Source organism: Notamacropus eugenii, chromosome 3 (genome assembly GCF_028372415.1).
Source record: "Notamacropus eugenii isolate mMacEug1 chromosome 3, mMacEug1.pri_v2, whole genome shotgun sequence".
NCBI lineage: Eukaryota > Metazoa > Chordata > Mammalia > Diprotodontia > Macropodidae > Notamacropus > Notamacropus eugenii.
Window position 1 is genome coordinate 300144510 of NC_092874.1, and position 107199 is coordinate 300251708.

Here is a 107199-nt window from a genome sequence, read left to right on the forward strand (position 1 = left end):
AAACAATAAAGAAGAAAGGGTCTTTCAAATATAAAAGACACAATAGCTATAAACTAAGAGGATGTCAAATGGTTAAGAAATGCCTGGATAAGCGCTGTTGTGCTTAAAGAAATGAGGAAATAGATGTTTAAAAAAAAAAACAGGAGAAGACATATATGAACTGACAGAGAGTGAAGTAAGCAGAGCTAAGAGAATAATTTATACCATAATGTCAATATTACAAAAAATAATGTTGATGACATAAACCAATGAAGACTGAAAAAATCAAATCAACAATTTGTGTATGATAACATTATAAAAACAATTTTCAAAGCTGCAAGAACTATGCTCAATGCAGTGATCATTCATGATAACAAAGGATGGATAATGAAACATGCTATCCACCATAGAAAGGTGATGGATTTAGGATGAAGAATAAAACATATATATTTGTGTGCATGAATATTTGTGTGTGTATATTTCCGGCATATATTTGTGTATCACCATTGAGGCTTTTGCTTGGCTATGCATATTTATTGTAAGAAATTTGCCCCCCATGGAATGAGGGCTGGGAGGGAGAGAAAATAGATTTTTGTTAATTTTCTTTTAATACAAAAATTGGGCAAGACTGATACATATGTGAAACTTTGCATGAACTTCCTGACTAGTTCACTTTTTGGATAGCTTTCCTTCATTGTTTTAGTTTGTTACAAAAGACCTCTCACTAAACAGGAGTTCTCTATAAATGTTTGTAATATAAAAAGCAAAACCCAACAATAAAGCCAAAGGTATAAAAGATGGGGGAAAAAAGAATGAATTTAGCTCAACCTCTCAGGAATATGTGAGGGGTAATAATTTACAATCAACTTGGAAATGTCAGCTGGAGTCAGATGATGAGGGGCTTCAAATACCAAATTAAGAAGTTTCTATCTGATCTTAGTGACAGAAAGAAACTATTGAAATGTTTTGAGAAAGGAAGTATAATTAATGGTTAGGAATATTCCTTTAGCTGTGAGGAGAGAATGGATTGGAGGGAGAAGATATTGGAAGCAAGGAGTCTATTGCAGTCATCCAAGTGAGGGGTCATGGGAGTCTGAAATAGGTTGGTGACCCTGGGAGTGGAGAGATGCTAGGAATGTTCTGAAGTGAGAAAGTTAGAATTGATTAGAGCCAGCAATTGAATAGGTATGGGGGGCAGGGGAAGTGTCTGGATGACTGGGAGGAGTCAGGGATGTTTCCAAAGTCATGAATCTGGGTGACTGGAAGGATGGGGTTCCCTTCAAAAGAAATAGGAAAATTAGGAGGAGAAAAGGTTTTTGAGGAAGACGATGCAATAATGAACCCTGTTTGGACTTGCTGAGTCTGAGAGGCCTGAGGGATCCCATCCAGATGTGGTGATGTGGAACCCTCTGGAGAGAGGTGAATGGGATGTAGAGGAAAGAGGACTGGATCTAGTATCAGAGAATCTGGGCTCAAACTACACCTTGAATAATTACCTCCTGTGTGACTTTGAGCAAGTCACTTTCCCAACCCTGGGCTTCAGTTTTCTCATAGGTAATAAGGAACTCTTACTCTTTCTTTCAGTTCTAAATCTATAATCCTTTTGTGATTGACAAACTTCAAATCACTTGCTTCTGCCTTTCTCAGACCTGGAGACATGCTAGAATGGCTGGTAAACAGTTCTTGTCTGGTCCGGGGCATTGATTTATTAAGGATGGGAAGCCAGCTGTTGGCTGTGAACAGCAGCTGCTTAAGGTTAAGCTTTTCCTCCAGAGGGATGGGAGTCATAGAATGGAGAGGGTGCAGTTGTTGCTTCTATTTATCTAGGGCTGATCATGTTGCCTGTTGGAGTGACCCTAACAGGGGCCACCAGCCCAGACTCAGCCCCCATTAATGGCTGGAAGCTGTTGTACTCAGTCAGAAATCATCAGAGACTGATGACTTTATGAAGAGCCCCAGGGCACATGGTGCTCTGTGCTGATTGAGATGCAAGATCAGACAAGACAAGTAGGCAGGGTTTCTGCTTTGGTACATATTGGACTGGAACCCCTCTGAAGACTCCCCTCTAACTGAGAATTTATGATTCTGGGATTTTCGAAAAAGCATTGTACCAGAAACAAGCTGGGTATCCATCAGTTGGAGAATGGCTGAACAAATTGTGGTATATGAAAGAACTTGAATGTTACAGCGCAGTAAAATATGGCTGAAAGGAAAAATTCAGAAAAACATGGAAAGACTTCTACGAATTGAAGAACTAAGAAGAACTGGGAGGCCAACGACGGTAACGTAAATGAAGAGATCGCTAAGAGAAAGGAGTGATTTTAATGACTGACATCAGTTTGGGAAAATGAGAACGAAGGAGGAAATATAGCTCCTTTTTCCTGTCAGGGGACTATGAAGACAGAAGTAGTCACTACATCAGCCATTTTGCTCCATGCTTTTTAACTCTGCTTCAAAAGAATTCAGGAGAGTTAGGGGGGAGAGCATGATATCCAGAAATCATAAAAACAGAAGATAACAATAAAACTTATTTGTAAAACAATGTAAAAATAGTCCCAATCATTTACAATGTTTTTTTTAATTGATATACTTTGTCTTGGCTTAGTATTAATTTCTTCCTAATAAACAATATCCCTTCTTTTATACCCCCATTAAAAAGCAGATACCTGTGACTCCAGATCTCCCAAACTTTGGATCACAGAGACTGGGCTTAATCTTGGGGACCTTTCAAAAAAGACTTTATTGGCTTGTTATGTTCTTTCTCTCCACCCTGGTGTTTACTCTGGGAAATCTCTGAATATAGCATTGTCCTCTATCCAATATTTATTTGTTACCTTTGGGGCTTCTGTGGAAGCCAGGGACTCTGTTACTCACATCTCTGGAAAGCTAGGCTTCTCCAATATATCGATCGCAACTGACAGTACCTGTAACTTTCCATTCTTCTGGTTGACCATTTTTTAACAGAAAAGAAGGAAGTAAATTTTAACCTTAGCCATCTGGAACCAACCGTGACCAGAACTTCAGACAGACAGATATTTTGGGAGCAGGAATAAGCTGCTTTGTACAGTGATGATCAATCTCCCTCGTGTTCTACGTATCTTTTCTCTTCTTTCTATCCCCACTTGCCACTTCCAAAGTTTAAATAGTCATTACTTATGTAATAAATGAATGAATGAAACAGTGTTTATTAAGCACTAATTGTTAAAAGAGGGGGATACAAATACTGAAGCAAAGGTATTCCTTGAATTGTATGCTGTTGGAGCAAAGGATAAAGTCAGGGGTGGGGTTGCCAGGATGGTACAATTTGATCAGGAAAATTAGAGGGGTTACTGGGTGAGACCCTGGGAGTAGCTAGACACACCCTATTCAGTAACTATGGCAGAGCTGGTTTGATTTTGATTCATGATTTTAGAAGTAGAGAGAACTTGGCGGAAGGGTCAATTTAACCTATTGGGAGCAACAACTCCCAACAAACAGCCTCAGGAGACTGAGAGGTAAGAATCCTGTGTAACTGGAGTCTGAGGAGTCTTGCTTGAATCCTCTTTCCGTTCCTAGCTGTGTGACCTTGGGCAAGTCACTCTTCCCATTGCAGCCTCAGTTTTCCTATCTGTAAAAAATAAGGGAGTTGAATTAGATGATTCCCAAGTTTCTTCCTGGCTCCAAGTCCTGTTCCCTCTGCCTTCAGTCTGCCTCTCCTGCAGTCCGCCTGCCCAGACCACCTTATTGATCTTGCTTTGACCAGTTCAGCATACATGTAATTAAAGCACCTCAGTGCTGGTCGTTGGAGGTGGGGAGTGTAAGGATGGGGGGGGGGGGTGGTGGTGTGCAAGGATAGAAGAAAGCAGCGCTGCCCTCAGGGCGTTTACATTGTCCTAGGGGTGTCCAAGATATCTGTTTATTGATTAGTTAGCTAGAAATAGAGAGGAACGAAGAGGAGTGGGAGAGAGGATGAACCAAGGTAGGATGTGATTGGGTGGGGGAGGAGAGAGCAGGACAAAGCACTCCTTGAGGCCAGTGGGGTCCCTGCAGCTGGAGCCACCCTGTCTCTAGTCGCTGCATTCCGAGGTGGGCTGCCTCACTCCCCCATTTGCCATGTTCCCGTTGGATGCCACAGCTGCATTGTTCTCCAGATGCCTTTGACTGCCCTCTCTGTGCTCAGATGTCTCCCTCCCTGCCTTTGCCTGAAATCCTTCCTCTATTGTGCCTCATCTCCGTTATATCTCTCAGAAGAAATTTCTCCAATGTTTATTGAGCCCTGTTAGGGGCCAGGCCCTGTGTGCATAATAAGGTCCCCCAGAAACACAGGTTAAGACAAACAGCCTCTCCCCTCAGGCTACTTACATCCCAGTGGGTGATTGTGGTATAGATTGGTTAAGCAGAGGACTCTCTCCTTGGACTCTGGAGATGCTTGGATTTGAAGTCAGTCACCAACACTTCCTGGCACTATGGACAGGGTTATCCTCTCCCTCTGCTCCACAGTCAAACGGTTGCCTTTTTTTGTTAAACCAGACTTGTGTTTCCACTAGTGTAAAGAATGTACTCCTGGGGAGGAAATTCTCTCCACTAGTAAAGATATCAACCCCTGCTCTAAAATTGATAGTCTTAGCTGCCTGGGCTGTCACCCTGGTTCAAATCTTCATTGCCGCTTACCCTAACTGTTGCAATAAATTGCCTGTTTCTCCCATATTCAAGTCATCATCCATACAACTGCCCAAATCATCTCCCTAATACACATCCAAGTTCATCACTTCCCTGCTCAGGAACTTGGGAGGGACTCCTTATGGTCCCTGTAGCTTGGCTTTTAAAGCCCTTGGTAATCTGTCTCCAGCCAACCTTTCTAGGGTTTTTGCCCCTACCTGGACATACACACTCTGCGTTCCTCTCTGCCTTGGTGCCTTTGCCCAACCTTTTCCCCATACCCAGAATGCATTCTGTCCTTATCTTTGCCTCTCGGACTTCCTAGCTTTGTTCAAGGTTCACTTCAGGTGACCTCCTACAGGAAGCCTTGGCTGTTCCCCTGAGTTATTAGTGTTTTCTCTTCTTCCTCAAATTATCGCATGTAGACTAACCTGTTTGTATGTGATATATCCCCCATAGAATGGAATTTCCATGGAGGCAGAGATTGATTTGTACCTGAATGCCTAGTGCCCCATCTCCCACCCTCAATTATTAGATGACAGCTTCCTAAAGGCAGGTTTCCATCTGTCTCTGCTATTTCCCAAACCTTGTACATAGAAAGTTCAGTTGAATTGAACTAGATAGACGAGCCCTTACTTACATATTGAACTGGCTTCATATGAGGGGAAATGATCGTTGGGAAATAACACCAGGAAGAGAATGGTCATCACTCCCACCCATGTCCCAGTCCACATCCATGTTGTTGGACAATGTTTGTGCTATTAATACTTGCTAGTTAAAAGTTCACTTAAGTTGTTTATGCAGAAGGGTCTAACAAATGATTTCAAGGACCCAGAATTAATTTACTCAGCTGATATATGTGGATCAGACAAAGATACCCTAGGAATGGGAAATTGATGCCTCAGTTGTATTTTTGTCCTTTGTTCTTGAAGAGGACCATGATATCAGGGAGGTGATGCCTTGACTTGCAAGTAAATTGGATCAAAGTGAGGCAGGGTTGTGCAGAGTCACCAGTTTTACGTTCTCCTCCAGAGACATCTGGGTCCAATGGCCAGATATGGATCAGGATAACTGGAGATGGACCCAATGCCTCCATAAGTATTTCTTAAATGAGTGAATGAATGAATGTATGAATGACCCCTATTTGTACAGTGTTTTATGGTTTATAAAGTGCTCTATATTTGTGTCCTGTATGTCAGGTGGACCTTGGTCCCTGACATGACAAATTCAGGTGTAATTTTGTTGGGGTTGAGGGTGGAGGGAATAAGGTCTCCCCCAAATTCTCTCTGCTTGCATTCCCACCTAGGGAAACCCAAGGAACCTCAGTATCTGATTCATGTTTCTCACAAACTATTCAGCTCCTATTCTCTCCCCACAAAAAAAAAAAAAATTGGCTTATGCCTCTCCCTGTGAATATCGGCATCTGATAACTTGTCTTCCAGCACTCAGGATACAACGTATGAAATAGTGCAAGTTTAATACAACCAAAAAAACCCCCCAACAAAATTAAACAAAACTGTTCTTATGTAAGAACCTTTCAACCATCAAGAAAGTTCTACACCCCATGGTAGCCATCACAAGGCTGACAATGATTCCATTAAGAGAGGCATAGATTAGAATAAGGAGGAAATAGTTCCCCTCTGGCCTGAGTGTACCTGGAGTGTATTGTTCTGATTTGGGCCCCGTAACTTAGTAAGGTCACTGATAATCAGACCACTATTCAGGGAAGGGCCACCAAAGATGATGAAGGTCCTTGAGTCCAGGCCTTAGTCGAAAAAATTGATCTAGGTAACTTCAAGGAAAGGGAATAAGCATTTATATAACACTTCCTGTGTACCAGGTATTGTGCTAAGCACTTTACAAATATTTTCTCATTTGAGGTATCTTTAAGTGTCTGGATGGATGGAATAAGTAAATCACCAAGCATTTATTAAATACCTACAATGTTCCAGGTACTGTGCTAAGTGCTAGGGATATAAAATTGTCAGTCAGCCAATAGGCACTTACTATGAACTAGACTGTAGCTGTTAGGTGGCGCCATGATGGATACAGCACCAGACTTGGAATCAGGAAGACCCATCTTAGAGAGTTCAAATCCAGCCTCAGACATCACTAGCTTTATGACCCTGGGCAAGTGACTTAACTCAGTTTACTCATATGTAAAATAAGAGCACTTACCTCCCAAGCTTGTTGTACAGATCAAAGGAAGGTATTTATAAAAAATGCTTAGCCCAATGTCTACTAGTTAGTAGGTGCTTAACGAATGTGTGTTCCCTTCCCATTCATCCTGTCTCTCCTGTCTACACTCCCATCTCTCCTCCATTTTGTACCAATCTAGTCATCTCCAGTCATCCTGATGAATATCAGGTCACTGGATTCAGACGGTGAGAAGTGAGACTGATGACCTTGCACAGCCCTCCCTCCCTCAAAACAAAGTCAAGTGCAAGTCATGTCATCATTTCTCTGATGGCATGGTCTTCTTCGACAACGAAGGATGAACACAACAACCATCTGGCTTCCAACCTTAGCATCAACTCTATCCAAAATTGTTAGTAATTTAGCAATTTGTTAATTGCTAAATCCAATGGCTTTTTCTCATCCTTCTTGACCTCTCTTCACCCTTTAACAACCACAAGTTTCTCCCCACTCCATTCCATTTTCCTCTCAGCTGTCAAAATGAGATTTCTAACACAGAGATCTGACCAGGTCATTCTCCTCTGCAGTAAAATTCAGTGGCTCTTCACTGTCCAGAATCAAATATAAAAGTCTTTGTCATAATCTGACCCCATCTACCTTCCCAGTCTTCTTACACCTAACTGGTCTCCTTGCTGTTCCTTCTGGCATTTTCCAGGCATTTTCACTGGCTTTTCCTCCCTCCTCATCTCCACTGCCTGAATTCCTTGGCTTCCTTCAAGTCTCAACTAAAATTCTGCCTTTCCCAGGCTCCCCTAATGCTACTGCCTTCCCTCTGTCAATTACCTCTGATATATCCTGTCTCTAACTTGTTTGTAAATAGTTTTCATGTTGTCTCCCTCCTTAGACCATGAGCTCTGAGAGCAGACTGTCTTTTGCTTTTATTTGTATCTCCAGTGCCATGCACATAGTAGACGTCTGATTAAATATTTGTTGACTGGCTAACTGATCCTGGAGGTAATAAGGACTCTTGTTTATTAGAATCCAAGGGAGAGATTAGGTAGAGAAAGAAAAGTTTGAAAACCACTAATGGTGAGGTGATAATTGAAAGAAAAGAAGTTAGCCTGGTAGGATCTGGTCTTGAGGAAGCCTGCTTGGCTCTTGACCATCACTGCTTCCCTTTCTAGACGTTCATCAGCCATCCCTTTCATGATCTGTCCTAGAATTTTCCCAGCAATTGAAGCCAAGCTCACTGGGGTATAGTTTACAAGCTCTGTTCTCTTCGCTTTCTGGAGTCTTGGTAGAACATATGCCCTTCTCCAGTCTTGTTCCTGTCTCACTTTCAGGATCTTTCCAATATAACTGATAGATAAAGGCTCCACAGTCCCATTTGCCAGTTCCTTCAGGATGCAGAACAGAGTCATCCAGGCCAATTGACCAGAATTCTTGAAAGGCAACTGGGCCCTCTCTTACAGCTTCCTTAAATATCTTGGGAATAAGCCCTATTAGTCATTTTCATTCCATCATTTCCAGAGCAAAGGTCATTCTCCTCTGCAGGAAAAACAGACACAAAATGAGAATGAAGTGGTTCTTTCTTCTCTCTGCTGCGTTCATCCAGAGCAAAGGTTCCCTTTCCGTTTTCTCATATTCCTTTTGTTTTTTTTCCTCTCCCAATATAAGTAAGAAACTTTCCCTTGTAGCTTTCCTAGCCAGCCTCAGGTAATCCTGAACTTTCACATTCCTGATACCTTCTTCAGGGCAAGGCCAAGCTCATGTTCATTTTCTGTCGTTGTTCAGTTGTTTCAGTGTTGTTCTACTCTTTGTGAGCCCTTTTGGGGTTTTCTTGGCAAAGATACTGCAGTGGTTTGCCATTTCCCTCTCCAGCTCATTTTACAGATGAGGAAACTGAAGCAAACAGGGTTAAGTGACTTGCCCAGGGTCATACAGCTAAGAAGTGTCTGAGGATGAATTTGAACTTAGGAAGAAGAATCTTCCAGACTCCAGGCCACTAAGCCACTTAGCTGTCCCATTCTCTTACCTGTCTTATTTTCATCTTGTATCCACTTACCTTTTTACCTTTCACCTTTAAGTCTCTTCAGACAAATCCTCATTTTTCTGCCCTTGTGGGAATTGTTTCCCTTGGTGTCTTCAGTATGTCATTCCTGAGCCCATCAGTTCTCTCTTGGGCTAACTTCTCTTCAATCGTCTTAATGTATGGGATCCTACCAATCTCTGCTATTCTAAAATGTGGGGTACATTTCAGGATCTGCCCAGATTTCCTCTCCTTTATCACAAACTCTAGGAAAGAGAGGTCATTCCCCATAACCACCAATTCTGCAACCAGTTCTTCCGTCCTAGTGAAAATCAAACCCAAATAGAATTTCCCTTTGTGGTTTCCTTCACCCTTTGAAGGATGAAATTATTTCTAAGTCAAGTTATTCATTCTTCTGCTTCTGGCAGGGAGAGTTCCCAGTGCTATCTGGATAACTAAAATCCACTATCACTACTATATTCTGCTTGTCTGCCAGGCTTTGTGATCTATTTCTCCACTATTTCCTTATGAAAAATAGCTAGTGTTTATCTGGCACTTTAAGATTTGTAAATATCATCTCATCTGATCCTTACCACAACCCTGGGAGGAAGGTGCTATTACTATCCCCATTTTACAGATGAGGAAACCAAAGCAGACAGAGGTTATGTGACTTGCCCAAGATCACAGAGCTAGGAAGTGCCTGAGGCAGGATTTGAACTCAAGACTTAAGACAACAGTCCAGCAAATGCACTATCCACTGCACCATTCAACTGCCTCTGTTCCATCCAAGTGGTCTATAGTGCACTCCAATGCAAAATCCCCTGTTTCTTCTATCTTTAACCTTCACAAAGTATTCTTCATTTCATTTATCTCCTCTGGGAGTCCAGGTTGCGAAGGGGTTCACCACCTCAGGTTTGGTTTGAAAAAGGTTGAGTACCCTGTGACCCCCTAACTCCAGCTTGGTCCCCCTCTTCTCAAGCATGGAAAAACTAAACAGGATCTTGGATAGACTTTAAGAGATAGCGGAGGACAGAAAGATTAGAGCCTATGCTCTGCAGAGCCCACGATGTCATAAAGGTCAGACATGACCCACCAACTGGCAAATTCTCCAGAGGAGCAGGAGCACACAAAGGTGGTCTGGCCAGGAAAGAGAGGGAAGATGTTTAGGAATAAATAGGATGAAACTTTAGCGGCATTTGTAACACAATGGGGCTTAGTGCATCGAGAAGAAAAAGATTGAGAGACAAGTCACATGAAGAACTGGAGGAAGCCCTAAATTCTACTCTAGGCCAAGTCAACAAGCATTTATTAAAAGTACTTACTATATGCCAGGCATTGTGCTAAGGTCTAGTGATACACTTATAAGCAAAAAAAAAAAGATAGCCCTGCCCTCAAAGAACTTACCTTCTAATGGGGGAAGACAGTGCATAAAAGGAAGATGAAAGGGCAGGTGTATTCATGTAGTGAAAGAAGTCCAGAGAGTCAGGAGTATGCTCCCAGAGAGAGATATGAAGGAGTAAACATGGCTGGCCTGGGAGACCTTCCCTACAATAGAGGTGGAAAGAATGTTGACCATATTTTAACACCACTTTTTTTGGGAATTCCATTTTTTAAGTATATAGCTGCCAAAACCCAGAGAAGAATTCAAGCTTCAAAGAGTCACCCTTGTTTAAATATTCACACTTCCACTGCTCCCTCCTGATCTCTCAGGAAAGAATATCGATTCCATTTCTATACCACAGTTTGTTGGGCCATTTGTCAGTGATAGATACCCACTCACTTTGTTTACAGTTTCTAGCTACTGCTGAAAGGGCTCTGCTATGAATATTTTGGTAGATTCAGAGCCTTCATTTCCATAAAAGACAATATTTTTAATTATGGGTGTTTGTTATTTTATTTGTCAGATTGCTGTCTCCCTGCCAGCTCATCTGGAGGAAGGGTTCTTAGCTTATTTGGTGTGGCATGGCAATCAGTCTGTAAAACCCATAGACCACACTGCGCCCAAAACCATGTTTCTAAATGCATGAAATAAAATACAAAGGACTACAAAGGAAATTAAAATACTGAAATGCAGGTATCAAAAAAAATGCTTTTAGAGTTCAGAGCCCCTAAGTTAATAATGCTTGATGTATGTAGTTGACTTAGAATTCATGAATAGTTTTTAGTTCCTTTCGTAATTGACTCTCTGCCAATGTAATCATAGTGATAGTCCTAACTCATTCCTATTGCACTTTCCTCACAACTCTTGCTCTCGAGGTTGTCAATATGAGAATTTTTATCCCCTTTTTACAAAGACACCGTGCATGGGTATGCATAGAGATGGATAGATATAAGCACCCACACCATGTGTGCTTATGGCTCCTGGGCTTATCCACATATGCGTACGTATACACATGAAGAAAAATATATGGTTGACCAAAAATCTTAGTGTAGTTTTAATATATTGAAACTAAGACTTTGGTATTTGTAAACCATATATATATACATATCTATACACACACACACACACACACACACGCACACACACATATAATGTGTGCATGTGTATATAGTGTATGTCTATAGTTATATGTATAGTATATATGTGCAAGTATATTTGTATACACAGTGTATGAGTATATAATATGTCTCTACATGTATGTGTATATAGTATACATGTATATTGTATATGTATATATAAATGTGTATGTATTTACACATGTACAGTTTATATGCATATATGTGTGTATATACAGCACATATATGTGTATATAGTATATATGTACACATATATGTATATAATGTATGTGTGTACCACATGTATTTATGTGTATATGTATAGATACACATGTTTGTATATATAGTATATATGTGCATGTATAGAATGTGTATGTATAGGCATGCATGTATGCATACACATAATATATGTGCATGTACACCTATGATTTATATGAATATGCATATGTGAATGTCTAGATAGTATATGTGTATATTGTGTCTATATGTACCTATATAGTATATATATCTGTGTATGTATTATTTGCACATATAGTATATAAGTATATGTGTACATGTATATGCATGTATGGTATGTATGTGTATATTTATATGTATATGTACACACACATGCTAATTGTCTTTTACATAGTGTGTTTCCCATTAGAACATGGGCTCCCTGAGGACAGGCGCAATGTTTCTGTCTTTCTTTATGTCCCCAGCACTTATCACAATGATTGGCACATCATATGTGCTCTGGAAGGACCAGGAGTGTCAATTAAAGCAGAAATTGTTATCAACATTTCAAACTTGAAACAGCTTCGATATTTCTGCTTCATACTTGATAACTTTTTCAATTTTTTTGTTATCAGTATTTCTTAGGATTCTAAATACTTCAAGCAGCAAAAGAAATGAAACATGTAGTTCTACCTATAAGGACGAGATGTGTTGGATGATGTATATGCTAAAACTTGTTGTGCTTTTGCTATAAATAACAGGAAATACTCCTACATTTATTTCTATTGATTCATATCTTTTCCAATATTAGTCTTTTCCCGTTGAAGCATTGGCAGAATTTGTCAAGTGTTTATGAAACTTTGTGAATAATATGTTTGTAGAGTAAAATAAAATAAAATAAAATTTTATTTCTTCTTGTAGTTTCCACTATTTTACTAATTTAAAAAATGTTCTGGTATTATCAGATTTGTAGAGTTTATTGTTTGTCATGATAATATGTCTTTACTTCCTTCCTTCCTTCCTGATAAAATGTCTGAGAGACTGATGAGCAGGTTTTAAACAAGAAATATCCCACCCAATTCAGCCAATGCTGAACTTTCATATAGTGTATTTGGTAATGTAAATGCTACAATTACACTGAATGGAGCAGAGAAATGCATTCCTCATCCTGCTCTGGTGACAATGAGTTCATCAGTGAAGTTTCTTCTACATGAGCAACATGGTTCTTGTTGGACCCAGGTTCCTGACAAAAGACATAGACAACCACAATGTCTGAAGACTAGAGAGAATTCTTCTTGGCCTCTTGGCAATGGGCCACTGCTCCTCAGGGGGTGTGAGGATGTTTGCAACCCCTGGATGTGATCACACTTTAATCCAGCCCAGTATTCTGGAACCCAGTATTCCGAGAATAAGACCCATTTCTATTTTTTGAATTTTATTTAAGGAGCCATTGCTCAGAACCATTCAGGAATGTCTAAATGTTAAGGGCCAACAAATAACAGACATCACTAACAGATCCTTTGCATGAGATGAATTAGCAAAGTTCTTTGGTATTATTGTTGTTCACTGCATTATTGGTAGAAGCAACTTATCCATAAAGGAAGTGAAATAGCTCTTGAGGGCATCTTTATTCAACAGAATCGTGCCATGGGCAGAGCCAAGATGGCAGAGTAACAGTATGCACTTTCTAGAGTGCTGCCCCAAAGCCCAGCCAAGTGCCTGTAAAAAATGGTTTTAAACAAATTCTGGAGCTGCAGAACCCACAGAATGATGGAGTGAAGCAAATCTCTAGCCCAAGACAGCCTGGAAGGTCACCTGGGATGTGTCTATTGCACCACACTAGGGACAGAGCACAGTCCAGTGTGAGCCACGACCTGAGCAGGCCTTGGGGAGACTGAATTTCTCACACCTGTGGCAGTTTCCAGACTTCAGGACCCCAGAAGGCAAATTGGAAGGTTGGTGGAAAAAAACCTGTGGGACCAGTGTGGGAGAGTGGAGTGGTCCAGTCCCAGCCCTAGGGTGGCAGAGGGGAAAGGCGACAGAGGAACCTGTAGCAGCAGGAGCAGAGGCAGCATCTGTTTCTGGAGGTCTAGGCCCACAGATCATAGGGGAATAGAGTAGCTGACAGTACACTCCCCCACTCCCACTGGAAGCAGAGATCTATCTTGACAAAAAGCTCAAAAGTCAAGTAAATGGCTGGTGAAATGAACAAAAACCAGAAAAAGGATCAGATCATATAATCTTACTTTGGTGACAAGGAAGACCTAAATATGCAAACAGATGACAACAAAGTCAAAGCTCCTCCATCCAAAGTCTCCAAGAAAAATATGAATTGGTCTCAGGCCATGGAAGAGCTCAAAAACGATTTTGAAAATCAAGTAAGAGAAGTAGAGCAAAAATTGGGAAGAGAAATGAGAGTGATGCAAGAAAATCATGAAAATCGAGTCAACTGCTTGCTAAAGGAGACCCAAAAAAGACTGAAGAAAATAATACTGTAAGAAATAGACTAAATCAAATGACAAAAGAAATCCAAAAAGCCCATGAAGAGAAGAATGCCCTAAAAAGCAGAATTGGCCAGATGGAAAAGGAGGTCCAAAAGCTCACTGAAGAAAATAATTCCTTAAAGATTAGAATGGAGCAGATGGAAGCTAATGACTTCATGAAAAATCAAGAAATTATGAAACAAAACCAAAGGAATGAAAAAATAGCGGACAATGTGAAATATCTCATTGGAAAAATAACTGACCTGGAAAATAGATCCAGGAGAGACAACTTAAAAATTATGAGACTACCTGAAAGCCATGATCAAAAAAGAGTGTAGACATCATCTTTCAAGAAATTATCAAGGAAAACTGCCCTGAGATTCTACAACCAGAGGGAAAAATAAATATTGAAAGAAGCCATCGTTTGCCTCCTGAAAGAGTTCCCCAAAGGAAAACTCCTAGGAATATTGTAGGCAAATTTCAGAGCTCCCAGGTCAAGGAGAAAATTTTGCAAGTAGCCAGAAAGAAACAATTTGAGTATTGTGGAAATACAATCAGGATAACACAAGATCTAGCAGCTTCTACATTAAGGGATCAAAGGGCTTGGAATATGATATTCCAGAAATCAAAGGAGGTAGGATTAAAATCAATAATCACCTACCCAGAAAAACTGAGTATAATACTTCAGGGGAAAAAATAGTCATTCAATGAAATAGAGGACTTTCAAGCATTCTTGATGGAAAGACCAGAGCTGAACAGAAAATTTGACTTTCAAACACAAGAATCAAGAGAAGCATGAAAAGGTAAAGAAAAAAGAGAAATCATAAAGGGTTTGCTAAAGTTGAACTGCTCATATTCCTACATGGAAAGATAATATTTATAACTCTTGAGACTTTTCTCACTACTAGGGTAGTTGGAGGAATTTTATATATATGTATTTATGTATGTATGTATGTATGTATGTATGTATGTATGTATGTATGTATAGACAGAGGGCACAGGGTGAGTTAGAATAGGAAGGGATGATATCTAAAAAAATAAAATTAAGGGGTGAGAGAGGAATATATTGGGAGGAGAAAGGGAAAAATAGAATGCGGCAAATTATCTCTCACATAAAAGAGGCAAGAAAAAGCTTTTTCAATGGAAGAGAAGAGAGGGAAGGTGAGAGGGAAAAAGTGAAACTTACTCTCATCACATTTGGCTTAAGGAGGGAATAACATGCACACCCAATTTAGTATGAAAATCTTTCTTACACTACAGGAAAGTAGGGGAGAAGGGGATAAGTGGGGGTTGGGGGATGATAGAAGGGAGAGCAAATGGGAGGAGGGGGTAATTATAAGTAAACACTTTTGAGGAGGGATAGCGTCAAAAGAGAGAATAGAATAAATGGGGGCAGGATAGGATGGAGGGAAATATAGTTAGTCTTTCATAACATGAGTTTCATGGAAGTCTTTTGCATAGCTACACATATATAGCCTATATGGAATAACTTGTCTTCTCAGTGGGGATGGGTGGGGAGGGAGGAAGGGAAAGAAGTTGGAACTCAAAGTTTTAAAAACTAATGTTAAAAATTGTTTTTACATGCAACTGGGAAGTAAGATATACAGGCAACGGGGTATCGAAATCTATTTTGCCCTACAAGAAAATAGAAGGCATGGGGATAACAGAAGGGAGGGGTGTGACAGAAGGGAGGATTGGGGGGAAGGGGTAATCAGAATGTATACTGTCTTGGGATGGGCAGAGGGGTGAGATGGGAAGAAAATTTGGAACTTAAAAATCTTGTGGAAATGAATGTTGAAAACTAAAAATAAATAAATTAGAATAAAAAAGAACTGTGTCATGTCATCAGTTCCTATACCTAATGAAATACCTTTGCTTTCACCTGAAAACTGAAAGCCAGATCTATTTCAGGACAAGTTATTTAGCATCCTCACTGTGGAATCTTCTGTTGAATATTGTCAGAAGGCATTCATTCCTAATAAGCAATTGTTGCCTTGCAAGGCATGTTCTGAATTTCTTTAACATATGTCAAACATGGTGAAAAAATTTGGTCTGAATTTTGGTTGGCTGTAGAGATGGAAAACAAAGACTTGTTTAACACAGTCCCATATTTGGGAAAAGCTGGTACTGGAATCAATGATACCAGTGTATCTACACAGCTAGATACCAGTGTCTACACAGGAAGTGCATGAAACCACTATTTGACAAAGGCTACAATGTAATCTGTGGCGATTACTTTACATCCCTTGATCTTTCCTTGATACTTGTCAAATTCAAGTGCAGCATAGTTGGGACTACTTGTTAGAATCATAGAAAACTGACAAAAATAAAAGACCCAGGCATGGAACTCTGATTCTGCCATCTACAGAGAAACCTACACAGACACGGACTAGATCCAAGTCTGTAATTGTCCGTGGTGGGCGGGAGAGGGGGTGGGTCTGTCTAGATGTTGCTCATCCTTGTCCAAAGGACATTTTGATCCCTGCCTGGAGGGGCAGCAGGAACTTGGGGCCAGAGGTTACACGCTCTGCTTTCTTCAGAGTCCTGGACCAGAATTATATCTCCCTGCTCCTTTAAATATTATTCGACACAAGATATTGTTTAGGCTCAAGCTGAACTCCTGATCGCTATCCCTTACTGGGGACAGAATGCCCCAAGCTGTATATCTAAGGCTTGACTCTTCCCAGCAGATGCCAGTTCACAATGAATACACATAGCAAGTAGTGAGTAAACTCATTTATCTAAGTCAATAGCAAAACAAAAATCAGAAAAAAAATATACACAGGAGAATGCATACCAGATAATACAGAGTGAATGAACTCTCCCATTGGGAGTGAGATGAGAGAAAGAGAGAATCCCAGATCTTACCAAGAGGAAATTCCCTGAAATCTCTAGTGTAGCAAGTTGGGGATGAGGACATGATATGGATTCCTGGCTTCTCTACATGTTGGTTTCTTTTCGAAGTCTTCTTCTCCCTTCGGAGAACTGAAGAGAGGTTGACACCTTGCTTCCCTCAAATCTGGAAACCACAAGACCAGGTTTTCTCATTTCTCTAGCTCTTGTCAACTCCACACCTCATGCAAGCTTGGAACACTGAGCACTCATTCTCCACCAATGAGTAGAAGTTGAGCAAACATTCAAGAGTTCCCTCATTTCCCACCACCCCAGGGATTCAAGTTTGGTATCTTTATGTAGCTCTTCTCTAGTAAACATCTTGAGGGAAGGCACTCCTTCCCTCACTTTTTTTTTGTATTTCTATTGTCTAGCACAGATCCTTGCACACAGCAAGTGCTTACTAAGTGCTTGTTGATGGCCTGTTTGATTGTCCTCTGTGACTCTCAAGAGCTGCTTCTCACATCTCTCTCTTTGGTTCCTTTTTTAAAAAATTAATTTTTGTGTTTTATATTTTGTGCATCACCTTTATTTCCTAATTTTTATTTCTTACCAAGTGAGCCATCCCTTGTAACAGAGGGGAAGAAAAGAGAAAAAACCAGTTTAGCAATACCAACCAACATATCAACTTTATCCGATAGTACATTTCATATTCCACATCCATATTCTTCTATCTCTGCGTTGGTCAGCTCTTCTCTGAAGTCAAGATCAGTTGTTATAATAATTCAATGTTATGTTTCAATGTTCTTTCCATTTGCAGTGTTATACTCATCATGCATATTGCTTTCCTGATTCTATATACTTCATTCTATATTAGCTCATATTAATTTTTTCATGCTTTTCTGAATTCTTCATATTCATTCTTTCTTATGACTCTAAAATTTCATTATATTTGTGTACATAGGCTCTTATAGACAATAGGCTGGTCTATGCTGGTAAACATGGGCACAAATGGCCTGAACCCTATGTACTCCTATGTTCACATATTACAACTTATTTTAACCATTCCCCAATCAACGAACATCTATTTATTTCCAGTTCTTTGCTACCAAAAAACATCAAAACTGTTGCTATGAATATTTTGGTATAAATGCTGCCTTAAAAAAAATTCATTTAACTCCTTAATGTATATACCTAACAATGGGATCTCTGAGTCAGAGGGTATGGATATTTTATTCATTTTATGATATTTAGCATAATGACAAATTTTTTTCTAGAATGGTTAGACTAATTCCCACCTTTACCAACAGATTATTAGTGTGCCTGTCTTTCCACAGCCCCTCCAAAATGAACTATTTCCAACTTTTTTCTTTGCCAATTTGGGGTATGTGAGATGATACCTCACAGTTCCTCTCATGTATATTCCTTTTAAAAAAATTTTTTATCAGATATTTCTTTTTATCAGTGATTTGGAGCAAGGTTTCATATAGTTTTCAATTCTTCCTTTGAGAAGTGTTTATTTCTATCCTTTGTTCAATCTTCAGTTGAGTCAGCCGGCTTATTGTCATCCCTACTGTGATATCAGTGGACAAAAGGACTCCAAACATAGAGAGTTCACAGTCCACAGGAGACATTAAGTCCAAAATAAAGTGTCAGATGGAGCATCAGTTGGCATAATCACACCTTGTAGAGTACAACACCTTTAAGGCCAGACTCAGTGATTGGTGAGCCTCAGCTTGGGACTACCACATCTTGAGAAAGACCAGTGATGCTGTAAAATTTCTATTTCCACCTTGCCTCCAGCCTACCCCATCTTGCCCCACTGACTGCCTGAGTCTCAGGTTGGCACTCTCCTTCTCTCTCCCTCACTTTTTCAGCTCGCCTTTATGGTTTGTCTTCATTAAAATGTAAGATCTTCAAGAGTAGGGACTTTCTTGTTTTCTGGTTTTTGTATCCCTAGGGTTTTGCACTGTGCCTAGTATATAGTATAGGCACTTAATTAATGTCCATTCTATCCCTTGATTGATTGATCTGTCTATTCAGTCACCCATTCATCCATCCATCCATCCATCCATCCATCCATCCATCCATCCATCCACCCAAACTTCACAGAACAAATCCCCTTCAAAGGGGATTCAGTCAAAGGGGAGGACCTAGAGGGTCAGATGAGGCCTCCAGGCCCCAGGTTCCCCACCCCTGCATCCATCCTCCCCTTGTGCTAACATGACTTTTCTCAAGTGTAGATCTGTCTGACTATGTCCTCTTCCCCCATATCTTCCTCTTCTCACACTTGATATATTCCAGTGATTCCCTCTGACCTCCATGATCAAATATAAAGTCTTCTCTTTAGTTTTAAAGCTCTTCGTAACCTGACCTCTTCCTCTGCTGTTACCTTACACGTGGTTCCTACTCCATGAAATCCCACCAGCCAGCCATATTGCCTTGTTGTTCCTTTCACTTGATACCTCATCTCCCACCTCTGCACTTTTGTACTGGCTGTCCCCTCCACTTGGTATGCTTTGCCCTCTCACTTTCACCTTTTAAGTTTCTCTGGCATGTTTCAAAGCTCAGTTCAAAATGCACTCTCTGCAGGGGACCCTTTCTCATCCTCCACTCTCCCCCCTCCTCACCCCCCAGTCCTTTCTAATTTCTCTTCATCTAATCTGTATACATGATGAATATACCTATATACCTAGTTATGTACGTATTGTCTCCTGCCTTGGAATGTGATCTTCTTGAAGGCAGGTTCCATATTTTTATCTTAGTATCCCTAAAATTTAACAGAGTGCCTGGCATGCAGTAGGCACTTAACACATCAATATGACTGATTTATACCATTTCCTGAATGTGCCATTTCATCTTCCAACTCCTTAGCTTTGCCCAAGCTGTCCCTCCTGCCCAGAATGCCCTCCCTCATTACCTCTGCCTCTTAGAGGCTCAGTTCAACAGCCTCCAGTTACCTGAGACCTTTTCTGATCTCCTCAATCACTGCAATTATTTTTTAGTTACTCTATTTATCTGTGTTCAAGTTGTTTTCCCCAACAGAAAACTTGTTTTGGTTTTGTTTTTTGTAGCCCATAGGGCCTAGCACCTAGCCTTTTAAAAAAATTGTAAGATCATAGGTCTTGATTAGTGCTGTAGAGGAATTCCAGACAAGTGGCCATATTATTTGAATTCATATTTCATATTTTCATTAGGCTTCAACCAATGACCATATTTTACATGACCATAACTTCCAACTGGTGGGTCACCCCAAGGATACTTCTGTCCCATTCTGTCTACTTGCCACATAAGCACAGCCAACACCAGGTCTCTATGTGTGATTTAGCGAGTCAAGAGATCTGAGTAGAAATGTTCAAATGGGCTGAAACCGTCATAAAGAAGTAATTGCAAACCACACTGACAGTAACTTTTCAATGTGGAGAGTTTATGCATGAGGTGGGGGGAAGGGGAAATAGGATGGCTGAGAAGCAGAAACCCTGCTGGTTACAGTTTGAATGGAAAGAAGCAGCTTTGTACAGAGCAAGAGCAGGGACAGAAAAGCAACTTGGTAAATGGTAAGCAACTTGGCTTTGTGGTTGGACTCAATTACTGTTTATTTTTTTTAAATGAGACAATCAGGGTCAAGTGACTTGTACAGGGTCATACAGTCAGTGTTTGAGGCCACATTTGAACTCAGGTACTCCTGATTCCAGGCCTGGTGCTCTATCCACTGTACCACCTAGCTGCCCCTGAATTGCTGTTTTAAAACTTACCAGGGGGGCGACCTTGGGGCAAGTCAATGCCCCTTTGTGGGCCTCAGTTTCCTCCTCTGTAAAATGAGGGAGTTGGGCCTGATGGTCTTCTCCTAAATTTTATGATCTTATGGCCCAAAGTTTAGAAATGTCAGGCTTCTCTGGAGTCCTGAAACTCCCAGGGGAGCAGAGCAGTAAATCCAGGGGGAAGGGTTAGAAATGAGGACTTTTTTTTTCTTTAACCACTGTTCTGATGTCATCTCAGTGAAACAAATTCCTTGCTTTTCCTTCTTACCACTGTCTACCTGCTCCTTCCCTAGGGGAGATATGTGGAGGGAGTGGGGCCTGGAGTTGGAAGGGACACTTACTGGCCCAATGACCCTGGGCAAGTCACTCAGTTTTTTCAGCTGCAGACTGGGGACAAAATAGCACCTCCCTCACCAGGTTGTTGTGAGGATCGTATGAGAGAACTGGAAGGCACTGAGCACACTGCCTGGTACGTAGTAGGTGCTCTATATCCTAGTCATTACTATTTTCTTCCCTTTGCAGGAAAAGAACTTGTGTAATAGAAAGAGCCTCGGATTTGGATCAGAGGAACTGGGTTCTAATCCCAATGCTTTCTCAATAGCTATGTGATCTTGGCCAAATCCTCTCCTACTTCAAGGCCTTAGCTTCCTGAATAGATCATTCAGCAAGAATTTATTAAGTGATTGCTAAGTGCTAGTCAGTCAGGGCAGTTACCAGGGCAGCTAGCTGATACAGTGGCTAGAGCGCCAGGCCTGATGTCAGGAAGTTCAAACTTCCCTGAGTTCAAATCAGGTCTCAGACACTTAACTAGCTGTGTGACTCTGGGCAAGACATTTCACTCTGTTTGCCTCAGTTTCCTCATCTGTAAAATTGAGCTGGAGAAGGAAATGGCAAACCACTCCAGTATCTCTTGCCAGGAAAACCCCAAATGGGGTCAGGAAGAGTCTGATAGGACTGAAACAACTGAACAACATGTTCCAGGACCAACACTTAGTTCTCAGGAGGTGAGTGGGTGGGGAAGACAACAAGCAAATATGTACAAACTATATACAAGATAAATAGGAAATAATTAAGAGAGGGAAGGCATTGGAATGAAGAGGGGTTGGGGAAAGCTTCCTGAAGAACTGGGAACTGAGGTGGGGCTTAAAGAAAGCCAGGAAATGTTATTAAAGGAGGCAAGAAAATGTTCTTCTTAGAGAAGGCCCCAACCAGCAGCTGTAAAATACATAGTCTGAGATTTCTATTTTCTCTGCATACTGAATTTATGTCCATTATATCAATTTATATCCATTATATCATTTGAACCTCCTGAGCACCTAGTGAAGCAGGTATGAATGCAGGTATGAATGAAAAACATTTATCCTGTGCTCAGTATGTGCTAATCAATGGGGTTACAAACACAGGCACTTTAAAGTTTTATTTTAGACATTTTACAGAGGAGGAGACTGAGACAAAGAGCAATTTGCTCATGAGTACACAACTAAGAGATGACAGGGACAAAATTTAAACTTTGGTTTATCCAGAATCTAAGTTCCAGGCTCTTTTCATTGTCGGAGGCCATGTGGACAATCCTAGGATTCCATACTTTGGAGGCAGGAGGTCCTCTCAGCCTAGTGATTGCAAAGAATCAGAGGCAGAAGGGTCTCCAGGGGCCCTCTTGGTCAAATCTCTGAATCGAATCCCCTCCCTCTATCACACACCTGACAGGTGGTCATACCGACTTTGATTAAAGACCTAAAACCAAGGGAGGAGGGGAAGCCCACTATCTTCTCTTTAACCTCCATTTTGTAGAACAGGAAACAGGGATCATAGAAAGCTGGAGGGACCTTCCAAAACCACCTAGTCCAACACCCTCAAGTTTGGGTTTTTGTGAGACTGGAGGAGATATGCGCAGGGGTCATATAAGTATTAAGTGCCAGGGGAAGGCTTTGATTTCTTGTCCTCTGACTCTCGTTTGTACCAAGGGGATGATGACTTGCCAAGCTCTCTCAAACAGTAACAGCTTCAGCTTAGGTCCTCTGCCTGGATCCCAGTCCATACTTACAAAGATTCTATTTGTAAAGTATTAGAACAGCGCATGGCACATAGTAGGCTCTAATAAATGCTTGTTCCTTCGGCCCCCTGCCGCTCCCTCCATCCAAGGAAGGGTGTCAAAACCAAGGGTTCTTCATGCTGTTTATGTCCCTTCTCCGAGTCATGTCATTCAGTGAATAAAATAAAACATAGAGGAGTGTAACTGAAGTGCTGTGATCACGGATGGCAAGTTAAGAGTCTCAGATAATCCACGTCAAATGGAAAAACAGGGGTGGGTCTGGGGGAGGGGGAGGAAAGTGCATTAGGCTCCGGCTGCAGCGGATCCAGGTTCCGTACTACCAGCGGGGCTTTGGGCTATCACAAACCGCTCCCCTGCCCGTGCCTCAGTTTCCTGCTCTGTAAAAGGAGCGGCACGGAGGCAGTCAGTCGGCGCGATCTCTTCCAGCTCTATTTACCAGTAACCCTCCCAAAGTGCTGCGGCCCTCCGTGCCCACCTCGGCCCCGAGGCTGGCGCACTGGCTCGAGTCTCGGCTTTTCCTAGGGGCAACACCTGCCGGACCAGGGCGGGGTTGGCCGGAGTGGCCTGCGGGGGGCGGGCGGGCGCTTCCGATTAATTACATGTCATTCTTTCTTTATTAATCAGGCCTGGGGGTGGGGGCGGCAGGAGCCAGGAATAGGGGTCTGCTAGGTGGGAGGGGGTGGAGGACGGACAGGGGCGCATTAGGAGGCAACCCCCTGCGCAGTGCCTGGGCTCATTTCAGGGCGTAGCACCTTCCTCTCCTCTCTCCCAGCGGAGGCCAGCGCCAGCAACTCCCGCGCCGTCCTTACCCTCCGACTTTAAATTCCTCCTTACCCCCCCCCCCCTTCCGCTCCTCCCCTTTAAGAATGACGCTCGCTTGGGGAGTTTGCGGAAGCCCCCTGCGCGTTGTCGACGGGCGGGCGGGGGGAAGGCGAGGAGGGGGCGGTCCCGGGCTCGGCCAGTGCCCCGCCTCCTGCGGCCTTCTCGGTGCCCATTGTGCGAGCCTATCCGAGGGGGGGCAGGCCCCGCCCCTTCTCCTCGGGTTCCCTCCCCCCGCCGCCGTCCGTCCGTCCGCCTCCGGCCCCGCCCCCTGCCCCCCTCCCCCTTGGCTCATTTCCGGCCCCCGCCGTCGCTACTGCTGCTGCTGCCCCGGCCGCCGCCGCCGCTGCCGCCGCCGCTGCTGCTGCTGCTGCTGCTGCCGCCGCCGCCGCCGCCGCCGCCGCCGCCGCCGCCGCCGGCGCTCGCCTGGGAGCAGGAGGAGCAGGAGGAGGCGGAGGCGGAGGAGGAGGGCTGGGGGAGGAGGAAGAGGAGGAGGAAGAGGGAGGACTAGGCCGAGCGGAGCGGACGGAGAAGAGCGGAGCGCAGCCGAAGCGAGCGCAGCCGAGCGCAGCCGAGCCGAGGCGGCCGAGCCGAGCCGAGCCGAGCCGAGCGCGGCCGAGGCGAGGCGGGGCCCGGGCCGAGCCGAGCGGGCGCCGCGCAGCGCAGCCGGAGCCGCGCAGCCGAGCGCCGCGCCGCGGACGAACAACAGCCGCCATTTTGTTTGGGTGCGCGGCCCGGCCCCGGAGGAGGCGGAGGCGAGGCCCAGGCCGAGGAGGAGGCGGAGGCGGGCGGAGGAGGCCCCGCGGCGCGGCCCGGCCCGAGCCGCCGCCGCCGCCGGAGAGGCAGCAGCAGCGGCGGCAGCGGCAGCACGATGTGAGGCGGCGGCCCGGCCCGACCCGACCCCCGGCGACGAGCCCCCGGGCCGGCGATGAAGACGGCGACGAGGCCGCGGCCCATGGCGCCCCGCAGGCCCCAGCCCCGCCAGCGCCCCGACGAGCGGCCGGGAGCCGCGCCGGCCCCGCCACTAGGGGGGGAGCGTGCGTGAGCGTGAGCGTGCGTGGGAGCCAGTGTGAGTGTGCGTGAGTGTGCCCGCCGGAGCCGGAGCGAGCGAGCGAGCGAGCGAGCGAGAGCCAGAGAGCGAGCGAGCGCCGAGCGGAGCGGAGCCGAGCCCAGCCCAGCGGAGCCCGCGGCCCGCAGCCCGCAGCCATGGCCGAGAACGTGGTGGAGCCCGGGCCGCCCGCCCCCAAGCGGCCCAAGCTCGCGTCCCCGGCCCTCTCTGTGGCCGCCAGCGATGGCACAGGTCAGTCCGGTCGGCCCCAGGTGCGCGGCCCCTGCCGGGGTGGGGAGGTGGGGGGGTTGGGGGGGTGGGCCCCCAATGGCCCGGGAAGCTGCGTCTCCTGGCCGGGCTGCGGGAGCCCGTCGCCTTCCGGGCCCTGAGTCTCCCTCGCCCCCCCACCCCCAGCGCCCGCACGGCTGGTTTTCCTCCCCACTTCCTACTTTTTCCTCCCTTCCCCTTCTTTCCTGGATCTGGGCTGAAATGGTCCCTGCCTCCTTGAGTATTTTCGCTGTGGACCTTGAGTCTCCGAGGCTGGACGTGCGGGGCGTCTTCGCCTTCCCCTTGCCCCGTAATCCTCGGTTCGGGTTTTTTGCCACTGGCGTTCGGAATCAATATGGAGTATGCACGGGCCGAGCTTGCTCTGCATCTCCCGTGGCTTCGCTTGCTCAGACCAAAATGTCTGAAGCTCCTTTAGGCTCAGCAGGTTGAGGAAGAGCGAGGACAAGGGTTAGTTTGGCTTTTTTCGGGGGGGCGGGTGGACCTGCTGGCTCTAGACTGTCTTCTATCGGCTTTTTTGGGTTTGGGGAGCGACGTACAGATTTAGGGAGCGGGGGCCCCGAAAGGCAGGCTGGAAGTTGAAGGCGAAGCTGCGGGTTTCCCAGGATCCAAGAAACCACGAACTGGTTGCACTGGAACTTAGTTGGCAAGGAGTGGTTTAGATTTTTTGGATGCTTCGACTCGGTTCAAGATGCCTAGTTCAGGTTTTTAGCATTCGCAGTTCTCGGTGTTTCACTCTGTTTTGGGCTCGGCGTGGTTTGTGTGTCGATAGAGACATTCGGAGACCCTCTTGCCGTCTCCCACCCTGATGGCCACCGGTCTCCTTGTTCCTTGTTGTGTAGTTGGAGCTGCCAGGAAAATGAAGAGGAAAAATGGCTGGCCATCTGACAGTAAGGGAGACCTTGTTGCTCCCGCCGTGAAGGGTCGGTCTCGATCAGGCGCTAGTTTGGGAACATCTGAAACAGCTCGATGGGAATAGATGGACACAGTGCATCGTGTCCGCCAAGATGGAAGGATGGGCGTTTATTTTGCTAAATGACTTTAAAATCCTCAAGTTTGGAGAGAATTTTACCTAGCCTTTTGGGATATAGACACCATTTTACAGTGGGAGAATGGGAATTTGACAAATGCTTGAGATGGGGTTAATAGGAGTGTAGGAGAACTTTGATATTGGGCATTGGTTTTAAAGGTTAAGACTGGGTTCGTTGCATCTGAAGAACCTTCTCTCCGATGGTATTCAAAAGGAGGAGGGGATTATAAAGGAGGTACACTGCTGTTCTTAAACATGTATTTTTCCATTCTTGAAAGGCATTCCAAATTTGATTCTTGAATTGCGGATCTACCAAGTTCATTTAAAAAACAGTGGAGCATGTATGAACCCTAGAATACATGTGGATATCACTATGTAGATGTGCCTTTGTTAATAATAGGGCCTGATTTACAAATCATTTACTTTGAAATTTGGGTATGTTGGTGAGCACAGACCTCCTGGGAAGATATTTTGGTTTCTTCATACATTTTACAGATGAGAAAGAATTTTAGGTAAATAATTTCTCTAAAAAATATGTATTCACAAGAATCCAAGTTCTTAATTTTTGCAGGTTAGAATGCTAATCTCCAATAAGCTAATTCTAGTTATGAATAGAAATGGTTTATTCAGGTGCCTACTCTGTGCCAAGCCACTTATCCTGGGGGAGTGGGGGTGCTTTAACTTTGATTCACTTCTTACTACTTGAAATTTTCTTATTTTACACAGTAATTGGCATCCTTAATAGTGGCTACCTGAATGTTTCAGTTGACTTTCAGGAGCTCACTAAAGACGTAACTTTCATCTGTTGAATTGTCTGTCTCGATCTAACTTCACTAAATAACTTTTTAAGTGATTTCCTTATTCAATTTTAGTTATGGTGTAAAAGATTTTAGAAACTTGCTCATAGTGATCCCTGGTTTAGAAAGGTCCAACAAATGGTTTCCTTCTGAATTTTTTTTTGTTGGCTAATTTTGACTGGCAAGCTTAGCCTTGGAGTGCTGAGAGTACAGAACTTTGGAGTTCTCCCTCTTGTAATGTGGGAGTGAAGTAAGTACCTGGCCTCTTTTTTTCAGGATTTTAGTCTATAGACTGGATATTATCTAATTTCCCCCTGTCTATTTTTGACATGCAAACTATATTGCCACTTTTGATCCCTTTGGATGATTGAGAGAATTCTAAATGTGTTCACGAGTTATTTTTATAAATTTTGTTGACTCAATATTTGAATAAATATCTTTGCTCATCATATGAGGTTTTCATTTTGCTCCACTTGCTTCGTCTTTCTCTAGTTTTGACCTTAAGATGTGTTTCTCACCTCCCCCAGCCACCCTCTTGAGGAGTAAGAGGTCTTTGCTAATATTTTAACTTTGCTAAAATTTTGTCTTTTAAGAAAGGAAGCTTGTAAGTTTGACATAACATAATTCATAAAATAAATCCTTTTGCATTTTAATATCCAGTGTTTTCCAACTTACAGGTAGTTTTCAATACTTTGGCAACCAACGTCTTTTTTTAGCTTTGGCCTTTTTCTAACTTCAAATTCTATATTTCAACTTTAGAAGAAATGAGTCACCTGTGTTGGTGATAATTTACAAACTAAAACTGTTCACTGTGCTGAGAATTGCTTTGGAGACATAATTGCCAGTGGCATTGCAGATGGATTTGAGTGGAGCCTAATGCCAGGAAATTTTTTCTTTTTTGATAATTCAGTTCCCTTGTTAAAAAGTGTGCCTTTGTAGTAACCTACTGTCCAGGAATTTTGACAGGCAAGTGAAAATGATAATAGATTAAGAAACTGAAAGCCCAGGTTGGTTCCTTGATTTGCCGAAGGTCAAAGCATGTGCAATGGCCCAGCCCGGGTTAAATGGCTTAGCCTTTGAATGAGACTGTCCCAGATGTGTATCAGCACAGTTAGTACTAGGAGCATAGTATGGCCTTAGTATGGTTCCAGGTCTTCTTTTTAGCTGAAGTTTGTCCAAGAGCTTGTTTTTCCCTGCTTGATTTGAGTGACTTATATCAGTTGCTTTTTTAGAACTGAGAGAATGTTAGACTTCTACTTGAACATCGTGGCTTGGAACCAACGGGAACTTGCTTCAAGTTAGTGCTGGACTTGGAGGTAAACAGGTGAGAAAGTGAATTTAGGCCCCAGTAATAATTTTTGGATGGAAGGCTTTCTTGACAGAGTTACTGAAATGACCGATATTAGTGCTTAAAAAATAACTAAAATCTACCGTCAAGTTCAAGTACACGTATCTCTTGAAAAACCATTACAACAGAGCCTTTTCCGTAGGCTTAAATTTATTCTAAATGGTATTCATAACTCATCAGATATAGAGAGAACATACAGATTGATTGTAGAACCTAAAAGTTTGAACTTCCTACTGAAATCTAGGAAACCCCACTCTGACCCTCTTGACTGATGGTGGGTGCTGATTGATCCAATGCCACACAAGTCACAGATTAGGGAAGTCTGACCATGATTTTAGAGGAGCTTTGAATGAAGAGAAGATTTAGAGATGGAATATTGAGCTGCAGGGATCACTCACCATTTTAAAAGAATATCAAAGCTTTTGGAAAGCTCTGATGGTATCAGTTGACTTTGTACAGTTTTCATGTTTGGATTTCATATGCATGTATTTGTTGTGCAGAAGGAGTACTTCATGCCTCGCTAGTGTAGATCAACATAGATAATGCTTGTCTTGGATTAAAGAAAGGTGGCACTTGCATTAAAGGAGACACTGGAGTTGATTGAACTGGGAGTTAGATGAGTTGGTCAGATCTGCATTTTGGAAGGATCTATCTGGCAGCTGAGGGGGATAGGGATTGGAGTGGGGTTTTCATCAAGAGAGAAGAGGGCTAAGTGGTGATGTGACAAAGATTGTGGATAGGAGGGTGGCCCCTCTACCCTGGGAGGGAAGTTAGGGTGGGGTGGGAAGATAATGAGTTGGTTAATGTCTGTTTTGGACTCATTAAATTTGTCTGCAGTGCATCCAATCCAAGATGTATGATAGGTAGTTGGAGCTGCAGGACTGGAAGTAGAAGAGAGGTTGGTGCTGGATAAGTAGATTTGGGAATCATGGATGTAGAGGGAATAAATGCATCCAGGGGAGCTGACAGTTCACCAAGAGAAATTGTATAAAAAGGAAGGAAAAGATGGGGGGGCACACTTATGGTGAGTGGGTGTGATCTGGATGAAGATCCACCAAAGAAAACTGAGAAAGGAGGGATCTTACTGGTAGGAAGAGAACCAGAAGGAGGTCAGTCACAAAAGACCCAAGGTGTCAAGAAGAGGAGGATCCACAGTATCAGGGGCTGAAGGGACATCAGGAAGGATGAGGACTGAGAAAAGGCCACTAGATAGGGCGATCTGAAGCCTGACTGCAGAGCTGAGAAGAAAACAAGAGGAAAGAAAGTGGAGGCATTGGTTACTCAGTGTAGACTTCTCAAGAAATCCCTGCAATTCAGTCTCTGGAACTGGAGGAGAGTTACTAGGTATAGTTAAGTGAGGGTAGATCCTCAGGTGAAAGGGAGATCTGTAGGGGTTGTAGGCAATGGGGGAGCAGTTAGCACATAGGGAGAGACTGAAGATTATTGGGAGAGAAGGGGCAATCTGTTGGAGAAAGTGGATGAAATGGAATCACTAATGCCTTGACAAGGAGAAGATATTGAGAAACACATTTGTTGGTGACTTGGGCAGCTAATAATAGATAGTATTTGTATAGATTCTTAAGGTTTACAAAGCATTTTTAAGTATGATCTCATTTGATCCTCGCAACAACCTTGTAAGGTAGGTGCTGTTTCTATCCCCATTTTACAGATGGGGGAACTTGAGGCTTAGGGGTTAAGTGACTTGCCTAGGGTCACACAGCTAGTGAGTATGAGGCAGAATTTGAGCTCAGAGCTTCCTGACTTCCAAGTCTAGCACTTTGTATCCACTGCACCATCTAGCTTCCTCAAGGTAAGACCTGTCCTGGGGCCTTAAGATTGTTAGTATATTAACAAATCATCCAGGAACTCCTTTGGCTCTTTGCTGGTCTGGAATATCCAGTGTCTTAAACTTTTACATTCAGAAATTTGATTTTGGTGGAAGAGAGAGAGAGAGTGTGTGTGTGTGTGTGTGTGTGTGTGCGCGCACACACACATGCTTTAGTGAAACATTCTGGAGAGCTCTGGGAATAGATCAGACACACTGCCTAATCAAGTAAGGGTCACTGGACCCCAAATGCTACGTTGTGAAGTCTTTTACCTGTTTCCTTGGATTTCATAGCCTCTTTTCCTTGAAACACCCTGCAAAGTGTAGATACCTCACTGGGGTTTAAAATGATTGGCTGTGGTGTTGTGATAGATGCCATTACAATTTTTTTCCCAAAGTCATTGTAATTCTGCATCTACTCCAATATTTAAAAAGCATCTCTTGTATGAAGGAAGAAGTCCAGAAGAATTGTTGGCATGACTAACAGATGGCCCATTGCCTGGCACATAGTAGGCACCTAGTAAGCACCTGAGGAAATCTGTGTATGAACAGTGTCCATCCCATGCTCCCTGTTAGGGCGATTCCTTAATGTTTGACTCTGGTGTCCTGCTGTGTGGGCCAAGAGATGGCAGAAGAAGAATCCCTGTCTGGTGGTGCTGGGAAGCTGCAAACACTGAAGGGAAATAGGAACTGGAAATAGGAAGGAGTGGGAAGACAGAGAGGTGGTGAGTGCTCTTAGTGGGAGTGTAAAATGCCCATTTGTGGTATATGTATAAAAACAATTCATGGGTGGTTCTGCCAGTTTGTACATCCAACAGGGACTAAAAATTCAGTGATGCTTATTTTATTAAAAACGGCATCCAGATTTTTGAGTTTCATACTTGAAGACTTTGGGAATTTGAATTGTATGAGTGAAGCCAATGCTAGTGAAATTCAAGTGACAAAAAAAAAAATGAAGATTTAATTTGGGAGGTTATTTTTCTTTTTATTTCCCTTTTTTTCCCTCTCTGAACTGTTAAACTGGACATTTTTCTCATGGCTTACTTCCAGTTAAGGCTCAACAGAAACCTAAATAATTAAATAGTTGTGACTTGATGGGCATTGGATTGGCTCTTTGGGCCAACTCAGCCCAGTGATAAGGCTGGAGACTGTCTTTTCTGTGCAAAGTAAAATCTCTCTCTACTTAATATACCCGTGTCCAGTGCAACTCGGTAACTCTTTGGGTCCCTGCTCAGTGCTGGCTGCTGTGGAGACACTAGAGCCAGGAGGGTAACAAGTGACAGTTGAGGGTACATGTACATTACGTTGTTGGCATTTGCTACTGTTCTTGGGGGAGGAAAAAATTGTTTAAGGATAAACTCTAACTTTGAAACAAACAGAATACTTTGTATATCAGATGATTGTGTTGCAGGTAATGTCGGGAATATATGTTGGTGATTGAAACAAATATTTCTCTGGAATGAGAAAGTCCAGTCAAATGATGCTGGTCTTTGTATCCACAAATGTACCCGTGCAGTGAGACTGTGGGGGGAGCAATTAGAGGGACTTGGACTGAATCCTGGCAGTTGTGTGATCCTGGGCAAGTCATTTGAACTCACTGAAACCCAGTTAGTTCGTCTATAAATGGAGCCAGTACTTTGACTCTGTACTGAAGAATGGGGTAGGGATGGGGAAAATGAATTATTGCTGACATAGCAAAAATGAGGGGGTAGAGGGAAAGGCAGTTTGCCAGAATGGGGAAGAATATTCCATCAGAAAAGAATTGATGGTGATTTTGGCAGAAAAGATAGAACAAGGATTGAATTTGAACCCTCCTGACATGAAGTGCTTTTTAAAAATTTTATTGATGACTCCTTTCCCCTAACCCCTGTAGTTTGGTCCTTTGTAAAAACAAAAAAGACTGACATAACCTAGGTGCCCCCTCCCCCCTCTCCCTCCATCCAGCTCTGTCTAGAGGAGGGAAACCATTATCTGTCCTCTTTGACCAGTATTGATCATTGATTTGAATTTACCTCATTTACCTTTTCATATGAATATTCTGATTCTACTTATTCAGTTCATGGCTTCCTATATTTCTTTAAATTCCTCAATGGCTACTTCTTATGGTATGTTAATATTCTTTTATAGCTATATGCTGAAATTTGTTCAGCTGTTTTCTGGTTGGTTGGCAACTCTGTTTGTTTCCAGTTTTTTCAACCTCAACAACATTGCTGTGATCGGTTTGGTATATGGCACCTTTCTTATTGAGAACTGGGGAACCTGGGAACGAGGGGACAGTAGGACTGCAGGATGGTAGGGCTGGGAGATATGTATAATAATGTGATCACTAGGTTAAAGGGTGTGGACCATTGAGTGTCTTTTCTCCAATAATTTGAGATTATTTTTCAACATGATTGTCGTTGTATGCCAATTCACAGCTTCACCAACAGGAATGAATTCTGTCTTCTCACAATTCCTTCAATGTTGACTTTTTCCAGCTTTGAGTGTCTTTATCAGTTTGATGGGTATGAGGTGAAATCTGCATATAATTTGTTTTTCTCTTACTAGTGAGTTGGAGCATTTCTTACGAATTGGTATTTTGGATTTATTTTTGAAAAATTCTCATCAAGATGTTACCATTATGATCAGGTCTTTAAGAATGTGATAGACATAGGTTGGGAGTTTAGGATAGAGTGGGAGAAATGTCCAAATGAGATGTAAAGAATGCTAAGGCCGCCTAGCCCAGCTCCAAGCTGAACTACTTAAGAAAATGCAAGGTTGGAGAGATTCCTGCCATGGGACAGTTGGGCCAGACTGGGAGATAACCAGAGGTTGTCTAGCAAGGAGGCTGGGTAGGAATTACACTTTCCAATGGTGGTTTTTGTCCATTTTGAGGATTTTGTGATTGATATAATAGGTAGTGAGGGAAGCATTGTCAGAGTCTGCACTGGAAAACAATGGGATGATGATTGTGTATTTAGGGAAGGTTATTGTTCTGACAGTTGGTGTAAAATAGATTGGAACAGGGAGAAATGGGTTAGGCTTAAAATCCAGGCAAGATGTGTCCAAGGCCGAGACCTGATTGAAGACAGACTTAGAAAAGCATATGCAGGCTTAGGGGCCTGGTGTTTAGGTCGTGGTAACTGCAGGGCGTGAGGCAGGATGCACTAGTCTGTACCACTTGTTTTTTCAGAGCTCTGGGAAGAGACTCGGCTCGCACAGCCTGGATTGCAGGTCTTGATGCCCAGGTCTTTCTGGTTCTGAGTGGCCCCCTTTACTCTGTGCACACTAGCTATGATGGAAGGTTTGCAGATGGCTGCATACATGCTCCTGGACAGGAGGAGGTGGGGGCTGCCAGTCACTAGCTCTGTTTTACAGATGTAGGGGCCAGAGAGGCGGATTCTTGGAATGGGCTGGGTCAGAGAAGCCCTGGTGATTGGAAATTAAGATTTATTGAAACCATGAGGAGTCTGAATATAAAAGGAAAAGAGGTATTGAAGATAAACTTGGCGTGAGCTGTCTTTGGAAAAGGGAGCTAATAAAGACCAAAAAGTTCTCTTTAAGGCCAAGACCCAATCAGTCAACATTTATTGAGCATCTACTATGTGCCAGGTAAGACAGCTCCTGCCCTCAAGGAGTTTACAGTTTAATGGGGGAGACAACATGCAAACAAATACATACAAAGCATCCAATATACAGGCTACGTAGGAAATAATAACTAGCAGAAAAGCCCTGGAATTCAAAGGGAAGGCTTTCTGTAGAGGACAGGAGCCCAGGGAACAGAAACCAGGAAGCCAGAATCACTGGATGGAAGCGTACCTGGAGAGGAAGGCTGGCAAAGTGGGATGGGGGCTAGGTTAGGAAAGGCTTTAAATGGCAAACTGAGGATTTTGTATTGGATCCCACAAGTGATAGGTGGAGAGCCACAGTGTGGGACATGTCCTTTCAGAAAATCACTTTGGTGACTGAATGGAGGAGGATTTGGAGTGGGGACAGACTTGAGGCAGACCCACCCAGCAGCAGGTTACTGCATTAATCCAGGCTTGAGGTGATAAGGGGTCTGGATCAGGGGGGTGGCATTGCCAGAAGGAGAGGAAAGGGGGGGCCTGTTGGGGAGATTCTGCAAAGGTGAAATCAGCAGACCTTGGCAACAGCTTGGATGTGGGGGTGAAGGAAGAGGAGTGGTCAGCAGCTAAAAGTTCAAGAGGAGACAGGGACTGAGATCATTACATGGTCCCTGGACAGTAAAGGCAGAGGATTATAAAATTAACACTGGCTTAGCCATTAGACATCCTAGAATTTGAGTTAGAAGGGATCAGATAATCTCTCATTTTTCTGATGAGGAAACTGAGGCCCTGAGAAGGAAAATCATTTGTTCAGGGTCACCTAGGTAGTGAATTGAATTAGTCTGACATGGAATCCAAATTCTCTCTCCTGGGCACTCATGGCAGTAACCCTCTCCCATATCTTCAGCAAAATGAGAAGAGGGTGGTTCATTTTGGGTTATTTTTACTTTTTTCCGAGATGACAAAATTTGAAATCAAAATACTGAGTATAAAAGTACATATTAACCTCACTATCCAGAATTTTAATATATATCTTTCTTTAAAACCCTGGCAGAGGGAGGGGTAACCTGGTGGCAGAGTGTACTAGAAGAGCAAAAGCTACCTCTCCCCAACCCCCCATTCTCTCATCCCCTTAAGGAGCTGAAGAGCCATAACACAGGGAGCGTCTCCCCTCAGCAACTTAGCGTGCTGATGGAGTCACACTCATCTTCCTTTTCTCTCCTCAACAGAAAAATTTACATCATCATATTACCCCATAAAGGGATGACATTTTGTGTGTATGGGGGGTGGGTGGAAAGAAGATTGACCAAAGTGATGACAACTAAATCCAGCTCTCTATGTTACTAGTCTAGTAGCTACTAAATCATTTGGATTTGAAAGGAAAAAAACACACAGGTAACCCATATATTGAGATGGTCAGGGAGAGCAAGAAACACTTAATTTGGAAATCATTAAGAATTATACAGTATTAAATTGTAGAAAACAATAAAGGAGAAAGACATAGAAACTATTTGGAAGGCACTGACATCAGGAAGACAGGAGTTCCAAATCCTGCCTCAGACACTTAGTTGTGTGTGTCAGAGCTTAACTAACTTTCCCAGCCTCAGTTTCCTCATCTGTAAAATGGGGAATAACTTCCATCTCACAGGGTTGTTGTGAGGAGTAAATAAGAGTTAGGTAAAGCTTATAACACTTATAAATGCTAGCTGTTATTAAGTTATTCATGTCAGAATATCAAGACAGTCTGGAAATAGAATTCAGAATATAAAATGGGATAAGGAAATATTTTGAATATATCTAATAGTTACATGTGGCAACTAAAGTTACAAGTGATGCAGTATATACTATATTGAAAAAAATGCACCGAATAATGGATTCCAACTTTTTAATAAGAGAACCAGCCTGCACATTTTATACAATTTAAGTATGAAACTTGGGCTGTAAGAGCCTTCTTATTACATAGTCTCCAGAAATAAGAGATGTTAAAAAAATAAAAACACACAGGCTGCTTCTATCATTCATAAATATTGATCAGATAACTAAACTTCTTCAAGGGTGAGGTGGTGACTGCATTGTAGAACCTCTTGTACCCCATGAGCTCAGACCCCATTCTGGGGCTCTGGGCCAAACACCCATTTTCAACTCTCTTCTTAATGCAGGACCAAGGAAATTTTAGGACTCTCAACCAAAGCAGTAACCCAAAATAGGAAAAGCAGTTCAACCATTAAACTCCAAGAACTCCTTGACTGAGAGATATTCTTGATCTTACCTACATAGGAGCATACCTTTCATAATATGCCACCAAGTTTTTAGTAACATTTCCTTCCTTTGAACAGAAGAAAATGCATTTAGACTTATTTCTTCTGCTTGCATTCCCTGTTTTTACCCTTGCCATTTTCATCTGTTCTTTTCAGATTGCTAGTAGATTAATATTTCTTCTTTAGCATTATAATGGTAGAATAGAAGTCAACTGGCCATATTTCCAAATTATTTAGTTGACTGTACTTAGAATACTTAATTTGTCTAGAAAAATGCTTTATGCTTAATTATGATTTTGTAAAAATTGAAGGAGTTAAGTTTTGCTTCATCTGTGATATACAATAAGTATATTAATGTGTAAAGTGTACCTTAGCGCATTCAACAAGTAACTTGAGTTCATACCAAGTGCAAGCAAGCCCTTGCATTTGAGTGCATTGCTGTATGTTTTAACTGGCTATTGGATCTTAAGACTAACAAGGTAAGATGCTTTAAGACTTCGGTCATTGTCTTCACTGTGGCTCTTCTACAAGAGAAGCTTGAATACTCCTTGATTTATTGAGCTCATTCACTGTGAATATTATCACACACACACACACAACACATACACACACACTGCTCCATTAGGGTGTTTGTATATCTATTCTTGTTCTGCCATGGAGGACCCCAGACCTCAAAGGTCTTAGTCTAGGTGTTTATTACAGTCCTGTCTACCTGTGCAGTATTTGGATGTCTGTTCCTTGATCTTTCACTGTGTGACTGACCCATTTTGTTTTCTCTTTAGAAATATCCTGGATCATCACCCTCATATGCTACTTCTTGTGTTTATGTCAGTTATCACTGGAAATAATGATGCAGCCTACTTGTGCCCACTATGAATCTCTCTGTTGCTCTTTAGGGCAACTGCCATTTTGATTGTTCCAAAACATCTAGTACTCGGAGCCATCCAGCATCATCAGCAGAAGATTAGTGCTAAAAAGCTGTGGTTTTTAGGATCAGCCCACTTCTTAGTTAGGTTGGTATGGAGAGGATCAGTTCCTAGACTCATCTCTACCTATAAATCTTTTTCAGCTTGATAGGAACAGACTGAGTTTGTGTATGGTCTTTGAGAATCTATGGTTACCTCTCTACCAAGCTGAGGCATCTGTAGTGGAGGATTGTAATGGATTAATAGTTTAGACAAGTTTCTTGTCTGCTGCTTAAAATACAGAGTGAAATGTTTAGAATAACTTTAAGCAATTTAAATTAAGCTAGTTGAATTAAAAAATTTCTATTTTAGTTATGCTTTTTAAGTTAAAAACAACTTGTTTCTTTAAATTCTAACATCAATATCTCTGATTTGTCTTCTAATGATTTTGGAAATTGTAAATGATTATATACTCTCTGGAGTTAGGTGCTAGAGTTCTGCCTTGAGATTTGCAGAATTGCAGTCTTAAGATGAAATTTTGAGTCAGTGCTGTTTTCTTAAACCAGTTTTGATATTTTAGATCTATGAGCTCCTTGATGGAGGACTGACCATGGTGATCACAGGTCTTCCTCCCAAAAGTGTGGGAGGCTTGGTGGGATTACCTAGGCTTGGCTGTAGCTCACTTTTCCAGCTCATAGGTAATTTTCAAACTTTTTATGCTGCTTCCTGGTATTCATTTGTTTCTCAGAAATAAGCTATAGCCTATTTATGCCTCCCAGGAGTCTCCTTTGCTTTTTGGGTGACCCTTTAATTCTTTGGAAACTAGTGTGATCTCAGACTTTTCAGACAGAGCTGCCTTAGGAGAATATTGGCATTGTTGCAAGAAGTTAGGACAGTCTATTCTAATCTTTTTATTTAATTCTGGGCACAGGTCACTTTACTTCAGTGTCTAAGATCGATGTGTTGCTTGCTAGGCCAGCGCTCTGGGCTGTCTGTTCAGTTGGAGATCTTAGTCTCTTAGAAAAAGAGACAATCATCCATTGGTTTCTCCAGTGTGGTTGGTTAGTAGTGAGCTTGCACTCTCCTTGCATGATTATGGATCTATTTTAGGAGGCATGCGATAGCAGAGCTTGGTGCAGTCAGCATGGGGATGTCCGCTACAAACAGGGAGGTCTAGTGGGGAAGCCTATTTTCCATTTGAACATGAGACCTGATAGTTTCCATGAGTGTCAGACACTCCAGGGGAGCTTAATCTCCCTGTTTTGTGTCTCATTTGATAGTAATAATCAGAGGGTCACTGGATGATGTTAGCTTAGCTTATCTGTTAAAGAATCCTTAAGGATTTAGCTAATGCTCAGGAGACACTTTAAGGCTTTTAAAGCAGCATTTTGTCACCAGAACAAATGAGTTGGGTTTTTTTTTTTTAATTAAATTGTAGTCAAAAGAGAAACAGAAGTTTTGTATTTAATGTTTTTTTTAATTGTGTAACTGTAAAGCTGCAGTCTGCTGCCTGGCCTTAACCTCTTCATGTTATTTTAATACAGATTACAAGCCTAAGCAAGTTTGTAGTTTCTGATATTTTCTTGATTATCTTTCTTGGGAGTTATAATCCCTGTGGTGGTTGTTGGTCCCATCTTGAATTGATTCTTCAGAATTGGCTCTTGCTTTATGGATCTTCCATGTGTACATTGGGTCAGGCTTGTGGACACTTCCTGGCTTTCATGCCATTTCTGCTCCAGTTTTGTCTGTCCAAATTGATAACTGCTCTGTTATATACAGATGGAAAAAAGAATTTGTTACAAAAGTCTTGCCAAGTCTATCTTTTGTCACTATTGGCTTCTGGTTTTGTTCTTTGATGACTTTTGGGGTGATTTGGGTTTAGTTGGGGCTCTCACCAAGCTCTCTTTAAGCTTGTTTTTTCCTCTTCTGCTTCTCAATGTTAAAAGAAGTGATACTGCTCATAATCTTCCACCATTCTCCTCCTGAAGACTCTAAGCTTCACAGTGAAAGATGGAGAAAGAAGAAAAAGAGATGAAGCAAGAAGAAAAGCCAAGTCAGCAAAACTAGCTTACAGCATGGCTACGAAAATATCTGCTGCAGATTGATGTACACCTTGAGGCCCCACCTTTTTCTCTTTTGTGGGACCAACCTTGGGTTACTTTAATTGCGTGGCACTCAGTCACTGTTGTTCTTGTCCCTTAGGTTTATGTTGTTTTCTTGATTCTTCTTACTTATTTGATGTCAGTTCATGTGCACTTCATGCGCTTCTCTGAATTCTTCCCATTCACCCTGTCTATGGTGCTCTTCTGTATTACGGGAAAGGATCATTCCTCAGGCTGCACACATCTACTTTGATTACAGATCTTTGTTGACACAAAAACTACTCCTAGGTATTTTATGGATTATTCTTCCCAGCTTTTGACCTTGGAGTCAAGGCCTGCCAGTGGATCTCTGGGTGAGAAGCTTTCAGCATTTTAGCTCCAAATTGCTTTCCTGTGCCATTTCACAGCTGCACCAATAAGTCCTGTGTTAGTGTCCTGGTCGGTTCGTAGCTTCTCCCACATGAGATGCATCTTTTGTCATCTGTGGATGCTTGTTTTGAATTTCTCTTGTCACTAATTTGGAGCAGTCTTTCTTCTGGTTGCAGTCCCCTCACCTTTGTAATTATTCTGGGGCTCCCACTTGGGCTGGGTTGTACCTGGAGGTAGACACTTGGGCAGCACTGCCCATCCCTGCGCCAGATCTGAGAGGCTCTCCTCAGCCTCTCTCTCATTTTCCCAGCACTTTGCTTAGGGGTTTTGACAAAATATTTAGTGGGAAACAGGTGGACATTTCCAAGTAAATTGTCTATTTCTGTTTCTCAGGATACCTTTGTCTTCATTATTGTACTAATTAAGAGGTGGTTCTCTAGTAATACTCCTCTTAGCCATATCAGCAGATCCCAGTTTAATCCTACACTGCAAATGCCTTAAAAATGTATGTGAAATGAAACAATTATCACAACTCCTGCTAGCTGTATACAACTGCCAAAAAAGAAATCTGGCTTGCTCCTTAGGCAGTGAGGAATTCTCTGTTATCTAAATACCCAGGTTTGAAGAAAATAGAATTAACAGTGCTTTACAACTCTGTGTTCAGATCGTGTATAAGAAATAACTGTGTCCTATTGTAGCCAGGGGATGCAGGGGCTAAGATGGTGCCAGGCCTTGAGAGTACATAATTATGGTCATATAAGAGTAATAGGAAGGTAAACCGCAAAGGTAGCGAGGCTCAGGTCAGCGAAGAGGCTCTGCTTTCTCTGTTTGCCTTTATATACTTAGAATCCTTCCTTCCCCCCATTATACAACAAAGGCCTTGGAAATTATCCTGCATATTTTTTTTTTTGGTTACTGGTACCCCTCAAATGGTGATGGATGTTGTTTTGGTAATTGACATTTACATCTGTTTCTCTTGTGGCACACTGGAGAGTAGTTGGCTTTCTCTTTCCTTCCTTGTCAGATGAGGGTAGACTATAGGACCTTGAAGACCCTTCCTAGTTCTGAACCTCCCAGCCACACTAAGGAAGGGGCTCCAGAGAGGCCCAGTGACTTGTCAGAGGTCACGTGACTGCTCATGTCAGAAAGGTGCCATGCTACATCCGTCTATACCATAGGTGAATGGCTTCATGTCCTCCTTAGGTGCCTTCCATACTTTTGTCTTTGGCAGTTTCTCTGGAGGCTTCATACAGTATACTTTGCTGTCTCCAATAGGCCTAATAAAATTCACTTCTGAGTCTCTACAGAACAGCCTTTCAGAGAAAGCAAATTGAATGTTTATTGCTACCCTCTGTAGCACTATTGTAGAGCATTGGGCCCCAGTAGCTAAAAAGTTTAGGCAAGACAGTATTGTTTCCCTTACAGTGATGATAGTTTGGTAGAGTTTAGAAGTGTAAAGAATGTTCCTTGGATGGCCCTGGAGAAGGCATGGGCTGGGCAGAGTTTCCCAGGAAAGAGGCATTTGTTTCAGACTCTTAACACCTTAGAAATTCAGTAGCATATACCCTAGTGGAGACAGGGAAGACAGTTTGGCATAGGGAGCAGCCAGTGCACTGGCATTGAGTGGGCAGGTCAGAAACCAGCCCCTTTGGGGCAGCAAGCAGGTGGAGATATGGCCAAGGTCGTGGAGAGCACAGAGGAAGAGGAGAGTGTACATGAGGCCAGAAGGAAGTGAGGGTGATACCCCATTGTGGAGGGTCTGAAATGAAAACCTTTGTAAACAGGACAGAATAGGGAAAAGACTAGGTCTTTAAGTGTGGAAAAATTAGTCAATTCAGCAGTGATGTGAAGGAAAGGAAGGATGGAGGTAAGAGGAAGGCCGGTTACAGTGCTTGCCATGTAGACATCTGACGATTGAAGAGGACAAGTAGGAAAAGCCTGGGAGCAGGCTCAGTCTCTGTAGCTGGCCTGGTGGACATGTGGCTGTGGGTGCCTGTTCCAGGAAGATTTATGAGTCATTTGTGTAGGTCTCTATACAAAATGTTGAAGCTTTTGGAACAAAGGGCATTTATTGTTAAGGGAGAGATTATAAAGAGAAAAGAGGAGGGACTAAAGTCTTAGGACATAGTTTTACAAAACCTGGTGGATCCAGGAGATGTGGTCCATCATGGAGAGTCTGAGAACCAGTTGCCAACAGACTCAGAAACACAGAAGGAAAGAGGAGACAGTTAAAGTGTGGGGGGAGAGGAGATTGACCCTGGAGAATGGGGATTGGACCAAGGTCTCTGAGTGAATGGGAATCAAAAAAAAAAGAAAGTGACAGCAGATACTAGTCTGCCTACCTGGCTTTAATCAGCAAGGCAGAACTGTTTGTGTTGAACTGGTACCTGAGTGTGAGCCTGGGCTAGTGGAGAAGGAGAAATTCTAGAAAAGCATGCAGCGTGTGTGACACACACACAAGATTTGAGAAGGGCTAGGGTAAGGCTTGTTGGCCTAAAAATGCAAAAGAAATCACAAGGCATAGGAAAAGCTCTTGGGTGGAATTCTTTAAGAGAAGAAAAAAACTTTGTATTGAAGAAGAGAGGAGTTTACTAAAGGCATCAAAGGCAATGTCCAGGGAACCTAAATTTAAACAACACAAACCTATGAACAGAGAACACGTTACCCAAGGTAACCAGGGATGAGCACCTTCAAAGGTCCAGTATTAGAAAAGCAGTGTCAATCACTTCCCACTCTAGTTAGACTAGCGTCATCATTTCTTGCCTGAGTTATTTCAACAAGCCTGCTGATTGTTTCCCCTGAAGGCCTAGTCTCTCTCTCCAATCCATTCATTGCTAAAGTATAGACCTGACCACTTCTCAGCCAGCTCCAGCACCTTCCTCTTAACACCTAGATTCAGATGCAAAGTCCTTGGTTTGCCGTTTCAGATTCTTCCCAGCACGACTCAAGTCTATTTCTCTATCCTTGTACGTTACACATTGCTTCTCTCCTCACTCACTCTCTATCCACAGTCCAGCCAAACTGGGCCGCTTGCCTTTCCTCATACTAGCTGTTTTGCTGCCTCATCTCATTCCCTTTGACAATGGCTTTTTCCTGTGGAGATCACCTAGAGGATTCATTGTCTTATTGCACCTTTTAGGATTCCAACTTTCTGGGAAAAACCTAGGAATTGGTGCACAGTAAAGTGAGCAGAACTAGAGGAACAATTTATATAGTTACAGCTTTATAGAGAAATACAACTTTGAAAGACATCAGGGCTCTGATCAACCATGAGTCCAGAAGACTGAAGAATGAAATTCATCACTCACCTCCTGACAACCGTGGCAGATTGAAAATGCAGGGTCCTACATTCTTATCTGAGGCCATTGTGGAAATTTGTTTTGCTACATTATGTGTATCAATAATGAGGGCCTTTTTTTTTCTCCATCCCTTCCTTCTTTGGGGGTGGGGGGTGACAGTACTTTTTCTTTCTCTGTACCCATTTTGTCTTGCCCTATATAAATTAAGTCACTTAAAGGCAGCCACTCCCTGCCTGTCCTGGGGCTTCTTTTATAGAGTTTTTCTTTCCAGAGTTTGCTCTTCAGGATCACTTAGAGACTGAAGACTGGGCCATGCTGAATCTTGCTAAATCTGTTTTCTTCCTCCCCTCATTTCGAGGGCAGATATGTCTATTTTGAATCAAGAAGAAGTATGGCCTCAGCATCACAGGATGTCTGAGAAGCAGCACCAGTGGAATATCCAAAATGTCAGGATAGAAGGGATCTGTTGGACTAGATCAACCTAGAGATTCGATGATTTGACAAATTGATGGTTACTGGTAGCATCAAGAGACTAATTCTATTAGAGTGCAAAGGTTTGGGACAAGATTCAGTAGAATAGTTGAGTTGGAATCCACACTGTAAGAGGTGGTGTAATTGGTGTGGTTTAGACCACTCTTGCAGAGACCTGATCATGTTGTATAGGTCAAGGCTTCAGTGAAGGAAAGATGGCATCTTAGGAGCGAGAAGGGGAAAGGTGGGCGGGCCTTCTAGCTTCTGTTCAATGTGCTGCCTGATCTCTAGCCTCCAGAGGGAAGAGGAAAGAAGAGACCTTCACCCTGTGCCATTCCATCAGGTTTCCAGCCTAGTCTCCTGCCTTAGGGAGGGGGAGTATATTGGCAATCCTGCTCCAAGTTCTTCCCTTCTGATCTGAACTTGGAATCCAAGGCTCTGAAAGAATCCCATTTTTAGTCTTATATACTGTGACTTTGAAAATCTCTTTGAAATGTTTGTTAAATGATTAACCTGATCTCACCTTCTATATGATCATCCAGAACATATTCCCACCTCTCACATCCTCATTCCTTTTTCCCACCCCCAAAGTCCCAAACAAATGTCACTCACCTTAGACAAAAAACTTTTTTTCATCTTAAATCTTTTTCTTTCCTGCTTCCATCTTTTGGTTCTCAATTAGACCTGGTTCCCTCCTGATAACTCAGTCTCCCTGGCTCCCCTTTCCAGCACTGGCTGCACATTTCCACTTTGACTTTTGGCCACTTCCACCATGTCTTAGTAACTGCTTCACCTTTGAGGAATACACAATCCACACCTACCCACCTAACCTGAATCATTGTAGCTGTTATCTGCAGACCTCCAGCACCCTTCCTTCCTTGGTATCTGACTCCTCCCCAACTCTTGTCCTCATACTGGGAGACTTGAGCATACATGCTAATGGGCCCTCAGACAACCTAACCTCCCAGTATCCCAGCCTGCTCTTCCACCCTACCTCAGGCACACACAAAGGTGGTCAAAGCCTTCATGGTGACAGCCCCCACAAATAGACCCTTTCATGTTTGTGAAGTCTGATTGTCTGCACTCTCTCAGACCATCACCCCTGCACTGCTTACACTCCTTCTTCCCCCATCTGGCTGTTTTACATTCCCTTTCCTTCCCTCACCCTCATCTATTACTGATCTTGCCCTATTTGGATCGCTTGTCCCACTCCTACTCCCACCCCTACACCGCTGCAGAGCTTTTGTGCACATGTCCTGCTAAAGGAAACTGGAGAAAACCAGTCAACAAACTGGTCTAGATCCACCACAAATTGATGTTACACAGCTTCGCTGGGCCCTCATTGCTACCAGGCAGTCCTGTTACACCTCCTTAAACAGCCCTGGCCCTCAGCCTTCTTCCCAACCTTTCCATGCCTGTTTAGATCTCCCCTGATGCCCCTCCCCACCCTTTCTCCTGAGGACTTCCACTCATTTTTTTACTCAGTGCCTCCTCTTTTTACCTCATCATCCCAAAAGCTGCAGTCTTCTTCCTAAGCCTCATGTGTCTCCTTACCAAGGTCAGCCCCTCTACATGTTGAAGGGGGTGTGACTCCATCCTGTCTCATCCCTCCTGTTCTCATTGTCTGCTAGTTGCTTCCCTGCTGCTACAAAGGTGCTTGAGTCTTCCCTGTCTTCAAAACATTTTTATTTGGTTGTACCATCCTTGTTAATTATCATCCGGTATCTCTTTTGCCTCTTGGGTCCAAATTCCTCAAGAAGTCCTGAACAGGTTGAGCAGAGGTAAGGTAGAAATTGAATGATGAAAAGACTGACTAGTCCTGAGTGAGGAGGGTCTGCCTGGGTTTGGCCCAGCTGTTGGTGCAAAGGTAGCCACAGGCCCCAACCCAGGACCAGTCTCATCTGCTAACAGTGGGTATCCCACAGGACTCTGGCCTGGGCTGCCTGCATTTTCTCTATTATTTCCCCTGTAGATCTCCTCAGTTCACTTCTCAAATCTACTTCTGCTCACGTCCACTCTCACATCTCCCACTGCTTAGAAGTTATGATGTCCCGTAGACATCTGGCTGCACTTTCACTCATTGCCACTCTTCTTGCTTCATTTTCCCCCAAACCCTTCCCCCTTCCAAATGCCTTTTACTGTGGAGATCACCATAGTGTGGCAGGCCTTCAACCTGGCAACCCTTGAAAGGGACAGCAACAGCAAAATGGCATTCTCATAACAAATTTGTTGTCAGGACGTTGCCATATCATACAAATACACCCTCTTCTCTTCTCAGTACCTGGGCTATTGCAATAACCTACAGGTTGTTTTGTGTGCTCTAGCACCATGCGGTGCCATGTCACCCACACACACAGAAGTCTACTCTGATCCCCAGTGACATTGGCTTCTGGGTTGCTCACATGACCATTCCCGTGTCTGGAAGTTCCTCTAAAATCCCATTTTCTACAGGAAGCCTTTCCCAGTCTTTATTCATTCCAGTGCCTTCCCTTTGTTATTCCCTATTTGTCCTTTCACTTGCTTGTTTACTTATCTCCATATCTGCCAGACTGTGCCTTCCTTTGGATTCTCAGTTCTTAGCACAGGGCTTGGCACATCGGTGGGTGCTTAATAGATGCTTATTGAATGGCTGGCTGAAGTGGGATACCTCATTGAAACTGGAGCAGTGCTTGATGCTAAATTTAAAACAGTAGATGAAGGCCTTGAATAGATTAAAACATTGTTCCTAAAAGTCTTTAATTGTGCTTAAAACAAAACAGACCTGTATTTGCACAGATGTAATGTTTCCCATTCAATCATCCATTTATCAAACATGTTCCGTGACTGAAGTTAGTGTGATCTCTAGGTGGAAATTGAAGTTGAGGTTTCTAGATAGTTCTCTAGGTGAGGTCAGACTTTTCACCCATCAGTGATGAAAACCTTGCTTTTCAGGTCCAGACTGAATACAGTATGTCTGTCATGACATTACTTATGTCAGCCTTGTTTGATCAATAAATACCGATAGAAAGCAGGCCAATGCAGGAGAGCCGGCACTTGCTCACACTGTGGATGAGCTGACAGCGTTCAGAATGCGCAGGCTGCTTTTCTTCCTTTTCAGTCTGGATTTCTTTGTCTTACTGCAGGATTAGATAGTATAGAAAGAGGGAGAGGGAGACATGAATTCCTAACCAGACTGTATTAAACAAGGAGAATTGACTCTATAAAATGAGGGGGTTTGCCTAGATCACTCTCTTCCAGCTCTAAGTTTGTGAGCTTGGCTGTATGGTAAGCCATCAGCCTTGGAGCCCTGGCTTACTTTCTCACTTGGGAGTGCCCTTCTTTCATTCAGAGCTTCAACAGAAACAATTGGATTTCCTGAACATTGTAGTAACAAGTTCCAGTACGAGAGGCACGCCGGCTTCTGCTGGTAGAATGCTTCTCTGTGCTTTTCTAAGTGCGGTGACTATTTGGGCAAAAGTTTTTTTTATCTTAAGGTTAACTACTTCTTAACCTGAGGTTTGAGAACTTTTGTGCATGTGGTGCTGGATGAAATGATTGTTCTTTGTTCACAGAGCGGATAGTCATAAAGGTATGGAAGATAAGATGCCCTCCTGTAATATGGAGCACTAGATAGCCTGGGAAGCCTCTGCACTGGGCTGGGCTGGTGGGCTCCAAAATGCTGTGACTAGGTACCCTATCAGTGAGAAGTTTGGTGTTTATTTGTTGTCCACATGTACTGCTCTCACCTGGCACATGGCATGTACGTTATACGACTGCCCAAGTAGAAATTACATCTTTGGCTGTGTTTATGAAATCATTTTACTCATTTTTCAATCCCATCCACTCATTTTGCAAAAATTTTTGTTGAAATTTGGTTGCATCTTCCCTATTTCCATTGTTTCTCTTAAGTAATAATTATCCTCAATGTCCCCTACTTTAGCCTCCTTGCCAAAGCCAGCCTCTGCATACCTATCTTCTCCAGAAAATTGCACGCATGCGCGCACACACTCTCTCTCTCATCCATACTCATCAGTTTCTCCCTCTCTGGTGACCCATTCTGTGCTGCTTACAAACACACTCAAGTTTCCTGTTTCTTAAGATGCTGCTCCTCAGTAAGTCTCTTCCTTTTCTCAGCCAAACTTCTTAAAACACGTGTGTGTGTGTGTGTGTGTGTGTGTGTGTGTGTGTGTGTGTGTAAAAACTTAAACAGGATAAAAAAAAATCCCATTCATCTAAATTCACCAACATCAAAAAGTCAGACATTCTGTTCAGTAGATTGCTGCCCTGCTCCCCCCTCCTTCCCCCTTCTTCCTCCTGGCCCTTATTGGGATCTGCTGGCTCCATATGATTTGATCACATTCTGTTTCATTATTTCATTGGCATTTTTGTAATTGCATATGTTTTTCCAAGTTCTGCTCAATTCACTTTGCATCTTCATAGTCATCTTTACTTACACTGTAGCAATACTACTTACATTCATTTACCACAATTTGTCTAACTATTCCCCAATTGATGGGTCTTTATTTTGTTTCCATTTCATTACCACTACAAAAAAATGTTGCTAAAATATTTTGGAGTATATGGATTGTTTTAATCATTGACCCCTGGATATTTAGCAGGGAAAACTCGGGGGCACAAGGATGTGGGTACTTGAGTCATCTGACGTAATTTCAGATTGCTTTCCAGCATGATTAATTACATCAGTTCAGAGCTCTAGAATAATGCTTCCTTCCACAACCCTTTAAGCATTGACTTTGCCTTTCTTACCATTTACCAGTTTGCTGAACTAGAGTTAAGCTAAGAGTTGCTTTGATTTGCTTTTGGAACTTTTTTTCCAAATGGTTATTAATAGTTTAATAGCAATAGTTGATAGCAGTTCTTTGGAGAAATGTTCATATTGCCAGTGATCTCTTAATTCTGAATTTAAAGAACATAAAAACATTTCCATGGGCAAAATAAAATGGAAAAAAGAGAATCACAGTTGAGCACAATTATTTTGGACGTTGAATTCTGTCTCCATGAAGTGGCACAGAATTCTAAGTTGTACAACATGGTAATTGGTTACAGCTCAGTGGAGTAAATGAAAAATTTTTAAAAACATTATGGCAAAGGATAATTATGGCATATACTTTTTTGTATTTATGATTCAAGCTCATCAGAGTCATAGTTGTAGGAAACAAAGTTTAATATTGGAGTTTAAATTTAAAATTGAATATTGAAAACCTTATTATTGAAATGAGTACATTGACTTGATGCCTACTCTTGTAGGTGCAAGAGAGCTTTACCCACATGTCCCTGAATTTTGGATGGGCCATGGCACTGAGCTCCCATATTTTATTTCTTATAGTAATAATAGGAATGGAATAAAAATAAGATGTAATACTTTAAACAGCTTTGATTCAGGCATTCCAGCATTTCCTCCTCCTTAGAGTTACTAACATCATGTTCATGCCATTCAGTCACGTTACATTTTTGTTCTAATTCCATAACAAGTCTTTTTGGCCCATCTGCAGTGTTCTTTTTGCTCCTTTTCTTACACAGCTCTTGGTACTGTGCATAAAGTACTTCATCCACAGGTAATGCTCCCATTAATACAGTTTGGACTCATTGCATTTAACCTTTTATCACTTTACAATAGCCACTAAATTGAATGGTACATTAATTAAACTGGAGTTAATGGAAGCCAGCTCTCTCTGAAGCCATGAGGCTCTTTTATTTTGTATAATTTGCCTTTAGCTGAAAGACATGTGCACTTTTGTGATGCCTGTGTGCCAGGCACTGTGCTGAGTGCTTTACAAATAGTATTCCATTTGATCATTACAACACCTTTGGGAGTAGTTGCTGTTATTTTACATCTGAGGAACCTGACGTGGAACAGGTTAAGTGACTTGCCTATATAAATGTTACCTGAGGCCAGATTTGAACTTGGGTCTTCTGACTCCAGGCCAAGTACTCTATCCACTACACCATCCAAGTGCCCCTGTAACAAATAAATACAGTCAAAGCAAAACAAATGCACATTTATATTATGTCAAACTGTTTCATCCTGCAGCTTAGGCCTATCCCACCTGGCAGGAAGTAGGCAGCATCAATGCTAGGGACCCATCTCACTTGAGATAGGACCCACAAATCTCTGCCCAGGGCCTTCTCTCCAGATTTTCTCCCTTGGCACCCATGGTTCCATTTATTTATGGATCCATCTCTGGTTGCCCTCCTGAGCTCGTGTTTTAGGTATCTGATTCAGCAGATCCAGTGGAAGGCACCACCATCCTTGCCGTCTCTCAGGTGGGCAGCCTTAGAGTTCATCTCCTCATTCTTGCTTATCTCACATGTCCAGTACATTGCACAATGTTTCTGTTCCTGCCTCTCCCACACCTGGATTTTTCTTCACAACTGTCACCCAAGATATCAGCCCTTAATCATCTCTTCCCCAGACTATTTCAGTTGCCTCCTGTCATCTCTACCCCCTTCAGTGTACCTTCCCCGTGACGTCCAAAGTGATTTTCCTAAAACATAGTTTCTGCTATGAATTCCACTATGTATACCTGATAAAATAAAAGTCTTATTTGCTTGTTTGCCTTTTCCCAAACTAGCTGTGTCTTAGCCTTCCAACATTCTTAGGTGTTGTTCTCCTCCACCCATTTTTTGTTTCCAGCTATACTGTCTGGCTTGCTCTTGTATAGAAATTGTTTCTGTTCCTTTGCCCTGGTTGCTCCATCCCTGGAATGCTTTTCCTTCCTTCTGCATGTGACCTTTCTGGATCACCCCATCTGCTAGAACTCTCCCCTCTAACATTCCCTTATCTCTGCATCGTAGGTGACTACTGTTGATCCTAGAAGCCCAGAATCCCCACCTAATACAATGTGTGGAACAGTGTCTAATACAGGTTGTTTTGTATTTTTTTTTTATATGGGTTCAAATACCACTGAAATTTATTTGTGGAGAGATTTTTTTAATTGGTTAGAAAATCTGTTTGTAAATTTGAGATAGCTTAGTTTTTAAAAATGTCTTTTCCTGTCTTTATCTAGCATTTATATGGTGCCTACAATGTGCCAGGCACCATGTTAAATGTGTTACAAACTATCTCATTTGATTCTTACAATGACTCTGGAAGTTAGGTGCTGTCATTTCCATTTCACAAACAAGGAAACTTGAGTCTGAGGGAGGTAAGTGACTTGCCCAGGGTCACACAGCTAGAATGGATCTGAGGCTGAATTCAAACTCTGCCTTTGGGCTAAGCTCTATTCAGGGGTGTGTTCGTCCTTTGTTGCCGAAGAAGACCATGCCATCAGAGAAATGATGACATGACTTGCACTTGACTTTGTTTTGAGTGAGGGAGGGCTGAGACTGTCTCAATTCACTAAGCCCCCAACTGCTTCCGCTAAGCACTGTGATGGCTTTACCATCTTTAGCTAACTAACATCTGAAGCTCTTCATGAGTAATTGTTGTTCAGTAGTTTCAGTTGTGACTCCATTTTCTTGGCAAAGATACCGGAATGGTTTGCCATTTCCTTCTCCAGCTCATTTTACAGATGAGGAGACTGAGGGCAAACAAGGTCAAGTGACTTGCCCAGGGTCACACAGCTAGCTAGTATGCGTCTGAGGCCAAATTTCTGACTTGAGACCTGGCAGTCTATCCCCTGGGCCACTTAGTTAACTGCATAAATGTGAATTCTTGTTTAATTCTTCATAATTTTCATTTTGGGGGTTGATGATGTCAGATCTGATTAGATTATTAGTTTTCACATATAGTAGAGAATTTGAACTAGTGATAGAAGAGCTCAGTCATTTGGGTTTGTGTTCTCTACTGTTCTAGACACTTTTAAAGTCATTTTGAGTAATCGAGTTAAAAGTCAAGGCCTATCCCACACCTGTTCCCCCTTGGGTGACACCCCCACCTTGTACCTAGTACTCTCCTGTCACACCTGTTCTGGCTTAGCCTGTCTACAGAGATATCTTGGGCATTGGGGACTAGAAGAAAAAAATCTTGAAGAAGTGAACTTTCCTAACAACTTCAGCTTGTTCTTTCAATAAGAATAGAAAGTTTATAAAATGTATGAGGTACTTCTCTCTGCCTCCTTGTATTAGAATGATTTGAATACTGTAACTCAGATTTGACTTTGTGGTGTCCCAAGTGACTAGGCACAACACCTTGCCCACAGAGAAGTCTATTTAGAGGATGAGAATATCATCATCTGATATTTTCTTCTCATTCTCTTGCACTCTTGGACCACACTCCCCCCCAATGTGGGAATTTCTAGAGAGTTTGAAGAGGGGATAATGGATGCCAATTAATTGGGTGGGAAGTCTGTCTTGCTTGAAATTTAATTCCTTACGTTGGGCAAGTCAGTTCCTTGCCTATAAAATAAGGATAGTTTTCAAAATTTTAAGTTTCATTTATTTATGAGTACTTTTAAAAGGTAGTTTTAGAAGGAAGTACTTTGTAAAGTTGTATAAAAAAGAATAAAGTTTAAGATGACCAGTTTGCCACTGCCATAGTTGTAATTGGTTTAAACTTAGGTGAAATATTATTTAACCAGCTTAGTTATTACCCTGTAGAAAAATGTTATCTGAATGATGAACAGTTTACACATATTTGTTCCCCTAATATTCTCCATTTTTCAGAGCTCTGTGATAGGTTAAGGGAAGTTAGGCATGTTTGGGACTGAAGGCTTATCTTTATTGGCTTGAAGGGTGGTAGGCATCTGTTTGATTTTCCCCAAGCTTTCTTTGGTGTTCACAGTAGAGTAATTGGATCAGCCATGGGGCTGCTCTAACATGGACATTTTAATCCTTTTATAAGCATATTGGGCTTTTATGCATCTTCAGCTTCTCCAATGTTCTCCTTTTTCATCCATGCCAAGACCAAAACCATTTGAGTGGACCTGGTCAGGTTGACAATATTCTATATATGCTTTATACTCCCATGACTGTGTGCACAATATATCAGCCTAATGGAGTGCCCAGGCCTTTGTCATTGTGGTTGCTTCTTTCGCAAACACTGACCACAGCCCCCCGCCTTCCCATGGTTTTCCATAGCTGCCCTTGCTGGCCAATGACCCACTTTGCTTGCAGCCAGTTTGAGTGTGGACTAGACTCCAAGTTTAGGTAGCTTGATCTTTGGGGCAGCAGTCCTGCAGACAGCTAACAGATACCCTCCTAGAGGTCTTTCCAGCATGGTGCAGAACCTCAGAACTTGATTTCCTTGGTATGAGAATCCAAGGTCATGATGAACTGGTATTTAGTATGGGACAGAATGTAGGAAATTAAACAAAACTTTACATACTTATACTTGAAGATTCTACTCCTCTTACAATATTTTTTCATAAATTTCACAAGATTTGGAGATGGAAAAGACCTTAAAAACAATCCATTCCAGTCCCTTCACCTGAAGATTTAAAGAAACCGAGCAGCAGAGAGATGAGTAGCTCAAGTCATACAGTAGGAACAGAACTAGGTCCTGCCCAGCACTGACTTGATGCAGTTGAATAGTCATCACAGGCACACTTATTGACTTGTCTGTATTCTACAGTAGGACTTCCCTGTTTCTTCTGCACCCCTCACATTTTCTTACCCTCTTACTAGTTCCACAGCCCTGAATATTAGGGTTTCTATTTAATCAGCTCCTGATTATCCTTGGCTGCTGCCTCTAGGTCTGATGATCATTGGGTATCATTTCATCTTACAGCCCATATCCCAGGTTGGGCAGTGGCAGATGGGCACATAGCTTACATCCTTCCACTTACTGCCTTGGGTGATGATGGCAGATACTGGCGGTTCCCATGACCTTCAATTATTTATAACAGAGAAATCTCATTATGATGAAAAAATGATGTTCCCCAGTAGAATTTGTTGTGATGGGTTTTAGTTGTGAGTTTCAGTTTAGAAACAGAAACAAATTTCTTTTTAGGTCAAGAGTTATATTTCTCAGGTCACAACATAGTAAGTGTGTGACCCTACTTAGTGTAGTTTGTGAGACTGAGGAAGCCAAAATGATAGACTTCCAGAAAGAATCCAGTTCTCTTTCCATAGATAAAAGTCTGCTGCTTTTCACACAGTGCTGCATCCAGACTTAAGGCCACTGTGGTGGGGGGGCCTTGGGTGCCATCTGTGTCTTTGCCATGTGAAAGTAATGAGGGATATGATAGTGCCCTGGCACAGAAGGTGCTCATGGCTTTATCCTTTAAAGCTTTGTGAATTAGGTAAGTGAGATATCTCCGAGGCCATCTCTGATCCAGATGCTAGTGTCTGTGCCTGGTGGTCTATAACATTTTATTGAGTACCTGTAACTTGTAACGTACTGCATTCTAAGCTCATATAATTTCCTTTTTTTTTCCTCACCAAATGCCAATAATATGGAGTAAGAATCCCAAATAAAAATGTAAAACTTAGCCTTTCATTTAATGGGAAAAATTGTGTGGACTTTCAAAACAGTATATTTGTCCATATTCTTTCTCTTTGTGCTTGGTTTGGTTGTCATAGTCTTTTCAAATTAATTTCTGATCTTTTATCCTAACTTCCCTCAAGAAATACACACAGTCCAGCCAAACAGCCATCACCATTGGTCCCATCCCCAAATAGCTAGCAGCCATATTCTTAGCTGGGCCCTCCCTTGGCCCATCATTGAGTTGTCAGTTTCTAATGTATGTGTTGTTGGCATTTTGCCATCTTCACAGTGTTACTTCATCTGTTTCCTTACATTTCATTGTTGTGACCTGTGATACAATATTCTGTTACACTGATACTTCTTTACCCATTCCATTAAAAGATGTAAATTCATCTTTTCTGTGTTAAAAATGACATAACTGACTACTGTACTTCACATCTCTTTATTATGTATATTCCTTGTAGGTTCACTGGGTTCAGAAGTGAGTTTGGTGTCTCTTTGTTGTACACTATTAGGCAGCTTCCCAACTATGCTTTCCATGTTGTTTGACCCCTTCAGGCTTGGCTTATGGTTCCATGAGATGGAAGTGTGAAGAGCTTTGCTTGTCTTCAGTGGTGAAAACCACTGCTTGAGTCCTGTGTCTCCCCATTTGCTAAGCCTTAATTTTCTCTTCTTTTTTTTTTTCTCTTCTAGATTTTGGATCCTTGTTTGACTTAGAACATGACTTACCAGATGAATTAATCAACTCGTCAGAATTGGGACTTACCAATGGTGGTGACATTAGTCAGATACAGACAAGTCTTAGCATAACACAAGATGCTGCCTCGAAACATAAACAGCTTTCTGAATTGTTACGGGCTGGCAGTTCCCCGAATCTCAATATGGGAGTTGGTGGCCCTGGCCCAGGCATGGCTACTCAAGGCCAGCAGAATAGTCCCGGAATGGGAATATTGAATAGCATGGTCAAAAGCCCCATGGCCCAGGCCAGCTTGACGTCTCCTAACATGGTAGTGGGTGCCAGTGGGCCAAATCAAGGTCCTTCTGCACAGTCTGCTGCTGGTATGATCCCGGGAGTGAACAGTCCAGTTAATCAGCCTGGACTAGGAATGAACACAGGTATGGGGCCTGGCATGAATCCTGGCATGTTAGCTACTGGCAATGGACAAGGGATGATGCCAAGTCAAGTCATGAACGGTTCCATTGGAGCAGGCAGGGGGCGACCTAACATGCCATATCCAAACCAAGGCATGGGAAATGCTGGCAATTTGCTGACTGAGCCGCTGCAACAAGGATCTCCCCAGATGGGAGGACAGAGCGGATTAAGGGGTCCACAGCCTGGAGGAGCTTTGAGCAAGGTAAGAATATGGGGGACAGGGCTCTTGCCCTGTAGCTGCAACTTTTTGTTGGCTTCTCTAAACAACATCCCAGATGCTCTGATATGTAGGTATTGTTATTAACTGTTTTGAGTCCAGCAATAAGGTGTTTGCAGATGACTTTCCTTGAATGGTTTTAAAAATGATGTTGATAATTTCAAGATTTGGTGATAGGGGAAAGAGCCTTTTGGTTACTTTTCAAAGAACCTTATCTCTTTTTGGACAAAGTAAAGGTCAATAGTTAGCAATATTTGACTTAAGGTGACATCTGCTCCTTGGTCTCCCACTTCTCTCCTTTCTAACCCTTCTTCAGCTGCCAAAGTGACATGTCCTGGGTCTGCTGTCCCCCCAACGCCTCAGATCTTCATTACATACACCGCCTCTGCCTTTGCAGACTTGAGATGTGTCCGTACTCTCACATACCTTATGTTCTGACAAAACTGACCTACTCCATGACTTTAGTTCCCATCCATGTGTTTTTACATAGGCCATTCCCCAACTCACAATGGCATCTTGAATCTTTAACTTCCTTTGTAGTTCAGTTCATTCATCTCATTCATAACTCTCCCCACTCCTCCTAACGTGGATGTGTATGTGTGGTTTTCTCTGATACAATGGAAGGTTCTTGAAGGCAAGAGCACAGTGTTGCTTTAATGCTGAATTTTGGCTGGGATGGCATCTGCTGGCTGTGTGACCCTGGGCAAGTCCCTTCATTCTGTTTTCCTCAGTTACTTCGTCTTTAAAATGAGCTGGAAAAGGAAAGGGCAAACCGCACCAGTATCTTTACAAAGAAAATCCGAAATGGAGACACCATTCAAAAAAGCCTCTGAACAACAACAAAGATGGATTGGATTGGGCCATGTTATATCTTGTCTCAGAGCCATTTGATACAAGTTATTTTTAATAAAGAATATTTTTATAGAAAAAGAGTAGAACTGGACCCTACATTAAAAAAAGTAAAAAATCTATGCATTGTGATGTTTCTTGAGTGTTTGAAAGTCACACCCCCAGTGGAGCTGCTCCCTCTGTAGAGGTGACTTGTCCTTTGTTCCACCTGTTCTTCCCACTTACCTAATTCTTGGAGTCACCATCTTGACTGCTGCCTTCCCTAAGTTTTCCTGAGCTTCTCTTGTTGGTGTTCAGTGGTTTTTTCAGCCATGTCCAACTGTTCGTGAACTGGAGGAATTTGCATTTCCTTCTCCAGCTCATTTTACCAGCGAGGAAACTGAGACAAACAGGGTTGAGGCACATAGCTAGCAAGTGTCTGACGTCACATTTGAACTCAGATCCTCCTGACTCCAGGACTAGTGCTCTGTATTGCACCCCCTAGCTGCCCCAAGCTTCTCTTTAAGTGGTATTTATAACCTTTAAGCTTTGCCAAGAGCTTTACATGTCTCAGCTCATTGGATCTCCACGTCAGTGCTGTTAATACCTCCATTTTACGGAAGAGGAAACTGAGGCCAGGAAGAAAAATGTTCTGGTCTGTGACAGGATTGAAACTCAGGTTTCTGCCCCTCAATTCACCAGGATACTTGTCTGTCTTTTCCTGACCTACAGCAGCAGATTTACTTACTTGTTTTGATAACTTATTTTTCTTTGGTTGCATACTTCTACCATGCAACAGCAGCCCAGAAGCATTTGGGGAGCTTAGCAAGGTGAACGTTAATTTGTTTAGGTTGGCAAGATTAGAATCACTGGTTATTTGTGGGAATCTTATTGTGGGTAGGGGGAGGCCCTAGGAGCAGGAAGGATTATTGTATCCCATAGTGTGTGCCTTTGGTCAGGGGGTTGCACACGCAGACTTTATGGAATTCATGAAGTATCTACACGGCAGGTTGAACTACTGGAGAGAAATATGGGCTTCAGCTCCCCTCCGTGGAAGAGCCCAAACCACCTCTTCCTAATGTCCTTTTGTATAGAAACTGGACTGAAGTGATGGAGTCAGTGTGTTATCATAGGAAGGAAGACAAATAAAGCCTGGACAGTCTTCAGCTTTCAGTCAGCAAACCCTCCTGGCTGGGCTGCTATGAGATTTTGTCCTTTCTGTGTAATATGAAATGCTCCTTGAGGTTTGCAGTTAACACTGGGTGGGAAAGGGAGTATCATGTGCTGATCTACTGAACAGGACAAGCTCTGACCTCAGAAACAAAGATCATATCCCAAATCTAACTTGACTTAAAGTTATATTCGTTTAAGGAAAAGTTACTAGTTATGGCAAAATAAACTGCCAACCTTAAATGCATTCATTGCTTGCCTCTCAAGGCTATTTTAAAAGCAGGCTTTGCAGAACCCGTAGAGCTCTGTGATGATTGTCATTTAATGAGAAAAGAAGGCATCCTCGCTTTTTAACTTTTTATAGTAATAATAACATAATGTAGTTTTGCACTAAACATTTGTTAAACTAAAAACAGGTCAACAAAGGAAACACATGTAAAGGTGCTAGACCTTGTTAAACTTGTCGGAAGCAAGTTTCCTGATTCTTAAGGTGTGTATTTAATTTATGGTGCCTAAAAAACAATTTTAATATAACAAGTATTTTGTGCTAGTGATTGGATGTTTTACTGTCACTGGTGGTTGTACAGACTAGATAAGAATCCAACACTGGCCATGAGCTCTGTTAGACAAGAGCTGCCTCCGTGCCCACCATGAGCCCCAAGTTGGGGCATACAAAATGGGGAAAGAGAATATAGATTGAAGGGGCAGGGGGCAACTCCCTAAACAGGTGATCACAGCCACAAAAGAGAATAATAAATATATTCATTTACATGCAGTTTTAAAAGTCTTGCAACAATGCTAAGACAGGAAGGCAGGATTTGGGTGAAATCATTAGTCCAGTATCTGTAACAATACGAAAGCTATGGAATCACCACATGGACAAGCTTGTCACTCGGACATAAGTGGTCAAGAACGGTTAACTGCATTTGAAAGATTGCTTCACTATCCCTTGTTATAAGAATTATAGATCAAGGCATAACCCCCAAATTGTCCCAGATGATTAAAGATGGGGGTAGGTAATGTTGAAAAGGAGTGATCACCTCACAGAGCATTAGTGGGAACGTGAGCACAGCCACTCTGAGACAATTTTGAATGATCTAGATTGATAGCTTGTGACCATGAGTGATAGCAGCTGGAATCAATGAGGGGTGGCTAAACAACTTGGTACGCAGATGTAATAGAATATTAGCACGAAGATGCAGCCACAAGAAATGTGTATTCAGTGACCATAAACATGGGAAGAAACCAAACCAAAGCTGAATACTCTATAATTACAATGACCAGTCTTGGCCTCAACGAGAGGAGAAAATGCATCTTCTCCCTTGTTAGCGTATACTAACAGTCTAACAGGAACTGTATTTTGGAATTTCTTTTCTCTGTGATACAAAGGATGGGCTTGCTGGACATAAGGGTGCTATATTTTGAAATGAAGGTGATTTTAAAACAAATTTCCTGTGGAGGCCGTGAAGGGTGTTCTTGTTTGTGCACTGGGCCTCTTAGCACTCCAGAAGCCCTAACATGAACAGCCACAGTTTCTGTAAAGGCCACTGTGTTTTTAGCCAGTGCTGACTAGAAGCAATGGGTCCAGACCCCACACCTCTGATGATGAGGGGCAGTCTGTTCCTGATAGACTGAGACCAATTAAAATCCTACCACAAAAGTTTGAAGAATTCCCCTTAATAACAAGAGTTCCTAAAGAAGTAATGGTTGATGGTCAGTTTTTTGGACCCTACTCACTTTGAGTATGAAGGCAATTAGATCTTTCAGCTGCCTCTTTGTATAGTAAATACTTTTTGGAAGTAATCTTTTTGGTTATGAAGGCTTTCTACAGAACCAGAAGCCTTTTTATTATAACTGTTTTTGCACTGAAAACATCCATCTTTTATTCCTTCTGTACTAAGTGAAAAAGAAAATGCTGTGCCTGGGACCTGTGGTTTTAATCAACCAACAGCTGCAGCCTTCCTTGTTGATGCATTATCTCGGCTAGAGTTTCTTAGTAAGGTCCCAGGTGGGTACAGACAGGCACTATGCTGTGTATGTAGCTTCCCATGCTTATCCCTGCAGGTGGGTGCCCTTTATCCATGTGCCCCTTGGGAGAGGGGTTGAAATTTGTGATAGCAGGTACATGAGCACCTAGGAAGAACTTACTGAGTCATGTGGTTTTTAAAAATATCACAGCCATTTAGGGATGACCACGCGCTCCCCCCTTCCCCCTTGGAAAATCCTTCCTTGTAAGAGGAAAGAAACAAAAATCATTTTGGTTTTTGGTTTTTTTTGACAGTGTAGATGACATTCTAGACCTTACCCTTGATTGTCTAGTCTCTGATCCATTTTTTTAGGTTTTTCAGGTACTGATGATGTGGTGATTCTTCTTTTGTATCTTTGTAGCCTCAGTCAGGGTTCTGCTTCTTTGATTTTGCATCAGTTGGTGCTTCTGAATTCCCTGCATCTTGTTACTTCCTGTTGCACAATCAAATTCCATTTAAAATCATGATTTCCCTTGAAGCTCTGCTCCTGGTTTCCTGTGATTGAGGAGGTTCCAACAAGCCATTTGTGTAGCACAATAATGGTCACAGAAACTGGAAGGGGAAGGTAGTGCTTTTATTTCCAGCTTAAACAGGGCAATTTCCGGAGGTGTGCTAGAGCCCCCTTGAAACAGCTCAGAGGCATTGGGAATTTCTGAGGGTGAACACTTACACATTTTTGTGGGGGGATCGTTTAGACTTAGGAGTATGATTGGAAAAAAATGCTGCTAATGCAGATTAACCCTAAAAGTATGTCATTTGGTGGCAAGTTATTCCCTCCACTGTTTCATTCCCTTCCCCAAGTTATTTCTAGCTGGTTTGGGGTATCAGTGATCCTAGAGTATGAGTTCAACCTTTATTCTTTAAAATAGATATTTGTTGATATATTTTGTTTTTAATATTGCTTAGGTTACCTTTCCCTGGTCCCTTTTTTGATATAGTTAGAACACACTTGTCTCCTTAACTTAACACTTGAACAGCTACATCAGAAAGGAAGAAGGAGCTGCTGCTCATGTCCTGCTAGCACATTCCAGTGCTGGGAAAAGCTTTGGTTTTGATTTAGGGTGGCCCCTTTCTCTTCCCTCTGCACTGGGAGTGGTCGTTTCTATTTTGGGTGGCTCTGCCCTGGGGGCAGGGTAGCAGACCAGGAGAAAGGGCAAACCTATCACCAGTTACCTCTAAGCAGATCTCAGATTTAAGCTGAGCCTGGGCAAGACTCCAGCTGTTATACCCTTGGAAAGTTTGAGACCCAAATCAAATTTGGGTGCTCTGTAATCCCTAAATAGCCTCTAGAGAAAGTTTCTGAACCTTCTTTCTCCTTGTTTGAATCCTTGGAATCTTTCCTTTTGTCTTGGTCCTACATGTTCCGTGTACACTGTACAAGTACACAGTGTTTACAGCCATTAGGATTCTGTGTGCCCAAGTCCACCCCAAAACTATTACACAGTAAGGTTGGAGTTATGGCTTCTCAAGGGCCTTGGGTACCAAGCTAAATTGTCTGTTAATAACTGCAGGGACAAATAAAAGACCAAATGACAGTAGCAGCACCCATCTCATACAATACTTTCAGGTTTATAAACTAACCTGTCTCTCTCCTGTGAGATTCATCCCTTTACAGATGAGCTACCTAAGGCTCAGGAAGCATGTGAACATCTGTCAAGGGTTCACCCCACATTCCTTCCCCAAGAAATGAGAGCACAAGATCTTTAAAAGCCAAGGCTTGTATTGGTTCACTGCTGGTGCTTTTTGGCTTGTGGCTTCATTGCACCTAGGCCTTCCCCAGCTCCCATTAGATGGAGTGGGCTGGGGTGTTTTTCCTATTTTGAGAACAACCTTTTCTTTTTTTTGTCCCAGAGTCATGGTGGGAGGGAAGGACCTAAAAGATTTTCCTACATCTTTACCTGTATGCTTATGGAAGCCGACTTGTAGGCTGCTGGCCCGAACCTGAGGCTTCTCATAGCCTCTGAGGTGGGACTTCGATCATTTCCTTAGTTGTACAGTTATTGTATGGGGAAATTGACAGTTTTAAGGGACTTAATGTGAATGACTCAAAATTGGCAATAGCCCAGTTTTTTTACAGTGGCTTCAAGCAGTCTTGTGGACAAGACACACAGACCACCCCCCCCCCCCCACACACACACACATACACATGGAAACAGGGAGGGTAAGGAGCCCTTTGGAGAAGTCACTCTTGGTTCTATATGAAGCCTATATGTCTGGCAAGGTACATTTGGGGGAAAATATATCGAGTCTAATGTATTGTTAGAAAAGAGATGCCTTGAAATTTTTTTTATGGGCCTGTAGACTCCGTAGACCCCATATGGGGTCTCAGCCCACAGTGTTGGAAGCGCTGGAAAGGGTCACAAGTGGAAAAAGTCTGAGAAGCCCTGCTCTATCGTGACTTTTTTTCTTCATAGGTAAATGGTTAGCTTTATGTAGAATGTAAAGCACATGTAACTTAATAATTTTTTCCCCCTCTAAACATTTTCTAGTCACTAGTTATTTTGTTTTGAAATCCCTAGTATGTAGGTCTTTCAGAAGTGTGTCTGATTCTGGGTGTGTATCACAGCCACATAGGTGGTTCAGAAGTGACATTTCCTTTTAAAAATGTCTTCCTTAATCAGGACTTCTCTAGAAAAGACTAATGGTTATTTAGTTGACAGATGGACATATTGATTTAAATTCTGCCTCTTTTCTTTGTCATGTCTAGATGGGAATAATGAACAGTCCCAATCCTTACGGTCCACCGTATAGTCAAAACTCCGCTCAGCAGATTGGAGCCAGTGGACTTGGACCCCAGATGCAAAACAAGGCTGGAATGCCCAATAGCTTACCCCAGTTTCCAATTGACAAAAAGCCTGTTCCTGGAGCAGGAATGCCTAACATGGTAGGTAATGTTCTTTGAAATGTTAGGATTAAAGTTACTGCCTTATCCCTCCATAGTTTGGAACTTTGTGATTGAGGGTGGGAATGAACATCTCCCCCCTTCCCCTTCTCCCTGTTGTCCCCATGCCCCCGTCATTCCTTTTCTGTAATATATAAAGAAATTGAATTGTGCATGAACATATATAACCTGCCTTTCTCTACCTTTTCATTCTTTCTTTAAACATAAGCATAGTGCTGCATCCCAGAACCCAGGGAGTGACATATTTGGAGTGGGGGGATTAGGAAGGAGTGGTGATAGCATTTCCCTCTCCCTTGTCCCTCAAGAGTCTTGCTTTGGTACAAGGTTAAATCAGTAAATAAAGATATATTGTTAACATCTACAGGAATAAAGGCGAGATAGGCGATATAAGATGCTCCCATTTTGTATAATACTTTAAGGTTTATAAAATATTTCCTCGTGTGGCTTCCCAAGAGGCAAGTCTTACAGGCTCTGTTTTCATCATGTTACAGCTGAGGTAACTCAGGCTCAGGGAGCCCATGAGCACCTGGCTGGTGAGTGCCAGGGTCTGGCCCTTTGTCTCTTTGCCATCCCCCCACAGTGGCTCGGCCTGCCAGACCCTAGGTTCAGTGATGGTCTGCCCAGCCGCCGCCCGTGTGCCCCTCTTCCTGTACAGAACAGGGAGAAGTTGGACTAAGTAAGAGTCCCAGCTTTTGATGTCTGCCAGTGGTTTTTGGTTTGCTTTTGACTCTCTTGTTACTGTTTGTGCCTGTGTAAGTGTCAGGCTTCAGATGGGAGAGTATTCTTCCTTCATTCTACCTCCACTTCCTCCAAGCATGACATTTAGAAGTCTGTCTGTCCATTAGGACCAAGAGACATTTTGGGAAAGAAGTGGGACAGGACTACGTTCATGAGCCGGAGGGTTCAGTTATGGCTCTGCCAGTGCCTTAACTGGGTGGTCTGAGCTTCTTCAAGCAGCCTTTCCCTCCACTGCCAGGGCCTTGGCTGCACATGGCTTTCTCCACTCTTAGTGTGTGAACTTCCTTGAGAGCAGGGACCAGTGCCTGCACAAAGTAGGTGCTCAATAAGTGCTAGTTGGCTCACTTGAGCCTGTCTCCACCCCCTCCCCACTCTTGACCTTTTCACATGTATCAAATGTGCCCACTTCACAAAATCCATCAAAATGACCTTCCCTTCTGAAGAAATGCAGGGTCTCTCATTTCCATAGGAGAAGGAATATCTTTAAGATTTTTCTGAGATCACACCTCTAATTAACGTTATTGGCTTGAAAGAAAAGAGAACTTCAGCTGGCTTCCTGCCCCGGTTCCTGGCTCCGAGAGCCCCACTCTCTTGTACATTTTCTGTCCAGTCTTAGGGGGATCAACATTTCTGGAGCCTGGGCCTTTTTTTTTTTTTTTTTGTCTCTGACACCCTAGAAATCCTCGCAGTCTGAGGACCCCAGTGTATCCGTGGGGAGGAAGGGCCTACCAGGGGATGTGGGGGGCTTTCACAGAGTCGCCGACCAGTCCTGCCAGTGGTGTTAGCACAGTGAGGGCGATGATGCACGGGATGGACACTAACTCGGCTCCCGCTCTTATCTCTCTAAGGGCCAGCAGCAGGCCCCTCAAGTTCAGCCACCTGGCATGGTGCCCTCTGCACCCCAGGGCATGGGGCCTGGACCCCCCACAGCTGATCCTGAGAAGAGGAAGCTCATTCAACAGCAACTTGTTCTTCTCTTGCATGCCCACAAGTGTCAGCGGCGCGAGCAAGCCAACGGGGAAGTGCGCCAGTGCAACCTCCCCCACTGCCGCACAATGAAGAACGTCCTCAACCACATGACACATTGCCAGGCTGGCAAGTCCTGCCAGGGTGAGTAAGGGGGCAGAGAAGTCACAGATTGAAGCAGGGAAAAGATGGGGGTCAGGGACCTCTCCCCATAAGATTGCTGTTCCCCCTGCGTGAGTGGCCTCTTGGGAAAGAAGCTCCTCTGAAATGGGGAGCCCAGATCCAAAGAGAGTAATCATTGGTGGGAGGTAGAGAGTATGGGATGGGGGTGTAGGTTCCTCAGATATACCCAAGAGAAAGGAAGTAGTGATAGAATAAGAATTTGGGGTGGTGACATGGGAGAAAGCCTTCAACTTCTACCTTGTGAAACTGAGGTTTGCTAGACCTCTTGAAGATGGCACCCTCTTCATAATCTCCCTGCTATCTTAATATAGCGTACGTTACTTAATGTTGACTCCTATTTTGGCATGGGACCACAGCCCCTCTTCTAAGGAGAAAGTGAGTGCATGTTACTATATTTGTTAACGGGCACACCTAAAAGGCAGGAGAAGATGGTATTGGTCCTGCAGTTGGGAAAGGAGTCTGTGCTTGGATTCCTGATAAGTGTGGAGAGAATGCTTTCCCAGACCTAGTCTGGCTGAGGGGGGTTCACCCTGGGCACATCCTTTGCACCAAGAAGTTGTTAGACACCTGGGACTGGACTGTGGTTTATATAAAGCTAATTCTAGTTCAGTAAAAACCTCTTTCCCAGGCTGAGGTGAGGACTTCCCTGATTCAAACTTGTATTTTTTGAACACTTTTCTGAGGTAAGAATTGCCAGGGGAAGCCCTCAGCTTTCAGCTGCCAGCCCGCCCAGAAGCAAAGACCAGACTTCAGGTGTGGACCCCACAACTTCAGCTCTGCCACTGACCTAGGGCAGGTCCTGTCCCAACCTCTTCCATTCCATCTATGCTGCTCTGATGATTTCCATTATGATAGTCTACTTAGTGTTAGCTTTCAATGCAAAAACCCCTTCATTTTTCGCATGAGCAGCCCAGCCCATCTCCCTTTCCCAAATCCATTTCTTGATCTTTAGATCAAAGTTTGGATGTTGCTATTCTTTATTAATTTTCATTTCATCGGCTGAACTAATTTCAGTAGCTGAGAAAAAGTCCTAAGCTTTCTTGTGCTCACCTAGTGTGTGTGTGTGCGTATGGCCTTCAGGACAGTGGCCAGCACCAGTTGTTTGTTTCCTGACTCTGGGTTTGCTGGTTGCCTTCGAGCCAGGCATCGGCTCCGTTTGTTCATCCTCATGAAAGCGCCCTGTGAAGTAGAATGTGGAATCTCCTGAAGCCTATTGCTTCCTAGTAAAAGAAGAAAATTTCCCCAAGTGTGGCCTGCTAGTGGCCATCTCTTTTTTTTGTGGTCCCAGTCCTGCCTTTCAGTCTGTGTCACCAGTAGATCTGCTCTGTCAGCCAGCTCCATGCTAAACATGTTGAGGTGGCTGTCATGGTGCTCCACCAGAGACCTTACCAGTGGTCACTGCTCCATCAGTTGCCACTTTTGAGTTAGATTGTTGTGCTAATCCTCCTTTGTCTTGTTCACAAGGATATGGAGAGATTTTGGAAATAGGACTTTGTGTTCTTCTGGGCTCATACCTGGGACAGGGAAGAGAGAGGAGGTTAGTTCAGCAGGCACGACTTCTACTTGGCTGTGCTTGATTAACTGGACTTTCTCAGGATGCCCAAAGTATTCCTTTAATTCACTCAGCATTTATTCAGTTCCTGTGTGCCCCATGGGCATTACAGTGCAGGTAGGGGAAGATACAAAGTGGAGAAAAATAGAGTGACTGCTTTGGTGAAAAGACTTAGATGCTAAGATAAACCATGTGATATGGGAGATAGTCTGGAGGATTGTAAGACCAGTGGTTCCCAGGGCCCAGGAGGGTGGGTGGTGGTCATGAGCTAGATGGCACATTGAGCATAAGGAGAACCTTGGCTTTGAGCTATAGCATAAATGAGAGAAGGGTGATGAAAGACTGAATGTCAGACAGAAACTTTGAGCTTAGTCCCTATTCTCAAGCTCTCCCCATCTAATGCAGACGCCTGGGTTGTGCCAAGGGAGCCACTGCAGGTGGGTGATCAGAGGTATTGGGATGAAAATATAGAGCACAGAAGGACAGCAGCAGAGGCTGGGAAAGACAAGGTTTGGTCGTTGACTGGATGTGGAAGGTGAGTGTGAGCCAGGAGTTGAGGCTACCTGGGAGGATACTGGTGTCCTGGGTAGTAGCCAGCAAGTTGGAAATAGGGAACAAGATGGAAATGTCCAGTAAGCCCCAATGTAGGGATGAGTGCCTGGAGCTCAGGGGGCATCTACCTAGAGGGAAGTGAACAGGCCCAGCCAGAGCCCCTGAGGAAGTGTGACATGGGCAGTGGCAGGAGGGTAAAATGATGGCTCCAGGGAGGGCGAGGTTAGACAACCAGCTTTAGGAAAAGAAACACTAAGCCTTGCTTTGGGTCTGCCATATTTCGGGTGTGTGGGTCATCTACACATGAATGACCAATCCATACCTAGTGAGACAAAAAGGTTGGGAATCTAGGTGTCCATCCATTCACTGCAGTGAGATGGAGGACCTGGGAGGGCACAGCAGGTGGTCAGGGCCCAGTGAGAGAGCCTGGGGAGAAGGCCATTCATTTGGCTCCTGCTGACTCTAGACCACCTTTCCTCTCTGGCCCTTTTCCATCCCTGTGGCCACCACCCTCATAAAAGCCCTCATTTTGATGAATCTCAACCATTATCATAGTCTCTGACCCGTGCCCCCACCAATGTGTCCTTTACACTACTTTCCTTCTGCATAGTTCTGGGCATAGGATTCTTGAATCTTCCTTTTTTTCCATAAGCTTACTGAAAAAAGATCATATGCATTTGCTTGGCATTGAAGGCTTCCATGTCAGTGGGGTAGAAATGTAATTATAAAGGAAGTATTAGGTCTTAAGTGTTGCAAGCAAAGGAAGGGGAAACAAGATTGTTCATTGTGTGGATTGACAAGGCTCTGTGGAAGGAGACTGGAGACCTGGTTGTGTCTGTCAGTAGACTAGAAGAAGCCTGCTAGGAGAATTTGACAGGGCTCCGTAGGAGATGAGACGTGATAGAATCCAGGGCTCTGATAGGGAGACGTATGTTGAGTCCCTCACAGTGTGAGCCCTTGTTCACTGGGCATTGAAGCGTTTGTGTGCTTTGTTTTTAATTGGGCTTGTGGAATCCTGAGTTCAGTCCTCTAGCTCCAGCATGGGGACAGCTGCTATTTTTGTGGCCTCCATGAGGGTCCTACCCCAGTCCCAAGAGCTGCCAAGGACCCTCGATGTTGATCTCACGTACCTGGTGTATCCTTGTGGGCCACATTCATTCTTTAAAGCTTGTATGAACTCTTCTGACCTTCCTGACCACCATGTACCTACAGATAAAAGGATGCCACATGCTTTCATAGGGATGCTGAAATCTTTCTCCAAGGCTTTGCATTTTACTGTTGGGCCTCTTGTTCACACCTCTTTCTTCTTCCTCCTCACGATCTTCTCTTCCATTCTTCTTTCTCCTTCATCTCTTTCCCTCTCTCTTACCCTCTCCTGGGTTGTGGGCAGTGCAGATATGGTTGGGTCTGCAGCTTCTGCACCTTTAGCACCACCTATACATTTGGCCTGTTTGCTTGTGTGTTCCAGATTGACCTTGAATGCTCCCTATCGAAGATTGAGGACTCATGGTCATAGGTGAATAGTATTTCAGCCAGGTTTGGACATGTGAATTGTGTTCCACAGGGAGGTTTGTTTTCAGTTCAGGATTTTTGCTTTTAGAGAGTGCTTAGCCAGTTTTGAACTGCTGAGTCTCCTGTGGCCTTCTTTGACCTTTCTGGGATTGTGCTTCTGTTTTCTGCATGGTTTTTGGTTGTTGACTTTACTATATGACTGCATCTTTATCATTAGCCACAACTCCCCTATCCTCTCCATTGCAGTCATGTTGAAGGCCCACAGAGTCTGAACTCAAGGATGCATCGGGCTTTACTTGTTCTCCCCCTTTGTCAATGACAAATGACAACTTGGTCCAAGTCATGTTCAGAATAGCAGTTCCCTTTAACACTTCTACTTTTTGAAGAATAAATTGAGGAAACACCAGCCATCTGGGTGCTTCCTTGCTAGGGGTGTTTCAGTGGTGTCTGTTATCACTGTGGGAAAGAGTCTGGGTGCTCAGAGGAAAATTTCTTGTATGTATTGAGCTTAAGAAGAAGGCAGCTTCCTAACTTAGCTTTTTCTAAGAGGAATTTCTTATTAAGACACAGTAAGCCAGTGTATAGTAACCCTTATTGCATATTCTGATGAAGTGAAAATTAAAATAAATACGACCTCCATTGGTTCTCAGGAAAATCAGATCTTTATCGTTGACCATTGTAACCTTCAGTTATCAAAAGAAAGTTTGTGATCTTTGGTAGCTGTTGAATGTGTTTGTGGTATCTTTTGTGACTGTCCTGTCTGGGCATGTGTGTGGTGGAAGTGCAGAGGGGGAGGAAGAGGTCCTCCTTTGTCTGATCCCCCATATTTTTTCATGAAACAAATGAACAGGTCCCTCAAGTTGTGGTGCGGTCCCACCCTCAATGAAAACATGAGAGGATCTACTCTATGTTCAGTTGTGTGGGTTTGTAAAAAGGAGGCTTTGGTAATTTTGTTCAAGGAATATAATTGTGAACAATATAAGACCATCTATAAAGAAAGGAATGTTAGATCCTGCTCTGTAAACCTCAGTTACAGGGATTCAGAACTACCATTTCAGGCTTCACCTTGAGTCCATGAAGGAGAACATCTGAGGCATTGTGATGACAGGAGTGGAAACAGGGCTGGAATTTGTGGGCCTGAGAGGAGAAATCAAGGTGGGACTTGATGGCTGAGAAGCTGGAAAGTCTTCTCCAGTTCTCAAAGTGTTCTCTGCAGGTAAAAGCACTTTTTGTCTGCCAACAAACAGGAGCCACCTGTTGGGTGCTTTTCCCTCCCTTTCTGCTTTTCTATAATAAGGCTCACATAATCAGACCCAAAACTAAGACAATTGCTGTGTCCTGGAGGGTCCAGGCAAAAGCCTGGACCTTTGCTATCCTTAGAGTAGAAGGATGTAAGGGAGCCCCTGAGTTTCTGGCCTTCAAGTTTTGCTTCTCTGTGACTGGAGACAGTCTCTTGGGAGGTGGTTGAGTCAAGTTTGTTTTAAATCTAATTTGGATGATCACTTAAGCTGGTTACATGCTTTGGTTGTTGGTACAGTGGATAACTGATACCCTCTTCATGGGCCTGCAGACCGCCATACTGCATGACTCCACAAGAACCAGCAGGTGATTCTTATTTACAAACATCTTCCTTCCTTCTTCCTTCTTCCTTTAGTGGCACATTGTGCTTCTTCACGACAGATCATCTCACACTGGAAGAACTGCACACGGCACGACTGTCCTGTGTGTTTGCCCCTCAAAAATGCTGGCGACAAGAGAAACCAACAATGTAAGCACCGGCCTCACTGTTGTCTACAATGTTGCATGATGGGAGGTTCTGAGAGAGGAGGGCATCATCTTTTCTGGGATCCAGCTTTCCTTTTCTTTCTTATTTTTGGGCACTATGAGTTTGAGAATTCTTGTTGGCATCATAATAAACAATTCAGAATCCTTTTGTTTTCCCAGGGTTAAATAATGTGTTTTGTTCTCAAATCTAATATTGTTTTCTAAACTTGGAAAATATAGAAGAGGCTGTTGAAAGACATTGATACAACGAGATAGGATACCTTTCTCTTTGAACATTGAAGTTGTATATCCACTCGAGGGGAGGTTTACCTCCTGCCCTTCCCACTGCTAGCTGTTGTGTGTCAGAATCTTTGTAAATCTATCCTTGAGTTACACGATTTTTGGTTCAGTGAAGGTCCTGAGGAGAAAAACACTGACAATTACTGTGTGAGTTTACAAATCCCCACCTGGGCGCTTATTGTGTCCATTTAGAAGAGGCTAGGTTTTTGAAGGCCTTTTACCATTTTAAAGTATGGGCATGTACACCATCACTTTTCTGTGAGGCAGCAAGATCCAGTGGATAGGAAACGGGGCTTAGAACCAGGAAGATCTTTCTGTGACACTTAGTAGCAGGGCCTAGGAGATCTGTGAGCTTCAGTGTGTTACTTGGCCAATAATAGCCGATGAGGATTAGATAGATCTCAGGATTATTGAACACACACACAGACATACACACACGCACATGCACACCTCATCCCCAGGTCCCTGCCACTTGCTAAATGTCTTCTGCTAGTAAAAGTCATTTTGATCTGCCAGCAAACCAGAGACTGATTTTCTTTATCCTTTATCAGTTTCTTAGACCCCAGCTTCTCTCAATGTTTTTTTTTGCATGGGTCGGACAGGGATAGTTAGCAAATGTTTTGTTTATGTCTTAGTCTTTTTGAAAGAGTTGAAAGTGGAATACACTGGCTATTTAGTCGTAGGTATCATTTCCTTTTGATATTTTAACATGTTCTACTTCTTCCCCAGCAATATTGACTGGCGCTTCAGTGAGCATTGGAAATGCTGGTTCTGTAGGGGTGGGTCAGCAAAGTACTCCCAGCCTAAACCCTCCCAGTCAGATTGATCCCAGTTCCATTGAGCGGGCATATGCAGCTCTCGGTCTAACCTATCAAGGAAACCAGATGCAGACCCAGCCACAAGCTGCAGTGAAGAATCAGCAGCCAGGGCAGCCAGCCCAGGGCATGCGTCCCATGAATTCCTTGAGTAAGTTGGTGTACCCCTCATTGCATTAATAGTCTTTCCAAATGTTTGGCACCACGGTCTACATGTAAGCATCTCTGTCCTTGTCAACTTTTATATAATTTAAGTCCATTCAGATAATTGTTGGGATGTATATCCTCTTGTACAGCAATGGGGGTGAGAGAATGGGGCATTAGATGGTTTCATATCCCAGTTGGGTACTTTGGGGGGTAAGATAATTGATGCTATAATTTTTATTGATAATATTTTTATAGCATCAAAATTTATCTTATTACCCCTCTTTCTTTCACTTACCAGAGAGTTAAAAGAGAATAAAAAGAAAAGAAAAGAAAAAGAACAAAAAATTCTGTAAATTGGTGCCCTGTACCACACCCTTGGTCTTCCCGCTCCGGCCGCATCTCTTTTTGGAGCCAGGCTTATTCTTTGTGATATTACATTTGCCTTTTTTTTTTTAATAGACTCTGAAAAATGTCTTCATTTAAAGACATTTGTGATTGGTTTAAAGATTTGAAGTAGACCTTGCTGCCTCTAGGCAGCTGAGCAAATGATCAGCGGGCCATCCTGGATGAACAGTTAACCAGGCAATTAACTAGGTTTCAGATCCTTCTCTAGCCTCCCATATTGTGTTGCCGTTTGCGAACAAACTGTTGACAGTACTTGGCTGTGCTCTTTGACAAACTTATTGTTGTAACAAAACTAGCTTGATTCAGTTTAACTGTGGAAATAATTATTTCTTTTATAGGTCCTTAGGTCACCTTTTCATTTTTGCTGTATGTCTCCATAACACTTCAGAGCAGTAAAGCTCCCTGGCCCTCAGAGGTCCTGCTGGTGTCGAACTGCCCTCTGATGTGCCTTCTTCTGCACCAGAGAGGCTTAGCCTGGAGTCTGGGAGCTTGTTTTCCTGGCCTACATTTCAGTAGAATTTGTTTCCTCATTAATCCTGTGCAGTTTATTTTTTGCATTTTAAAACATTACTCTGAGAAAGGATACCAAGGATTCTGCAGACAGCCAGAAGGGTTGAGGACCCAAAACAGGTGAAGAAGCCCTTCACTTCCCCATATGTTATCCAGTATCATATTTGAATGCTCTCTAAGGATGGGGCAGTGGTTAGTCCCAGGATCTTTCTCTATACAACCTGCTCTGACCTAGGTTGCATTTATGTCATCTGGGATCTCTACTTCTTGTAGAGGTTGGCTTTATTGACACCTGATTGCTACATTTTTCTGAATTCTATTCTGATTGGCTAAAATGTAGTTCATTCCCAGACAATGAGCTCTTCAAAACAGTTCTTGGAAGTGATTTCTTGCTGTTGAAATTGAATAATTGTTAGCTGTCCTGGAGGGCGGGACTGGAGAGGTTAGAACCTAAAGGCAGTTGCTGGAGGAGAGTCCTCCTTTTCAGCAAGCCTGATTGTTTGCACACGTAAATACTTAAATGAGTATGAAACATGAAAAATATCCAAATTTGCTATGATCACTCACCTTACTAAGATTTACTAAGATTGATGTATTCATTTAAACAATGGGTCTTCCAAAGTACCTCTAAAATGGACTTGGATTTGCAGAAGTCTTTGAGGGTGCCAGCCAAAGTATCTGAAGCCTAGGTGAGACGTTTCTTTTGTGTTTCTTTTGTCAAGTTGCTGGAGCTTACTTCAGGACTGATAGCTGACCCTTTGTCCATTCCAGAATCATTGTTCTTGTTGTCTCTGCCCACCCCCAGTCTCCCCCTTACAGTGGTTCCCCAGTCTCACCCCTCTGTCCTCCCTGTCACATGCTTCCCCTCTCCTCACTCTTCACAGTTGTGGAGGCGCCTCAGAGGTTGTCTCTCTCATTTAACAGATAAAGAAATTAAAGACCTCCTTTTACTGGGCTTGGCTGAAGGCGGTGCAGGCTGTAAGCAGTAGAGAGTGAGAGCAGAGCCCGCCTCGCTCCGCACCCTGCCTTTGTAAAAGTGTGTCACCCCTCTTCCTGGAGCTTTCCATCTTGGTTCACCATCCTCATGATTTACCCTATTTCACCTTGAACACGCTTAGATGTTAAAACCACCATTCTGTCTGCCTCTTAACTTTAAAGTGGGCTTTCCAGTGAGCCCTACTGGATTATGGGCAGGTGTTTCCCTTCCTGGAAGGCGTGACTGTGTACCCTGAGAAACTGCCAGCAAGAAAGTTCTGCATGAGTATTTAGACAAGAACTAGGTGGCCAGATAGAGAAAAGGTAATAATGTATTGGCCTTATGAGAACCCCAATGAAACTGGACAAATTGAGTTTCACTGAAATATTTTTAAGGCATTGTTACTATATTATTTTGAGCATGAGATGTGTTTAACTATAGGAAAGATAGTTCAATGTGGAGATTCCTGAAAGTTGCTTAATCTATATTATGCTTGCTTATTACCCAGGTGCCAGTCCTATGGGGGTAAATGGAGGTGTAGGGGTTCAGTCTAATCTGATCTCTGATACAATGATGCATTCAACCATGAATTCTCAAAAGTAAGTCATTTTGGTTAATGATCTGTTTCTGCTATTGGGTAAAAATGGTTTTATTATTTATTGGTTCTTTTATTCATTACCCTGAGGACTTCCTTGGATTTGAAGACACTGTACCTGTTGAGACCAGTAATTAGTTATTTAAATATTCAGTTCAACCTAGTCCACAAAGAATTGGGATGACAAAGTTTAACAGCTTGCTGGGATATCTGTGTTTTGCTGGATACTATAAGCAGCCTTGTTACAGTGACAAAAATGAGCCTGTGTTCACTTATTTTTTAAACTATGAGAAAGCGTACTTTCTGTCTCAACTCAGAAGGTTTTTGGTTTTTTTTACTTTTTATAAAGGAGAGAAGATGCACCTGTTGTGTTCTCTTTAAATCACAGCATTTGCCATGAGAGTGCTTTGTCTTAAATAGTGCCTTTTCCTATTCCTTCTCCTTAGTTTAACCTATTTTACTGATTCCTTTTTAAAGCCCAATGATAAATGAAAATGCCAGTGTTGCCAACCTGGGGGCTCTGCCAGCAGCCAGCCAACCAGCCAATGCTGGAATTCGGAAGCAGTGGCATGAAGATATTACTCAGGATCTGCGAAATCATCTTGTTCACAAACTGTAAGTTGGTGGGCATGTCTGCTTCCTGACAGTGAGCACCTGCCCCTGGCCTCAGCCTCAACACTCTGCCTTTGCCCCCATCTCTCCCTTGGTCTTTACTTTCTTACATTATATTTATCTCCTACCACTCGATGTGGCTCCCAGTCTGTGGCTATTTCAATGGCTCTTAAGCCTTTGTACTATGTGCACGTCTGTGGGGCTGTGATGCGCTTCCCTCATCTCTTCTCCTTTCCTGCCACAAAGTAATCAATATCAGAAAAACAAAAGGCAAGATTTATGTTATTTCTAATAACCTTCCCATATATATTCTGATGAAAAGGCTGGATTTATTTTCTACTGATAAACTCTGCTAAGTGGCATAGTGAATCGAGTGCTAGCCCGAGACTCAGGAAGACCTGAGTTCAAATTCAGCCATACTAGCTGAGTGACCCTGGGCAAGTCACTTAACTTCTGTTTGCCTCAGCTTTCTCATCTGCAAAATGAGCTGGAGAAGGAAATGGCAAAACCACTCTTTTGGATTTTGCCAAACCATCTTTGGCACAAAAACCCCAAATGGGGTCACAAAGAATTGGCTGCAACCAAAAGTGACTAAATGAACACTCTGTTTCCTGTTCTGCTCCTAGCGTCCAAGCCATATTCCCAACTCCAGATCCTGCGGCTCTAAAAGACAGGAGGATGGAGAACCTGGTTGCATACGCTCGGAAGGTGGAGGGGGACATGTATGAATCTGCAAATAGCCGAGTGAGTCTTCTGCCTCCTTCCCCTTTTGGGGATCTGTGAGGACAGCTTGCAGGAATTGCTTTGTGTGGGGTGGTTACCTCATTATATCAGCATATACACCTCTGATTCTTTATGTGCATCCTAGATGCATCTTCTGTTAGCAGTTTGGTTTGTTTTCAGGTCCTAACCCCACCTGGAAGATGGGTCTGCTTTCCAAAGCTCCAAATTTAGGTACTAAATATCCACATTGTAAAGCCAATTACTAAGTGTGTTTTTAAGAGTTAAGAATCAGTGTGTCATCATTTTGGTGGGAAAATTGCACCCACCCATTGCTCTGAAGGAACGAAGGCCAAACTCCTACCCTTGCTGTGTGTCAGTCTGTCTAGAGAGATCTAATAACTCTTTGTTCAGTCTATTTTTCAGTTTCCCTACTGGCACTGAATAACATCCTCTTTCTCTTTCTCAAATGATGAAAAGGCCGAGTACTACCACCTTCTCGCTGAAAAGATCTACAAGATTCAAAAAGAGCTGGAGGAGAAACGCCGGACCAGGCTCCAAAAACAGAACCTGATGCCGACTGGCCCAGGCCTGGCGCCACCTTCCATGAGTCAGGGGCCCAACCTGGGGCCCCCGCCACCAGCCATGGCGGCCAGTGAGTGCTGTTCTGGGGATGTGTTTGGCTTTTTGGTGGCCAGGGCCCGAGGGCTGTGTATCCTCAAGTTCAGAGGCCATTTGGGCATTTGCAAAACAGGTACAGGAAGACGCAAGGCTGCAAAATCATCATAAATGACTTTGGAGAAAGTTGGAAGCCAGATGTCAGAGACCAAAGAGCAGAGGTGGGGAGCCTGCCACCTTGAGGCCACATGTAATCCTCTGTAGGTCCTCAAGTGGGGCCCATTGACTGGATCCTAACTTCACAGAACAAATCCCCTTCAACAAAGGATTTCTTGTGAAAAACTTGGACTCAGTCAAAGGCTGCCCCTAAGGACTTAGAAGATTGCATATGTCCTGGGGGTCACAGATTCCCCCACACCTGGACTAAATCGAGTGAGGGGAGGGGAAGTATAGAACCGCACACTATGTCAGCTCCCAAGGAGTTTAACTTTGGAAGGATGGAGCCATGAGATGATAGCTAGCAGACATGGCTGGCCATGTTGGGGAGACCAGAGAATGTTAGTGGGGCAGTAGGGAGATAGTGAGGATGAGGGTGGACAGCTGGAGGAGATGGGATGGAATGGAATTCCTTGTGCAGATACAGAAGTTAGCCTTGGCAAATGCCCTCAAGGCAAGGACCTCAGCTGAGAGGGTAGAGATGGAACTGGGGGAGTTGGTGATAAAAGTACAGGGTGACATCCTAGGAAATCCTGTGAATGGTCAGGGGCTGGAAGTCACAGTGTGGACAATGCCTAGGGGCTAACAGGTAGCAGAGGAAAAGATGAAAATGAGTTGGTTTGGTTTGGTTTGGACTAGGTAATCCCAAGGTCATGATGAAAAAGGAGATATAGGTGTTGGGGGCGATAAAGGTGTATGGGGAGATGGGTTTCAATCACCTGGGGTTCAAAATCACTGTTCTGCGGGATAGCTTGCTCATCATTGAGGAATGACTTCAAGTTGGTCATCATTCATTTTTAGCTAGAAAACTCTGTACCAGATCAAGATAGAGAGGAGGGAGGCTCAGGAGGTAGAGGAGGAATTGCCCTATGATTATGAAGTCAATTAATGAGAAATGGAAGACTAGTAGTTGTTATAATTGTGAGTTGTGGTTTTATCCATTGTAATAGGGTCAGACATCTTTGTGGGCAAAATGGGGAAAAAATGTTTAGGATGAAATTACTTTGATTTATAGCTAATCGAAAATCAAAATCCCAGTTAATAGATTTGTGTCATCCTTTAAGATAGTCTAAAACAGCTTTCCACTGTTTCTTGGATAAGACAAAGAAATCATCTGGCCCCAGACGAGAGCTAGCTGCTGTTTTGCTCTTTAGCTGCTATGACAATAAACCTTTTTGAATTTGGATTCTCAGCAACCAGAGATGATAGGCTGAAATTAATTAATTTTACATGGACTTACCTTAAAACATTTGTCTAGGGCAAACGGCACCTATTTTTTCTCACTCACAAGCCAAAAATAGTTTTTACATTTTAAAATACCACTTTATTGGTTTTTATTTAATATTAAAACCTTTTTTTTAGCTCCACATGTAAAACTTTGTCAATCCTTGTCTTAATCCATTGTGCTTTGGTTTAATAGCAGTTAATATAAAAATAAGAGTTCTCAAATCAGAATTAGTAGCCTTAAAAAAAAGAAACAACCTGGGAAACCCTGTTGACATCACCTAGTCAATGCCCCTCGCTAATTACATACTCAGTTTCCAAAGCACCAGCACAAATACAGTGTCCAGTCCTGAGAAGTGATGGTAGCACTGTATTTCATGTACATGGGACCATCACTTGAGTGTTTTCTTTAATTCTTGTTGTCCCATTTTAAAGACAATGATTTGAAAACTGGAGGAAGAAGCAATGTGGAGGTTCTGCAAGCCATGATAGAATCCTGAGGGTGGTTCTGATGTTAGAGAGTCTGATCCATGTATAGGAAAGGATGGGGTCAGAGCAATGCCAAGGGAGGGAGAGGGAGGACAGTGAAAACTGGGAATTCAAGCTGAGATACTCGATATTGTAGAGGAGGATTCCTTTATTTGAGGGGAATTGGAGTAAAGGAGCAAATGTGCAGTTGTTTTTCCTTTGTTGTAATTTCATTTGATGTCCTTTGGGTTGTACTTGTTATTAATGGGCACTGGTTCTATAAACCATTATAAGGAGATCTTCCTTTTTGTTTTGTTTTCTGCTTGTTTTGTTTTTTTTTTTTGGCAAGGCAGGGTCACACATCTAGTGAGTATCAAGTGTCTGAGGTAGGATTTGAACTTGGTGTTCCTGACTCCAGGGTCAGTGCTCTATCCACTGTGCCATCTAGCTGCCCCTGACAGCTTGTTTTTAATTAGAATGTGATAAAGTATGAGATTATCACTTCCCCAATTAATTGTTTCCACATATTTCAATTAGGTAGTGGTCCCACCAACAGTCTTTTTGGGGAGCTGCTAGGTAGCACAGTGGATAGAGCACTGGGCTGGGTATCAGAAAGATTCCTCTTCTGAGTTCAAATGTGGACTCAAACATACTTAGTAGCTGTGTGACCCTGGTCAAGTCATTTGACCCTGTCTGCCTCCATTTTCTCATTTTTATAATGTCCTGGAGAAGAAAATGTCCAATCACTCTAGTAGCTTTGTCACTAAAGCCCCAAACATACATATATATGCATGTTATTTATAAGTCCATTGGAGGAAGTGGCCAGGCCCATTTCAGGGAACAACTTGTAGTTGAATTGGGCTATGCAGCACCTTGTCTAAAAGCAATGATTTGGGGCTAACAGAGCTCCTAGAGACCATCTAGTCTTATTTCAAATGTTACTGGTTTTTTTATTCTGTTTTTCTTTTTTTGAAGTAAAATGTTTGCCTAATGTTGGATTTCTTCTCCCCAGATGGTCCTTTGCCAGACCCCACTATGATCCGTGCCAATGTTCCGAACCAGATGATGACTCGTATGCCTCCACAGGCAGGTATGTCAAAATAGGATACAGTTCGGATACAAAGTCATCTTTTTTTTTTTTTTTAATTTTTACAAAATCATCTTAATCATCAAGATTCTGATCCTGGCCAAAACTATCTATATGTAGGTTTCAGGTGGAAACTCAGAACTGCCTGAATTCATGTATATATCTAAGTTATGAAAGTAAGACCAAGGGGTTATGACTCACAGTGAAGTGACATTTAAACTATTGTTGAGAAATACTGAGAATTGCATGTTTTAAAATGTTCTCGCAACCAGCTGTAGAACATCAGTTCATGAACAGATTTCCTTAATTACTTTTTAAAGGTAGAGTATTTGTGCCTTGAAAAGTAACTTTGTGATATTAAGTCACTTGTGCATCTGCATGAAGACCCTTCTATGTATTTTAAACAGGAATGAATCAGTTTGGCCAGATGAATATGCAGCTGCCATCCATTGGACCCAGGCAGACACCTCCTCTTCAGCACCCTGGACAGCTAACCCAGGCTGGGCCCATGAATCAGGTCAGCATTATGTTCTTCATTTTCCATTGATGTTTGATTCCTCTCCCTCCTCCCCCACCCCTTGTCAATAGCAGTGGTGGTAGTCATAGTAGACAGTTGTAAAACATGCCTTCCAAAAGGGGAAATGAATCCTTCCTGCTGGTGTTCTTTTTTATATAGAAAGGCTAGAGTGGAAGTGAGGTTAAACTTTTGATATGGAATTGAAGGGAGGGTGGTGCTATGTCATGATTTAGATCAGTAGTGTACTAGGCCTTGTGGATTCACAAATGGGGGGTAAGAAGAGGGATGAAGATTGCATTAGCCAAAGAAATGGGATTTTGTTGAGTTGGGGCAGTAGATAAGAAAATGAGATATTTCCATGGTATAATGCATGCATAAGAGTATAGTTGTGTATGAATATATTCTTTGATTCTGCCTTTTTGAACAGAAAGGTCATCTTATCGATTGACCTACCTAGTGTAGTAGTGAGTATTTGTGTTGTTAGGTGGGGAAAATTGTGATGCCAACATCCAATGCTGCTGAATCTTCAGCTGATTTGCTCTCTCATCCATTAATCAGTTCTGACGTTCAAGGAGGTATTTCCTACCTTCTTCCCTTGACAACTGTTCTGCATGCCAATATGTGTATCATACATTGATGACAATTGTTTATGGGGTAGACTGTTGGGAGTAATAGGCCTATCGATAGGTCTTTGACTTGACTGTTGGGGGTGGGGTCCTCTCTATCATCATTACTTTCCCCTTGGCTATCCCACTCCTTTCTCTTGACTCTTAACCCCAAATCTTACGTTTAGTAGAAACTATTCAGTGTCTGCAATGGTTGACATTTATCCTTTTAATCACCCTTGCTAGGGAGTGGGAATGGGGCAGCTCATTCCATTCTTATAGAGTTGTATTTATTCACTAAGAGGTTTTTCTTTCCATAAAATTTAAATCTTTGGAACTTCTATCCATTCTGCCCTTTGGGCCCAACCAGGAAAATTCCAACTCAGCTACCATGCGTATTATGATGATAGTTTTTCTAAGCTCAACCTCTTCTTAGTTCTTCCCCCATTCTCATGGCATAATCTCAAGGTGTTCTGGGGCTGTGTGCTCTTTTGCAGTCTCTTGCCTTTGCTTCACGGATGCAACAACCAGGAGTTGGCCAGCCTTCCAGCCAAAGCCAATTCCTTCAGCAGAATCAGTTTTCTACTCCGTCTCAAGGACTCAATGCTGCAAATATACCTATGGCTCAGCCCAACAGCCAGGCCCCAGTGTCTCAAGTACGTGTAAGCCTTGCTCTCCTTCTTTGAGGGGAGCATTTAGTGACTTCTCTGTGGGGCTTTTTGCTAATCTGAGTGGGAAACACATTATGTTTTGTAAATGTTGTCTAGGGAAAACACCTTTGGTTCCCCATTTGGTTGTGATGTTGACCCTTTCGTCTTAGACTTGCTAGGTTCAGCTGGAAGTCTTCCCTGTGTGAACTTACAAAATGGATATTTTTTAATAGGCACAGATGTCCAGCTCTTCCTGTCCTGTGAATTCTCCTGCAATGACTCCAGGTTCTCAGGGGAACCACATTCACTGCCCCCCTCTCCCTCAACCTTCTCTGCATCGGAATTCGCCTTCTCCAGTCCCCAGTCGGACTCCTACACCGCATCATACCCCCCCAGGCATGGGGTCCCAGGCTCCTGCTCCCATAGCTTCGGCCCCTGCTCCAACACCCCCGGCAATGACCTCTGGACCACAACCCCCTGCTCTCCACCCGACTCCAAGACAGACACCCACACCTCCTCAGGCACAGCTTCCTCCCCAAGTGCAGCCTCCAGTTCCTGCTGTCCCTTCAGTCGAGGCGCCCCAGCAGCAGCCCCTTTCCCAGCAGAGTGCCACGGCCTCGGTGCCCACCCCTACGGCCCCACTCCCGCCTCAGCAGCCTACAACTCCAGTATGTAAAATGTTGCCCCTTCTCTGTTCTCTGCCTTGCACCAAGCCTGCCAAGTGAACTCTGAATGTGCTGTCATGGGTGCTCTGTGTGGCAGGTGCCCGTCAGGCATTCAGTGCATTTGGTGGTTAGCTAAGAAAAAGTTAGGAATGGGATTGGTCCTTGTGCTGTAAGAAAAGTCCCTTCTGTGATACTCCTGCCACAGCATCCCGGGAGAGTTTAGGGGGAGGCTGCAAAGAAAGTGATTAGGAAGGCCATCATCAGCTGGCGGGGGCAGAGATTCATTCCCATTCAACCATCTGAGTGGTCTCTGGACGGTATTTGTTGGTCACATTGCTAAATATATATAGAGAATCTGGGCCCTAGGCTACAGAACATGGGCAGAAAAGAAGCATAAAGGGACAGGGAGAATCCTGGATTCAAATCCTACTTCACACACTTAATAGCTGTGTGATGCTGGATAGATCACTGCTGTCTCTCTTGGTTTCCTCATCTATAAAGTGGGGGTGATAACACTTCCAATCATGTGTATCTAGTTCTTAGCACATGGCAGTTGCTTTGTAAATGCTCTTTCTTTCCTTTTCGGAGGACCTAAACCCTGTTTCATGGATCCAAACCATCTGAGTATCTTTATTGGTAGAATTCTAATTTTTCCTGTTACAAGTCAGATGACTCGCCATCTTCAAACTGTGACAGATGCCCCTTGAGTCCTAGAGAAAGGTAGCAGCCCAAGAGGAGGAAAAAGAGTAGACTAGCCATTGGTGAATAGTGAAGCGCTTAGGACAGTTAGGGACCATCACCCCAAAAGGGAAGGCCTTGTATGTTCCTGGGTTGACCTGGGCCCAGCACCTGCCATTTCACTAGGGAGAGATCGGTTTACTTCGGGGCTGCTTTTTTTCCCCAATAGAGTTAGAAGTTCCTGCAGACCTTTTCTTCTGGTTCTTCTAAGGCACCTGGCTCTTTTTCTTAAATGTGCACTAGATACTCAGTGCTTGCTAGAGAAAGAACAAAGTGATATTTACAAGGTTTACCTGCATTTCAAAAAATAATTAATGAAAACACTTGAGTGAGAGAAGTCGGAGATACACTGGAAATTCCACTTAGTTAGGAAAAGGTGAATTACATGTTCTCCAGGGTACGTTTGCTTTCTCCCTAGCTCTCCCAGCCTGCTGTGAGCATTGAAGGACAGGTATCTAACCCTCCCTCTGCCAGTAGCACAGAAGTGAATTCCCAGACTGCTCCTGAACAGCAGCCTTCGCAGGACATTAAGATTGGCCCCCCAATGGAGGAAGATCCATCAGAACCAGGAGATACCCAGTCAGAGGATAAACCAGAGGTAAGAGATGCGATTCAAGCCCTGGGTGATCTGATCAGCTCTTTGAATAAAATAAATAAAAACATTCCAGCTCAGGTCCTAATGACTATTTATATCTCTTTAAATGAATTCCTTAATAGTGTCTCCTCAGAAAATGCAAGATGCTCTAGGACAGAACCATCTACTTGTCTTTCAGGTCAAAGCACCAGCTGTAGCAGAAGATGCTAAGCTGGAAACCATGGACACAGAAGAGAAACCAAGGGAAGTGAAGACAGAAGCCAAGGAGGAGGAAGAGCAGCCAAGCACTCCAGCCATGCAGGTTTCTCCAGCCCCAGGACAGTCGAAGAAAAAAAGTAAGTCTAGGTCAGCTTCTCCCTTGTGGAAAATGGTGGGGGGTGGGGGAGAGTGTGCACAGTGTTCTGGAAAGATGTGAGGTGCTTCTCACGGGCCCAGCAGCGATGGGCCTGTGCACTTACGGGTTCATGTGGTGCCATGGGCCCTGTCTTGTCCAGCCCCTTTCATTTTGTGGGCACGTTTCTGAAAATACCTTTGAGGATTTGATTACCTTTTTGTCATCACATTTTAGTAGATTACTGAACTTTGTCAGAGGTTGCCTCCTTTTACATGGCTAATTCTTCTCTCACTTGAAGTTCAGTTACTTCGTGAGCAAGCGCTAAAGGGTCACAGAAACCATCTGTGTCCATTGACATTAACACACACTGCATAAATGTGATTTCTTGAGTGTCCAGATGTCAGAACAAGACTAGAGCCCGTGGCTTAGTCTTGCTTGCTGCTCTCATCACCCAGGATTTTAATGATGCTTTATATGTGTAAGAGGAAGATCCTGGGACCTTGTCTAGCTTGTAATATCTCTTACTAAAAATATCATTTGAACACTTTGGGGGTTTTGACATGTTCTACCCTGCAGACACATCTCTTAATTCTGATCAATTCTAACTAGTAAATCACTTTTTAATAACTGGACAGAGAGGATTGACCTAATTCAAGTCTCTTGACAGGACATTCTCTGGACAGGGTTGCCTGAAATTTACAAGCTCCTCCCTCCCTCTGAAGATGTTTCTTTAGTGGTCATTTCCTTATGTTGGGGGTGGGGATGTTAGTGAGGGGGATGATTTTTGGGTCATGTATATTTTTTTAATGCTCTAACTTACATAATATGTGTGTGCATATATGTGCATTTAATTCATTTTTATTTTAAAAATTTTTTAAGTTTTTAAGCCAGAAGAATTACGTCAGGCACTTATGCCAACCCTGGAGGCCCTTTACCGTCAGGATCCAGAATCTCTTCCCTTCCGGCAGCCAGTTGACCCCCAGCTTCTAGGAATCCCGGTATGTATATGACTATGCTCTCCTGCCCACCTCACTCCTACTATGGCACTATTACAAGATCATCTTTTTTTTTTCTTTGGTTGATTGGCATCTGTTATGCCATGATTGAAGAATTAATTATTAGATTCCTATGGAAAATTATATGCTGCATTTTAAAATTTTCTTGTAGCTTTGCACATCTTTGCATTTGACCAGAAGGGATCATGGACAGAGAACGTTAGGTAGTAAGAAAGCATCAACAGGGACCATGCTGTCCCAAGAAAATATGATAGCTGAGTCATGTTTTGTTTGCCTGAGAGTTGGGAATCCATTCCTTCAGCTCAGGATTGCATCAGGGCCAGACTTGGCTCCACGTAGCATGAGATAGAGAGCACCTGCAGCTCTTGCCTGGAAAGCCTGAGCTAGCTCAAGTGACATGACAGCTCTCATCACCTTGCTTCCTTTGGAAGTTTATACTCTTAGAATAAAGATGATAAATGACCCACTGACCCTTGTTTCTTGGACTTGCTCTGGAAGTCTCTGAAGTAATGCTGCCTAACATCTGTTCTGTCTTCTAGGATTATTTTGATATAGTTAAGAGTCCCATGGATCTCTCAACCATTAAGAGGAAGTTAGACACTGGACAGTACCAAGAGCCCTGGCAGTATGTGGACGATATATGGCTTATGTTCAACAATGCCTGGCTCTATAACCGAAAGACATCACGGGTGTACAAGTACTGCTCCAAGCTGGCCGAGGTGTTTGAGCAGGAAATTGACCCTGTCATGCAGAGCCTTGGCTATTGCTGTGGCCGAAAGGTAAGGAATGGTATTTCCCTTAGATGTCCTTTTTTTGTCCAAAACAAACCAAACCTGTCATAGTGGACCTATCGAAGCACATGGTCTCTGACAGAATTGAGGCAGGCAGGGAAGCCTGGGCAGTCATCTGGTCATCTCACCTCTCTGCCTCAGCCAACTCACAGGCAGCTTGTGAGGATAGCTGAAATGAGGACTCTATCACTGCTACTTGTTGTTATTATTTCTTCCTTTTAAAGTAAAAGCTTCTTTCCATTACTGTACTTAGAAGAAATGATGCCCATTAGAAAGAATGACTAAATCAGAAATTTGCTGTATGGTGTATTATAATTTTTTTTTAACAAAAAGCTTTTTAGTTTAGTCTTAGATTTTGAAAAGTACAGCATTAACAAATAGATGAAGAGGAGTTAAAATTATGAGCTTGGCAGGTTGATATTCCTTAAAAAGGATTTTGATTTGTCAGTTAATTGACTGTTCTTTTGACCTGTCATTCAAACCTTTGCAATGCTCACAAACTGTCTTGCAGTTGGAGTTCTCACCCCAAACACTTTGTTGCTATGGCAAACAACTGTGCACGATCCCTCGAGATGCCACTTACTACAGTTATCAAAACAGGTAAGCTTGACCCTGCTTAATGATGTCATACTCCATTTATCCTGTACCCTGGAGAGGCCACCAGACAGCCAGAAAAGGGTGGGCACAAACCTCTTTTTCAGGTAGAACAGAATTGCCCCCTCCTGTTTTACAACTCAGAGCCATAAGCACCTGGGAGAGATCTTTGGGTCTGGCTCTGCTATTTCTTTCTCAGTTGATGCCCAAAGAAGACCAAGGAATTAGTGGTCAAGGTGATGCCAGAACTGGAACCCCTGTTCTCCTGTGTCCTGGGAGGTCTAGTGCTTGCTAACTTCACTCTGCATTGGACTTCTCACATTGACCTAGAATCCTGCATTCAAGCAGATTTCTTCCTGCCTTGTCTTTAACCAGCCAGCCAGATTCTTCCCTTAACACTGAAAGCTCATGGACATTGATCCTCACTCGTTCTTGTGAGTTTATCTCTGTTGGGGACATTTTTCATTGTTATTAGCTCACAAGAAGCCAGGTAGTATCCAGTCCTTCTCTGTTCACAGAGAGGTCCGTTATGGGGCCTTTATATTCAGATATATATGTGTGTGTCTGTAGACAGACAGGCCCCTTTTCCTAGGCAGCCATCCACAAGTGTTCCTTATCAGTATTAGTGGTGTGTCTACATGACTGCCTTGGAATCTTCCTGCATATAGTGTTAACTGTGCCCAATGTCTTCTTTACCATACTGGTGTGCTGAATGGCAAGGCTGGAAAGCAAAATGAATTTAAATAAAAGACCATTTCTTTAGTGGTGCCCCTTGGTACCAAGACCTTTCTGGCTTTGAAAAATGATTATTTTTGTTAGCATTGTCCATTTTTTCTTAAAGTTAGGTGCACTCTCAACATTTTGGTGGTAGTTTGAGGGTCCATTGATCATAATTTAGTGAAATATCTAACAATAAAGTAATTACAAGTCTTTAGGAATATCTCATATTCAAACAGCAAGTAACAGTTGTCATGAAACATTCCCCATTGTCCTGTTTTTCTCCCTCCACCCCCCCCAATATGTTGTTGTCTTGACATATCATTTTGACTCCTAAATTCCAACTCAGCAGTATCTGTTGATTCACCTTTGTAGTAGCTGTGTGTGTGAGTCTGTGCATGCAGGTGCACGACCATCCCTTGCTTTGGCCTTCCCCCTTTGTCAGTAAATGATTTTCCTAATAGCCAATGCCCCAACTTGGTAAAGGTCAGAGTATGTGCTTGTCTTGCCTTCATTGGCCGGAGTCCTCCGTGACCAGCCTTGCCTCCTAGTATCTGTCACGGCACTTTTAGAAGAAAGTAGGACTCCTGCTTAAGTGGTGGTCAGAGGGACATCCCTTCCCTTCCTCTTCCTCATTTGGATTCTTTGCTTTAATTGGCATGGATTATGAAGACACAAGGGTGTGGGTTAGCATAATTGAAATATTGGTTTGATTTGCTGCTTGTAATCCCATTTGAGAGACTGAATGCTAATCAGTGCTTTGCCTTGGCTTTCTGCTCTGTGTTGTCTTGTCTGGCTCTGTGTTGTCTGTTGACCCGCGATCCCTCATTTCTTCGTTTTGTTTGAGTATGTGTGTTTGTGTGTCTGTGTATTTTTTTTTCTCCCTCATGCTTGTCGTTGTCCGCACTTGGCTCTGATTGCAAAAACCAAACCAAACCCAAACCCAAACCCAAACTGTGGGTGCCCATGTATCTCCATCACTGACTGTCCTTGTCGCCGTTGATGACCTGCTCTCTGCTCCCGTCCCCCTCCTTGGCCTGCTGTGATTGGTGGCATCGTTGCGTGGCTTGGGCTGTGTTGGGTGACCGGAATAGTTCACCCCAGTATGGCCTTCTTGCCGACAGGTATCATTTCTGTGAGAAGTGTTTCAATGAAATCCAGGGCGAGAGCGTTTCTCTGGGGGATGATCCATCCCAGCCTCAAACGTAAGTATTAAGGGCTTGTGATCAGCGTCTGAAAATGTTTCACTTGGAAAAGCTTTGTCTTCTCAAGCAGTTTATTCTAAAGCGATACCTTTTAGTGCTCTGTGCTGAGAGACCATTGTGTCATTTACAAGTGACTGTCCTAAAAGTTCGTCATGGTGTCACTCCTTATTCCAGACAAGGTCCCTTCAGGTTACACGTGTATCTTCTTTTGTTTTTCCTCTTCTTCGCTACTCTGTATTTTTGTGGTTGGCAGAATATTGCAGCAGACCCCCTTAGTAATTCTGTGTGCCAGACAGAACTAATATCCACTGTCTGCTCACCATCTCGTTTTCATTTGGGGGGCATGGGGGGGATGCTTTGTTCCAAGATAGAAGTAACATGCTCAGAGCGGTATTTACCTGTCCTCCTCCCCCCCATTTATAGATGGAGAAATGGAGGCTGGAGGGATAAGGTGACTCACCCACTTGTAAATTTTAGAGCCAGGCAAGTAGAGCTGACCCTCTTGCTATCAGAAAATGATGGGGCATATCTCTGTTTCTTGGATTCAGAAATTCTTTAGATTGATTTTACTTTCCTTGTGTTATGAGGTGTTCTCTGGCACAGCTGGGAGAAACTCCTATGCCCAGCCTTCCCCAAGGTCAGACCTCTCTTGATGAAAGCTTGTCTTGGAAACAGTCTGGCCTATCTCTTGTAATCTCTGACGAGATCAGAAAAGTAATTTCTCTCAGGCATGGACTAAATGATGGGGAAGTAAGATGACCTCTTAGGTAGATGCCAGTGTTAACAATCTCAGAGGCTTGTCTATAATTAAGAGAGCAACTTTTCGATTGCATTAAAAGAGTTGGGAAAATCATCAATTCATCAAAATGGAAATGGCAGGACTTAGAACAAAGATTAAACTCCGTATCAGGACCACAAACTAATTTCTCTAGCATCTGTTACTCACTGTAATACAACAAGCAGAATAGCCACAGCAGGGACTGAGTGACCATTACTGTAATGTCTAGAACCCAATGAAGGTTCTTAAGGAGAACATGGTAACAACTTTATAAGTCTAAGGCTCAATCTGCAGCTGTGAATCTTGTAGTGATTAGTGGGATAAGTGGTGGAAATGTGAAGCAATTTCTGTGCTTCTGGAAATACCATGAGAAGCCTCACTGCTACTGCTTGCTTTGAGTGATTGGTCCCTGGGGTCCTTTGAAAAGAAGTCTCTGACAGGGAGAGTGTGAGTATTAATGTCACTGAGAAATGATTTTATAGGCCCAAAGTAGCTCTCACTCAACCAAGTGTGGCCCATTTTCTTATTTATTAATCGGATCTTAAAGGTTTATAAACATTTATTACTTGCCTCTTTCTGTGGCAAAGTTATCCTTAAATATTAGCATCATGGGTATCAGTTATGGGATGATAGATGCAGTCTTTATTAATAGAAAGCTTTTTAGTTTGTTGAACTTGGATTATACTTTAAAATAGAGAATTATCTTTAGCTTGCTTTTCACTATCATTTAATGGTATTTTTAAATACCAGAGAAGGGCCAATTTATAAATACTAGACTGAGACAATGTGAATTGAACAGATACCACCTCTAGTGCTATTTATTTTGTCCAGGACAGTATGGACTAGAAAAAGTCGTTAAATGAAAGATGTATTCTTAATATTGTCCCTTTATTCTCTCCATAGTACAATAAATAAGGAGCAGTTTTCCAAAAGAAAGAATGATACACTGGATCCTGAACTGTAAGTAGTTATGAATGTTGAGGGCATTTTATTGTTCTCTTTCCAGAAATGCTTTAAAATCTCATGCACCCCCCTTCCCCCTTTTTTTTCCTTCAAATAGTCATTTATGTTGCTTTTAATTTGCTCATCTGGGTTTTGCAGTCAGGTGGTCCTGGAATGGCGGCTAAGTGGTTCCTTAGACCACAGTGGAATAGCGATAAGCTCAGCCATTTCTGATCCCTGTGCCCTTGAATAGACCATGTGGCTATTTTTCTCCCACTTAAAGGACTTGGTATTTTGGTAGTTTATTGAACCATCCTGTCTTAACGGCATGAGATGAGGGGATAGCTCTTCTTTGGAGCACATTTTAGTCTCTGTTGTCATCTGTAGCTTGGTCATACAACTCTATACCAGCATTCTCCCGGTATGAGCAAGGGCTTCCATAATTCCCTTATTTGTTTGTAGTGTGACCTTTGAGAACAAGCATATTGAAATATGCAAGTACTTTGGGTCACCTCAAGAATTTGAGAGAGAGCAGTCTCTGCCATTTGGGGATCCAAGTCAGCCAAGATGACCTCTCTTCTTTGTGTGTTGGGTGGGCAATCGTTGTTTTTCTCCAACTTGATATTTCCCTTCCCAAATTCTAATGGCCAAATTACACTTGCCTTTGGGTGTAGCTTAATCAAGTGACTACTTTTCCATAAGGAATTCAGAAAGCAAGAGATTTAATGACTCGTGGATGGTAGGACCTTGGCAGTGCACACTAATGAACCTGGTCATGGTTTCTTTTCTGCATGTTTTTTGAGTCTTGACCTTTGATTTTTCAGGTTTGTTGAATGTATAGAATGTGGCCGAAAAATGCATCAGATTTGTGTCCTTCACAACGAGGTCATCTGGCCATCTGGGTAAGCAGTGGTGCTACTGTTAGCTGTCCATGCAGTAGTCCTCTCTTGGCCTCTCCTGGCACTTGATCCCGTAGGAGATCAGTGTCTTTTCCATTGTAGGACATGTGGCCTCATCCCGTAGGCGTGCAGGTGACCCACGCATGGTCTGGGTAACAGATGCAATCCGAGCTTTCTGCAGGCTCATATGATAGAAACAAGAAGGGCTTATCCATTAGTTTTATGAGAATTTCCTAGAGAGTTCATCATAACTTTAGAACTGGAAGGGACTTCAGGTTTGACTCCGTTCATTATTACAGGTGAGACTGAGGCCTGGACATGTTTGATCGTGGACGTTGTCTAGGCTTACATAGATAGTTGTGGCCAAACTGGAAGTGACCTCTGCGCACCCATCTGGTCCCTTTCATGCCTCCCCCAGAGCTCTGCTACCTGCCTGACTAGCAGGTGCTCAGCTTTCATGCCCTTCAGAGGCAGTCCTCTCATCCTTCTGAGTCTCTGACTCTTTTCATCTCCAGACTCAGCACTGTCTGTTCCTTCCCCCATTCCTCAGCTCTTGAAGGCGGTGCCTTCTTCCTCTACGGGCTCTCCAGCTATGGCTCTCACCACCTTCATCTCAGAGCCCAGGTTGCCTCACGTTGGCATATGACCCGCCAGATCTCTTGGGCTCTTTTTCATGCTTCCCCCACCTTCTACTGAGGAAAACAATTTTTAAATATCAGTTGCAACACTTGGTGTATGTCCTTATTAAATTTCATCTTGTTTGTGGACCTGTCTCAAAGGTCTGGTAGCTATCCCTCTCCCAGCTCAAGGCAAAGCAAAGACCCTGCGGTCCTCCCCTGGAGAGAGGCTCCCAAGTTGATACCAAAGCAGTGGATACTTTGAGGACCATTCAGCCGGTTCAAGATTTGTCAGATAATGTACTAGCATCTAGTCCACATCTTTTCTCTCCACATTGTCCACAAACATAACAAAATCTTGGTGAACAGTATTACGTTTTGATACATATAGTGCTAAAAAGCAGAAGGTAGGTGAATTATCTTTAATACCATTTCCACTGATAAAATCTTACCCGCTTTTAACTTTGGATCATTTGACATTTGGAAGGACTTTGGTTTCTACACCTTAATTTTCCTGGTCTGTAGTCAATGGAATGTGAAGGTGGCCACGTCACATCTGCATAGGGGCCAGCCTATGCAGGCACCAGGACAAGTGTTGACAGTGTTCCTGTCATAATAGGACATAAAACCATTTTCTGGCCTGGCCTTACATGAAGCCAGCATATCTTCTCCAAAAGAAGCACTTCCTTTTCTAAAAGGTTGACTAGGAACTGAAGTCAAACTCATTGTCCTATGTGGAGAGAGAGCCAGCACATTTCATTAACTTCTCTTTTTAAAAAATCAGTTCCAATGGCTGGCCCTTGGCTGGTCCCGCATTACCTCTTTGTCCTCCATCTTCTCTAGGATATGCCTCAGAATGGTTCAGCAGCCCTATCTGTCCATTGTTTTCATACCGAGGGGTATAGTTCATCTGACCCAAGTGACTTCACCAAGTGCGCTCACTCCTCACCTTTCACTCTGAAGCCCTGTTCAGTAGTCTTGGTGAGGTGCAGAAGCCTGCCTATCCCTGCCTGGCCCCCAAAATCCAGATTGCATTCTCAGACCATCAGCTGACCCAACTGTGTTCACCTCCTGATGTGCCTTCAGTGGAGAGCCCGAGGCCCAGGGCTTTTCTTGGTTCTTTCTGGTGATGCTGTTTATGAAGTCGCAGTCACGTCATCACTTTGACAGACTTGGGACGTTTTCAGTCCCTTCCTGTTACATGCCTTTGGGAGGCAACAGCCCTCTCACACTGCTCAGTCTCTCCCCTTCCCTCAGCAGAGAGGCCCGCTCTTCTTCCTCAGGTTTGAACTGGGTGACCTTCCTCCTGAACACACCTGCGCTAGGTCTCCCTCCACATCCCTGAGAGCACAGGCAGACTCCATGCTTGTCACCTTTCTCACCTCATCCACGGACATTAACCCTGACCCTCCACGCGCTCATCCCTGGGTCTCTATTTCCCTACTGAAACCTTGCTTCCTGGTTGGTTTTTATTGTTATGTTGATTGAATGATTAGTGTCATTGTTAACACCTTGAGTTCTCTGGATCCAGGGCACAGTTTTATACGACCCTGGTGACACCAAGCTTGTCTTGCCTTCCCCTGGGCTAAATCTTAGGAAGTCCATGGTGACCAAGAGCTGAGTCTTGCATTCCTCTGAGTGTATCTGTCTTGTGCTTTGCCCACGTTGCTATCCACACACATCCTGAAAGGTATCCCTGCAGATTCTTCAAGGCAGATTGCTCTGAGCCATCCAGCCATTGCAAAAATGCAGGGCCATTGCCCTTCAGGTACAACTTGAACTGGATGGTCTTCCCCGGCCCAGTGACTGCCTGCGATGCCTTTCTAGTATCCCATTTTTCCACAAATAGAATAGGAAGATCCTTTCTCGGTGGTTGGAAAACCTGCCTTCTCTTTTTAGTTTAATTTCCTTTTCTACCCCATGTGAGATTCAATGAAACATCTTTTTTGGTTTTTATTCTAACTGTAGATTTGTTTGTGATGGGTGTCTGAAGAAAACTGGACGAACCCGGAAAGAAAACAAGTTTTCGGCTAAAAGTATGTCACTGCCTTCTTGGTAACTGAATTTCTTCTAGTTCTGGCAAAGTGTCAGTGAAAACTGACAGAGAGCTCCTCCCTCCTGGTGGATTTGGGCCAGACTTGGGGAATTACTTTGTCAGTGCAGGCAGGTACCTTATTTATGCCTTGGAGAGGATTCAAGAGTTTCTGGTACAGCTAAAGGCCAGGGCTTCCAGAGGCTAAGACATTCCAACAGGTCAGAGGCATTTAGGTTTAGTAAACAAGTATTGTTAGATTGAATTGTTTAAATTTGTTTTAACTTAAAGCTGCAGTAGTAGCAATCTTCAAACCATATGTGAATGAAATTCCAAATCCTGCCTTGAAAGAGTAGCATACTGTTAGAACTGTCTCCAGTTCCTCCTTCCCTCCACATTGCTCTTGATCTGGGGCTTTCTGCAGACACAATCAGTGTCTGTGCTCCTACACCGTTGCATTATTTTGTTATCATTTTGATGATGTATGTATGTGGTCAAGACTTTCCACTAGTTAGCTCAGTTTCCTCAGAACTGATCATTTTATTAAATAGCATTTTCTTCACAAACAGTTTTAATGAGGCTTTCCAGCTAAGGCACAGGAAGCATTTGGCAGAATTTCAGAACTGACATTTAACCCCTCACCCACCATGTTGGCAAAGATCACCCAAAAATAGACATGAAGGATCAGTGTTCCTGCAGGAACACATGCATTTTTTTTTTACTATTCGAGCTATTCCACTCCGATCTGATTTATGTTCGTTTTTTAAAAACTGGCTGAAATATCCATATCTATCCATATCTATCCAGAGATCCCACTTGTAGGTATGTACTTCGAGGAGATGGTCACAGGAAGTAGAGTGACGGTGGCACATTGATCAAAATTTCCATGGTTGTTTTTGATGTCAATCAAAAACTGATTTAGAATGGTTAGGTCTAGTTATTATACATGAATGTAATTAGAATATTAATGGTGCCATAAGAAAAGATAATTATGAACAATTCATGGAAGCCTGGGAAGATTCCCTCTGTGCCCTCCTCACAGGGTGAAGGGCTGGGTATGTTCCACATTCTGTTGAGCAGAGTTGATGTGATGGTTTGAGTCACCTTTCCAATCTTTGTTACTAGAAATAGCCCACTAGCTCGGGGAAAGATAGGTTCAGAAATGAATGTGATAGGCAAGCGAAAGATAGCAGTAAAAATGGATTTTGTAGAAAGGAGAAGGAGTGGGAGTGCATGTTGTGTGTCTGTCCAGAGTGGGGTCTTTTGGTGGTCATGATAGTCTCACATGTTGACCAATGGTCCCTTTCCCTGCACAATTTAGAAGAAATGTGCCTGTGTTTTTGTTTTTGAGGATCATTTTGGTTTCTTTAGGGTTGCCATCTACCAGACTTGGTACCTTCCTAGAAAACCGAGTAAATGACTTTCTGAGACGGCAGAATCACCCAGAGTCTGGAGAGGTCACAGTTCGGGTTGTTCATGCTTCAGACAAAACTGTCGAAGTGAAGCCAGGCATGAAAGCAAGGTGGGTCTCTGCCATTCCACTAACCTTTTAGGCTCCTCTCTTTTGGGGGGAGGTGCTGACCACTGCTCCGTCTTGCTCTATACGTGTGTGTCCTCACCTAACCAGCTATGCATTATTCTGAATCCCAATAGGTTTGTCGACAGTGGCGAGATGGCGGAATCCTTTCCTTACCGAACAAAAGCCCTCTTTGCCTTTGAGGAAATAGATGGTGTTGACTTGTGCTTTTTTGGCATGCACGTTCAAGAGTATGGGTCTGACTGCCCTCCACCCAATCAGAGGTAAGGTGGGCTGTGCAGAGTTAGTGGACGGGGGGATGATTTTCTTTGTCCCTCTAGAGTTGGGGGTAGGGAGATGATGGGCATGTGTTACCTGCCATCAAGTTCTCAGAAGACTGCAATGTATAGAGGAGCCATGTCCTGGTTGACTCCAGAACACAGGCTGACCTAGGAGCAGGGGAGAGGAAAGTTGATGTCAAAAACTTCCTTCCACAAAGGAGTGAGCTGCCTTGTGGGGAGGGGATGTAGGGGGCTGCCCGGGTTGAGTGGAGACGGCTTTGAGGCCCCTTCCATCCAGCTCTGAGACCCAGCTCTGGGAAGTATTTCCATTGTAATCCAGAATTCAGAACTGTTCAGTTTTTTGGGATTTACTGTGTTACCTGAGGAGCAGTGGAAGGTAAGGGCCTGGGACCAATTAACAGCACACTATGATAAAGCTTATTCTTTTCTGGAAAGAGAAGGAATGTTGTCCAGGGCAGCATAAGGTGCCTGGCCAGGGTAGCCAAGTCATTCCTGTGACATAAGACAGCAGTGGGATGTAGGCATGTGGGACCACCCTTGTGAAAGTTGAGGTAGACTCTGAAAGCATTTACTTAAGAATTTCTCTTCTTCACAACAGTTCCTGCTGAAGTGTATGTCCTTGTAGAAATGACTAGTTCAGCAGTGTTTGATTTGTTCTCTTTCCTTCCTGTCTTTTTAGGAGAGTATATATATCTTACCTCGACAGTGTTCATTTTTTCCGCCCCAAATGCTTCAGGACTGCAGTCTATCATGAAATCTTAATTGGCTACTTAGAATATGTCAAGAAATTAGGGTACGTATATTAGTATTTCTATTTTTTACGTGGTAGTATGGTATAATAATACCGGGGAGTAGATAGGAATGTTATCATACCTTCCTGGCTTTTTAAAAATACTTGGACATGAAAGATCCCTTTATTTTCTAATGTCATGTAATTGTCTTTGGGTGTGCCTATAAATACTACCATATCATGGTATTTGCTTAGTCCCCTTGGGTCTCCTCTGCTATAAGCAGTCTAGGTGATGTCTCCATTTGTGGCTGCATCTGAGAATATTCTAGACTGCCTTAGGCATATGAACATTGAGGACATTTTTCAACTCCACTCCTACCCTCAAAGAAAATAATCATCCCACTGGTTTGGGTGTGCTTGTCCTATTGAGTGTGGGGTAGTCCTCCTGGAATTCTCCTTAAGAAATCACCTTCAGGGATAGGGAACCTTGATGTGACCTCTTGACTAAGTCCCAGATAGTACAGAACAAATCCTTTTATGAAGGGAATTTGTTCTGCCAAGTGTGGATTCCGTCAAGGACTGCACTTGAGGACCTAGAGGGCCACCTGTGGCCTTGAGGCTGCAGGTTCCCCACCCCAGGTTTTTCCTGGGCTAGTTCAGACCCTCAAGGTCTCTTTGACCTGAGCACAAATTTTGCCTTTCCCAGTGAATCTGTTAGTCACCGCTCTTCCCATGCTCTCCCTTTGTGGAAAATGGCATTTTCACAATATCTTAGACCTTCCTGCTCAACATCTCATTCATCATCAGTGGAACTCAGTTGTCTTCTGTGTGGCAGTGACAGTGTCTGCCTTTCCTCCCAGCTCTCCTCAGCATGCTTGGTGCCTGAGATCAGGGTGTTGAGTGCAGGGTCATCACAGGATTTTGTGTTTCTCCTCTTCCCCCCTTCATGGTTTAAGTTACATTGGTTTTTACAGAGGAAAAAATAACAGATTGATTTTCAATGAAAAACTTGGTTTAGGTACACAACAGGGCACATTTGGGCCTGCCCACCAAGTGAAGGCGATGACTACATCTTTCACTGCCATCCCCCTGATCAGAAGATCCCCAAGCCCAAACGACTGCAGGAGTGGTACAAAAAGATGCTGGACAAGTCCGTGTCTGAGCGCATTGTACATGATTACAAGGTGTGTTCTGTTGTAGCTGCTAACTGGGTTCTCGCTGTACTCAGTAAGATCTTGGGTCATGACCTGATAAACCAGAAATGGGCCGCAATAAAGGAATCCCTGCTGGCTCCTTGTTGACTTAGAAAAGCACGTGTTAACATTGTCTAGGTTCTGTTGTATTTGGGTGTATTTTGTGGTGATTCAGCCTGCTCTAGTGCTGTGGGCTGTGTGTTTGACACCTTGGCCTTATTGGATACTAGATGGGGAGGGAAATACTGGTGAAGAAATGAATAGATCACCTACATTTCCTGTTATGCACCCCCAGGGAACTATTCCCTATCAGAAAGAATTTTGAAAAGGAGGGGAAAAGTATTGGGGCAGAAGTAACCAGCGAACATGGGGACTTTATGGAGGGCGTTGTGTGCTCTCCTGTCGTCCTCCTTCCGAGGGGTGGTCATTAAATGCTTGTGCATTTTGTAGGATATTTTTAAACAAGCCACGGAAGATCGTTTAACGAGTGCAAAGGAGCTTCCTTACTTTGAAGGCGATTTCTGGCCCAATGTGCTGGAGGAGAGCATCAAGGAGCTGGAGCAGGAAGAAGAAGAACGGAAGAGGGAGGAAAACACGAGCAATGAGAGCACAGATGTAAGCCCCGGCACCCGCTCCTTTGCCCCACACCTGTGCCCATGAGGTCCCCAAGCTCACAATGGAGTTAGGAACAGCAAGGCTAGAATGAGGGGCACAGGAATGCTGGGTGGGGAGCCAAGAAAAGTGTGCGTTGTTACTGTCAGGCAGAGGCTGGCACCTCTGGACCCCAAGGGTCTGAAAATAGCTGGAATGCTTAGGAGCAGATGTCTGTAGGGGTGCTCCAGGGTCTCTCATGCCACTGATCACCTGGGTGGCTTTGGGAGGGAGTAAAAAAGGACCAGCCCCTGCACATCTCTAGGAGGACATCAGTCCTGATCATGGGGCCACGCCGTCCTTCAGAGCAGGCCTCTCTGCTCCCTGGGCATAAGCCATGGACGTTCATCCCCTGCTTCCTTCAGGTGACTAAGGGAGACAGCAAGAACGCCAAGAAGAAGAACAATAAGAAAACGAGCAAAAACAAAAGCAGCCTGAGCCGGGGCAGCAAGAAGAAGCCAGGCCTGCCCAGCGTCTCCAATGACCTCTCCCAGAAGTTGTACGCCACCATGGAGAAGCACAAGGAGGTGAGGGGGCGGGTAGTCTGGCCATTCATTGCTGAATCCAGGGTCCTGATGACTTGTTTCAATGGTAAAGAGCCACTGGGATGTCTGACCTTATTGCTTCAGTGATGTATGGCTGTTGAGCGAGCCTTAATTTGGCCTGTTTGATGGGTGGGACAGCACTGGCATCTCAGCTTTTTTGCTCTCCAGTTCGTGTGAACGGCCAAAATGGTTTTGGTGTGAGAAAGAAGACTCCGCTATTCACCCAACTTCTTCCCCTTGAAATGTTGGTAATGACTGTGGTAGAGATGAGCCTCTGGAGTCTGGGCTCAGGAGGTGGAGGACGTCAGTCCAGCTTTTCCGTAATGAATTAGTAAGTGGGCAGGACTCTGGTGCTGGAATCCTGTCCATAGGCCCATTATTTTTTTCTAAATTTTTGCATGTTTACACATGGTGCTGTGGGTATTTGGGAAATTTCAGTGGGTTTTGTGTAAATGTTTTCCAAATTATCAGGACAACAAGGGCAGGAGACCTCTGTCTCTAATGTAAACTCCTCAGTCACAGAAAGTCCTTAGAGGAAGTGAGAATTGAACATGGATAGATATAAAAGTGCATATTTTTTAGAATCATTTGATCTAACAAAATTAGTTGAGCATAATCTTTAGGGGCCATTTTCTGACCTCATTGAAACAACTTTGTTCTATCAAGCATTTCTTTCTAGTGGAAATTTTATTTGTTGGCTTTATAGAGCAGCATTTCATGACATATACAGTTGTGCAGGTGTGTGTGTATGTTTATTACAGAATTCATGGGAGCAGTGGAATGGGACTTAGTTTTGAAAGCTCCCTTCTTGCTCTGAATTCCTCTGGTGCCACTGGGACCTGACAGGACAGGACAGGACAGGACCTTGTCATAGTCCCCTGTGTTTCATTCATGTGGAAGTGGACTTTGAGTGACATGCCCAGAGTCACCCTGGGAATAAGTAAGAGACTCCAGCCAGGTCTGGTGGTTCTAAACTCAGTGTTACTTCCAAGATACCGCATCACTACTTGAATCATTTTTCCCAAATTGGAACCATTTTAAGACAATACAAGTACTATCTTCAGAACTCACTGAGGCAATGAGAAATGTTGGTCTGGGAGTAAATACAGATGATCCCCAAACCATTACTATACTCCAACATTTTCAAGCTCTGTTGTAGAATTAATTTCTTTAGAGCATTGCTTACTTTGACAGAATTCTGGTAGAACAATTCAGAAAGGACTTTGGACTTGACAGTAATGGAATTTGTCCTGAGAAGGCAATAGCTGGAACTCCCCAAGTCGGTCGGCAAACAAGCCAAGAGACCTCATGGAGTTGGTCCATGTCCCTCTGCTTATTTGGAGAATGGGCCTCCTGTCTCAGCTCATCAGCTTCCTTCAGAAACACTGAGAAACTTTTGTAAATGCAAAAAAATCTCTTCTGTTTGTCGAACAGCTGGGGGGAGAAACGATGTTTTTCCGTCTTTCCCCTGTGGCATTCAGAGGCAGACGCTTGTTGTTTTTTTTTTTTTTTTGCTGTCCTGAGCTTATGGATGGAGGCAATCCCCAGAATATTCACTGTTTGAGTTGGGAGGAGCATTGACTCCCTTTGCACCCTCTTCTGTTAGGTCAGGGATGCAGGCAGCACAAAGGGGAGCTGTTGGTGCCCTGAAGTCTCACAGGGTCCTTCCCTGTGATTGGGTCCTCGTGCAGGGGCAGTGTAGTCAGGCTGTCCAGTATTCTCCATGTCACAGTAGGACACCTTCTCTTGCAGGTCTTCTTTGTGATACGCCTCATCGCAGGCCCTGCTGCCAACTCTTTGCCCCCCATTGCCGAGCCTGACCCGCTCATCCCCTGTGATCTGATGGATGGTCGCGATGCCTTTCTCACCCTGGCAAGGGATAAACACCTGGAGTTCTCCTCACTGCGCAGGGCCCAGTGGTCAACCATGTGCATGTTGGTGGAGCTGCATACCCAGAGCCAAGACCGCTTTGTCTACACCTGCAATGAATGCAAACACCACGTCGAGACACGCTGGCATTGCACAGTCTGTGAGGTAAGCTTGCCATGGTAAGCCTGCAGGGAGCCCCCTGGGGGAGCCTGGCTGCCCAAGATGGGGGAGGGGGAGCTGCCTCAGGCTGTGAGCATGACAGAGCCCCCCTGACCACCTTTCCTTTTTTCTAGGACTATGACTTGTGCATCACCTGCTATAACACTAAGAACCATGATCACAAGATGGAGAAGCTGGGCCTTGGCCTGGACGATGAGAGCAACAGCCAGCAGGCAGCAGCTACCCAGAGCCCGGGGGACTCGCGCCGGCTGAGCATCCAGCGCTGCATCCAGTCACTGGTGCACGCGTGCCAGTGCCGCAATGCCAACTGCTCACTGCCCTCCTGCCAGAAGATGAAGAGGGTGGTCCAGCATACCAAAGGCTGCAAACGCAAGACCAACGGCGGCTGCCCCATCTGCAAGCAGCTCATTGCCCTCTGCTGCTACCATGCCAAGCACTGCCAGGAGAACAAGTGCCCGGTGCCCTTCTGCCTCAACATCAAGCACAAGCTTCGCCAGCAGCAGCTGCAGCACCGCCTCCAGCAGGCCCAGATGCTGCGCCGGAGAATGGCCAGCATGCAGCGCACTGGTGTGGTGGGGCAGCAGCAAGGCCTGCCCTCGCCCACCCCGGCCACGCCCACCACACCCACAGGCCAGCAGCCCCCCACGCCTCAGACACCCCAGCCTCAACCCCCGCCCCCACCCACCTCCCAGCCCCAGCCTGCACCCCCCAACAACATGCCACCATACAGCATGCCCAGAGCACAGCCCCCAGGGCCTGTGTCGCAGGGCAAGGCAGGTGGCCAGGTGACCCCTCCAACCCCTCCGCAGACCTCTCAGCCCCCTGTCCAGGGACCCCCACCAGCAGCCGTGGAGATGGCGATGCAGATCCAGAGGGCCGCCGAGACACAGCGCCAGATGGCTCATGTGCAGATCTTCCAACGGCCTATTCAGCATCAGATGACTCAGATGACTCAGATGGCCCCCATGGGCATGAACCCACCCCCTATGGCCCGAGGTCCTGGTGGCCACATGGACCAGGGGCTGGGGCCGACAGGGATCCAGCAGCAGTCCCCCTGGGCCCAGAGCAGCTTGCCCCAGCCGCAGCAGTTCCAGCCAGGCATGCAGAGGCCCACTATGATGTCAGGGAATCAGCCCGGGCAGCCCATGAACATGGCCCCCCAGCCAGGCCTGGGACAGGTGCCTGCAGTCGCCCAGCCCAAACAAGGCTCCCTGCCGCAGGCGGCCTTACAGAACCTACTGAGGACTCTGCGGTCCCCCAGCTCACCCATGCAGCAGCAGCAGGTGCTCAACATTCTCCACGCCAACCCCCAGCTGCTGGCTGCCTTTATCAAGCAACGGGCGGCCAAGTACGTCACCCAGAACCCTCAGGGCCTGTCCCAAGGCCAGCCCGCCATGCCGGGCCAGCAGGGCGTGCACCCCAACCCAGCCATGCAGAACATGAACCCCATGCAAGCTGGTGTGCAGCGGGCCAACCTGCCACAGCCACAGGCCCCTCCCCAGCCACAGCCTCCACCCACTATGGGTGGGGTGAGCCCCCAGGCCCAGCAGATGAACATGAATCATGGGGGCATGTCTGCACAGTTCCGGGAGCTCCTTATGAGGCGGCAGCAGCAGCAGCTGCTTGACCAGCAGCGGCAACAGCAGCAGCAGGGGGTGGGCCCCGCCATGGGCAACCACGGCCAGTTTCCCCAGCCTCAGAGCCTGGGCTACCCCCAGCAGCAGCAGCAGCAGCGGATGCAGCACCACATGCAGCAGATGCCACCGGGAGGCATGGGACAGATGAGCCAGCTACCACAGGCCATGGGGGCTGAGCCGGGGGCCAGCCTGCAGCAGGCCTACCAGCAGCGGCTGCTCCAGCAGCAGATGGGCTCTCCAGCTCCACCGAACCCCATGAGCCCCCAGCAGCACATGCTCCCAAGTCAGGCCCAATCCCCCCACCTCCAGGGCCAGCAGATCCCACCGTCACTCACCAGCCAAGTGCGCTCCCCCCAGCCTGTCCCGTCCCCTCGGCCCCAGTCCCAGCCACCCCACTCCAGCCCTTCTCCCCGGATGCAGCCGCAGCCTTCCCCACATCACGTCTCCCCACAGACCAGCTCCCCGCACCCAGGACTGGTAGCCGCCCAGGCAAACGCCATGGAGCAAGGGCACTTCGCCAGCCCGGACCAGAGTGCCATGCTTTCTCAGCTTGCGAGCAACCCAGGCATGGCAGGTCTCCACGGGGCGGGCGCCACGGACCTGGGGCTGAGCGCTGATAGCTCAGACTTGAATTCAAACCTTTCACAGAGTACACTAGACATACACTAGAGATACCTTGTAGCATTTTGGGAGCAAAAAAAAAAAACTTATTTTCTCTTAAGACTTTTTGTACTGAAGACAAAATTTTTTTGAATCTTTCTTAGCCTAAAAGACAATTTTCCCCGGAACACATCTGAACTGGGCAGCAAAAGCTTGTGGTTTAAAACAAAAAGCCAACTTTGAACCTGAGGGATGACAGAATATAAAGAATCTATTTTTGTTATGGCTGGTCCCCGCCAGCCCCCCTTCCCGCCCGGAGCCCCTTTCCTTTCCCTTCCCCTGTTCCTCCTTCCCATCCCTCCTGTGTGTGCAGTGCAGGGTCAAGGCCACATGCTCCTTCCTTGCACCTCCAATACAGTTTATTATTTTTTTTAAATTAATGAAAATATGTAATATTGATAGTTATTATTTACTGGTGCAGATGGTTGGCATTTCTCCCTATTCTTTTTCCTCCTGACACCATGGCAGAAGAGTTAACACACGAACATTTCTTAAACCAGAGGACAAAAGAGGTTAATGTTGCTTTAAAAAAAACATATTATATATATAAATATATATTAAAATATATATTAGAAATACCAATTTTTCCTCTTTGGGTGCAAAGATGTTCATTCTTTTAAAAATGTTTAAAAAGAAAAAAGATGAAATAGTCCAGTCCCCCTTCGAGTCCACTTTTGTCCTCCAGACATTTTCTATACAAGAGGCTGAGCGTAAAACTTCAAGTATTAAAGTAATTTGTACATGTAGAGAGAACAAGGACGTTTTCAGACTATCCAGGGGCAGCTGCCACATGGATGTAGGATATATATTGTGGTTTTGTTTCTTGAAAAAATTTTTTTCGTTATTTTTACATCTAACAAAGGAAAAAATAAAAAAAGAGGGTAAGAATTCCAAGGGGATGATTTTAACATGCAAAGATGTCCCTGGGGCTTCTTCTTTACGCTTGCTTTCTCTCCCCTCTCTTTCCCTCCTTCTTCCATTTTCTGTAAAACTTGAAAATAGAAAGCAAAAAAAAACCCTCAAATGTTGTAAATCATGCAATTAAAGTTGATTACTTATAAATATGAACTTTTGATCACTGTATAGACTGTTAAAATTGATTTCTTATTACCTATTGTTAAATAAACTGTGTGAGACAGACTGCCTGATTTTTAATATTTTGCTTCCCCTCAAACACAAGTCAGTGTTGGTTGCGGTTTAGAAAAATGTGCTACACAGTCATGTTTGCCATCCCAGAAACCTAATACAAACAGTGTGGTCAGTGTTTGTAGCCAAGATTGACCTCAGTGATTAGGAAGTTTCTTGTCAACACCTTCCTCACCTGCCAGGTGTCTCAGCATTAGGACTAATTCCTCCCTCATTTAGGTGGGTGGGTCCATTCCAGGAGCTGAATTCAATTCCTTTCTTTTTTTTCTTCAAATGATTCTAATAGTCACTTGGCGTATCACTCTGGATATCCTTGTTGGCCGGAGGAGAGGATACTAAGGTGGATTCAAAGTTGATACAAAAAGATTTGAGACCAAGGTTAGGTTAGATGGCCACCTGAGAGGCCTAAGATCATCCAAAGAGATCCTCTTCGAGGGCCTCCCTCAACTAATTGTAAAGACCAGATATGAATATGAATTAAGTCTTTTATAGCACTTTCTTATTTTCCAAAGCAATCATGCCCACAAAAATCCTGCAGTACTTAGCGCAGGATCTGGGTACATAGTAGGTGTTTCATTAATGAACAGTAGCATTAATAGTTCCCACTAAGACTGTGATTATGAATATGTGCTTTACATTCTACATAATTGAGATTGCAGATTTTGAGCTAGAAAGGGACATTGTGGGGAGGGTGAGTTGTCCAAGGACACGTCGCTAGTAAGTTAATGGACTAATTATAAAACTAGTCTTCTTTGCCCGAAGTCCACAGTTTTGAATGTCCACAAAGTACTTAGGCATACCCCAGTCATGTGAGAAGCTGGAAGTATACAGATGAAGAAACACCCGACAAGTCAGTCAATGGCTACACCATAGGATTGCCCTCCTAGGTGAGCTTGTTCAATGTCCTTTGGAAAATGCAGTGCCTGAAATTCAGTGTATTTCTGGAACCAAGTGGGACTGACTGCCTTCTCTTTGGATATTGCCAAAGACCCCCACAAGGGTTTTGGTTTTTGGTTTATTTGGTTTTTTCATTGTAATCCGGGGTGGACTTGAAGATCATTTCAGCATCTCTGGTAGTGATGGTCTTCAAGTATGTTTTTCAGTAGCTCAAAAGAAATGTGAGATGCACAAATACAGAGATATCTCCACTCCCAAGTGTTCATATGATGTCTTTGTGCCTGACCTGCGGTAGAGCTTTCCAAACTCATGTTGATCTGTTCAGCTGCAGTCAGACACGCTGGACCTTGACTATAGGGATGTGATCTGGGTATGCAAGAACTAAGGACAGTAACCAACCAACCGTATCTTTTCCCCAGCGCTTTGAGGCCCTGCTTCCCCAACCTGTGTAATTTACCTTTGGCATCCAACGAGAATTTACTGTTGTTTATTCCCTATTTCATCTTTCAGTCTGATGATTTATCCTGCCTAGACCGTTTTGGATCGCAACTCAGTCAGCTTGGGTTAGCTAGCCTGGCTTTATGTCATCCATAACTTTAATCAGGTCACAGATTCTTTTCATTGATAAAAGCACAGATCTTTGGGACTATATCAACATGCTTTTTGGGGTGATTGATAATCCTGCTGCTTAAGTTACTCAACTAGTCCTGAATTGCCTTAATTGTATTATCCAACTGTCTTGTCCAGTCAGTCAGCATGCATTTATTAAGCACTTACATATACCAGACATTGTTCTAAGTACTGGGGATACAGAGAAAGGCAAAAATCAAGAGTCCCTGCCTTCAGCTAGCCCATAAGTCTGATTGAGGTAGATAGAACAGTAGGTACAGGGCTGAGTGGAGAGTGAATTGGAATGGGCAGTTCATTCATGTCCCACTGTGACTCTATTTGGGGGATTCTTGGCAAAGATACTGGAGTGGTTTGCCATTTCCTTCTCCAGCCCATTTTACAGATGGAAAATTGAGGCAAACAGGGTTAAGTAACTTGCTTGGGGGTCACACAGCTAGTAAGTATCTGAGGCTAGATTTGAACTCATGAAGAAGAGTCTTCCCGATACCAGTCATCTTGCACTGTGCACTATGGCTCCACCTTAGCTGCCCATGGATTGGGAAGACCACAAGGCTGTTGCAGTAAGTAGTCCAAGCAAGAAGATCCTATCTGAGAGAAGGAAAAGTCTGTGACGTGAAAGTAGAACCAAGATTTGACAAGAGATTGGTCGTGTGAGGTGAGTTGAGGCATCAGGGATGGCACCAGGGTTGAGAGCCTAGGGACTTGGGACCCTAACAGAAAAGCTGGGAAGAGGAGAGGGTGTGGTGGGAAGGAAGGAGAAGAATTCTGCTTTGGACACCTGGAGCATGGGTGTGAACCTATTGAAGATGTCCTAGGCAATTTGGAGTTTAAGGGAAGAGATGAGAACTGGATAAATAAGATCAGAGAATCGTCCACATAGGCGATAGTCGAATCCGTGCTAGCTGAGGACATCATCAAGCTAGACTGAGCAAAAAGGGAAGGTCCCAAGCAGCCTTGGGGGACATTCAGAGTTTATGGAGATGACCTGGAGAGAGACCCATCAAAGCAGCCTGGGGAGTGGCCAGATAGAAAAATCAGTCACAGAAATCTAGGAGATTTTATCAAATCCTTTGCTAACATCTGCAACTGTACCATGTATACTCCAGTCCTCTGATGTACACCCAGCAGTCTTGAAACCCTGGCTGAAAAGGAAATTAGCTTGTCTGAAACAGTCTGGAAATGAGAAATGTTCTTGATGAAGCTTTCTGATCAGTTTCCCAAACCACCTCTATGACGATATGCTCTAAAAATTATATTCACTTCATTGAAGTAAAAGAATCTGTAGCTCATTCTAGCAGTCCTTCTTGCCTCCTACCCCAGTCTACTTTCCTGTGATGAGCGTCTTGATTGTTGCCAGATCTGTCCTTGAACACTCTCCAACTTGATAGGACACAAAGGGCGGACTCTCCTCTTTCAAAGACAAGTTTTCTGAGAGCTCAGGAAAACTGCCACACTGAGGAGTTACTAGAGAAAGATGAGTGGAAAATCACAAGTCTTATCCATATATTACAGAAACAAGTTGACTGTCGAGTAGCTAGTAAATGCGGGAGCAGGGATTCTGGTTCCAAGACTCTTCACTTTATAAGTAACAGTGCTCCTCACGGCCTTCCAAGGTAGGAGTAGTAGATGCTACTACAGTAGGTAGCGACATCGTCATTTTATAGATGACAAAATGAGCCTAAGAGAGGTGAAGTGATTTGTTCCAGCTCATACAACTAGTAGATTCATGGGAACCATAGAGCTAGAAGGCAACCTTCTTAAGCAACTGTCTCATTTTATGGATGAGATTCAGAGATGTTCATTGACTTGCCCAATGTTATACAGCTAGTAAAATTCAGAGGCAGGATTTGAACGTAGGTCCACTGTTTCCAAATCCAGCACTCTTTCCATGCCATCTTTCCCTCTCCCTCTCTCTCTCTTTCTAGCTACCTCTCTGTGTCTTTGTCTCTCTCTGTCTTTTTCTCTCCTGAACTCCATTCCTCAGGGATTAACAAGTTTCCAACCCTTCATATCCTCCCTATCCCAGTGATTCTGAACCCTCAGCAGATTCAAATCTATTACTGTCTTTCCTTATTTCCACTGGACCATATCCCATTCCAAAGCTACACACTCCCACTGTGCCCTCTGGAATGCCTGCTCCATAGGAATCAAACTAACTTTTATCTTAAACCTTTTCCTTTTCCTTTCCTTCCTTCTTTTATTTGCTGAAATCCAGCTTTCTCTGGCCTCCCTGGCCACCTTTTAGGAACTGGATGTATTTTTCATTCATTCCCAGAGATGGGAATTAAGAATCCGCCTTGCTCTCCATGACCACTCGCAGGTTCCACCTCTACCACCATCACTGAGTTGTCACTATTCCTTTTTTGGAGATTCATACAATCCATATATATTTCATCCAAACAAGATTCTGGTAACTATTGTCTACTGACTTCAGGACACTCTTTTTTCCCCCATGAGTTTGGTGCCTGGTTCACAACCTTTCCTCCCCAAATCCTGCTTTCATACAAGCAAACTTCACGATATTTACTGACAGGACGCTCGTATCCAGGCATTTTTTCTGGCTGTTGCCTGTCTGCCTTCCTGGAATAGTCTCCCTCCTCATCTTTGCCTCCTAATTTCCCTGGTTTCTTTCAGGTCCCAACAAAAATCCCACCTCCTCTAAGTAGTCTTATCCCAATCCCCCTTAATTCTAGTCTCACCCCTCAGATTCTTCCCCATCTGTCCTATCAGTATTCTGTTTGTGCAGGGCTGTTTGCAGGCCATCTCCTCCATTAGACTGAGTTCCTTGAGGTCAGGGACTGTCTTTTGCCTTTGTATCCCAAGCTTTTTGCCCAATGCCAGGAACACAGGAATTATTTTAAAATGCTTCTTAAATCCATTGGCTTGATGCCTATTTGAACACATATAGGGCCTCTCTTTTGAGGCATGCAGAACCTGGCTGACTCCAGCTCATCCTCTTTTTTTGAGTGAATTAATAATTAAAAGGAGGAAGACAATAGAATTGGTCATCCAGTCCAATCTCCTCATTTTACAGATGGGGAAACTGAGGCTACACAGGTGGTAAGAAACAGAGCTAAGGCTTGAACCCAAGATGCAGGAAAGGGAATTTGGCAGATTGGACTAGTCCAAGCCATCTCTCTCAGCTCTGAGAATCTGGGTTTTGATCATCCTAAGTATTATGGCGGTGGTGGTGGTGGTGTGTGTCTATGTTATCCTGATGAGTTTTTAAAGGACTTGAAAAATCTTGTGAGAGCACACAGGAAGGGCTCCTCTGGTCAAACTGTTGCTATGGAAACAGAAGGCCTTTTGCACCAACAGCTTCAGAGAAACATCAAAGCTTCATGGGCTTCAGGCCCCTCTGTGCTGCCTCCTCCTTTCTGGGCCAATGAGGATGGACCCAGGTGGGGAGATGGGGATGGAGGGGAGAAAAGTGGGACACCATGGAGGTTGGAGGAAAGTCTTCCCTAGGACCAATGAGCACTCAGTATTCCGTGACCTTGGCTTTTCTTGACCTTTACCCTGCTGGATAACAGAACGTGCATGAATTACGGGAAGATAGAAAGGAATACAGTAAAGGGTTTAGGGCGAGGGAGGAAAGCTGGAAGCCATTTTTACTCAAGGTCTTGCCTGCTGGAGGTGCTGAATAAATGTTTGTTGGATTAAATTGAACATAATTATTCCCTAAGGCTCTGTCCTAGGCTGCTGCTTTCTCTCCACTCCTTCCATTGGTTATCTGATCCAATCCCGTGACTTCAGTTATCACTTCTGGCCAGATGACTCTCAAGTCTCTATTTCTAGCTCCATCTCTCCCCAGGGCTCCCCATTCTTTTGTTAGATTGACGTTCAGGTGACCAGGATTTCATGAGCCTGTCATCTTTCTTTTACTCCCCTCACCTGTCCTATTTCTATGGGCTACTACCCCCATTTGTATGGACCACCACATCCCTCCTGTTTCAAAAATCTCAGCATCAGCTGGGACTCTTCTCTCTTTCACAACCCTTCCCCCCTAATCCAATCATCAGGCCCTCATTGATTCTGTGTTATCAATCCATTGCTCTCTACTCCCAGTATGGCCCCTCTAGCCAGGCTCAAGTTTGGATTGTTGAGGTAGATCCCTCTCAGCTTCTCTCAGATCTATTCACTCCTCTTTTCAATCCATCCAATGCCTGGCACACAATAAGTGCTTATTAAATTCTAGGTG

At 43.7% G+C, this 107199-nt stretch overlaps 1 protein-coding gene and 1 long non-coding RNA gene across 3 annotated transcripts; one reads left to right on the plus strand and one right to left on the minus strand.

Moving 5' to 3' along the window:
* Nucleotides 1-2282: 2282 nt before the first annotated feature.
* LOC140531551 (uncharacterized) lies at nucleotides 2283-4853 on the minus strand. Its single transcript, XR_011976372.1, has 2 exons — nucleotides 4321-4853; nucleotides 2283-3586 (listed from the first exon to the last, which is right to left on the minus strand). It is a non-coding gene; the product is annotated as an uncharacterized lncRNA (long non-coding RNA).
* A 19618-nt stretch (nucleotides 4854-24471) lies between these two features.
* EP300 (E1A binding protein p300) lies at nucleotides 24472-101466 on the plus strand. 2 transcript variants are annotated; one of them, XM_072656244.1, is made up of 31 exons: nucleotides 24472-24742; nucleotides 53784-54445; nucleotides 61193-61369; nucleotides 62974-63235; nucleotides 68545-68658; nucleotides 69684-69920; nucleotides 72316-72406; nucleotides 72880-73017; nucleotides 73641-73758; nucleotides 74215-74389; nucleotides 77273-77350; nucleotides 77755-77864; nucleotides 78967-79125; nucleotides 79353-79787; nucleotides 80941-81120; nucleotides 81296-81452; nucleotides 82331-82449; nucleotides 83007-83246; nucleotides 83770-83858; nucleotides 85694-85774; nucleotides 87456-87512; nucleotides 88319-88396; nucleotides 90979-91046; nucleotides 92414-92564; nucleotides 92696-92842; nucleotides 93540-93653; nucleotides 94609-94774; nucleotides 95234-95398; nucleotides 95800-95961; nucleotides 97732-98013; nucleotides 98142-101466. In XM_072656244.1, the coding sequence occupies exons 1-31, from the start codon at nucleotides 24649-24651 to the stop codon at nucleotides 100332-100334; spliced, it is 7299 nt and encodes a 2432-aa protein (XP_072512345.1). In that variant the 5' UTR covers nucleotides 24472-24648; the 3' UTR covers nucleotides 100335-101466. The 2 variants fall into 2 exon arrangements, with proteins under 2 accessions (XP_072512345.1, XP_072512346.1); XM_072656245.1 differs by having other exon boundaries at nucleotides 24553-24742; nucleotides 63118-63235.
* Nucleotides 101467-107199: the final 5733 nt, after the last annotated feature.

Coding starts and splice junctions, on each gene's coding strand:
- EP300 (XM_072656244.1), top strand. CDS start 24,649: ATGGCCGAGAACGTGGTGGAGCCCGGGCCGCCCGCCCCCAAGCGGCCC. Junction 68,659..69,683: donor CGACAAGAGAAACCAACAAT/GTAAGCACCGGC, acceptor CTTCTTCCCCAG/CAATATTGACTGGCGCTTCA. Junction 93,654..94,608: donor GAATATGTCAAGAAATTAGG/GTACGTATATTA, acceptor AACTTGGTTTAG/GTACACAACAGGGCACATTT.